Source organism: Falco rusticolus, chromosome 12, assembly GCF_015220075.1.
Source record: "Falco rusticolus isolate bFalRus1 chromosome 12, bFalRus1.pri, whole genome shotgun sequence".
In the NCBI taxonomy this organism is placed as follows: Eukaryota; Metazoa; Chordata; class Aves; order Falconiformes; family Falconidae; genus Falco; species Falco rusticolus.
The window spans coordinates 26,846,595-26,966,356 of NC_051198.1; the positions used below are offsets into that span (position 1 = coordinate 26,846,595).

Genomic DNA, 119,762 nt, shown 5'->3' on the forward strand with positions numbered 1-119,762 from the left:
ATTCTGGTAACTGCACAGAGCAGCTTGCACACACTTGATCTTCTGGATCTTTGTCCAAGCAGAGGCTGTGGGCACGCCACCAGCAGATCCCAGTGTGGTCTGAGAATATCCTCTATGGGATGTGGGGGAGATGGCTAAGAAAATCAAAGTGATTATATGACAAACTTCTGCATCTAGTGGAAAGTGGCTAGAGGAGTTCACAAACCAAAACCAGTTTTGTGGGCCAGCGAAAACCACTCCTTTAAACTGACGCTGGTTTCCTTTTGCTGTGACTTGAAAAATCAGGTCTGATCCGTGCCAGCAGTACGGGTTGGAACCACCGCGTGGAGCCAAACAAACGCCTTTTGAGCAGCTCTGCAGCTCCTGATCTGTCCTGTTGGGATGCAACTCTGCTCGTTATGAGTTAAACTCCCAGGTGCTGAGGTGCTGTTGTCTCTTAGTCTCCTGGCTCAGTAGATGGCCTTCTTGTCTGCGACATAATTCGACAGTGCTTAATGAATCAAAACAGTCAAGCGAAACCATCCTCCGGCGTCATACCGTGTTCTGCTGGAGCTTCAGCACAGCCATGCTGGAGACTTTGACTGATGGCGTAGCAGTAATTGAGTGCACGCAGCATGTACTGGCTCTGTTCAGAGAGCACTTAATGGCACGTAACATTACTTGATCTGCTTCCAGTTCTCCATGTGCCATTGATTTCCCGTGTGCCTCCATATTCTGCTAAAAAGACCGTTATACGCTTTATTGAGAGAGCCCCTGTGACCCGTAAGGAAGAGGGGATACCTTCAACAGCAGAGCGCAGCTGGCCTGTGCCTGGCCGGGTCTGGACAGCCTCCCAGGTGACAGCAGGACTGCTCCCTTGCACAGCCGTCATCTGCACAGACGTTGCTGGCTGGCCTGGCTCGCACCACCCTCATATCTAACTTCAGAAAGATTTTGGGGGTCTCCTCTGCTATGTTGTGAATTGAATGGCCGATGCTTATCTTGTTTCCTTTTTAATAGCAGTGTGTAAGTAGGAGCTGTGCTGGTACAGGCAGGGGAACCGTAAGTGGCTGAAATCCAAAACCTTGAAGCAAATGGACAGTGTTTCTCGGTGCATCGAGGCACCACGTATCAGCAATGAAGAAAACCTTCTGATTTGTAATAGTCAAGAAAACCTTCCAACCACATCTCAGCAAATGGTACAGCTGGGTATTTTCTGGTTCTTTAGCCATTTTTCAAACAATAATATTCACTTTAGTCAGAGAGGTTGGCTTCAGAGGAGTGTTTAGTGCATCCAGGGCTTGGGATACAACACCCAAAAGGAGGTGCCTGTCCTTCCGAGGCAGCTGGGCAGGCAGCGCGGGCAGTGGGTGCAGCGCTAAGGGCTCTCAGCCTCTGTGCTGCTGCTCGGGGATCGCTGCCTGGCACCCAGCACGTCCTGAGTCAGACTTGAAATATGAAGCAAATAGTTTGAGTTCTCCCTTGGAGGGTTTCCATCCTACGCGGGTGCCAGCGGCAGTGCTCCAGCTCACCGCCCAGCCGGACACTCCTTTCCTCACACTGTGCTGGGGGGACTCGTGTGCACTTTGGCCTGCACAGGGGGTGCAGATGGATCCAGGCTGGGGGTGACAGCAGTACGTGCTTTGGTTACCACCTGCAAATCAATCTGTAAATTATTTCTGTTGTGTACAGCATCCAAAATTGTAACAGGATGACAACACGGGGGGTGACGGATGTACCGTAGGTGGTTTAGCGGTGGGCTTGGCAGTCCTGGATTAACGGTTGGATTTGATGATTTTACGGGTCTTTTCCAACCGAAGTGATGCTATGGTTCTGGATTAGGGTTGGAACTGTATTAGGTTTTTTTTCCCTCCCTTTGACTTTTTTCTAAGCCTACAGATTTGGACGTGGATAGGTCTGGGTTTGATGCAGGAGACACCCTTTTTGTGATCGCCGAACAGCCCGGGGGCCGGGGCGGTGCCTGGCCGTGGGGGAACCGCGCTTCCCCCCGGGTCCGCGGGGAGCGGGGGCGGGCACCGGGCGGGGACGCGCCCTCCGCGGCTCGGCGGGGGCGGGTGGCTCCCGGCGCGGGGGACCCGAGCAGAGCGGGCCGCGGGCGGGGCGCGGCCATGGCGGGGATGGCGGCGGCGCTGGCGAAGGAGCGGGCGGCGGCGGCGGGTGCGGGGCGGCACGGCCAGGCCGTGCCCTACCTGGGCCAGGACTTCGGGGCGCTGCGGCAGGAGTGCCTGCGGGCGGGGCGGCTCTTCCAGGACCCCTCCTTCCCCGCCGGCCCCACCGCCCTCGGCTACCGGGAGCTGGGGCCCAGCTCCTACAAGACGCAGGGTGTCGTCTGGCGCAGACCCACGGTAGGGCGGCGGCGGCCGCATCCTTCCGCCTTTTCACCCGGCTTTTCTCCCCACTTAAATGGGGTTTGATGTCGTTCTGCCGGGGGCTGTGCGTGTGCCGATTGCGCTCCCCCTGCTCCCTCCTGGCTCGCCCGGAGCCGCGTTCCTCCGGCCGACACGGGTACCGGCGGCGGGTCGGGGCGCGGCTGCTGAGTGCGGGCGGCCTCGGGCTGGGACCCGCCGTCGGAGCCCCCCCGGTGGCTGCGAGTCCCCGGTGCACCCGCGCTGTGGGGCTGGGGCTGTCCCTTGGGCTGGTGGGGTGACATGCTCCATCTGGAAGACAATCTGCAAAAAACCCATTTGTCTTTCCATCCTGAACTCTCCATACAGACAAAGCACTTGCTTTGGGTAGCACTCGGGGCTGTCACTTGGGATAACTCTTTGCCTCAGCAGAGATGAGCTGGCTGCCATGTGGAGGTTTCCTTTCCGAGCCCTGGCTCAGCCCCTGGCTACCGAAGCAGCCCTGTCTGGCCAAAGCAGCTCTGGGGTTCAGGTGGACTCTGCGGTACCTAGGCGCTTCCGAAAGACGTAGTCAGTGGCAGGGAGGTAATAGCAGCGTGGTGTGTGCACGTGTGTGAAAACACAGTGGTCCTCCTGGCACGTACTGTGAAGTGAGGTGGCTGCCCACAAGCTTTGGTCACTAGCTCACGTTCTCACCGCTCCTGGTGTGCCTGGTGCCCACACTCGTTCCTGACCTGCTCCATCTCTGTGGTGTTCATCACCGTGCTCAGTCGCTTGTTTAAATTTGCTGCCGGTGGGGCCCTGTCCCCTCTCTTACCTGTGGATATATGTAATATGAGGCTTGTTTTGTTCCCAGGAGCTGTGTTCCAGCCCCCAGTTCATAGCTGGTGGAGCCACTCGCACGGACATCTGCCAAGGGGCATTAGGTAAGGTGGAAGCAGAAAGCTGGGTTTTCCCACCACAGTTTGTACCAGGCTGTAACTCACTCAGTAAATACATCTTTTTGCATCCTACTACCTCTCTTCATATGGAATCGGACATTTCTTGCCTTTCCTTGGTGTTTGCAGTTTGGGACCCTGTGCGTTTGGCCACTGAGCGCGGCCTGGCTGTGTACACCAAGCAGGCATGACACAGGCTGGTTTCCTGATGGCTTTTCTGATCACTGCCACTTCCTTTCATGTTCACATCCTTGTGCCTGAGAGCAGTCTGACTAATTTCTGCCTTTAACAGTCTGCTTAGAAGAGCAGTTACATGTGAGGCAGGGCATTCCTTTCCCCAGTGGGAGAGTGTGCTGCCAAGCGGGAGGGAACCCCTGAAACCTGGAAAGATGCAGTGCAGAGAAAACAAATTACATGGGGGGATTCTCTGCTGCTCACCAACTCTCGAGGAAAACAAAACTGGGGTATGGCAGGAGGGATGGGCCGGTCTGTGAGCCCTCTGCTTTTGCCATGGCTGCCACTCGCTTTGTGCAATGACAGCCCCTTGGTCAGCCGCTCCAGAGGAGCCTTGGGAGCTCCGAGGAAGCCCCCAGGGGCCAGCGGGAAGCAAGTGGCTTAACTTGGCTGTGCATCCCGCTCTCGCAGGCTCTCTCCTGCCTTGCCTGCCAGAAGGGGTTTTAGGTGAGTGCCTCTGTGCCTGTCCTCCCAGAAGGCAGCATGGAGGCTGGTGAGGAGGACAGCTGCGGGGATGTGAGAGGAAATAAGCTGAAGTGGAAGCAGCGAGTTTCCTATTTATTCCATGACTGTGGGAAGAGGGATTTAGGCTAGACTGACAGCAGGGTTGAGGGAAAGCTCTCAGTGTAGGGAAACGTGACTAATATGTGCCGTGTGTTGTGCTTTTGCAGCAGGGTTGGCAAAGGAATGAGGTTCTGTTTGCTTTGTATCAGCATAATATTAGTCTTGTTGGGGCTTCTTGGCTTCTAGTCCTGCTGCTTTCATTTGTGTTTTCATATCTAAAAATACGGTGGATAGGGAAGCTTATTTCATGTATTTTGTGCTCATGTTTTCTTTCTGAAGTTATTTAGTGCTTTAACAACTAGATACAATTTGTATAAAAAGTCCTGACAATAAAAAATACTTAGATTGTCAGTTTAGTTCTCCTTGTGCCCCAGTATTATTTGTGGCATGGATTAGGCTCGGTTGTGTCATGGGTGGAGTTCTCGGCATGTCACCAGCTTCCATTGTGTGTTCTCTCTGCCCGATATCATGTCTCCCACGATGACTATTTTGGCATAAAGCATGTCATGGTGTTTAACACGCATGACAGACATTTTTCCTTTTTATTTATTGTGAAGCTTTACAGCTAAGAAGTTGTTCAACTTGAAATTAGAGGCATTTTGTAGAGATGCTGGCTTCTAAAGGCACTTCATTGCTTTCTGCCTTCTGCAGGCTTCCAGCTTTTCTATCAAGACCTTGTGGCAGCAAGACCACTGGAATGAAAAATTTTTAATTTCATTTTCAAGTTGTGGATTTGCTGTTCCTAATGCCAAACCTTGTTTTAAATTGTTGAAAGCATTTGTTGCCTTAATAGTCTGCAGCAGTCTGATGTTCTCATGAGGTTGAATGATATCACCAAAGGATATGAACTGATTCACAGCTGGTGGTATTTTACCTCCTGAAACAATTATTTGAATAGGAGGTTGTTAGTGTTCTTGGTTGTATTACTGTTTTTGCCATGACTGAGTACTGTGATAACTTGCCTCACTATCTTCTTGTGAATCTGGGCAGGCTTTTGGTATTGTGTGATAGTTCAGTGGTTGATTAAAAATTAGATGCTATTGATCTTTGGTCTGTATAGCTGTTGAGTTATTAAGAGCCTGTACTGAATCTCTGCTTTTTCACACAATGAGGCTAGCAGATGTGCTATACAAATGCACCTTTTTTTTTTTTTTTGCCACTGCCTCATCTGACACCAGCATTTGTATCAATACATTAGCTTAGGCTTTCATTTATTTGAACTTTGTGTGCCAACACTGATGTCCCATCACATTTTAAGATGTTACAGAGAAGATTGCACTGGAAGATGTCAGCTGCTTTCAAAACCCTGTACTTTTTATCATGTTGCTTTTTCTCACAGGAAGCTTTTGTAGTCTTATTTATCCCCGAAAAGGCTTGATCACAAAACAACAGACCTGTATCCAAGTGGAGTTTCATGGCTGTTGGTAAGCTATTCAGAACATCTTGGAGTACTGCAGGAACAGATGAGGCACCCAAAGCACGCGCACCCATCACTGCTGCAACAGGCTTCTTGGCAGGTGATGTGTAATCGAACAGCTCGGCTCATGAGCAGTCGTACAGATGTGCCTTTCAGCCCAAGAGCCTTTGGTCTGTAGGCCAGGTGCAGCCTGTAAATTTTTTTCATTGGTTTTGACCTGGGTTATAAGATACTGCCATGAATAAGAGGCATAGCTGATCATTAGTGCAGAAAATATTGTCCCCTCACCAAGGTGGCAGTTCATTAGGTTCTCCAGACATGAAAATTCTGCCCTTTGGGCTTTGGATTATCCTTTATTCTGGTTTTGTGGCTTTTTAGGAGAAACTTTTAAAGGCAAATATTTGAACTTCGTTTTGCAGTATCAGATCTGAAGTCAGCGATGGTATTTGGCTCAGAAGGGTAACACATGGGATGTGGTGACTCATTACAGCTGAGGGGAGGAACCAAAGCTGCTGCTGAGAGGAAGCATATTCACCCTTAACCACCTTCTTTGGAGGGGATATCACCATGGTATCACAACACTGGGGTGTACACAGCGCAGTATCTGTCATCTGCTGTTAGGTGCAGGGGTCTCCTCCTTGCACAAAAATGTGTGGAAAAATAATGAATTGAATAGGATGAATTTAGAAAATGAGGTGCATGGCTGGCTTACCCTGGAAACCACTCTACTGTAAGTGGGTTGCCACAGCCTCATGTTTCTAACCAGAAAACTTCCTGAAGTCCCACAGTATTAATATAAATACATTCAGTAGCTGTTAATTTATAGCTATGGGTGTTTTAAAATAATGTGTCTGCAATTGGCTGAATGTACATTTTTGTTTTGACCCCATACTCTTATAGGCTGTGCAGTGATCAGAGGAGCTCGCTCACAGCCCTCCAGGCACTTCACGGGGATGCTTTGCTTGTCTTTGCTCTCCAGGTTAAGGGAGGTGATCCTCCCCCTCTACTGAGGCTGCATCTGGAGTGCTGTGCCCAGTGCTGGGCTCCCCAGGTCAAGGGAGACGGGGAGCTACTGGAGAGGGTCCAGCGGGGGGCTGTGAAGATGATGAGGGGGCTGGAGCATCTCCCTGCTGAGGAAAGGCTGAGAGCGCTGGGGCTGTTCAGCCTGGAGAAGGCCGAGGGGGATCTTATCACTGCATACAAATGTCTTCAGGGCGAGTGTCAAGGGGACGGGGCCAGGCTCTGTTCAGTGGTGCCCAGCGACAGGACAAGGGGTAACGGGCACAGACTGCAGCACAGGAGGTTCCTTCTGAATATTAGGAAGAACGTCTTTACCTTGAGGGTGGCAGAGCCCTGGGACAGGCTGCCCAGAGAGGCTGTGGGGTCTCCTGCTCTGGAGACATTCAAACCTGCCTGGATGCGACTGTGCAACTTGCTCTAGGAGAACCTGCTTCAGCAGGGGTTGGACTAGATGATCTCCAGAGGTACCTTCCAACCCTGATCATTCTGGGATTCTGTGAATGGCCAACTTTAAGCCCTTCTGGCTATTTATGCTTGATTTGCAATTACATTTTTTTATAACGTTCTTGTTTGTAGATTGAGATTGGGTAAACGCAGAGATGGATATATAGAAAGAAGTAAAACACTGATAGTAGCAAAAAGGAAGTATGGCAGGAAAAATAGTACTTGTTAATATAAATGAGCTCACAACCTGCTATATCCTCTTTTCTGGTAATGTTGTTCTGCCTATTTTTTTGTGCATTTACAAAAATTCTCCATGATTAACCTAGCCCTGCTAACACTTCTTTCAAATTCTTCATAGAAGTAACCTGTCTGTTACCTTCCCCTTGGACTTCACTATCAAAGGAAAGTCGCTGACAAGAGCCATACAAAAATACCAGTTCTTATAGTTAAGTCTATTTGGTAAAGACCCTGCTCAGGCTTATTTAGTGCAGCCTAAAACTCCAGGTATTGTCACAAGATCTGTTCTCATCCAGACTTTGAATTATCAGGTCTGCTTTTAGTAATGGCTGTTCAGAAAGGGAGAGATGATATCCTGACTGCTGAGCACTTTTAAATGTGGAAACCAAAGGGTGATGTGTCTCCTGTATATGCTGCACCTGCCTTTTAACCTCAAGAAGACCCTGCCCAGAGTTGTCCAAGTTAACATCTATGTTTGTCTGACACCAAATTCTCCTTAGAAACCAGTATAAAGTTCAGCAGAGAGATTTTGCAACAAAGTTTGCCGTTTCTTTCTCTTTATGTCTGCCTTGATGGAACAGCTAGATAGTAAAGGAAATTCTTTATATTCTGCTTATGGCCTTAGAGGTCCTCTGGGAGGAGTTTCTCCTCGTTGAACTTCAGTGCTTCTTATCTACAGAGGAAATCTGATTCAAAGGTGTATTATAGCATCGAAAGGGGTGTGCTCTTAATCTAGATGCCTAAGCAGCCTTTTGACCAAAGCTTCCTGAGCTACTGTGGTCACATTGAGTTGTTCATTTATTGTTTCTGTGCTGCTGTCTGCCTGCCCACCCAGCCCCTGCCTTGTTTCTGAAATAGAAATGCTAATATTTGTTTGGAAGAATGGTGGGACAGCTGCCATCTGAGCCAGCCAGCACTGGTTGTTCTGACACCAAATCCAAACCACAGCACTGCACCAGTTACTGAGAGGAAAGTTAACTCTATCCCAACTGAAACCAGGACATCTAGGCAAGCATGCATGTACTGGCTTTAGTCTAGCTAGGGTAGATCTGGGATGCCAGAGACTCACTTCGCCTCTGATCGGCACCTGTCTGTCTGTAGAAGCCTTACAGAGCATGGGGTGTGTGCTGGGGCTGTTCCGCTGTGGGTTATCAGTTATTTGGCCTTTGTGCTGACATGAGACCGGTTAGCCTATCAGTTTGTATATTTGTGGTGTCTCATGCCTCTTCCTAGTGTGCAGGGTGCTTTGAGATTGCTGTTTGTTAGAAGTTAAGAGTCTCAGTAAGGCTTGGTAACTTTTCCCAGGTGGGAATTATTGTTCCTACCGGAACAGGAACACAGTGGTGCAGCAAGGAGAATGAAGATCCCTGCTCTTTTCCTTTTTCTTTTAGGATTTTGTTGGTCTTAAACACCCAGTGGCTCCTGGGTGCTAGAAGACAAACGTTTGCGGGGTTGGCAAGGGTTATCTGCGTATGTGCAGTGCTGGGGCATTGGTGGAGAGTGCTCAGCTCCCCTGTGGTGTGTGCTGGTCCAGTGCACATGTATGTTTACATCCATCCCCTTTTCCCGCAATGTCTCTGACACAGGATATTTCTGCTGCCAAATAATAACCCACCGGTCTCTTGACCCAGAAGAGTGCTGTCACAAGCTGTGACCTCCTTTAACTCAGTAAGGCAGCAGAAGGACTTTTTTTTTTTTTTTTTTTGGCTGGGTTAATTAGTTGACTTGCAGTGTGATGACTGCCAGTGGGAGAAAAACAGGGAAGGAGTGGAGCCAATATGATACTAATTCAGACGTAGTATGATATTAATTCAGCCTGACCCCACAAAAGCCCCAGTCAAAGTGCCAGGGCTGTTCTCTAGCACGGAGTTTTGCCTTGGACTTCAAGAACCCCAACTCTTGTTCAGAAGCTACCTGTTTTGGAGACTTAATAAAAACAAGGATCCTCAGCACAGAAGGAATCTCTGGGCAGTCACTCCCAAGTGATTATCTGATGTCAGGTTTGCCTGAAGTAAAAAAAAAAAAAAAAAAAAACCAAAAAAAAAAAAAAACCCACCAAAGAACCACCCACAAAAATAACTTTGCATGGTCAGGCTGTGTGTGGGAGAGCACAGATCTAAGCTGATCTGAAGCTGAAGTCCTGTTGTTGCCTTTTGACCAAAGGGTTTGTTTGCAGAGCCCTTCAGCGTCCTCCTCTGTAAGGAGAATTGCTGTGAAGGGTAACTGCTAAAGCCCTCACGTGGCTGAAGGGCAGGGGATCATACTGTTAATTGTAGAGTGGCCCATCTAAAAATGTCTCTTAGTATTCCCTGACCCCAGTCTCTTTCCCAGCAAGCACGTTTTTTGGGCTTGGTGGTGCCTTGGAAGGCACCAGAGGGTACGTGGCTCCTGGGGAAGAGGCTCCCAACGAGATGAAGGGGGCTGTAAGAAGAGTTGGTGTTTTGCAGGGTGAGATGGATGTGCTATCGCAGAGGAGGGAGGGGAACATCCTCGTTATTTCATAATCTGTCACAGAGAATGGCAGGATGACTTTCCTGTCTGAAAATCTTCTCTGACACGATAATTTCTCCATTGCAGTACAAGCAGCCAGAGGCAGAGCTGAAGGGAAAGTTCTACATTCAGTTCTTCCCCTCCAGGTTCCAAAATAGTAAAAGCATCTCAAGTTTTGAAATTATCCTGTGCTTTCACATCTTCCACCTTTCATGAAACGTGAAAAGGGCCATAGGATAAATGTCATTCACAGAGCTGCTGCTGGGGACCAGCTGCAAAGAGAAGAGTGGGGCAGCCTGCAGGTTGCCTGTGCACTGTGCATCCTGGCACTGAGCAGGATGGGTTGGTGCCAGAGAGTGGCCCTCAAGAGCTGCTGCTTTAGAGTTAACCTTCCCTGAGACTCTCCCATTTGGATCCCAGCTTCTCACCTGTGAGCTTTTGACCCTTTTCCTGTAGGACAGAGCTGGATGTATGGAGATGGCTGCTTTGCTGGCCTCTGACTTGCTAGCAGCTGCAGCTGGTTTATGTTTCTTGAACCTGCAATCCTACAGGTACTGCAGAACCATTTTGGGGATCTGCTGTGTAATCCCAACTTCTCTGTGATCACAAAGCCAGGCAACAGCAGATCTGGTTGTGGTAATGAGGAGTTTTGTGTTGGGCTGTGGGAGTCAGATCTGGCTGGCTCTTTAAATCTCTAACCACCTTGCTAATGGGCTGCAGGAGGCCCGTGGCTAAGCAGAAAGGTAACCACTCTGTTAAAGTAACACTGGTTGCTGAAAATAATTACAAAAATAGAGGTAATGTTTATGCAGTTGTGGTCTCCTCCTCCCCCTGCTTGGTAGGAGATGGTGTGGAAAAATACTATCCAGACTGCGTGGGCCCCGAGGCTGCGGCGTGCAAGCTTGGTGTATGTTGGCTCCATCCCAGCAAGGGGAAAGAGGTGTTTGGGACTGGGGAACAGTGCCTGCCTTCAGAGCTTGCCTGACTCTCCGGCAGCTAGCACCAGAGAGGAGATGTGGGACTAAACAGAGGCCTCTGGTAAGAGTCTCCAGAGATGCACAAGGTGAAAGGAGCTCCTGTTTGGTAGGAGGCTGGCTAGGGACCTTAAAGGGAGCTTGTCCATAGGATAGGTCTCTGGATGGCAAGTCAACAGGCATTTATTAAACATGGAGGGGGGAAAGGAAAACCACCTATGCTTCAGAAAACACTGGCCTTTTGAGGAGTAACTGCACCGAGTACCTGCATGTGCCCACCGGCCCTGCTCTTTGCCTTTTCCCCTTGCTGCTTCCTAACCTGTAGACACTCAATTGAATTGAGGTTTTTTTTCCAAATAGTCCCAGCATGGGTAATAACTGTCATAAAAAAGCCTGCTTTTGCTTTTTTTTTTATCGCTTTGGTCTTGAGAAAACACTTCCCCGGAGATGGTGGGCTTTTGTGTACACACATTTGATCTGCATTAGAGGTAAAGTGATGGGAGGGATCATCCCATCACAGCTGAAGGGGTTGGTGGTCATAATGCACAATCTCTATGCCGTACAAAATCTAAGGAATAAAGTTTGAATAATGAATGGTGTCTCCTTGTTTCTTTCTTTTTTTTTATAGGAGACTGTTGGCTCTTGGCTGCTATTGCCTCTCTTACCCTGAATGAAGAAATTCTGGCCCGTGTTGTTCCTAAAGACCAGAGCTTCCAGAATAAATATGCAGGAATTTTCCACTTCCAGGTAGGTGGAAAACAGCCTTCCCCCCGCCCCAGTGCTTGACCAGGGACTGGTGTGGCTGGCTATGTCTTCATATGTGATGTTTCCTGGAACGCTTTGAGGGACCTCAAAGAGCCAGGCAGAAAAACAGACACCCAAGAAGGGTAGTGGTGGTAGAAGAAAGAGGAGCGCTAACCAAAGAGCTGGGAGCAGAGGCTGTCTTTGTGGTCCTTCCTCCATCAGCAGATCCCACTGAGGACCTGCATCCCTGAACAGGGTGGGCGAAGCTTACTGTTGAGGGGCATTGGTTTTGTTCTAGGAAATCGGTGTTAGCAGATGAAAGTCCTGGTGACCTGAGTGCACAGCACAGGGCGGTGATGAGATGTTTGTGCTCTTTCCAGTTCTGGCAGTACGGGGAGTGGGTGGATGTTGTAGTGGACGACAGGCTGCCCACCAAGAACGGGGAGCTGCTCTTCGTGCACTCGGCGGAGGGCAGCGAGTTCTGGAGCGCGCTGCTGGAGAAGGCCTACGCCAAGTGAGTCCAGGCTGGGCTTTCACACCACTCGAATCTCCCAATGCTTCTGCATCCCCATAGAATCCTCAGCTGCATGGATACCATGTGTTTCAAATGTCAGCCTAATTATTAGCCTTTACAAATTCTGGGGTATCCCACAACGGCTGCTTTAGTAAAGCTTTGCTGACAGGTGCTTAAGACAAGTAGCCAAACACATTGGCTTTGTTGCTAGCCAAGAAAAATAGGTCTTGAGTCTCATGGCAAGGCTGTTCCTAGAGTGCTGTCACCTGTCACTGGGGCCTGGGAAGCTCCATTTCATGTGCTCTGTGCACCTGTGAGGGCTTGCAACTGCAGTGCTTCAGTGTACAAAGCATGCTAGTCCACATGTCTCTGTTTAAAGTGAAGATGCTCAGATCTGAATTTCCAGTTTTGGGATGGCCATGGAGAAATTCTGCCTAACATTACTATTTTCGATTGACTTAAGAAATTGAGCTAATTTGGATCAACTGAAAATAGGACCCATAATTGTTAAAGGAATTAAAAGACTGTGGAACTAGAGAGGCAAATTGCTCGGTCTTGATATTTTTAATACTAATTTTTCTTCAGATAGTCTTCATGATTTTTGTCGTTGATAAGACTGGACCTGCAACCTGTATGCGTGATCATATAAGATTTTATGCTGGGCTTTCCAAATACAGAGGTCTAAGAAGCAGAACTGAATGGAAGGCATGTTTGTAGCTGCTGTGGTGCTGTTGAAAGCAGAAGTGCTGTGATAGCTGGCACAACTGAGTGCCTTTCTCCAAGAGGAGAATAGGGAGCCTGATGATTGTGTATGCGTGTATCCCTTTTCATGCAGGCTGAATGGATCATACGAGTCTCTTTCTGGTGGCACCACCACTGAAGGCTTTGAGGACTTCACCGGTGGAATTGCAGAATGGTATGAGCTGCAGAAGGCACCACCCAACCTCTTCAGAATCATTCAGAAGGCACTTCAGAAGGGCTCTCTCCTTGGCTGCTCCATTGACGTGAGTTAGCGGGCTTATTGCTGGACTCTTGGCTCTTGCTGTGCACGTGGGCAGTTGCGGGGTGGACCCCTGCTCCATCCTCAGGACGTGCACGCAAAGGGTGCTGATCCCCTCTGCCTATGGTTCTCTGCTCTACCTTGTGTCTGGAGAATGTGACCCAAGAGTGTGGCCCAGGCACGTGCTCTTCTGAGGGGTTAGGTTGAAATGTAGACTTCCTCAGTTTGTGTGTAAAAGCTTGTTGCCCCACTTGTGTTTCTTCCTTGAGACCTCAAGCTCGTACTGTTTCATAGGTTCATGGTAATGAATCGTACAGGGAACTCAGTATGGGTCCTGATGTACTTCTTTGTTCTCAAGAAAGCCTGTAGCTTGGCCACAGGTTGGTACGGGCTGAGTGGGTTTGGACAGAAAGCTGCTGCTGGTGGCTCCTGCAGTCAGGTGCTCGGAGGTGGCAACCGCCGTCCTTGCTGGAGCCTGTTTGTCGCACAAATTGTACCAAAACGTTCCCAAAATATCTGGGCTCTGTTCTTGAAGCAGGGAGGCTCAGACTGTTGCCAGGCCTTTAAAAGGCTTTATGAGAAACCACGTCGTCAAAAGCTGAACCTGCATAAGAAGGAAAATAGGATCTTTGGCCCTGCCTGCAAGGATTCAGCATCGCTTGTAGCTTTACTGATAGGAGTCTAAGTATCGTTATTGTGGTAATCACCCTACTCCCAAATGAGATTACATCTTAGTTATGTCTAAAGGGAAGGTAAGCTGTTTACAGGAACTCCATTCATAGTATAAATTTAAATGTTTCCTCCCATTTTTCGAGTTAAATCAGTCACAGGAGAGGGAAGCTTCACAGCAGGAAAAGTACTTGGTTAATGTCAGTGTTCGACTTCGCAGCACTTTTTTGAGGCCTGTTTTACTCGTTTGCATTTAGATAAGGATCTGACATCTGGATTTTTGCCCCAGAGTGATACAAATCTCTTGTCAGGGGTGGGGAGAAGTAAATATAGTCCCTTGTTGGTAAGCACTGATACTTTCTGTATTGTAAAGAAATCATCAGTGAGTTTAGCCTTTGAAAAAATCCTGTAAAAATCTTTCCTTCTCTTCTATGAGAGAAATGGGGACACAGAGTTTGTTTCATGGACAGTGCGCTGTGGGACAGTAATAGGGCAGGAATCCAGCCTGCTTGATCCCACCCTCTTTTTTTTTTTTTTTTTTTTTTTTTTTTTTAAGCTTCAAATAGGCTTGTTTAAAGATTACATGCTTTCTGAAAAGGTGGGAAGGCAATGACAACCATATATTTCATGGAGAGTTAAGCATTATTACAGCAAGATGTCAAGCAGTCGCTTCCTAGCAAGAAGTGACTTTTCTCTGCAGTGTTTATGGGCCACACTGCCAGAGTATTGTAATGGCAGTGAAAAAGTGAGAGGGTGATATGCGTTCGGGTACAAATGGCATCCAAAGCGCAGCCTTTTCCCTTGCTCCCCTGCATGGCAGATCGTGGGGTGGAGGTGCTGGGGAAAGGAAAGGAAACTCCCACCCCACCGTGGAACTCAAGGGGGTGTTTTGACCTCAAAGCAAAGCACCGGGGCTTGCTGGACCTGGGTGTGATCCCTGGTGACACCTGAGCAGCCTCAGGCTGATCGCCCTCTGTGTTCCTTCCTGGTCCCTTGAGAGCATGGAGTTCATTGTGTGTATCCCCTTTGTGCAGCGTTTGGAGATGCACAAGAGGGGATGCCCCACGCCAAGTGTTTTGGAGCCAGGAGGGAGCTTTGCTCTGGTGCAGGGATTCTGGTGTGTACCCCATGCCACAAATGTGGGCCCTGGGGCTCCAGCACCACTGTGCATGCTGCCTGCCCCTCCCCTTGCTCTGTCACACAGATCCCTCTTTTTGCCTCTGTGCAACAGCTAAAGCCCCACTGCAGCCTCCCAGTGAGATTAAAGCTCCTTTGGAAGGAGAAGCTTTGCCCTGTTGAATCCCCTGCACGTGGAAAGCCATGCTCACCTGCTTTCTTTGCTCCTCCAGATCACCAGTGCGGCGGAGACGGAAGCAGTCACTTCCCAGAAGCTGGTGAAGGGACACGCATACTCAGTCACCGGGGCAGAGGAGGTAGGTGTGCCACCCCAAAGGGATGAAATGCAGCAAGCTTTGTGCGTCGTCCTTCCCGGGCTGCAGCAGCCACAAATTCATCTTCAGTGTTGCAAATTCTTGAGTATCACCCATCTTCCTGAATCAGGTTTTGAGTCTCTCCTTTCTGAAGGAATACTGACTTAGTGTGTTTTTGATAAACACAAACTTGACTTCCTGGGGGGCTGACAAAAAACAAAAGCACTTTTTTTTTTTTTTTTTTTTTTTTTTTTTTTTTTAAATCATTGCTATTTCCCAGCAAGTGGGTTGTGGGAAGGTCTGTGCAGAGGGCACACTACCCTCTGCTGGTGAGCGGGCCCTTCAACACGTTTCTGCGTAGCAGGCACCACTATACTTTAAACACATAGTAAGACGTGTGCCAAGCAAAAACAAAAATATTATTGTCCCTTAAATGCCTGCTGAGCCGTGCTTTTCAGCTTGTTCAGATGCAAAGTGCCTCTCCAAGAGTAGGTGACTGGCAAAGGTAAGACAAGTGAAAATGAAGGAAGCAGATTGTGGCATCCTTCCACGTCTGTAATGGACTTTTGGTTACTTCACCAATAATTGTGTTCACTGACGTGCTGCACTGAGGCGGACGCTACTAACAGGCAGGTTTACGTGTGTGCATTTGGTCCTCCTCTCACAGCAAAAGCAGCAAAGAGGGAGTTTGTTGACCTTAATTCACAGACAGGCATGACTTAGCCAGGATTTTCCTTTGGAGATCTGCGCAGGCTTTGTAAGGAGAGTTCATCTTGGGCACCGGGGTATCATCTCTGGACTCTGCTGCTGCTGCTCTGTGCAGTTTTCTTTGCTTCAGGCTCTGGAGGGTGTGCCAGCACCTTCCTCAAATTAGTGCTGTGTGTTCCCCATGAACACTGGGTGTTCCTGCTGAAACTCATACAGCTTTGCCTGGCCTGGCCTCAGTGTGGGCAGAGATCAGCAGATAACAGGCCAGGAGGAGAGGCTGGCACTGCTGCGCTGCAGAGCCTTCGTGTGATCAAAAGGATTGTGGCCAGAGTATCCCATCTCCTGTGACGGATATAAGGGGGGGGGGGGGGGGGAAGTTGTTTGAATGTGAAAAGGCAGTTTATACAGAGATGATGACTTGAGAGAAACATCCCCTTGTACCCGCTCTTTGGCAGTCCTGTAGCAGCTTTACATTCCCTTTGCCTAAAATCCTGTCAGAGGTAGGTTTTTTTTCCTAGGGGTGCAAACCAGACATTTTTGTTATCGTAAGCTTTGATTTGTGCGTGCCGTAAATCACTGGCCAAGCTTGGGTGCGTGAAGCTAATTTAAAATCAGTTTGACTTCGTGTATTTTGGACCAGGTGAGTGCATGTTTGTGTATTTATGTTGTCACACACAGCACTGAGACAGTTGCTCTGTCGTGTTCATTAATTCCTATAGAAAAGGTGGAGGGGAGCAGAGCGCAGTGCTGAGTCCCTGGGTAATTCTCCATACACTTCTGATCCCATCAGGTCAACTTCCGAGGAACAGTGCAAAAGCTGATCAGAATCCGAAATCCCTGGGGGGAAGTGGAGTGGACTGGGAAATGGAATGACAAGTGAGTCAATGGTTTTGTGCATTGCCCGTAGGCTTTTACTGCAGGGCTTCGGTCATGTTTCTGCTGCCATCCATCTTCTCCCTACCCCAAATTCCTCTGTAAGTCACATCTGGATGTGATGTTTGCTCTCAGCTGTTTCAAAGAAGCCATCCCATCACTGTCATCTCCCACATGGATGTCGCAGTATGTGGCGCCCTTCGTGCAAGCACCTGCCTTCATGTGAGATGCAGTGATTTGGCTGGTGATTCCTAGAAAGCTCTCTGTAGTTTCTGCTTATTTAACAGCCTGGATTCAGTGGTGAGCTTCTGAAAACATACTTTCTAAAAGGGCTTTAAAAATCCATTTCTGTTGTTAGCAGTGAAAGTTGGAGTTTACTCACTCTGTGGCTGGGCAGTATTTATTCCAAGTCTTGCTTTTTCTAAAATAAAACTCTCAGTCAAGGCATTAGCACTTTCTGAAAATAAAACTCTGCTTCTCATCCTTACCTGGAATATCTAAGAAGTAAGGTGTCTAATATCCCAGGTCTCTCTATTTTGATTTTGCTGTGGTTTGAGAGCTCTGGAGCTGCTATAAGCTAGATGTTGTGGAGTACTGCAATTGCATGGAGCTGTAAGAAAGTGAAATCTTGTGCTGGAACAGCTACATTGGGGTTTGACTTTTACCGTACCCTGTAGTTCATGTGGGGTTGTCTTTCAGCTGCCCAAACTGGAGTGGTGTTGACCCTGAGGTGCGGGAGCAGCTGACCAGGAGGCATGAAGATGGGGAATTTTGGTAGGTATCGCTGGGTTTCCATTCAGGCAGAAGGGAATGTCTTCTCTGCTTTTTTCACACAGAGTAACCTCTCCCAGTACACTCTCCATGATGAGTGGGCAAACTCACCCTAAATCCCAGTGCTAAATTGCAGCTGGAGAGAGGGAGGGTAGACAAGGCGGTTGTGTAGGAAACCTGTCCATCCTAAAGAGACCTTGTCAGTGGCATTGTCTCCCACAGGATGGCCTTCAACGACTTCTTGAGGCATTACTCCCGTCTGGAGATCTGCAATCTGACTCCAGACACCCTGGCAAGCGACAGGTATAAGAAGTGGAGGCTGCTGAAGCTGGATGGGAACTGGAGGCGAGGAGCCACTGCAGGGGGCTGCAGGAATTACCCAAGTAAGAGAAACTTGAGAAACCCTTTACGAGTTCACTTGTACTTTCTCCAGGAGCTTCTTCTGGGAGCTGGTTTGGGGTGGCCTATGGAGGAGGAGTGTGTACCTGGGATATCCAGGACTGATATCCAAAAAGTGCAAGCGTTTGGGAAGTGTGGCTCCCTGGTTGGGGTCTGGTTGTGGTTGTAAGGGCTGGGGTGAGGGAGTGTTATTCCTTCTCACAGCTGATTTTGGAAGTCAGAGCCACCCCTGCCCTAGCTGACAAGTATATATCTGCACAATTGCTTTCAAAGAAACTTTTGAGCAGTTTGCATAAATCCACTTCCCAGACACTTTCTGGACAAATCCACAATATTTAATCAAGCTGGAGGAAGAAGATGAGGATCCTGATGATCCTGAGGGGGGCTGCACTTTCCTCGTTGGCCTGATTCAGAAGCACCGGCGGAGGCAGAGGAAGATGGGAGAGGACATGCACACCATCGGCTTTGCGATTTATGAGGCAAGTACCCCTGTAAATGGGGTAGGGCAGTTCTCAGACTTTCTGTCAAAGGGATTTCTATCAAAACTCAGTGGGTTTGAGTTGGACACCAGCTGCAGCAAGGAAATTTAGATGTTTAGAAAATTATCCTCCATAAAAACAGCAGTCAAGCGTAGGGGCAGGTACCCAGACAGGTGATGGAATCTGCATTCCTGCAGATATTCAGACCTAGGCTGGACAAGGTCCTGAGCAATGTCATTAACTTGGATAATGGCCTTGCTTTGAATAAGGGGTTGGACCAGATGACCTACAGAGGCCCCTTCCACATCTATAATATTCTGTGCTTCTAAATGGAGGAGCAGAAAAACTATTTAAAAAATAAACATTACAAGTGCAGAAATCCAGTCTCCCCTTCACTTGCCAGGCTGTGGTGAAAAGCAGCAGAATGAGAGCAGTGTGGTAGGGACGTGACCCTCGCTGGGACACCTGAGCTAGCTTGGGAAGTGTGAAACCAGCAGCAGAACCAGCCAAAACACCTGTAAAACTCTTTCTGTTGAACTGAAGGGTCAGAGATGTGTCTGTGGTAACTCCTGAAGCAGGATATTCTATACAGAGCTGCAAAGCAGCAGTGCTCAACTGCCAGTGAAAATAGCAGAAACCGTCTTGCCTGTGGGTTGCTCTGTAACTGTAGGCAATATATGCAAGATGTGCTTTCCCAATATCCCAGCTTTGGAAAAGCCTGACAAAGAATCTGGTCTCTGTAGGCAGGTGAGGTTTAAAGCAAAGCTAGGTCCCCTGAACCCCTAAGGAAATGGAAAACTGCATTGCTGTCTTGCTCGGCCCCTGCCTCCTCTCCTGATGGCGGAGAGGTCAGAAGGGTGGGAGGGGGAAAGAGAAGGTGGGAAGAAATAGCAAAGGAAAAGAGTCTTCACAAATGTAAACTGGGCTGCAGGGTGGAGGGGAAACCACGACCAGCCGGGCTGTGCCCTGGCTGAGCCTCGCCAGCTCCAGGATGGAGCTGAGTGCTGAGCCAGTCCCCCTCCAGTGGAGCCGCCTTTTTTCAAAAGTGTGGATATACCCGCTAATCAACAGTGAAAAGAAGTAGCCCTGGAGCTGCCATTCAACAAACATCTAACTCTCCTTTTCTCTTTGCAGGTGCCCCCAGAGGTACGTGCCATACGTGGGTGGTCAAGGTGCAGAGCTGGGGCTGAATGGCTTGTGGGAAGAAATGGTTCAGAGGATCCTCCTTCACTGCAGGACAATATTGAGTCTAAAGTTAGAGGCCAGTTATTCTGGAAGGGGCCTTGAGCCCACGTGGCATTTTCAGAGCATCTTGGGTTGGGATAAGAGCTCTCTGTGCTGCACAAACCCACCAAAGCTGCTCTTCCACGGGTCTTCTCCCAGCCCAGACCCACACCTGCTCCCCGACCCGGAGCACAGCTGCTTTTCTCAGGATTGTGCAGAGTTCCTGTTCAACACACAACTAATAGTCCAAGGAGGTGTTTCTTTTCATTTCCCTAAGCTCTGTCTTTACTGGTTTCTCTGTCTCTACCTGCAGGTGTAGGTAATGCACACCCTGGGGAGCAGAGGGGGGGTGCCGAGCAGTGATGCCTGTGCAGCGAGAGGCAGGGCTGCAGGCACCTGCCAGCTGTTGCTCCTCAGAGGAACAGTGAGGTTGAGGTTGCTGTACCTGTGAGGGTGCATGCAAAGCAGCCGGGGCACCTCACAGCTCCCGAGGCTATGCTCAAACCAGCTGCTCTTATGTAAAATGTGGTTTTATCAGGAAAAGAAATGGTGCTACTGGTAAATTAAATTTTTAAATGTACCTTTTGAATGCTGTAGTAGTACTCTGGCAGCCACTCAGCTCTCACCTTAGTGGTCCAAAAACCTGATTTCCCCAAAAGGTGCAATTTTATCTTCCACCATGGCAGCGGGTCTGACAGGTTTTGCATTCTTAAAAAATCTGGGAGGACAGGAAAGGGGAGGTTTCTGAACCATGTAAATTCCTGATGGTTGCTTCTAGAGCTGAGATAGCCTACCTATAAGACCCTGCGCAGAGGAGTTTGTTTTGGAAGATGTTGCACTCCAAATATGCTTTTATAATGCATAATGTTTATTTTATTCTTGGAGCCCTCCATAAGCGGGCTCTCTGCTTTAAGGCAGCCTGACCTTGGAGGCAGAGCTGAGCTGCATTCTCCTGGTGGCAACAGCTCTGGGGACCAGAGGGACATGGATCATCTTGCTTTAAAGAAAAATAGTTGGTGGAAGAATTTGCCAAATGTCTGCACACGCCTATCATCATCTGCAAAACATAAGCATGACCCAAGTGATTTATTGAGGTGATCTGCAAAACACATTTGCAGCTGCAGCTCAGGAGTACTGTCGTGGGATGCACCCACCCTTCTCTCTCCTCCCTTTCACTTCTGTTGAAAGGACATCTTTGCCCCTGCCCACCCCCCCCCCCCCCCCCCCGTACATAACTAATTATCATATTTATTATATTTTTAATTTCTAAGGGAAAAATGTATGCAAACTGGTGGCTTTTTTTTCCCTTTTGCTTTTCTTAAGTTTTCTGGACAGACAAATATTCATCTCAGCAAAAACTTTTTCCTGACCAACAAAGCAAGAGAAAAATCAAACACCTTTATCAACCTCCGAGAAGTGCTGAACCGGTTCAAGCTCCCTGCAGGAGAATATATCATCGTGCCCTCCACCTTTGAACCCAACAAGAATGGGGATTTCTGTCTGAGAGTCTTCTCGGAAAAAAATGCAAACTCCACGTATGTAGCTGTTTTGTAACCATGTAAGAGCGGTACGGGCACATGGGCTCTGATCCCTCTCTTGGGCGCGGAAGGATGGAGCAGCCCAGGCCTGGGGTACATCAGCTCCCCACAGGGAGGGGGGTGCACGGTTGTCCTGCATGGATGCGGTGGCAGCAGTTCTTGTTTGTCCCTAGTTGCTCCATGTGCAACTGAGGAAAGTTTGAATAAACTTAGCAGGAAGGAATAGTGGAATAATAATAAGAATTCATAGAATACAACAAAATATTGATACTGATGATGATGATTATTATCACCAGCCCTACCTGGGCAGATGTTTGTAGTTACTGGGTGGTGGACAGCGGGGTGCCCCAGCACAGGTTGGTCTGTGGAAAGAGGAAAGCCCCAGAGGGCAGCAGGCTGGGCTCTCTCTCCGCTTGGGAGACAAACACGTGTGTGCTTGTGGTTGTCTGGAAACACACTGATCGCAGCAATTGATCTCACACCTTTGAGATCAGGCTGGAAAAAAATTCAAGATATTTGCTCAACCAAATGATACCTTTGATAAAATTAAAGTGAGTTTTATTGGAAGTGGCTGAAACCACACCATTAGCTGTGAAGCCATGAAAAAATTTAGACATGTCGCATCTTAAAGAGCAGCTGGGCTAAAGCCTTGAGAAGGGGTGTGGGATCTTTCCTATTGAGTTCCCTAATTCAGAGCAAGCAAAAACCTTTCTACTATCCTCTAATCTTTTGTTGTGTGTTTCTGTAGTGGTGAGAAAACTGGGATGTCAGTTGTGTGAAGGCACATCCAGCTTTTGATGGGCCCTTAGCAGTGCTTACACAATCTGTAGGTGTGATGCTCCCAGAGCAGCTGGGGGGACAGCGTGAAACACTTCTCCCACTCTGGCATGTCTGAATGACTTCAAGGCTCTCCTTTTTTACTGTTTTAAAGGAAAAAAAAGACACAAAAGAAAAAAGTGACTAGATAAAGTTTGACGTGCACCCAAGAGCCTGGTCCTGGGGTAAAGTCTGTAGGCCAGTGGCACTAAGTGACCCAAAGGGTTATGTCTGATCCAAAATCCTGTCTGTGGCTCTGCAGGACATTGCATGGTTTGTAACGTGTTTTAAAACCCTCGTTGTCATCACTAGCAAAATACTGCCTTCACTGGTGGTATGCAAGTGTCTGTGGCTGGTGAATCTGGTGACTTTTGAACACCCATTGTTATTCTCGCAATCTAAAAAAATCCCTCTTTAACTGAAACTTGAAAGAAGAGCACCAGATAAGTGACTTGTTTTGGTTTTAATATTGATTTCTTTCTCTTTCTAGGGTTATAGATGATGAAATCGAGGCCAATTTTGAAGAGGTATATCTTAACTTGAATGTTTTAAATGGAGATCATTTTGCTGTAAATCAGTGGGGTTGGGGTGCCAGTTCCCTGTGCAGGCGGTGTGTGTCCATAGGCATTGTCAAGAACTGTTGCCCCACTTTGGAAACAGATTTTTCAATATCCATAGTTGAATGTCCAGCAAATGGAAACATCATAAAGCAATAACGGAAACCTGTTGTCCTTCATCCCAAGCGGTGGTGAGCTTGGGCTTCCCGTCTAGAGAGATCAGGTGGTCTCTGCAGAGGTAACTGGAGCCGTGGGAAATTCCCTTCACTCTCCAGGAATCCAGGAGATTCTAGCCTTTAGCTTTTGGCCATGGGGTGTTTTTGGATGTGATGTTGTTTCTATAAGTAGTGGCTCACCATATGTTTAGTCTTGCTGGAGCTGGGGATGTTTTGCCTACTAATGCATCTACCCCTCTGTGTGACTTTTTTCTTTCTTTCTTTCTTTTCTTTTTTTTTTTTTTTTTCAAGATAAGAACTTACAGTTTGCTTTCTTTTCTTTAAATGAAGACAGCTTGTCCAACAGTAGTAGTAGCAGCAACAGTGAAGTTCTGAATTTGATAGTAATTTCTTCAATAAAATAAAGATTTTTTAATTTTTATTTTTTTTTTTAGTGAAAGCCATTGCAAAAGTTTTTAATTCTTTAGTGTTTGCAACACCAGCATTTTGAGGCACCCCTGAAAATAAAATTGATTCATATCAAAGCAAAAGTAAAACCTTCAACTTTGCCATTTAAATTGTGTTTTACTAGGGGCAAGGAAATGCATTATGTCCTTCTCGGGCGGAAAATTTCCTCCTTTCCATATTCTTTGTTTCTCTCTTCTAGACCGAGATCAGTGAAGATGACATCGAACCCAACTTTAAAAAGCTTTTTGGACAGCTAGCAGGAAGTGTGAGTATTTTTCTGTTAGCATCTTGCTGGTAACATGGGTAAGTAGGTAAGAGAGACACCTCCCCCAGGATGGAGGTTAATTCTTGTGCTGTGAGTCAGATCTCAAGCATGTGCATAATTGTGCGTGCAGAAATCTGTGTAACCATCTGCTTCCAGAACGGATTTGTGAGCGCTTCTGGCTAACAGTCTTCACTGTCTTTGAACTGCAGGCATGGCTTTTATCTCTGTGTGTAATTCTGTGTGTTGGGCAAAGCATCTGGTGCAGATGCATGGGTCCCTCTGGGAGGCAATGAGGGCTGGGCTGGGCCTTCTCCCCAGGCTGCTCTCACCTGCCCAAGGGCTCGAGCAGACCCTGGTGTGCCAGTGCCTGGGAATTGGTGGTGCTCCTGGGAATGGGAGGAGGAGAGAGTTTACCACTTGCATTTCCATCCAAGCAAAAGGAATTCCAAGGGATGTTTGAACTTGGCCAACTCGTCCAAAGGAGTCAGAGGCTGCTTATGAGACGGTGTCTGCAGCTGACAGTGAAAAACTTGTTGTCATCTTTTCCGCAGGATGCAGAGATCTCCGCCTTCGAACTGCGCAACATCCTGAACAAAATCATGGCTAAACGTAAGTACCTTCCTCCAACTGGGGCTTCAGCTGGCCACCAGCAGGTTTCCAGTGTGGCTGTGAGACCACAGAGCGCACCACTGACCAGGGCAGAGTCAAAGCCCAGGGCTCTGCCCAGACCTGCAGCTTGGCTCTCCATATGGCCGCAGCCAGGTGCTATTCCTGCTTCTTCAGGGGGCTGCAGAAACACTGGGGCTGCACCCACGCTGAAGGTGTGTGCTTCACGGGACATGTGCTTTGGCAGAGTGCATATGCGTGGCTTTTATCCCAGCATCAACTACTGGGAATTGGCTGCCAGGAAGGATGGATGGATTTGATTAATGCTTGATAATAATCAAGAGGAGTTGTTGTTACTGCTTTAGTATTGAACCACTCAGGATTCAAACAGTAGCCCAGCCAATGGTCTGGGGTGTCCCTGAGGAGGAGGAGAAACTTTGAAGCTCTGGGCTTCTTTTCTGTGAAGTGATTCAGAGCTTGGCTCTGCGTTATTTTCCCTTCCATTAAACAGTCCTGGAGAAATAAGTGCTTGGAGAAAGAAGTGTCTGATTTCCAAACTGAAATCTTAACCAGGTAGCCAGGGTTGTGTCGTATGCCTGTGCGCACCAGCCAGTTAGCAATGATGTATTGCTGGTTACCAAGCTGGATTTGATCTTCCCTTGCATGAAGCTGCCTACCGCTGATCTCTGTAGGTCAGGAGTCCTCATCATCCACAAAAGTCCACCCTTGTCTTTGCAGGCGGACAGTAGGGGCAGGAAAGCCTTCTCTCTGCCCCTTGCTTCTGCAGCACACTCACAAACCAGTAACAGGGCTGTTTGCTGGGGGAAGCATCACAGCCAGCTTTCACCCTAAGCCTTTTCACCGGTTGCACAGGAAGCCACCGGCGACACGGACCCACGTAGGGCTGATGTGTGCGCGCTGCTTGTGGAGCTCAGGAGCCATATTTAGGAAGGTGCTGTGGTACGGCAGGCAATGATAAACCTGTCTTTTGCTCTTTCTTTACAGGCCAAGATATTAAATCTGATGGCTTTAGTATTGAGACATGCAAAGTAATGGTTGACCTGTTAGATGTATCCTTTAAGGCTGTTCCTAGACGTTATTCTTCTGCCTGTGCTGAAGTAGGTGAGCTGCTTCTGCAGTGGTGGGTCCATACTGATGTGCTAATGGTTCCTGAGGTGGAAAAGCTGGTTTTACCCTGGTTCTCCTGACTAAAAGTGGTAGCCCTTGCTCTCACTGCTCACTGTGGCACATGCATTCTCCCAGGCAGTGGGGAAAATCCATTATGAGACAGGACGATCTGCTTTGAAGTCTTCCCAGCTGTTGCGTGTCCCGGTTTAGCTGGGGACAAAGTGGTGTTTGTGCTGGGGAAGGCACGGGGCTCTCAGCACGGTGTGAATGGCTTGGCTGCAGAGTCTGAACGGGCACATCTGGGTGCACCTCACTGCTCTGTTACCTGGCTGGAGTTGGAAAGGGCCTTGTAAGCCTTGAGGACTTAGCAAACAGAAAATGAGGGAAACAAACACAAGAAGCAGAGGCTACACTGAATTTTAGGAGCTTTTACTTTTAAGAATAAGGGCAAAAGTACAGGATGAAGGATCAGGTCTAAGAATAGTTCAGCTTCTCCGTGCAGCGGGAGTTGAATTGCATAGTTATAAGGGAAAATTAACCAAAACAAAATGATGTTCTGCTATAATTTGATGTAAAATATGGCAGTCCGTAGGGACTCCTTAGCAGTTTTTGGGAGTGATGCCATGACCAGGTTCTTTTGTTAGCTGTTTGTGCAAGAACTTAATTTCTCCAAATAACAGGCTTGGCTGCAGCTTTTCCTGTTTATAATCCAGACTTAGGACTCATGCTTCTGCAGCTGCAGGTGTTGAACCAACTATGCAGAACAAAATGGCATCATCTCAGCTGTTTTAAGCATGCATTGAAAATACAGAGCTACCAAAGGAGGAGCAGAAAGAGCTTGTGAACTGATCACAGTTTAAATGAAACAATCCTCTTACCTATTTAGAAAGGCGTCTTGGACAACAGGATAAGTCCTTCAGAGAGGACTTGCATCCTTTTCATAATTGCACTATTTTTTTTAAGTATTAAGTCACAACTGCCCATGTAAGTAAACCCAGCACAGGGAGGGCAAATGCCTTTTCCTTCCCTTCAAAGAGATTCCCTTAACTCAAAGAAGAATGATGGGAGCGGTAAACTGGGGCTGAAGGAGTTCCACACCCTGTGGACAAAGATTCAGAAATACCAGGTAAGACACGACCCTTCTGGGAGAATATGCAATTAAAGGTAGAGGTGGCTGCAGGCTGATTTGCCTTGTGCAGTGTGTACAGTCACACTTCCCAAAGCAGAGACTGCAGCTCAAAGTGCATTTGTGTCCTCAGTCCCCCAGGATTTGTCCCTTGGAGGCCGGGGGTGTGACTGCTGGTCCTTCAGGTGCTGGGGCGAAGGGCTGAAGGAGGGGCTGCCTCTCCTCCTGCCTTACTCCCGGAGGGGTTTCTGTGCTGTTTTAACTCGTGTCCAAATATGTTTAGCCATTCCACTTAACAGCATGGGTCTGGTGTCAGTCTTGCCGCTCTGGTAGTGACAATGCCGTTTTGCATGGGCATTCAAGGAATCCTCTGGCGTCTTTATCTGCTCTGGCTGCTGCACTAAAACCACTTACTTTCTAAAGCCACTTTTAGATGAACTTGGAGATTAAGTACCTGGTCCTTCAGACCAACGTTGCAAATGCTCCTAAGTAAACGGCAGGCTGCATTTCAAAATGTTCTTCCTCTGACGAAAGCCAAAACGCGCTCTGAATTATTGATAGATTTTGGCTTTGGGTTTTGTGTTCTGCAGAAAATTTACAGGGAAATTGATGTGGATCGATCTGGTACCATGAATTCGTATGAGATGAGGAGAGCACTGGAAACAGCAGGTATTTATATTGGTCTGTCTCTTTTTGGGTTTATATCGGTTTCAAGCTGGGTTGATAGATGCTCACTAGCCTCCGGTATATCACTTTTAAGCTGAAAAATCCTTGTTCCGAGACCTGAAAGGCCTCTCTTTAATCTGGATGCTCAGCCTGGGCTCTTGCCTCTGTGAAGCAGTGTCTTGCCACGCAGACACACTAAAAGCATCTCAAAGGAGTGACAGATTTCCAGTTATTTTCTGTAGTGACCAACTTTTGGAGAAGCACAGGGTAACTGCAACAACCTGGTCCTCTAACAGCAGGCTGTTGTCTTTCACTCTCCCTGGGTATGTATGGGTTTGCCATAAGCCGGTAAAACCGGGATACTGTGACCTAGGGAATGGGAGTGGCTTGATTAAGGAGTGATGCTCACAAGAATGTTAAAAGAATTTTGAGTCAGTTTGCTTCTGCCACCACTGAAAAGCAAACCTGAGTTATAAGGGTGAGTGAGGCAGGTATCATAGAGCCATATGATCCCAAATTAACTTGCTGATCTTCTAGAGCCATCTTAATGAACGTCCGCGCTTGGGGTGTATGGAGCTGTCCCCTCCTGTCACGCTGCAAGACTGAGGCAGCGTTTCTTGTCCCAAAAGCTTAGATACTCTTTGGAAATAGGGACCCATTTGAAACAGAAAGCCACTGCTTCATCTCGGGTCTCAGCGGGCCGAGGCTGGCAGCTGTGTCGTCACCAGGGAAGGACCATGAGCTGGAGGAATTGGCTCCGTCCCCTGGGGAGAGGAGCGCAGGTGTGGGAGCACACGCAGCGGGAAGACCACACGTGACCTAGTCACAGCTCTAAATTGCTCCAAGTACAGAAGGTGGTGTGGGGAGTTTCCAAAATGGAGCAAAAACTCTTTTTTGAGCATTTAAGCAAAAGCAGCTAATTGAATTTCTGGCAGTGTGTAAGGTTGGAGGATTTTTTTTTGTTGGTTGGAGGTTTTTTGCATTTTTGTTCCTCTTCTTTTTTAAATCCTTGACATATTTGTAGGTTTCAAACTGAACTGCCAGTTACATCAAATCATTGTGGCTCGTTTTGCTGATGAAGACCTCATCATTGACTTCGATAACTTTATCCGGTGTTTGATTCGGCTGGAAACCTTGTTCAGTGAGTACACGCTTAATAACTGGACAGACTTTTGTGTTTTCAAGTCCAGGATAAGTTACTCAGATAAGTTTGTAGTGGAGCCAAGGCAACTTCAAGGCTGAGCTGTAAGTCTGGAACCCAGTCCACAGCTTCCTCCTGCACCCAGGAATTGGCCTTTTAAGCTGCTGAACCAGAGCTAATCTTCCATGCAAACACCAAAATGTTAACTTAAAAGAAAAAGGAAAAACAGAACTCTAACCACTTACAAATTGACAAATAGTGTTAATGGTACAGACTGAACTATTGAAGCATGTTCAGTCTTGTTCTTACACACAAGTGTGCAGTGACTTCAGAGTGGCCCCTTTGGTTTGGGGTGTTGGGGTGTAGATCACTGTAGAATTTTAGATTCTGGGACTACATTCCTTTTTGATCCTGAAGCACAAGGCGGGGGAAGGCTTTGCAATTAGTTCCTATATTCATCCTTGTCCGTCATCTCTCTCCTACCACAGAAATGTTTAGAAAACTGGATACTGAGAAAACTGGAACAATAGAATTGAACCTTGTTAATGTAAGTTCACTCGGCTCTAAAGCATTTGTTTTCAACTTTTTTGGGGGGCGGGGGAAGGGGTTAACAGTAGAGACTGTCCTGCTCTGTTCTGACTGATTATGGCTGGTTATATGTATTCACGTATATGCTGGATTTATATAGCTTGTATATTTATAAGCAGACTTAACAAAAGTTATCCTTCTTTTAAAAAATGTACTTATACCACATTGCATTCTCTAACAAACAAAGCTACTTGAACCAGAAGCCACTTATCCCTTTCTGGCAGTAATTTTGGCTGATACCGTATGCAGGCTTCCTCCTAGCATTTTCTGTCAACGGGGTAGATGTAAGTGCAGGAGTGACTCTTGGCATTGACCATGCCTGCTTCTTCTGCACCATGTGTGCTCTGCAGAAAGGACTAAGTTTGGAGAAAACTGCCCTCCTAGCTGTGTTTGACTTGCTTATTGCCTGAACATAACATTTCTGGACCTAAATGAGGCATGCACAGATCATCCCAAAAGTCTTGAGACTTAGATGAGATACAAATTTAAATCACTCAGGAAAGATCCTAAAATGACTTCTGTAATTCAGCCTTTCTTCCTCATGCCAGAAATGGGAACACACATACTTGCTACAGGTATTTTTACTAAACTTAACCATAGGCCATTTTCCTCTCTCTTGTTATAGTGGCTGTGCTTTACGGTCATTTGAGCCACTGACATCAGCTCAAGAGACCACAAAAAGAGCAAGAGGAGGTGAAGATAATCAAGCCAACATACAAGTAACATCCTAACGTGAATGTGCCTTAACTTACACATGGCAAACTTTGCACACAGTTATAAGAAGGAAAGCGTTCTATTTCAACAACAGAAAAAGCTGCAGCCTCATTTTTATGGCTCTGACTGTCTTTATCTACTACTATATATCCACTGTACAAAAGCTTTAATTTAGTATAAACCCTCGTTGCAACTTTTGAAAATACTGCTTTGCTAATATCTTTGTGTTTAAGGTGTTTTACCTGACTTCTGGAAGAAAGCTCATTAAAGCTTCAGCTATTCAGGTTTTTGAATAACAGCTCCATTCCATCCTGGGTATCTGAAAAGGCAAAGTATTGCGTATCTCTGCACACGGGTGTTTAGGTAAGATGCTTTCTGTCAAGCCCCACCCTTGTTCTGGTTAAATATTTTTTTGAAGAATTTGAGTAGCAAACATTAAGTCTTTTCCTCCTGACCACTGATGTGCCTGCAGCAGGAGGCTGTTGCCAACTAGACTCTTCCAAGAGAAAGCCCATGCTGTCAGGTGGAATCCTGAGTTCGTGTATCTTACTTATCTTCCTTTGAAATATAAGGAAGTATTTAAATAAGAACAGCAGAAGTAAAGTTTGCAAGACTGTTATTCCTTCTGCAAATAATCCCCTTAAGGAAAGACTTGATCCTCTCTACTAAATAGTGTTCATTATCAAATTATTGTTCCCAAATAGACATAAAGGATAGTTCCATGGGAAAGGCTTGAATTGGAAAATACTTGTACTAAGTTTTTTTTCCTTAAGCATATCCCTTAACCTTAAAAAGTTAAAAAAGGTTATATGCAACTTACAGATTCAGGTTAAATTTTAAATGCAGAAAGACTGTCTTGAACGAAGGGGGGAGGAGGAGTTCAATTTATACAGAAAGCAGTTCAGTGTTAGCGAAGGTAGAACCGCAGTGTGTCTTACCAGCATTTTCAGATGGCCTAATGTGAACTTGACACTAAAACAGCCAGAGTTAAAGCTTAAGAGGAGACAAAAGTTTAATGGTATCACAGTCAAGTAAAAACAAGTAAGTTGTCAAGGACTACAGAAGTTTCTACACTTAGTTTTCAAAGTACAAAATACAATAAATACATGAGGCTGTTTGTAAAAAGAGGAATCTAAAACTACACTGTCTGTTACAGCACATAATATTTTGAATACATAGAATTCCTAAGATGCTACAGCATTTTTAAAAGTTATTGCTTAATGGATTGGTCACGTGGTTGTCACTGTTTAAATGTTTAACAAATGTTCTGCTTCCAGCAATAAGCATTTGGGTGCTGTGCACATACCATATTTTAATTTCTCCCATCTGGAAAAAGCCTGGAGATAAATTTGGACAAAGCCAAGTTCTCCATTTCATGACGATTCCTTCAATGGTAAATCAAAAAGGTCCTTGTATTTAATGCAGAAAAATGTGAAACTTTTCTGCCATGTTTGAAGAAGTCAGAGTGGGTACTCGAACATAATGGCTCGCTTAGACCAAAGGCAGCAGAATTTCATTTGCTTGTAAGCATTATTTCATCTTGTAGAATGCCCTCATCCATTTGCTAATGCATCAATCCTTCATTTGTTTTCCAAGCACATTCTTCATAGCTTTCAAATTACATTGTCATTGAAATAAGTCTCATGATACTGGAACCAACACAAAATGATTTTTTTTTTTTTGTAAGTCATCCATGATTAGTACTTCAAGAATCTGGCTTCTGTACTATTTCACGCCAAGCTTCTTTGTCTAGGTTTAATCCTTGGATACAGCTGAGGGTAAAACAGAAACAAGATTTAAAATGTTAGTGCTTTAAAAGGTGACTTTTTTTTTTCTAAAGAAATAAGGAAAGAAAAATGTCTCTTTGGTGCTACAAATCTAATGTCATCTTTAGTAACAAAAGCATGGGTATAAAAAAACACCCAAAGCACTAACAAATATACATTTAGCATTCTTAGATGAGTTTCAAAAAATACTAACCATGTCAGTACAAAAGGAAGGTTATGGAACAGCACATCACGCAGTCCCTTCAGCTCTACCTAGGTGGGTGGGCTAGGAAAAGCATGTGGCTTTGCAAGTCAAGGGACTTTTGTGTTCAGTGAACCATAGGATTTTCTGGTTTTATAAATGAAAATAGAGTGGTATTAAAGTCTGTTTTGCTTTCTCTCTCTCTCAGTGCCTATCAGCCTTTACAGATCTATAGCTCTGGGCAAGCTGGAAACATCAGGCTGCATGAGGACCATGGAACTGCAGGAGCTCAGCTTTAATTAGCGGGTAGTGGGTGGCCAGTTAAATTCATTTAAATGCCCAGCAGTAAATCAGTCGCTGCCACACTGTGGCCCTTGAGCTACGCCCTTGCTCTTCACACAGTCGGGCTACACACAGAGGTACAGAGACCGCCTTGGCCTCAGGGTGGTTATTGATGGGCCACAGCGTGCAGCGGTGGCAAGATGCTTGGGAAGCTCTTGGTTCCCACTAGCAAAGGGCTTGGGAAACAGCGACTGTTCTGAAAAGCATGGCTAATGGCATATAAAAACAGAAGGATACACTTCGTATGATTACGAAAGATGAATCCTCCATGCTCTAAACAGCAATGCATGTCTACATTACATCCTGGGCTTTGCAGCTAAAGTTCTCCTTAAAGCTGCCCTCTTCTCTCTCCAGCCAGACTCTGCCTTTCTTCCCTTTCACAGTCAGCTAATGATCAAGGGAAGGCCAACAACTTCACCCACGAGGTTTGTCTCGGCCTGCTACAATTTCACCACTGGCAGAGGTGCAGTCAGTCAGTCACAGCAGTGTAACACCTGACAGTGTTCAACAGATTTCATTTGGTATTAAGAAGTCAGTGTTTTGACAGTATTAGCTTTTCTGCATTCAGGTTTAGAGCTGTCGCACAGCTTTGGGAGAGAGTTAGTCACTAAGAAAGATAGAGTACTGACGCAGATGATTTAATCCTTGTATTTACTGCACCTAACTGCAAAAGGATAAAGCAGCTATGATAAAAATACAGCTTAATATAAGACTATATTGAACTACTCTTTTCCTCTGTGCTGAACACCTTGGTCTAGATTTCAGCTGCTCTAAGAGCGCAGTAATTGCTACTGAGAATCCCAGAGAATACTTCAGCAGCAGTACTAGAACAAATGAGCAGACGCAAGAGCAGAACAGTTAATACTGGGCTTGGGCTGTTTTCCCAAAAGGTTCTGTTCAGACTGCATTGCGCTTAAAAGGAAGAGCCATGATCCCCAGTCTGAGCGGTGTTGCCTTGTGCTTCTTGCTACAGAAGCACGGATGCTCCTCGCGTTCTTACTCACCTGTGCCTAGGCTGCCCGTGCAAGCATGTGAAGGAGCAGCACATGCACAATCCACCCTGGGGCAGGGAAAAAAACCCACCAGCTGCCATTTCTGACCTTTTTGTGCAGGTGTAGTGGGTTTGCATGGTAGCAGGGGGGCTACAGGGGTGGCCTCTGTAAGAAGATGCCAGAAGCTTCTCCCCCATGTCAGATAGAGCCAGTGCCAGCTGGCTCCAAATACAGACCTGCCGCTGGCCAAGGCCAAGCTAATCAGCGATGGCGGCAGCACCTCTGGGATAGCACATTAAGAAGAAGAAAAAAAAAAAAATAAACCTGCACCAGCAGCGGAGAGGAGTGATAATGTGAGAGCAACAACTCTGCAGACACCAAGGTCAGTGCAGGAGGAGGAGTAGGTGCTCCAGGTGCCGGAGCAGATTCCCCAGCAGCGCATGATGGACCCACGCTGGAGCACTGTGTGGAAAAACTGCAGCCCGTGGGAAGGACTCACATTGGAGAAGTTAATGGAGAGCTGTCTCCCTCCCAAGGGAGGGACCCCACACTGGCACAGGGGAAGAGCGTGAGGAAGAAGGAGCAGCAGAAACCATGTGTGATGAACTGACCGTAACCCCCCTTCCCCATCCTGCTGCGCTGCTCAGGGAGAGGACATAGAGAAACTGGAAACCAAGTCAATCCCGGGAAGAAGGGAGAGGTAGGGAAAGGTGGGGGGATTTCTGATTTGAATGTCGTAAGTTAAACTGTTTTCCCCAAGTGCAGGCTGTTTAGCCTGTGACTGTAATTGCCGAGTGACCTCTCTGTCCTTACCTCAACCCGTGAACCTTTCGTCACATTTTCTCTCCCCTGCCCAGTTGAGGAGGGGAGTGACAGAGCAGCTTTGGGGGGCACCTGGCACCCAGCCAGGGTCAACCCACCACAGCAGGGCTGACGACTGCTTTCAATTTAGGTATGTTTACATTTGGAGAGGAAAAACTGAACAGCAGTACTACTTCAGGGAGAATTTTATTTTGGGTAGACCTGACCTGAAAGTGATACAAAAATGAAAAATGATTTTGCATTAGATATAGTTGCTCTGCAAAATCTGACCAGTTTAAGGATTATCTGCGTGAGACGGGAGGTTCAGCCTCTTTCAAGCATCACACATCAATCAGCTAAAATTCACAGTGGTTAATCTTTAGCATTGGCAGAACCTCTTATCTCCAGCAGCAGGGCAACTGGATATGTAGAAAAAAAGGGAGTTTATACGTGTGCCCATCTGCTATAGTTTTCTAGCAATTCAGCCATGAGGAGAGAGTACTAAAACCTGTGTACAGATAATACAAGAGGTAGTATGGAAGGTGATGAGGAAAGGAGAGGCCATTCATTTAAGGCCTTTGACATAGGGTTAAATATTACTTAAAGAGCATAGGAGAAAAAGATCTACCTTTATTTGGCAATATGATCTCTTTTTCAACACTAGGGAAAGAGATAACCGTAAAATTTTGCAGTGTTTGTCTTAAAGCTCCCTGTGAAACCACCTCAGATCACAAGGTGCACGGCCTGCACCCGGACAGGGAAGGATTCTAACTCATTCTTCATATAAGTTTCAGTTCTTCAGACCCTTTCTGTGCCAGTACATCACTTTCTAGAAGAGGAGAAACCCTGTTCTGTTCACATGCTCAGCAAAACCTTACGCACGCAGCATGGTCAGGTATTTTTTTTTTCCTCCTCTAATATGGTGAGAGACAAGGTTAGTCTCAATCTCCTAGATATAGCGGGGTGGTGATACATGTTGTTCTTTATGCACCATTAATAAAGTCTGTGTTAGGTATCTAAACAGAGGGTGTTAACCCACTCTGCCAAGGTGTTCAAGTCTCCAAATGAATAAATTGAGAACGTCAGCTCCCACCTCTTGACCTCTGAAATTGCACCTAACCGACATGCGTGAGAATAATGCTGTGTGTACTTTACATAGTGGGGTGGTTGGGGTTTTTTTGACTTTAAAAATATCAAGGACTCACCCCTAGCAGGTTACGGGGAACATAACCTTCCTTGTCATTCAGCCGTGCCCACCACCATTCAATTTCATCTTCATCCTCCCGGCGCAGGATTGTCATGCAGTCTCCCTCTTTCATCGAGAGCTCATCGTCGTTCTGAGCCTCATAATCCCAGAGTCCATAAATCACTCCTTTGTTCATTATCCCCATTTTCTCCTGGACTCCTGCAACGTTAAGAACACAGAGCAGCTCAATAAAAAAGTTGGGTGGGGGAAGAAGACAAAAAGATCAGAGTTGTAAAGACTGCTGTACACTTACACTGGAGAGCAGTCCACCGGGGTGGGGATGGGGGTGCAGCATGACAACAAAACACCATCAAACAAACAAGAACGAACCACAAAAATCCCAACCAGCCTCAATTCCCACCACACGTAGCGCCTTGTTGTCATCAACCTACTGAAAGTCAGCCCTGGCACAGGCAGCACTGTGAAGCCCTTGCACCCGGCAGACAGATTCCTTCCTTACACATGTTCAAATGGAACGCAAGTTAAATGGGGAGAGGAGCACTGACTGGTAAAAGGTTGTATCAGGCCAGTGCTCACACTTCCCACACCTAAGCAATGAGCAAGCGACACTTGTTAGTACTCTTAGTTCACCAGTAATCACTTTCTGTCAATGGGAGGTGGCAACACCTGCTTATGAGGATCACCATTGTCATTTTGATGCTTGAGGTGTCATTTGCCACCCCTGTCGCTTTATTTCAGAATTTTAGAATAAGCTGCATCCCTGACCTGTACCCAAAAGATTTGACTGCTACCTGCCAGCTGCTTTTGGTTAACCAAACACTTACTCAGCAGTCCTGAATTTCAAACATTAATTGTTTTTGGTTTTGTTTTTTTTTTAAAACACCAACTTCAGAAACACAATTCTGTTAAAATTCTAGACCAAGGTGTTTTGGAGTACATGCATACACCTTGCCGATATTATTTAGAACTTGCTTATTTTACAGCTATAGCCAAAGATGGACCACTATTATTTCTGTGCACATTCCTCAGCTTCTAAACAGCAAACAGGAGAAGATACCCTAATGAATCATTATGCAAACTTTCTCTTAGGTAATTATTCCATTTTAAACCCCTGAATCCTACTGGGGTTTTTGTTTGGGTTTGGTATCGCCAGGAGCAAAGAGCACATTGCACATAATTTCACAAAACTTGTCATCTCCCCTTCCAGCTCTTACCTAGTACAACCTATCTTACAGGACTCTTACCTATGTCTGCTCAAGGAAGCATCTGCTCAAATCCAGTTCTTTATTTCTGCATACCAGCTCATCATGTAAAATTAAATTACTTGCACTACTCTGTTCAGAGCGTCTTCCCTTGCTTTGTATTTGGTATAATTAAAGGGTTGGCAAGAGCCGCACTCTGCACCTGGGGGGAAGGTAAGCCTGAGCACTGGCAGCAAAGCAGGCAAAGAGGAGATTCACACAATGGATCTGGTCTTCTAAAAAAAGTGTTGTCACACCAGGGTAGCAGTGAAAACGTGCTTTTAGGGACAGCACAGGCATTATTATCTTAGAAAGTGAAAGATTACATACTTAAGCAGCATCAGACTTTTCATTTAATCAATGTTAAAGGACTAGTGGTTTTATTTAAACCTCCCCGTACTTGAGGATATTCAGTATTGTGCATCATTTACAACAAAAACAAATAAGGTGAATCAATTAATTACATGTGTTTCTCACCTTACAGACAAGTTTAGAGGGCCAGGCTATGTAAAGATATGAAAAGATAGTTTCTCTGTAGTCTCACTATGTGAATAAAATCTCATTTTAATATAGGATTTCTTTTTAAGTGCCAGAGAAGAGAAAGGCCAGAAAGATAGTCAAATTCAGTGGTTGCTAACCTCCGTTAAGGCAGAAACTTGGCAGTACCTTCCTTTGCTCTGAAGTGCACATTAGGAAATATTTCTCATTTAAAGACACTAGGCGACAGATATATTACTGAGATATCCATACCACTTTTATTTTTACATTAAAAAGTACCTCTGTGGTACGATTTGCCTAATCATCACCTCATGCTAACGTGCTTGTCAATGCACGTGCAGAACTCAAGGTTTTTAATGTAGGGAAACCTTTTGTTACTCAGATCTTCTCTACAGGTTGAATGTTATGAAGTTAGTCTTGACAGACCTCTTCTGTGTCAAGAAGTTGGCTAAAACCTCTCCAAGAGGAACCAGAGGCATGGGCATGCAACTCAAGTGTGCAACATACAACTCTGTGTTTCTTTGGATGAGGAGAAGCGCCGGGTGAGTCCCTAGCATGCTCTGGAACTCAGTTGCCATCACTTACCATACAAGAACTGGGAGCACTGTGTGTAGCCTTCCTCCATCTCCTCACACTTGTCCGCAGCTGTCTGCATGTCGCTGTAGGTCATCGCAAACACCGCTGCGCCTGACTCCACCAGGAACTTGCACACCTGCACGTTATTGCAAGATGCTGCACAGTGTAACGGGGTCCTGCAAGCCAAGAAGAAGGTAACACAGTGCTTACACTGCTCACAGCAGCGCTGACAGACTCCTGGGAGCAAACCACTTCTGGGGGTGACCTCCAGCAGTCAGTACTGCGTCACTGACGGCTTCCCACCAGAAGCACTCAACCCAGGATGTCAAGAGCAATTTTCACAGGTAATAGGAGTTACCAGGAGCTGCTTGAGCCCTAAAGCCAGGTTTCCATATGGATCTCTCGTTATGCTACCTTTTTATAATCCATTAACATTTTAGGAACATTCATTAGGGCAATAAAAATTAAAAAAAAAAAAAAAATAATAAAACCCTGATAAATCCTACTGATGCCATACCTCTTACAATCTAGACAATTATTTCCAAGACTTGACCTGGTGAACAAGTGCAGGACATTGGGATAACTACTGAGGCTGAGGGACCATGAGCATCTTTATTCAGTCTCAGGCCTTAGACACCTTTGTTATAGGCAGAAATAATAGTAAAAGCACTGCCCGCTGCACCAGCCTCTGGTAAATAAGATCCCTAGCTACCTCTAAGAAAGTTCTGTGACCCATCATCAGTTGCAGGTCTGGTTTGTAGGTTGTGATTTTCTGCTTGGCTTTGTTTGTAAGTTGTCCGAGTACTGGACAAAGAATTGAGGAGAGTTTGCAGGGCTAGATAATGCCCACACGTGTAAGCTGGAGGCCACCTCATGGAGAGGACATCGGGAATTTCAGCAAATGGCTCGTTATGCATAAGCTGTCTTCAGTGTCTCAAAGAAACAGAGCTGTTTCCCGACAACTGTATCCACCCTGCTGGGCCTCACGCACACAGTTTTATCATACAGGGACTATTAGTATAATAATGTGTCTATTTTCTCCTCTGCGCATTCTCATATGATGCCCCACAGAGAACTGCTGTTGCTCTACTGCGGAAAAGTCGTTGTCAATTCTACAGGAGCAAAGAGAGGGACCTCTGAGCAACCTGCAGCAGCCCCCAGGCCACAGCTCTCTTGTGGAGAGCACCCGTAAGGTACCACTCCACGAAAGCCTTACCACCCGTCGCTGTCTGCAGCATTCACGTTCACCCCAAACTGCACCAGGAACTTCACGATTTCCGTGTGCCCAGCGCACACGGCGTTGTGCAGTGCCGTAATCCCTTCATCGTTGGGCATGCTGGGATCTTCAACCTACACAGCCAGAAAAGGAGCCATTCACGTTCTGGTGAAATTCCCTACAATAAACTTCTCTGCACATACAAAAATGAGTTGTCTTTTTCTGAAATATGAGCTTGAGCCGTATTTCTATGAAGGACGTGAGCAACAGGCAGGAAACTACTGCAGTAGCCAATCTCACAAGACGACTCATAAGCTTGCAGCCTCCTTTTAACGGGAAGAACCTGAAGTGGTTTAGAGAAATAGTATCTTGATAACTTAGTAAAAGCATTTATAACAAATTTCCGATATTTGCTTTTTTAATTGTAAGCAAAATTCACATGGATTTTGCTTATGAAATTATCTGATAACATGCCAGACAGGGTACGAAACACTACATAAGAAATAAGGAAAAAGCTGTCCTGCAAATTTATAGTTTTGGTGCTTGATACCCAGTGTGGCTTTAACTAACACACTTTTAAAAATCAGCCTCCGAGCGGCCATGTCCTGCCAGGACTCATCTCCTCAAGGGCAGATCGAGGTTGTGTACTATTATTTTAGCTTCCCCAGTCCAGAACAGCTGCAGGTTCCCAGTCTGAACCAGGATTGTTATTCCTTGTCTTACAACTTAGCATTTGTACCTCATAAATGATTCTCTGCACCAGGTCAAACTCCCCCTCCAAGGATGAATCCAGAAGCAACGCAAGGGGATTGAATTTCACTCTCATTCCGTGCCCAATTCTCTCAGAGCCAGTTTTACGCAAATTCGTCCTCTTCCCCTGTGAAAAGGTAACACAAGTTACAGCGTTTTCTTTCCTGGAAAGAACACTACAGAATTGCTTATTTGGGAATGACCAATTAAGGCAATATTTAATATGAAATTTAGACAATTTTCTACCAACTCCCCAACACATTACAAAGATAGGTTATGCACATTATGAAGTATCTCTGCCTTCATCTCTGGACAGGGTCACTATCCAACCCAAATACAGAAGTCACCCTGATCAAACACATCCGCAAAATAATAAAACTCCCAAATCCCTCAAGATCAGGGGAAAATGCCTTTTTTTTTTTTTTTTTTTTTTTTTTTTTTTAATTCAGATAATTTTAGCAGTAGCTCTCCAGGCTGTTCCACAAACCAAGGAGTACACTCCATGAAGTCCACTACTTTTAAAGCATCGATGTTTAAGTTCCTAACGGTTTCCTAAGTTTAGCAGAGGTTAGCAGGAACAAACATGGAAACCATGGGAAATGGTTGAGGAAAGAATATAGAGCCAAGTGTAGAAACGCTTTAGATGCGCTCAGTGATGCTGGAAACCAATTATTTCTATAGCTGAGTTTGTACTCCTTCCTTCAGAGAACACGCACGCATTAGCTCAGCCCTCTCCCCAGCTGGCTGTGCAGCAGCAATAAACACTATTCATCAGGGTATGTAAATTTCTGACAGATGTCCAGGCAAAGATGAATTAAAATGACTCATGTTTTGCAAGAGCAAACATGTGAAGATAAGATATATAAGACGACATTCCCAGAAAATGCTCTTTTGCCTGTTGGTTTATACACAATATCAAAAGTACAGGCTTTTTAAAGAAAGAGCCTGTCAGCACAACGCAAATATTTAAATATGCAATCAAGAAGATGGGCCGGTTTCTTCTCATCATTGCAGAATTATTACAAAACCAGCCAGAAACCAGTTCTTATAATTTAGGATATCCTACCACTCAAGTTTCCTTGTAAAAGGGAGCAAGGACAAAGTCTTTAATGCATGAAAACACGCAACGACTATTCTGTGCAGAAATTACAAGGTTAAAGCTTTTAACTCTGCTGCACTGAAGTGATGGAGGAAAAAACACTTTCATGTATCAAGTTATTAAAATTCTATTCATGATGGGTTTTAAAAGAAACTCTTTGAGGAACTGAAAGCAGTAAGCATATTTCTGTTCTTCAACAGTGAGGTCCCACTGTACCACACGCACAGATATAAACCGGCAAAACAAACAAGACGGTAAAACGCTGCCTACCCTTAACCCAAAGGGACCACATCTTGATGCAACTTGAGAACAGACTGATGTTAAATCAGGTTCCAAAGAAAAACTGAGAGCACATGTCAGTAGGAGAAATGCAAGCAGCTGAGGTCTGCAAATGAGTTTTTAAAGCAGAAACTAAAGTCTGTTTCGCCATATTTTCCAAGCAAGGCACTTTCAGGTAAACAAATCCAATCCAGGATTAAGATAATTAGCATCCATCTCATATTAGCAATAGTGGGAAATGCTTGTAAAATCTGTATCTGTGCTTCCACAAAAGAAAAACAAAGAACAAAACCCAAACCCTTAACCAAAAAAGAAAAACAAAAAACAAACCCCAAACCATTCTCTTAAGAATGAGGTACAGTTTGGATGTAGTAGGCAGACTTCTGTAGGCAATGTTCCTTACAGCCCAGAAGAGTTTTACTATTTGTGTACCAAGATTCCATTTGAAACTTTTCATCATGTCTCTTAATTCCAGAGACAACAGACTTTTCCTTACTGTCATTCGCACTGGCGGTCAGGGCACCACACACAGAACAGATCTCCGCAGAGAAACCGCGTCTGGCTGCGTGACCGTTCTCCCACACCTGCTCAAGCTCTACAACACCACGCACAGGATTTACGGCAGAGCTCGAGATGACCCACGGACAGGGCGCCCGAGTTGGAGGTTAACTAATACTTACAGGAGGCAAGGAAAACTGCCCCGTAACTTCAGGAGGCCTCATGCTGAATGAGTCCTCCCCCAGACTCTCGGGTTCCCCTGATGGGTAGGGAGGCGGTGGGTACGGGGGATACTCTTCCATGTAAACCTCCAGCGGCAGTGAAGCTTCTAGGCTGGGCTCTTCCATTTTTGGCTGCGCGAGTTCATCACCGTCCGCTGCTCCCTCAGGCACAGTGTCCAAAGCCACGGAGGGAAGGACAGCTTCGCTCTGATCTGCTGGTGTGTTTTCCGTTTCCTCAGCAATGGCTGGTTCTGGCATAGAAGAAGCAGCTGTTTCTTTTTCCGATTCCACACTTAGATAAGGATTTGGGATTTCGGTTGGGCTTTCAGGACTGGCAGCTGATGCCGTCTGTTTGGAGGGATGCGATGGAGCCGAGATAGTCTCCATTGCAGCCAGAGTGGTCCTCTGGTACAACAGCTTCTGAATATTGGGGCCATTAGGTCCTTCTGGCTCGGTGATGGAGCTACGTTTCTTCAGCGGTCTGGGGGCATTGGACAGCTTCTTCCGTAGCGCTTCCAGGTCAGCATCGCTCTGGTTGCGGTACGGGTTGGATAAGAAAGGCAGCAACTTGGTTGGGCTAAGGGGACGGGGTATTCGCTCCGTTTCGTGGTTCTCGTGAGCGGAGGCTGTTGTTTCCGTCTCGGGCTCCGGACTGCCCGGCTTGCCTTGGAGGCTTGAGTAGACGTTCTCCGTCTGCGGCAACTGATTCTGTACCCCAGCTCCTGCCATCACAGGCTTGCCATACACTGCGGAGAAGTTCAGAGAGGGGCGGAGAAAACATAATTGCGTTTGATCAAACAAGCCAAAAAAACCCAGGCAACCCGATTTACCTACACAGGGTAAAACAGTAGAATAATACAATCAACCAAACAGAAGTAACCAGGTAATCAGGATTACCATTGGTGATCTTGCAAACTCAAGATGGATGTTCTGCATGTTTTGTTTATGCTGACAAACAGCAAGTAAGATCCACCTAAGATTCTTACAGCTGCACTAACCCCTTCAATTCCCCCAAGGAACAGCTTTATACACACAGACCAGCTGGAGCATACATCTATCCGAGGCTTGAGGTGGAGAAACACGTGCTTACCACTTGGGAAGTGTGGTCCTCTGGTCTGTGCCCTCGTCAAAGCACTCTGCACTGCCTGCTGGAAGTTCTTCCCAGGAGTCTGCTGTTGCGTGTACATGCTATAAATTGAACTTGCAGCCACAGTTTGAGGCTTTCGAAATGGTGGGAGCGAGGTCTCTTTGGATGGCTGAGGGGTGAACGGTCTCACAGCTGCTGCTGGGGGACTCTCCTGTTTGGAGGAGGGAAGAATTTGGTCCTGGCTAGAGGAAGAAGCTGCAGGAGGTACGGAAATTCTTTGCTGTATCTGCTGAGAAGGATGGGAAGGCTGCTGTGCCACTGGTTTTTGTTTGTTCGCCATAGTTACAACAGCCAAAGGCAGCTTCTGCAGGTTTCCATCCAGCTTAGTGTCAGAAGGTTGCAGATGACTAGCTTGTCCAAAGTAAGGCAAGTTTATCTGTTTTGGTTTAGTGGGGACAGGTGGTGGTACCTTTGTTACATTTTTATTGGCCGTCTGAGAGACAAAAAAAATTAATTAAGATTAAAACAGGAAAATATGTTTCAGGAGTTTTGCTGTGAAGGTTCAAAAGATCCTCAAAGAACACCACAGCATCTACTGTTGCTGCAACACTGCTTACAACAACATCAGAAACATGAAGACACTTCTTGAAACATTTTAACATCGTAGTTGTTTCATCTTTGAACTCATTCTCTTTAATTCTTTCTGTAGTAGCTATGTTTCAAACATCAAGCAATGGCAGGGCACAGTAATTTCTCTACCCATAGCAGAGGCGCCCAGCAGCATCCGTAGGCGCCAGGCTTGCTTCCCGAGGGAGCCCCTGCCACCCCCACTTCTCCTATGTTACTTCACCCCGACCCGATCAAATTGTGCCCTTGTGCCTAGATTTAGGTGGGAAGTCTCACTGCAGTCAAACATCTGAAGGATGGTGCTGCGTTATAAACAACGAAACAAGTGTGGAAATGATTTTTTAAAACCCGTGCAAATGTGTCTGTGCATATAATCTTTGGGGGAACAAAACCCCAAAACTATATGCAGACACACTAGTACAAGTAATACCACCATTTTTACCTGTTCAGTCAAAATTTAGATTTTCACCACAGTGACTGTAGGGAATGATTTTGAGCTACCAACGGCTATTAAAAGCCTAGAAGACCTTTTTTCCTTCAAAGTAGTGTTTTAAAAGACGACCTAGGTACTTTTCAAAGAACCTCCTGACAGCAGTATTTGGAAAGCTGTATGGTAATCCCTGTCAGATGGAATGCAGTAGCTCCAGTTTCCTGCATACCTGCGCTTCTCGCAGGAGATCTTCGCTGCTCTGGTTCTTTCTCAGTGTGCCGAGCCCAGCAGACTGGTCCACAGAATCAAACATTGAGAACGGACGCACTTTCTTCTCTTTGTCTCGTAAAAAAGTTTCTCCTTCAGCTGTTGTCAGAGAAAGAGGAAGACTTTTAAAAGGGACTACACAACTGTAGGAACAGGAGTCTTGTTCTGTGCAATATTCAAGACAGCATACGCAGAGATGCTTTTTGTATCCATCCTACCCCTGCACTAAGGACACAAGCACCTGCCAAACGCTGTATCTTGCAAATCAAACAGGAGCGTGTACGAAGGCATTAGTATCTACTTTACCACCTGAAATGAGTTCTTTCTTAAAAAAGAAAAATCCCTGTGACATCATACTAAAGCTTATATGGCAATAGTCTATTATTTTTGTGTGTGTGCTTTCAAATGAATTCTACATATTTACTGAAGCATTTAGAAGGGGCTGATATCATTAGCTAGAGTCTCCAGATTTTAAGATTAGCCAAGTACGTAAAAACATACCTTGTCCTTCACTAGCCACAATTCCTTTTCCTGAAGTCAAGGCTGATCCTTGACTAATATGACTGTCTACATTTGAACTACTCCAGTCAGTGGCAGATGGGGAAGGTTTTGTACTGGGGACCACAGAACCTAGGAAAAAACACGGGGAATAGATTAAGCTAAAATAATATTTTTATTGACTTATTTATTACAGGTAGGTTTTTTGGTAAGAGTCAAGTCGTCTAGACAGTGTACAAGTATCATAGGTTAACTGCTATAAATCCTATCACTTTAGATTTTTGCTTAATGTTTCAAAAATAGAACGCAAAACCAAGCTCAGAAACAACCACCAAAGCAGCAGCAAATCTGTTTGTCCTAGGATGTCTGCACCTACAGCATTCAGTCAATAAACTTATCTAGACTACCCTCTTTTCCAGTCAGTAAGAAACTTTTCTTGGGTACTTACAGTAAGTTAAGTGACAGGATGGCAAAAAAGGATGAGAAAGATACATTGTGCCAAGAAAAACATAATGCTTTAAAGCATATGCCAGTGATATCCAAAACAGTAGAAAAATCATCTGTATGTTCAGTGTGCATTAGACACTGCATTAATGCCGATCTTTCCATTGACTGGAGTAGACATCCAGTCTGCTTCAATTATGAAAACACTTGCAATTTGCTATTAGTTTAAATATTTCACCAAGTTCTCTGTACTAAATTCTAAATTATCTACTACAACAAGTGATATTAAATTCAAACAGAAAAGACAAGCAGCAGAGGAAAAGTTTCCATTCTGACAAAGTATCCGACACCCTCTCTCTAGGAAAGCAGTCATTTTACCCTAATGCTAAAAAATGAGGACTAATGTTTTAGTTCAAATAGCACATTCCCATGCCAAAAATTTAAGTTTGGTACAGACTAGAGCTAAAATTCAACTCCAGCAGTTTTAGAATCTGCAAACCAGATAAAGTGAAAGAGTTCCCCATTCTCCAGTACAGCAAGAGGCACTTGGACTGGTTTTGTGCCGTGGCCACTTTAGTAGTATCTGCCAGAACTGGATACAGAGGGAGGGAGTTAAGAACAAATAGATAGAACTATTCTACAAGCTCAGACTCCACTTTTTCCTTTTAGGAAGATCAGTTTCTCTTCTCTCCTAGCTGAAAAGTGAGTCTTTTCCTCCCAAGGTAGTACAGAAGAGATAACTGAAACTCTCCAGTGCCTCCAGACCCCTCACAGAGCTGCGCTGTATCTCAGAGGAGAAAGCCACAGAGAGAAGCCAGGAAAATATCCACAAACACGCGAGCAGGAGAGGCCAAGCCTCGTGTCAGGTGTTGGACTTCAGTCTCTCCACGTTCCTACATCATCTACACAGCAATAAACCTGCTGGCATTTCTGTGCTACAATCCACTGCCTCCTTTATCGTATTTCTAGTGATGCTGGTTAACCCTTTACATACGTCATTTCCAAAACGCATGATCAGAAGACTTGGCTTTGCTAGTTTTTAAGTCCAGTTACCAGGTTGTTACTGTGTACATCCTGAAACTGCCTCTGGAAACTCAACCAAACACTGTTGTATAGTTTTTAGGAGTATTTTAAAAATAAAAAAATATTTTACAGAAAAATCCTCCTGCATCCTATGCTGTATAACAACCCAAATTGCTCACTAATAGGATTACTTAATTTATAATACTTTGAATCGTATAACCTCAGTGCTTATAAAATATATTCATTGGTGCAGGAAAATCGCAAGTAATAAAACTGACATCTCAAATAACACGTTGCTTTAAAAAAAAAAAATAAAAAAGAGCTGGTAGATAAGATAACAAAACCTTTCTGGAAAAGAAATACTAATCATAAACTATTACCTGCAGGAGCTTTAGCTTGTGAACTGCTCCCAGCTCTCATGTTGGGCAGAGTTTGTGTTTTCAGCGGGCCATCAGGTACCTGCAAAGCTTGTGTCCCATCTGAAAATGCTGGTTTCACCAAAAGTTCAGGTCTGGAAGCAATACGTGGCATAGTAGAGGACTGGATATAAGGACCTACTGCTGCCACTCGACTTGGAGCAGAAGCCACTGGCTGTGGTAAATTCCCATCTGAAGAAACCTTTGGGAAAAGAAGAAAACTTAAAAAATGTTATGCTGCAGTATCAATCCATCAGTCTGAAACAGAAGTCAAAAAGGATAAGGCAACTAGAAAATTATACTCCAGTATTAGAAATGGTTTTTTTAAGGCTTTAAGAGATATAAAACTGAGGTAGTAATAGAGCACACAAAAAAAAAAAAAAAAAAATCTAAAGAAGTCCACAACAGCATACGAAGAGTTCTTGTCCATAAACAGTAAGTAGGTTATTACCAATGTACCATGAAAAGTACTTTAATAATACAAGACTCCCACCACGTATGGATAAAAACAAGTCTAGCACCTGAACAGCCTTCCCCACAAGCAGGTTTCTACTTCAGACTGTAGGGGCCACAAACTAATTTAATTTTTGTTGTTATTAAACACCCTGTACTCACTGGTACATTCTCTTTCTGTTGCAGAGCTGCCTTTTTCTTCCACAGGCGCTCTCGCAGCTCATTAACACGCTTATCCATGACTGCCACCTCCAAGTTGCGCTTGTTCAAACACTCCCTCTGTTGCTGCAGCTTGGCATTCTGCTCCTGGTTCAGTTTGTTCCTCAGCTGAATAAATTCACAAAGCAGGGGGGTGGGAGGGGAGGAGGGGAAAACAACAAAAATAAAAACAAATTAACTTTCAAGATGCGGGACAGGAAGCAGTTACAAAAAGAAAAGCCTTCTATAAAAAGTCATGCTAGCAAACTCGGATTATTTGCTCTGGAAAAAATGTGGGTAAGGCTCCAAATTTTGCAGAAAGGGAAGAGAAAGATATATACACTGCGTGCTCCTGCCCCTGCTTACCTTGAAAGCAGCACAACTAACCCTCCATCCTCCGCAGGCAGGCAGCCACGCGGCTCTGTCAGGAACAGGAGCGATGGGATTTCTTTCCAACAAGGCAAGAAACGACCCAACCAACTTCCAGCCCTTGGAGCTGTGGGTCACAAACTAGCCTTCCATTACCTGCAGCTCCTTGTACAGGCGGTCGAGCTCAGCTACAGCTGACTGGTTGTCGTGGTAACCATCAATTCGGCCATTCTTCAGCATCTCCAGTTGCCTGGTGAGTTCCTCTACTTTTGACACGGCCAGCACCAGCTCGCGCTGCTTTTGCTGGAACAGGCTGTTCATCTGTTCAATCTCCTCCACTGGAGAGGATGAGAGAGCACAATAGCTGCCCTGAGAAACAGCTGAGCGTGGGCTGCTTCCCAGGCAGCGGTTAAGGGGACAGAGCGCGCCCCGCCAGCCTCCGGAGCAGAGCTGCACAGAGGCGGCCGCACACCCGCGATCCCAGTCAAACCAGCTCTTCCTCCAAGTAGTTGCAAAAGCCAACTCGCTAGCCAGATTATGTAAATTCAGTCTACTTAGAGCACTGACGGGGAAGGAAAAAGAACATTTTTTTTTTACTTTCTGAAGTACGGAAACAAACAAAACCGCGTTACCAGGCTGAATCTCATCTGTAGAAGCCTAAATTAACTTAATGCTGAATTCAGCAAGACGACACTCACTCAGCCACAAGGCATACTTACGGTATTTAGAACTCTAAATTTAGGCTGTAGGAACTCAATGACAAAACACACGAACTGTCCTACTAAACAAAGACTCAAGAGGGCTTTTTAGGGTCTACCACAAACAGCCGTCATCAGCTGCTCCCACTGCCAAAACTGTTGCATTACAGAACAAAGTTTGAGCAACCAGTAAGAGTTCAAGCAAGTCTAGGACCAGACCTGCCAGGCAAGGTGCACGGAAGCAGATACACATGCTCCAAGATGTTCTATTGCTCTACCAATGTTTATTTTGTGCAACAGAACCCGAACAGGAAATGCATTCTCCCCACAGAAAAACACATTTGCTTTATCCATTAAAGCACAATGCTTCCTAATTAAACAATATATTTATATTTTACCTTAACAAACCAATATATTTTCATTTGAGTCCAGCTGGAAATGACAAGTTCTGTACAATACGTACAGACAAAGGATGAAAAAGTAGGCAGAAGAATGTGTGTTGATACAAAGTCTGAAGTTAAGTATTTAATGTTGCATCAACATGCTGAACTGCAAGCACCCAACTAGTACTGTAGCAACCCAGAGACTAGTTGGATTTCAGTAATTAAAAAGAAAATACTCAGCCACCGTGGTCATTAAATTACCTCTCACATAAGAGACAACATGGGTATCGGGCCAAGCTTTGTTATTGGCCAAGAAAATAACACCCTAAATGTGGGGGGGGTTGACATCAGGGATGGAAAAAGTTACTGTGGTACACAAAGGTATTCAAGTAAGCAAAAAAACTGCACAGTAATTAAAGAGCAGATATGCTAGGCTCAAAACACAGGGTGCTCTTGTGGGATATTTTAATATAGGGTAAGAAAATATATTCTGTTCTAGGTCATTCAGTTTTCTTGGTACATACAACATGTGAAATCATTAAGATTAACATTTCCTGGAACACTGTACATACCTCTTCTGAATCGCTGAAATCACCAGAAATTTTAGAGTTCCAAGAATCACACTTCATGAAAAAAATCACAGGCTACTTTCCCCAGGCAGTGACTCACCTAATTTCCCATTGCTGAGTCTTTTTTGTTCCACGTGGCCTTTCAGCGCTCTCACTTTCTTAAGTTTGGCTTCCTGATTCTCAGCAATTTCCTTTAATTGCTTCAGTTTTTCCTGCTCAGCAGCTTGCTGTTGCTGTCGCTGATCTTGCTGTTTCAAGAACTTCAGACGTTGTTCCTGCAGTCAAGGAATTTTATTTATTTATTTAAACAAACTTACGGTAAGGTACTGACAGAAACAGTGTCTAAACTTCGAAACAATCACTGCAGCAGCTCAGGTCAGCTGTAACCCAGTACCCTGAGTTCCCAGAGTGTCAAGGGAAGTCTGAGAGAAGCGAGCAAACACGTACTGATTCTGTCCCAATACAATCCTGGGACAACCATTCCCTAGTCCAAGAACCTATTGAAACAGAGACTGCATCCATGTCTAATGCCTCTTGGAAAATTTTTCTGCCATGAAACTGCTCAAAATCCTTTGAAGCCTAAGAAAAATTCCAGCATTCATGTTCTATGACATTTGCCAATTTAATTTAATCACTACTTGTCTCCTGAGCTAATGATTATTTCCACTCTACCTTCTCCATGCTTTTAATCTTGTACTTTACACACCCCTATCATACATCACATTTTAAACAACTATAAGGCGTGCTGGAGAATATTAGATGTTCTTTATACAGGAGGTATTCCATAAATTATTCATAATTTTCATCACTCCCTGCACTTTTACTAGTTCTGCTAGAACCCCCTTGAGATGGAGGATCGCTGTACACCAAAGCTCTGAAGATTTGCCATGTCCTGGTAACAACCACCACTATCACAACACAGGATGGTTCAAGACATGGGAAAACCTCCACAGTGACCAGGGCCCTCATTGCACACAGCCTCCAGTTCTGGAGACGAGCGGTTGTTCCAGTGATAGGAGAACTACCAAGACTTTCCTGAGCCCCTACTAACAGCCAAGACTACCACTGCTTACTAACATTAAAACTCAACACTTAAACAAACAAACAAAAAAACCCACCCAACAAACCCCACGCCAAAAAACAACCAAACAAGCAAAAACCCCAACAACCACCAAAAATCACCAGTCACATTTAGAAACAGGGACTCACGCACTTAGAATAAAAAAGGAAGAGCAAAAAGTGATCTTGCCTTCCGGAGAAAACCAGGCAGCACCTACAGTATATGTGCTAGTTTAGTATCAATCCCACACAGGAAAATGTCAAAAAATAGATTTTACAGCTTGTGTCTAAAAAGAAAGTGCATTTTTCTCCCCTCAGAATCTATTTTTAATATCGCATCTGAATTCAGAAGGCAGGAAAGAGGCAATGGAAAGCCTTTCTTTGAAAGGGTGTCTAGGAAAGCAGGTTTGCTCCAGAGAGGAAAATTAAATGAAAAAATTCTCCCAGTGGGATACCCACAAGGCTACTCTTCTTCAAACCACAGGCAGCAGACACCTACCTGATGGGTAGCTATCCCAACTCAAACTTTTTTTTTTTTTTACTATCTTATGCAACTCCCTTTACAGTAAATATACATAATGTTCCTATTTCTGTTTCCATATATATAGTGACTACAGTGTTATTTGTAAGTCCAGGATCTATTACCACGACCTGTAAGTGAAACAGAAGTACAAATGTTTTGTCTTCTCTCTTATTTTTAAGACATCTCAGCTGTGAGAGAGAAGAGGGCAACATTCTGCCTTGACAAATTAATCAGGGCAGAACTGGTATTAACCATGCTGCTAAGCTCCAGGTGAAAATTCCAATTACTTGGCTGATTTCTTACATTCACAGCTGCACCTTCTTCATACCTGTCCTTACTGTAAACCAGAAACCAGGTTTTACTGGCCGTTTTGACAGGCCGTGGTACCACTTTGCAGGTGCTGCAGAACCATCAGAAGCCATGGTTTGAAGCATCTCCCCGAGATAGGATTATTGAAAGCCAAGGGAATTGAACAAGATGTTAAAATATATGGAGGGACTGGGTGGGACCCAGCTGATCTCAAAGGGACAGGGAGACAGGGCTGCTGACAGAGGAGGAGGAGTGAGACGAGAGCCCCGGCGCAGCCTTCTTCCCCAGTAAAGCACGTTCTGATATGCTGGGAACCCAGACAGTTCGCTTCAGGATGGGCTCACATTTAACGATGCTCTGGCCAAAAGCAGCTTTTTCCATTACAGTTTCAAGTGTTGTTGGTACACACCACTCTTAAGTCAAATATGAAATCTATTTCACTCTTCTGCAGATGCATTCAGGGTATTTTTTGTCCCAAAACAATTCAGGAGCACCCTGCGTGCTTTCATTAGCTTTTCTGTTGTTGTTCAACAAGCATTTTATAAATCACTCTTCTAGTTACTTTTATCACATACATGCAATCTCCTCCAGGCAGCTGCCCCAGGAAACCAGGCACACTGAACTCTATCAGAAAACAGCAAGGTACCATCACAGGGCAGCATTATATCCAGAGACAAAAGTGTCATTCAGTGATCAAGCCGGTGAATGCTGGTCACCGCACGGAGACAAACAGAGCTGGCAGAGCCACCAGGATGGATGATAACGTATTAATGTTATGTGCTTTATCCTTTTAGTAAGCTATACGGTCACTTACATCGCTGGCATTATTTTGATGTTTTACTACTGGATATTTGCATAGATTGACTTTCAAATTTAAAAAGAGGCAGCCAAAGAAAGGGAGACCTCTTACAGAGGTGAAAAAACCCCAAATCCCCAACCCTCCCTCCACCTCATGTGACTCTTTCTACCTTTGTTCCTGGCTACAAACAATCTCGTTCCAAACTCACCTTGTTAGCCAGCATTTGCTGCTGAGCCTCAATTTGTTGCTGCTGGCGTGATGCCATTTCCTGAAGTTCAGCCAGTGTCATATCCATCCTTGGAGCACTGACCTGTCAATGAAAATCCAAAGCATGCCAAGTCTAGAATTTTTAGTTTCACTAGGATCTAACTCAACAGAGCTACTCCAGAAAAGTACAATAAAGGTCTTAAAAAAAAAAATAACAACTGAGTAGCCAATAAAATAATTAGAAAGAAATGGTAAAATAAATAAATAAATAAATACATGCACAGCCCAACCCAGCAATACACAAGCTGACATTCTCTTGAAACATTAATATTTCTAGCAAAATGTTTCTAGCAGCATTTTAAATAGGCATTTTGGAGCCCTTTATAATTAAGCTCAGCATGAATCAGCTTTGACTGACTGAGCCCAGAATGCTCAGCACATGGCAGGATGGATCTGTGGTCGTAGGTGTACCATTGCAATTCAAAGCACTTCAACGTAAGTTGAAGAAAATGGAAAGTTTAAATATAGTAGGGGAAAAAATAACACACCGCTCTCAAAGATAGCACTATTATTACATTAGTTACCTGTTCACACATTTCCTGAATCTAGATTCAATCTTACATCCGTAAGTACATCTTCTGGAGCAAGAATAAATGACAGACAATGGATTCAATGCTGAAACACTAGCTGGTCTCAACTTGAAATCCAGAACTAGGGATCTCTGACACGAAACTGACCACGAAAATAATCAATGAACTGAAGGAAAAGGAGAGAAAAATTCTGATTGGAGTAGAGAATGGAAAGTATGCTGAGTTTGCTGCTCTGAGATCACCTGTACAAACACAGATATGGCAGCCAATGGATCTCAGGCACCTCTCAAAAACTGAAAGCAAGGGTGATAATTGCTAGAGGCTTTGTGTCTATTTTAGAGCAGTCATTAGCAATATCTCCAAAATCTCTCTCAAGTTTCCAGGGTAGGATTTGCACCAGTATCTCAAAAGAAGGGAAGCCTCCATTTTCACTATACTGGCCACTGCATCGAGCACTTACTCCATTCTCTATTCTTCGATCGCCAGGCACTTTCACGCCATTTCTTTTTAAGGTTGGATCTTGAGACCTTTGTCCAGTCCCTAGACAGAAGTACAGGAATAGTCAAAGATAGTAAGCTACTTTAGGATTTTTCTTACCCCTTTAGACACAGCATTCAGTACAAAAAGAGAAACAGTACAATCATTTTGGTTTAGAATCTAAACACCTGTTCTTCCCATGTGCTTACCACTAAGATAAACTTAACTGATGACACAAGACGTTTTATGAAGAGGTTTCTTTCAATGTCAACATTTGTTTTAAAACATTGGACTGTTTAAAAATAGCCAAACAAAAAAGCTTAACCAACAGTACACTATTTCAATCTCTCTCCTGCAGTCAACAGGCAGTTGGTCCCTAGTAAGTCTGCATTACAAATAGTCACAAAAACGTGCTCCCTTCTGCAAATGACAGAAAAATAACTGGTTAATTCACAGAGAGGCAGTGTCTTAAAACCAGTGTCCAGATGTTCTGGTATGCCTTCCTCAACTGTCTCACAGAGGACATGAATAACAAAGGTTAGTCACCTGTCATGAAAGATGCATCATTTAACCTACAGCTGATTATTCACACATAAGGAAGTTTAAAAGCACAATTTTTTTTTCTTCCTGGCAGTTGTTGTGGCAGTAAAGGTGCTACTGAACTAGAATCCTACTTCAAGGTTTCCATCAAGTTACGTACAGTGTTCAGATGCCAAACACCAAGCTTGCATATTTCCCTGCAGGACACACATGTACTACAGGACGAAGCCACGTCTGTCAGCTTCTTGCCCATTCGATACCTATTTCAAGGCCATACTCCTGCAAGATGAACTGCAGAGCTCCTGACTATTCATTTGCTCTTCCTCAAATATATTGCTTAGCAATGCCATGGCCAGTAAAATGCCAATAATCCTAACACTACAAGCCCCCTGGACTTGAAAAATTACATCCTGACAACTAAACTTCATTATAAGACCCTTAATGCATAGCAATGGCACAGCTTTAACTTTCCATGTACTCATTCTATCATCATCACACATTTCAAACATCAAGATACATTTAGCAATTTTAAAATATGCTGGGTACAATGGCACTTAAATGCAGTATGTCCAGCACCGAGTAAGGTTACCAAGGATGAAAACAGAAAAACGGGAGGAAGAAGAATCCAATAGACTGATTTGAAGATAAAAGTCCCATGGATGCTACCAAAGAGATAAATGTGGGATGCACAGAAGAACCTTGAAAAGCAAAGAGTGATTTTCTTTATAGGTTTCATACTTAGATTTACAATACATAAATAATTACGTTCTCAGAGGACTTGACTAGGCAGTTCATTTAAAACTACTCCTGAAACTAATACGAATGCATAGATTGTGGGGAAAACATCAAAGAACTCTATCTTTTTCCAAGTATTCTAAATTTATCACCCTTGTAAAGTATGATCCAGATTAAACATCCCAAGCCCAAATAACAGATTATATTACTGGACAACAGTGTGGTCACTAGATTTAAAAGAAGAGACTGTCACAGATCTCTAGATAGTTAACAGTGGCTAATATATTTAACAAAGCCCCTGGATGCTTTGGTGATTACCAGCTTTGGAAAACCTGCAAAGGTATCAATTTGGATTTAATGTTCCCAAATCTGGCAAGGGAGGACGAAGTCTTTACTAAAATTTAGAAGTTTTCTGTTACTAACATTCTCTGCTACTAACATTCTCTGTTCATAAGAAAATAACAGTCAGACCAAAAAGGCCTGCAACACCATACTGTCTATCAACATTAATAAATAACATATGCAAGCTGTTGCCTCGATCTTGAGGAATGAAGTGAAACTTAGACAAAGGAGCTAGCTGAGATCAACACCTACCTGCTTCCCGGCAGGGAGAGCGTTCGTGCCGAAGAAAGAAGCGAACCTCACTTCTCTGCATTCCAAAGCGCTGCAAAATATCCAGCATCCGTTCATTATCGGCTATGGGACGTTCTGAAAAGGTTAAAAGCCAGTTGACTATTACATCCCTATGTAGCTTGGGCACATACCACAACAAAGCAAAAATGTCTGTCCATCACCTTGCACTTGAACGCCTGGTATTGTCCAGGTGCAGTGTGTGCACCTACCCCTTGCCCTCACCCAAGGCATTGCTACCTTCTCCTTAGGAAGACACAGTACCTCTCCTTGCTTCTGAAATTAAACCAACGCCTCCGAGAAGCAGCTACAGCCCTCTGAAAGTCCACCCCCTTGCAGGGAGAAGCTGAGGCACCACTGCAGCCCAAGGGGAAGCAAACAGGCAATTTAGAGCTTTTGGCTCTAGTGCCTTAGTTTTGTATTTGCAAATCATCCTGCCTGCTGACCGCTGCAGGGAACGTGCTGCCATGCCTTCTGCTCCACGTCTGTGGCACCTCCAACGTATTTCCCAGTCATTCCCACCCCCTCCTCAAGGGCTCCTCTGCCCTGATTCCTACCAGGACTCATTTACTTCCTATTCCACCAAGAATTAAGAGAGATGGCAAAGGAAAACTCTCAGAGAAGAGGAATTCTCTTCTTAACGCTTCCTGAGGATTGCGATCAAATGCTGGATTGCAGCTCTTGTGCTGAAGCTCAGGCAGAAGCACTCCATGCCCTGAAGAGGCTCAGTACCCAGCGGGCCTGATCCTCGGCGATCCATCACAGCTCCCGTCACTTCAAGTATTCTCCTATAGCTCCCTGTCAGCCATAGATCTGGCTTATTCTCTCAGACAGCAAATTTCATGAAGTTCAGATTACACGTGTAAAAGCTGAACAACTTAGGATTCACAGGTCAAAGAAAAAAAAAAATACTAGACAGTGAAAAGTGACTCCACTAAGAACTTGCCATTTTCTTTCAGACAGTTAAGACAACGTTTCTTTAAAAGGTACATGCACAAGTTTCACTGAATTTCCTTTCCTGCTCTTGCTCCCAAGTTCAGGATTCTGTCACATCTCTAATTTTTAAGGTTTACTTGTTGTCTTTTGATATTACAAGAATCCAGTGGGAGCCTACATTCACCACCTTCACTTACCAGTCCTCCTCCCTTTCTGTATTACTCTTCTTCCAGAAGTTACCCACTTCACAGCTGGGCATCCACAGACAGCATATAATTAGAAGTACTTATTGGCCTCTCAATCTTTACACAAAAGCAATTTCTTTTGTTACTTTAAACATTTCACCATAATTTTTTAGGTCTATTTTAAAAGTGATGGCAACTATGTGGTCAATGTATCACAGCAGTCAATTTTACAGAGTCAGGATACTGTCATAGTATCTTATGACAACATCTGAGACTCATGATCAGGTTGGATCCATTTGCACTGGGTGCCAGACAAACAGAAGATACTGTTCCTGGCCTGAGAAACAAGCCCAGAGGACAAAAACTGAAACTAAACACCTCCAGTTTTGCATCAGTTTTGGTTTTCCCGATATTGTTTTTGTTGGATGTTTCCTTTCATTATTTAAGCAAGGGGAGGAAAAGAAAAAAGGAAGAAAAAAAGAGAAAGAAATCAGAGAGTAGTTCATTCATATTCAATGGAGTCTTTCAAAGTCAGTCTTAATATGGAATAATCATTTCAGGGGAAAGTATAAATGTTTTCAATTTCATAAGAAGAAGAGTTACTAACACGTTTTCAGCACGTGAAAAGCTCTTTTCAACATAAAAGTGTTTCCTTAAATGAAAATGCTGCAGCTGTGCTCAAGCAATCTAGGAAGGAAAATTTCTGGAGTCACTGTCAAAAGAGATTAGCTTTACAGAATAAGCAAGTAGGTCACTGTTACAGAAAAAGCAGTCTCTTGGCGGATACTTGTCTAGACAGCTAAAAAAGCTCTTCATCTGCTGAACCCTAATTCAAGGGAAAAAAAAAGGGGGGGGGGGCAAACCCAAAACCAACAGTACTGTTGTCAGATTTCCATCTTAAAGAATATACAGCAGTCTTATGAAACAGATTTCTAGCAGCTCAGCAATACTTCAGCTGAAACTCTATTATCAAGGGAGATGCCCTTTACACAAGGATTCTGTCAATACCATTCAGTGACTTCAAAGGAAGGTCAAAGAGATTTTAAAATACCAAACAAAACTACATTTGGAACGCTCAGGAAGAAAGGACAAACAATCAGACTTTTTTTATTTATTGCCTGTATGTCTCATAAAAAATAATAATAAAAAACCCCCACAACAGAACACCACCACAAATCTTTGTACACGCACACAGCTTTTGACTGCCTTCCACAGCGGCTGAGGTAGTCACTTAACAGAATCCTGGCGATAATAGGAAGATCAAGAGAGTTTGCCCCAATACTCATCAAATTTCAAGCAAAATTAGGAGGACAAGAGGAGGAGGAGGGCTGGAAGAGTATTAAACTTGCTCCCTTCAGGGAGCAGAGTGCCTCAAGCGCACTCGCAGCGATCTTTCAACGTATGCTTAATAAGGTCTGACAACAGAAGCTAAAATTCCTGAGCAAGCATCAGAAAAAGAGACACAAGCGATGTAAAAAGGATCTCAGTAATTGAAGTCTGAGAAATAATTTTCCAATGCAAGTCTTTTGTTCCTACCCCAGAAGGTTAGCTGTCGTGCATCATGTTTGTTATAAAATAGTTTAATTTGTTCAGTGTAAAACGCAAATAAAATAGAAGTCACGGTATACCTTGGCAAAACAAGATAGTGAACTTTGCCAACATCTAAAATGAGATCAGATAAAAGCTAAAAGTATTTCTCTCCCTCACGGCCCTCCCCCCCGCCCCCCCCCCCCCCCCAAAAAAAAAAATATTCAGAGCATACATGAAAACACATCTTGCAAGTGGTTGCTACTGGATGTTTTAAAGATGGTTAAGAAAAGATACATTTTATCTGAAACAACATGCATGTACTTCATCCAGTACTCAAGTCTTCTATTGTTACATGATTCGATACTCTGATTTTTGTTACTAAGTACAATTGGAAACTGTATACAGTTTTACACACACATATCAGTGTTTGTATAAAGCAGTAAATAATTAGCAAATATGACAGGATCAGTGAAGGGAATAAGAATAATTTGGTTTCTAAAACAATTGTCAAGGCTTTCACTGCACAAATAGATAATACCTTTTTTTTTTGCTCTTGGGACAATAGCCATGCAAATAACACTTAGATATCTGTTCTTCCAGTATCTCACGGCATCTTTGCGAAGACTAATCTCAGAAAAAATTCTCTGCTTCACTTCACGTTTCTGTATCCAGACTATTTTCTTACATCTCCTTGAGTAGCACAGAGGCTGACAACTTGATTTTACAAATAAACTTCCACGTATTATATGGTCCCACTCAGCCACAAGTTCACTTTTCAACTCAACAAGACCATTTTGACACTAAGCACTGGCAGACTTCACTTGCCTCTCAGTATAGGTTCTCTCCCTTGGTTTCAGGACAATCTCTCTGCCTTTTCTAGCATATTCTACATGAACATCTCAAAAGTCAATCAAGAATCCATGTTCAGGAAACACAAGGAAGGGAGCTGCCCACTTTAGCAGAGCTCCAGCTTTGGTAAGGACAGGAGAACCCTGTCCCTCACCATCACAACCTCTTTAACAGGGCGTGGGGCCAAGGCCAACTATAAATTCAGTGGTTTACCTAAACCTTTATTTAATTGTCTTTCACTGTAGACTTTGGTATTGGTATTAGACAGAGTTGGACAAAGGTGTACAATAAAAACACTTCCCTAAAAGATCTCTTCCCATGCTGGATTTGTGATTTTATTTCACTATCATTTAAAAATGAAAGATGCCCTCTTTTCTAAGGAGAAGAAAAAAAACGTGTTGCATTTTTTACAACTTGGAAATATCAGAAACATTACACCTGTTAGAAGCAGCTAAAAAAAAAAAAAAAAAAAAAAGAAACAACTCACACCTCATCCTATTAAACAAACACTGAGCTCACCAAAGACTTCTTTGAACAGCTGTGAGCCTGAGCCAGCAGCAGAGGAGGAGAGGAACATAAGCCCTTATCATCTGATTCTTTTATAATTTTGTTGAAGTATCTCAAAAAAGTTGGATCAAATACTATTTTTCATGACTTAAAATCCTTCTGTGATTCACCTCTGGATGGCTACCAGTATCAAATTAGTACCATGGAGACAGGAGATAAGTCAAGGAGTCCTGCCCCATTTAAGCCATGAAAAGTTAGCCATGCTTTAGCTTTCCACTTGTTTGCTGACATGGTCTCCAGTTCCAGTGGAGCACTGCAAGCCAGGGAGATTTCAACTTCAAAGACAAAAAAAAAAATAAATCGGGAAGAACACAGAAGGAAAAACAAAAAAGCCCCAACTGACCACGTACATAAAACTCTTTTCCACAGGCTTAAAAGGACAGGGGAAAGTCAAAAGCAGTTTCTATGTCCTCCCTCCTACCCACCACCCACCTTCCTTAGGGCACTTCACATCAAGCAACTCCTACTAGTTCTGGTAACACTCCTTCCCTTCCAAACTCAGTTAACACAATCAAGAACAATGAAGGTGACATAGAAAAAAGAAGTTTTCCCTTGCCACTGCAAGTGAAAATGGCTACGGTTGAAGAAATGATTCTGACTTGAGCCACAGAACTACTGATACTACTTCAAAACCACACACAGGCCGCTGGGATCCCACTGTGGGGAGATGAAGGAAGAGAACCGCCCCGCCCCCCCCCCCCCCCCCCCCCCGTATCCTTCAGAGATTCATTTGAGTCAGAGAAGGGCTGCACAGACACAAGAACATCCGCGTGCTTGAGACCCCTTCTTTTGCTTTTAACTCTTTTTTGCATGCGAGAGCCTTTCCATAGACGCATTACTGTACAGCAGGTCTGATGAAGAGATTAACAAAACTGTAAGGCAGAAATCCTCTGGGACAAGACCACATCTGTCAGGTCTCCCTGTGCTACGTTCCTCGAAGCAGTGAATGCCCAGGAACCCACAAAGTGGAAGCCTCACCTACCTGAGCCACACCACACCTCAGCCAGGTGGCACTCGCTCTCACCAGGCTCCTTGCACAGCTCCACCACGTCTCTGCAGGTGGTTTCAGGGGTGACTGGCACCTCAGTGAAGTGCTGTTCATTGTTACTGAGGTACACCGTCAGAAACATCTGGAAGAGACAAAGGCAACAGCACATGGTTACTTCCCAACACAAAGCCAGACTGCACATCAGACACATTAAACTTACTTATTTTCAACGGCATTGTATCATTTGTTATCAACTACTGTGCATGTGGAATTCCAAAACAAAACCAAATTTATTTTTAAGGTACAAGCAAGCAAGACTACAGAAGTAATTCTCTGCTCAAATAAGTCACATCTGTGGAGGATTGTTTGGTTTTAAATCTGGACCTACTGCTCCTTCCTTCTCTTAAGGCGACGAACCCCTCCCACCTTGCAATATGTATATACTGCACCCATTTAACACTGTAGAAGAAACGGTCATCTAGAGTTCAGAAATATTCTTCATACTGAAAAGCAATGGCAATTACATCTGTTAAAAAAAAAAGAAGACTGAAGCTTACTACATAGGCAGTGAGGTGGAAACATAATTGGCATTTCCGTAACACTTTCATCATAAGGTTTCTTAGACACACAAGTCAACTTGCTGTGCCCTTCGTCTCAGGCTGAATACAAGGTCACCTCCAAGTGTCATTCACAGGAAAGCAAGGATATTTTACTTGGCTTCCTCTTCATAGTACAAAGATCCTTCATCTGTGCTCATTATTCTCTATAAACACACTACACAGCTAGATGTTATTCTTGCTCATGTCTTTCCTGCCAGAACTAGAAAACAAGCATTTTGAAAAGCAGTTGCCTTTATTTTATAGAAAATATTGATAATTACTGCCTCTGAACACCACCTTGCTGTATGCTACTAATATTAAGCTGCTAGCTATAAATTAACGTCAGTTCTCTTCTGAGACCTGTTCTCAACCTCAGTATCAACTGGCTGCTAAGGTGCAGGACTTCCAACGACACCAAAAAAAAACCCAAACCAGTCAAATATCTTCCAGAAAGCAATTACTCCACTAAGCATTTCAAGGAATGGAAACTTTATCAACAGGCTAATTTTTTCAGTATTTTTCATACAGTTGGAAAAGCTGTTTTTGCAGGAAAAGACACAAATCTTTGCCTGTCCTCCTTTTTTGAGGGTAAAAGGGGTATACATCCTCACAAACAACAGTTCATAGGTAAAAAAAGCCACCCACAACAACAACAAAAATACCAACAAAAACCAGTCCAAATCAAACAAGACAAGAGAGAGATATAAATGTCCTTAGAAATTAAAACAAAACCAAACCACATTACCACAAGCATTATTTCTGTGATTCTGTGTGAATACACTGGAATGAATATTTTTGATGCCACTGCAAAGCAAAATTGAGTCCCACCTTCCTCACAGTTTTAGAAATCCCCTCTTGGGGGTTCTCCTGGAACACAACCCTGCACACTCACACCTCTGATGTCTCCAAAACCTTTCCAGGGCTCACTTGAGTGCCGCGATCCCCTCCGCCACTCTGAGAGAAGCTATCTTTTTTTCTTTTTAAAACTTCTATGCAAAGACTCCACACACAGCATGTCTTGTTACACAGAGTGTAAGTTCTTGTCCCACTTGTGGCAGTATAAACACTTGCCAATAGTACTTCAGGCCTGGGCACCACACCAGATTTAGCACCAGGAGCATGCAGTTCCTCATCTCTAGCTTTACCTAGCTCCCCAGGACAGCTGTTTCTGATAAATTCCTAAAGACCTTCTACAAATATTCAGAGAGTGGAAAAAGCCTGCTGAAAGAGAGCTCAAAACTACCTGTAATCCTTAGGAAAATGTTTAGACGCCCCTCAACCATCTCTTTGTCACGTTATAAAGGGGGGGACGGGGACAAGCAAACCAAAAAACCAAAACCCACATGCACTTTAGAGCTTGTAAGGAGAGGAATTAAGAGACAGAACGTGGAAAACACAGGCAGCAACAAAAGCCCAGTTCCTGACCGATGGAAGCCAGTGAATCCTGCGGAGGGCAGGGAGGCAGATGGAGCAGGACACCCAGCACTTGAGGATTTTATCTGGAATCAAGGCTGCTGCTCACTCCGCAGCCCCGGCTCTTGGAGGGGAGCATCCCACCCAGCCAGGGTCACAGCTGTTCACCCACAGGCCGCAGGGAATTTGTTTTAACTCTCTGGTATGCTTTGTGTGGGCCAGAACTGGGTGACAGGCAGGCAGATAGGGTCAGCTTACCACATACATTTATCATATAGCGAAGACGGGTGCAACTGTTGTGCTGTTTACAGCACCACACGCTGAAGTTCTGACCTAAATTAAGAGACAAAGCTTTCCAAGCAGGAGCTCCAATACTTGGCTTTAATCTTTTGTCACTGAACACGCTATCTTTTAGATGTTTGTGTTCTAGAGGAGGTCAACAGTGATGCGCAATCAGGTTAGATATCTCTTAATCGCAAAAATGGGGCAGTATAAAATAAAATTTAAAAAAAAAAAAAAAAAAGGTCCTCCCAAATAGCTTTAGACCAGGGTTACGTAGGTATGTAAAACACATCAACGTGTCACATTTCATGCTGTACAACCTCAATCCGGAAAAGCACTAAATCGCACAGGCTATGTATCTGCAGTAATATTTGTTAGTTTTAAAAGATGAGCTCACAGATGGAATTAGGAGGAAAATTATAAAAAAACATGTCATTATACACAAAGCAGACCTAATCTGACCTAGCAGGGCTGTTCACTCCTCAGTGTGCCTGGTTTATATCCAGTTGTTAATCCTAGGATTTACCAATACAGACAACTACAGAGGAAGGTCACGAGTTGCCATTTCTATCCACATGCTCAGGATAATTACGTAATACATAAGCCAAGCACTCAGACTGGTGCATGGGGCTGTTTCTGAGACTTGGTAACGTCTGCATTACTGCTATCTCACGTATTCTAGGAACTGGGGGGGTAAAAAGGAAAGAGAAAAAAAGGCAACCAAACTCTGCAAGTTCCCTAAAAACATACCTCGAAGTCTTAAGAGGTCTAAAGGCAACTAAAAGGCTACAGAACTGACACGACTTTCACAGCTACCTCCCACTTCCCCTTAGCTCCAGGGACAATGCTGAGATGGTTCAGAAGTCCTCCAAGTAGTTGTGTCCCTCCTCTCCCACCCAAACGGTGGTCACATTTATCACCTTGCAGGGGAGAGGCAAGGAGTTAGCCCTGCCTGCTCCACTGCCTGCACATCTGCAAGGTCTCCTGGGGAAGCCTGCTGCCCACCTGGCCCCGTCAGAGCCTAGGGCAAGCACTGACCAGTATCCACCAGAGAGAAGCCTCTCTCCCCAGAGAAGGCTGGAAAAGGTGAAGAAGCTGGTGTGAACCAAAAGCCTGCTATGGTTTCTTAGTGCTGCTCATAACCCTTGGTGGCTACTGTGGCTTGCACCACCTCACACTGGGATCCCAAGAAAACATCCTTCCCCTGGGAACAGCTCAAAAGCAACACTTCTTACCCACCCTACCAGCTGTTTGATCGCTGTGAAAAAACAAAGGAAACATGAATATTCTCAAGACACCTTGTTCAGAAGTTTGAATCCTGCAGATCGTATCAAGCTAAAGCGTAAAGTGGTCTTTTGCTCCTCCCTGAAACCGAAGATGTTAAGACAGTTTATATATAGGCATCCAGGAATTAAGATTGAAGGAAAAAAGGAAAAAGAACACGCAAAAAAAATTCAGGTTTAGCCAGGCATAAAGAAAGCTTGGTAAAGGAGGAGGTATCTCAGTCAGACCATGCACTTCTTTTAAAGACAGCATCCAGGCAAATACCAAAATATCTGGCAATCCCATATAGTCTTAGATCAGGGTTTTTTCCCCCCTCCTAGACTTCAAAAGGTTGCGTTTTAGTATACAGGTACACTCAGCCCAGTATACAGGCTGAGCACTTTTAAACAGGAGTCAGGTCCCTAACTAAGGTCTAAACTAAAGATTTCCCCCTCGTTCCCCACCCCCAAGGTGTACTCACTGTTTATAGGGACAAAAAAGCTTTAAAATGTAGAAGTATTCCAGTACTGTGGCATACTTGCAAGAAACCAGCAATGTGCTGTGCACCTACTGAAGCAGTTCCTTTTAAAAACCACATCACAGATTTCAGCTGACTCTGCTACAGCTTTAGAAAATAAAAGTTTGCAGTTATGGAGCCACCAAATGAGACCGTTCGATCGGATGCACCAAGGGCATCAAAGGGATGACCAAGGACACAAGCTAAAGCAAGAGATAGTTTTTGCAAGGAATGACTGCAATGCATGCCTTAGAAACAACTGAGAGTACCAAACATAAAGGACTTCATGCCTCAAAAAAGCCTGCCACTTAAGACACAAATTAAGAAAATCCAAATTGGTATGAATAGCAACTTTGAGTCCTCTCAGTTTGAAATATATAATTTTGTCCCAACCCATATTACTTACGCATCACCTCCAACTACAGCCACTAAGTCTGGACTGTAACACACCCAGGAGCAGGAAAAGAGAGTAGCAAGAACAGCATCAAACCAGGAGGACAGAAGAGGACATCAATTAAAGCAAGTCACACCCCACTTTATTGTCCTCCATCTCTCTTCTGCACATCAGTCCCAAAGAGCCTCACATTTGCCTGCAAGTCTGACCCATTTGTTGCTAAGCTCGTCGACAGGATCATTTCATACAATTGCAGTGGTATTAAACACAACATAACACGTCTCAACATCCACAAATAAGTTTTCAACTAACAGTGAAATACTTAAGAACAGCTAGCTCTACAAAAGTCCTAGGCTATGATCCCACTCCATTTTGGCTCCTGCTTTCTTGTATTAAAAAAAACATTATACAGCTTCCAAGCATGTCTGGAATACAAACCTGAGCAAACACATGCCTTACAATTCACGTCCATCCAACGGGATATCATTTCATATCAAAGACTTCATATCAATCTTCTGCTTAGATCAAAAGACCTCAGTTATTGATTAAAAATGGGGGGAATAGAAATGCAATTTACTTTTCAGCTTTGATGGTGTTTCTGTAAGGATTAGACTTATCTTACTCCTTACTTACTATAAAGTTGGTATAAAACATCTTAGGTATGAAAAGTCTGTTAAATTGGACATTTTCTAATATACTAATATTATTCAATTATCCAGGATGTAAGTATTCAAGTGAAAACGCTATTATTGTGCATGATGCAAATTAAAATGCAAGGTCTTTGCTAATTGCTGAAACTACCAGAGTTTAAAGGATGAACGTATTTTTCTTCCCCAATAGTTCCTAGGGAAAGATCATGAAATTTCAACAACCTGTCAGGGCAAAACTCAGTCCTTTATAAAATATTACAATCAAATAGAGAATTTATTACAACCAAAAAAAAACCTCCTAACTTAACCTTGGTTTTCACTATTTGCTGAATTCCTAACTTTATACAGTCTTCCTGCACAGCATGTAATATGCAGTATAAACTGTGGCATCTATTCACATCGCATTTTTCATCTTCAAAGCATCTTCTGACCAGGAAGTCGTGACACAAGCAAGCAGTTTCCTACTTTACAGGCAAGGAAACTGAGGCATACAAGAAGGCAATGACAGAGACGAGAACATTATTTGGTAGCCAAACAAGCATACTGCCTCTGGAAATCGTGACTCATCTCATTACCTTGCATTAGAGCTAATAATATAATTCTGTACCACGTCCCATATTCTCTGCATTTTAGACTGAAACCTAATACCCGTGAACCACACAATACTCATGTTGAGGGTTTTTGTATTGCCATAACACAGCTAAGTAATGGCCTTAGCTTGCGTAACAGATTTTCTTAGCTCTCATTTTTAAGGAGGCATTAGAATTCACTTGTTGGGTCTTTTCCAACCCAAACAATTCCATGATTCTATGAATTCACATCCTGAACTAAAATATATTTTTAAAAGTTAATTTTACTTAGCTGAAAAACTAGTGACATAGAATTTTTAGATTAACAGATTAACTCAGATTGCAAGTACAGGTGACAGAAATGAGAAATAACTGCTTCCACCCACAGACCTGATACCCACAGTTTTAACCACAAATGAGTCTTCCCTGATAAATATCAAACCCCTTCAAACAAAGAGTTTTAAATGGAAGTCTTGCATCTTACCTAGTGGGAACACTGATGCTGCACCTTCCCAGATGGCCACAAAGAAATCAGCTGCTAAAATAGGTATTTTTGCTGATGATGCAACTTTCTAAATAACAGAAGACAGCCTGCACAACAGCACATTTTCCTGTTCTGATAAACAGAATTCTGAGCTGGTGCATAGTTAGGGCTTGCCATTTAACACCAAGTATACCACAGCAGTAAAGTAACTCCGTGATTCTTTCACGTCAAGTTCCTCAGCACCTGAAAACAGTCCTTCAGTAGGCAACATCCTCACTTAATGTACCTGAAGATTAAGGTAAGTAAAAGATTAAGGTAAGCAAAGATTATAATAGACTTACTAGAAGACAGGCACACGGGATGATTGCTCTCCGCAATCCTTTTCATATCAGCTGTTCAATAAAGCTAGGTTCAACAGAAATGTGGAGTAAAGTTTAATATCTGCCTACGGCCACACCCAAGTGCACGGCGTTAGGTTCTGGCCATCTCACCCACCGCACACACAAATCCGTTTATATTGTCCTGGCTTTTGGCCATAAATATGAGAAGGGAAGTTATGATGCAAGGTAGGTGGAGTACAGTAGGAAGCACCATGGGATTGTTCAGATTATTCCCGGTCTATAGAAAGCACAGCCCTTTTCTCCTTCAATTGTATCACAGGAGAAAACAAGACCGAGCCTTTATTCTCAAAGGCATGGTAGTTTCTGCTTGTATAGATTATTATGTATTTGTATTTTATCTTTGGTAAAAATGCCATGTTCCAGGACTTAAAATACAATGAACATGTACGTATGCTCTCCAAGGGGGAAGAGAGCTGGAAATAGCAAGGAGGAAGCTTTTCCCCCCCTCCCTCTTATCCTTAAAGTAGAGAGAACAGAATGAAAACCATCTGCTTTTGATATACACTAGTTAAACTGGGCAAATGCTATAGCAGAAACGCCACATTATGTCTCTCTACCAGGCAGGTATCTGAATCATCATTAGGGGAATCTGAAAAGCTACAAGAAAACCAGTCCGAGTTCTGGCCAAGCGTTGTTACTGTCTGGATTCAATGGATGCAGGTTTGCAGCCCTCCTAGTTCATGGACAGCAACCTCAAAGACAGAACTCAGTGCTTCAGTTCAGACTCACAAATGAGGAAGATGAGATTACAACCTTCCTGCCAAACCTTACAGAAAACCATCATTATCCTAGTTTAGCCATTCTGATTTTGTGAAATCTGTCAGGTGTAACTCAGGACTGGCAAATACGGGATTCCTAACCTACATTCCTCCTCCTTCAACAGCCCATTATGCACAAGGCCATCGAAAAGAGAGCTTTCCAAACAAAAGACCTTTGCTTGGAACCCAAGTTACATTTTCTGACTTTGTTTTCCTTCAGTCATTCTATTACACAAGACGAGGACAAAAGTCCTCCCATAAGTCAGACACCAGAAAGGTCTGTGCAAATGAAGCTCATTATTTTGGATGAACGCTAAGCACAGGAGCAACACACCCTACGCTCTTTGCTTGAGCTGCCACACATCACTGAAAGCAAGGATGTCTCAAATCGAGAGTGGATTTTAAAGCCACTTATACTTTGGCACTGCGTTATCTATTGTAACATTAGCATTAAGAAAATATTCTAAAAGACACAGGCCGGTTTGTTTGTGTTTTAAGATACATAAACTAAATTGGTTTCAGTAACATATGTAGGAAACCACAGCCTTTTGCTGAGCACCCACATTTGCCAACACATCATGTACAGCTCATTTTGCTCAGACCCAAATCCACACTTGGATTTGTACCAATTTAGTTAAACAACTGCAGGAATTCAGGGTAAACAAACCCTCAATACATTCTTCATATTGTACCACACAGCAACATGTTCACAGATATTTTCCCACCACCATCTGTGAAGTTCCTCTCCTCCACACGATCCCTTCCACCCCAAGTACTCTCCCCCTTTCTCCCCAAATCCTTCCTCGTGGCTCCTTAGAGCCACTACTTTTGCACTGTTGGACACTTCACAAAACCCGCTGCAAGTTGACTAGCAGAAAAGCAAGCCTACACACGGTGCTTGGACTTGTACTGTTGGCGTCCTACTTGAAGCTTTCTCCTCCTCCTGGAGTCAGCAAATAAGAACTGGGGCTTTGGAAGCTTGCCCCTTCAGGCAGACTCTGCCTCATTTTCTGTGTTCGGCACGGAGTTATAAACACTCGGTTACACAAGGACAAAGCAATTATTTTCAGGCAGATAAAAAAAATGATACCACATAATTGGTTACAATTGGTAGTACGCTCTGGAAAAGGATAACAGTCTGACTCTCACACATAACCAAAGGGGTTTACAGTTGTTCCTCGTCCCGTTCTTCACTATCACAACACACGTGGCACCTAAAAGGAGCCTGAAGTCAAGGCAACATCCAAGCATAATGAGCGGGGTTATGAACTCAAGCTTAAGCTTGAATCATCTCAATTTTCTCTACTTGCGTCAGACCCAGAGGCAGCCTTTGTACTAAGAAAAATAATAATAATAAAGGAAAATTACAAAAAATACCCAAAAACCACTAAGCTGCCCTTGCTGCTTTAGAGCTTTGCATCCCCCTCACTGGGGATAAGCGTTACTGTTCTCTTAGCCTCCTAGACAGCTAGAGGCCAATAAAAAGCCATATCAAGTGCTCCCTGTCAGGACACTTGAGAATTACACTTCTCAAAATAGTCCCTTATGATGCATGTATATTCTTAAAATGAAAAAAAGCGTCTAGTGTTTTTCCTGATAATAAAAAAAAAAAGATTTCATACAAGCCAGGACCCTTCACAGAGAAAACCAAAGTTACACCCACGTCAGGGATGAAAGCGCATTTAGCACAACCTACACCTAAGCAAGACAGGCTATCACCATAAACCGGCACCTCTACCACCCCCACCGCACCGCCCACTGCCTAAGACACCAACTTTATACTGGGTTTAAAAATACTAGTTTTCCACTTTTCCAGCCAAGATATAATAATCTCTCCAATAAAAAGACGATCAACATTCACACCAGGAAGCACTCCCTGCCTCAGCCCACCAGAACATGCAAATCAAATCCACATTTATTGCGCAAAAAGTGCCTGACCCACACATCAAGCAAATTTATTACTTTCTAGTTACTGGCAACAGGGGGCTGTGCTCCTGACAGCACCCATGAGGGAGGCAGAGTACTGGAGTACAAAAGAAGGATTTGGGGGGGGGGGCAAGTCAATATCTACCTCAAACTGTTCAAAAAACCCAACAAAAATCCAAAGCCAAACACCCAACAAGAGAACCAAAGCTTTGTGATTTAATAGCAACACAAATCATGTAGCAAGTTAGAAAAAAAAAAAAAAGACGTGTATAACACTGATTTACTCCAGTCCCAGCAACATCCTAGAGCTCAGTGCCAAATGTTTTTTTAAAGTACTACTCCTTACATCGTGTTAGTCACTCAGTCACTCCTCCAGGAAAATAGCTGCCAAAGTCCGTGTCCTACCTCCATGACACAGATCTACGACAAACCAAAACACTCATGACATGCACAGCTAGGTCAGAGGACACACCATTTCTGGCACCCAAAACAATGACATATGTCTAACCACGCAGGTAATTCCAGCGTGGGGACAGTCACAGCACACACTGCCTGAGCTGTTTGGTGACACAAGCTGACCAGCTGGGTACCCTGAAGGACGTTACCACAACGTGACATTCAGGAGCACTGTAGCACAGCGCAGGCTGGTACCTCCTTTATGCTGCAGCCCCGGAACATGCTGTTGAGCCATCTACATTCAGGACAAATGAAAAAAACAACCCCCAAACAGGAATTTCAGACCACATCACAACAGGCTGCGTACTTTACTGCTTTCAAGGTCAGCCCTGGCTTCCTATATAGTTGCCTTCAGGAAGCACAGCCTTCCTGCTATATGAGCTTCTCAGTCTCACCAGGATAAATACATGTTTGTGTTAGTCCAACTTAATCCTCACAGAGAGTGAGAATACTCAAAAGGTGGTGGAGAAATTCCCCTCTATTACCATCTCTCAAGACAACACGGAGGTTAAGGAAAGCATAAGGTATCATCTCACTGCTACAGCTTAGCTGAGCTGAACGGTGAGCTGACGAAGGCAAGCCATGCTCTTCACACACACTCGCCCTGCTACGCCCGATTATGCAGCCACGTGGCAACTCAATTCCACCATATAAGCCTTTTTGTTGCTTTTTGCCTTTAGTGTAGGGAGTATTTCCTCACGTCACCCAACTCCTTACTAAATTCAAGGGGAAGCTACACGTGGCTTCGGGTGGGGATGGAAACCAAAGGAACGAAACCATCTATTTGTGTAGCAGCCTACTATTAAATTAATTAAGTGTAATGTCACACTGTACCTTTGCAGAAGGGTAGGTCTTCCCAATTCACCGCCAGTTCTGGGTGGGAACACACTCTGGTTGCAATGGAAGCGTACCTTGAAGAACAACCTGCGCTCGTCAGACCCAGACCCAGTACACTGAGTGCAAGCAGGCAACCAACATACCCACCAGCAATGCTGAAGACAACCAGCACGAAATGCCTATGCTTGGTGATCATATGTTTGACAACAGCTGAAGTTATTATTCAAGCCATAAAGAAGAGGTTTTGTCCTACCACTTCTGGGCTGCAAACACAGAGGAAGTCATTAGTAACTGTGCAGATACTGAAGAATATTATGCTATAGCGGCACGCGTTCAACTGGCACAGAAGACACATTGAGCTTTTAGCACCAAAACAGATGGTTCTTTTTTGTTATTTTGCAAGTTAAAAGGGACCGGTGGGGCTATTCCAACACTGGGTACTATGGATGGTCAGATGGTCTTAGCCAACCACATTATAACAGGATATGTACAGCAACTACAGCAGAACTGGGAAAGAGCAATCTTGTTCCATCAGTCAGCCCGTTAGCCCACCAAGCACCCTGCTTGATCCAGTCTTTGCTCCTGTAATGTGGAGTTCTACATGCTTTAGCTTTCATCAGGAAACATTCAGCTACTATAACAGAAGCTGCAGAAGAGTGACAGATTGTACAGTTGATCACTGTCTGACAGGTTTTATTTAAGTGCCGCTCACTCCCCAGAGCTCTTTCTAGGCAATACCAGGCTCTACGCAGACACGCCGGCTGAGAAGCAAAAGAAGGGAAAGCAGTTCATCAAAGCGAGGCAGCAGGCGTGCTGGGCGGCTCTGCGTGTTGTCACCAGTAATCTTCACAGACAACCTTGTATGAAATGGTGGTCACTGAGGGGATGTCACGGCTATTTTAAATGAATTAAATGGCATACAGTTTAATCAAATCAACGTTTATATTACGCCAGGCTCCTCAACAGGCTTCTTTTGCCCCAAGAACTCCAGAAACTGTCCCTCTCAGCCTATTACTATTTGGCCACTCATTCAACTTCCCTGGAGGCAGCAGAAAACCTTTTCTCTAACCCAACCTCACTAAATGCTATTTGCAAGAAAAGCAATCTAAACAATGTTTTTGTGCAACACTGGGAAACCACACTGCAGAAAGGCCTCACATGGGCCAGACCTCTATGTACAATAGCACGGGAATAACGATGCAGAGGCAAGAAGCACACAGTGCCCTTTCCACAGCTTCCCCACACAAACCTTTACTTGCAGTAATGTGTTCTCAAAAGGCTGGAAGACACAGCATGGCTATCACTGATAAAGTGGCTACAGGGCTGCATGACAAGCAGGCAATGCTCTTCAGAAACACAGCTCGTACATGACTCATGGCAGAGTCACTTCATCGTTTGTGGTATTTCACAAGATAGCTTTGTGGCATTCTCCAAGGAAGTCTGGAGTATTTCACCTGGTCCCTACACACCCTGCCTTTCACGCCTCAGCGATACCCTCCCTCCTTCTCTCCCTTTTTTGCAGCCAGAAATCAGTCACATTCCCTGCTATGTCAGCTTTTCCTGAACACTTCATTATGCTGAGAGACACGCATAGTCTTACTGCAGCTGAGATCAGAGAACCTCTAACAAATACTGGGAATCCCATCCTCTAGAGGGTCTTCCCCGCCCCGGGATGCCCAATGATGGCAAGAATGGGTTTCGCTTTCCTGGAGAAGTCAAGGCAGAAGCCATCAATCACTGCTCTGCATGGCCCAGATACTGATCTGGGTGAGATTCTGCATTCAGGGCAGCATATGCTTCCGTAGGATCGAGAGCTGGGTGGAAAAAAAAGTGTTCGCGTACACTTTAAAAGAAGAAAAAAGTGCAACAGACAAGCCACCACTCTCAGGCAGCAAGGAAATTGCCACCAAGTTATAACTGTGCACAGGTATGACAGAAACAGCTGAATAAGAGCCCTGACTACAAGGAGTAAGGGCCTTACAGCACATTTCTGTGTAATTTGCTAGTCCAGCCAATTTGCACAACTTCAACACTGTCCAGCAAAACTAAGGAACAGGGGGGCGAAAACCCTGTGAGCCTTGTGGCTACTGAAACCCAAGAAGGGGACAGTCACCTTGCAGAAGGCCAAGCCTCCACACCTTAAGAATGCAAAAGGGATACTCTATACCAGTGCTTACGTGAAGTCTTCCAGCTCCTTATTCCCACACTGCAAGGTTATGACATGTACACGGACCCAGGGCTGCTGCTCCACTGGAGTACCAGAGCACATGGACAGTTTGGTGCAGCAGCATAGAGCTCAAATGGGATAACAATGACAGCATTAAAAAAGAACCCGCTGAAGAAGATTAAGAAAATATGGATTTCTCTCTTTTAAGTGACCAAAGGCAACTGAAGGCAACCAAAATACATGATTCCAGAGACTCTTCCTTAGTTTTCAATATAAAGAAACAATGGGATTTAACATTCTATTGCAATACAGGAAAACCAGTAATCTAGGCTTAGAACTAAATTGCTCCTTAAGCAGTTAAGCCTCCCAAAATAAAAGCATCAAAAGACAAGGAAAATTTCCCAATTTATTCAACAAAACCCAAACCCCACATGCTGCTTCTTATATCCAAGATATGCCTTAAACAGTGAAATGGGAGCACTGACTTTACACACATGTAAAGCATTTATGAACCAGCACCTCTTTCTGCTGAGCCTCCTTCTGGCTCGAGGGGACTGTTCCCAAGCCAGGAATAGACTGAGCTACCATCAAGAGTCTCTCCCCATTCACCATTAACCCTACAGAAGCAGAGGTGCAGGCGATGTAATTACTTCAAGCAAGATCATTTAATACTTACATTGGATACAACAGACTTGTATTCCAGTTGCACCACAATGTACCAGTTGGTTTGACTCTACAGGTCTCCTAAATCCCAGGCTGAACTCACTGCATGACCTTTACCAAGTGGCTTAACCTCCCTGCAGCTTCCTTCCGCTCACTTTATTAAATGCTCTGATCCATAGCTGGTAGTATTTTACCGACCAGATGTTTCATATTGAATAACTCAACATCATCAGAAGCTTACAAGTTGGCCACGTGGATGTGTCCATGTTTTTACTTGAGTTTGGGTACTACAACAATAACCCAGATACACTGCAGATAAGTTTTCCCAAATCAATTCCATAGTCAAAGAGAGCCATGGAGAGTAAGGGATAGCTGCAGCACATGTTTGATTTTTAAAATGTATATGCATTACTTTGCAAAAGGATGATATAAAGATGCAAGAGTAGGATTTAAAAAAAAAAGCAACAGGAAAAAGGCAAGAAGTGTTCTCTTAATCCTCCTTTTTAAAAAAGATGCCAATAAAAGCTAGGGCACCGGCACACAACCATCTATCGCCAGAGCCTAGCACATTAAGACCTGGAAGCATCACTGTAGCATAGAAGAATGTGGTACAGAAACAACGTTACTATGTCAGTAATAAAATTATTGGTATTCGTGCCACAGCTGAATATCAAAAGGCTCATCCTTTAGACACAACCGGGTTCAACACCCACGTAATGCCATTGCTCTGGTAAAACAACTGGTGAGGACACATGCATGACTAACTCTAAACACCGATTCAGAACATTAATGATTAACAGAAAGCAAATAGCAAAAGCAAGTGGCAGGCTGGTTTCTGCCTTCTAACATGTGCAGCATCATGATAGAATCAAGAATGCTGTCCTGGCCCTGATTCGCTCACCATTCACTCTCGATGAACTTTTATCCCAAACTACAGCAATAGTTACCCAACACTGTTTTAAACAAGGCTTCAGGTCTTTCACGTTCCACAGAAAGGCCTGAAACCTCTAAAAGAGTTAAGCAACAGTGACTAAGATAATTAAGTATACTTCACATGATGTCCAGGATTTCTAGTGACCTTTATACACAGTATCATCCAACTGTTTGAGTACTGAAGATCAAAAAGACTTTGCCTGACTCACAAGTGACTAAGCTGAGAAAAACCAGGCCTGAAGATAATAAAACTAAGAGCACAGGGAAGAGTTTTTATCTGCTCATTACCTCGGGAATAGGAGCACCTTCCAGTTTCCAGAGCATTAAGTAAGTTTTTACACTTCACAGGAAGTCGAAAGCCCACAGAATGAAAGGATCTGAGGATTCCTTTGTTATCAGTGGGCACACGAAAAGGGAAGCACAAGTCCTCCTCCCGCTGTGCCACCAAGCCATGGGAGGTGGCTTCAGTTGGCCTCCTCGGGGTTATCCAGCTCCTTCTTCAGAGGGGCTGTACAGCAGCCAGGCACAACTCTGCCCGTAATTAAACAAGCTCAATAACACGCACAGTGGGAGAGAAAGGAGAGTCCCCGAGGCAGACTGCTAACAAGGACAGAGGCTAGACAAATGGAGCGCTTTCAAGACAGTTTCTTAATCAATAATTTGAAAGGAATACTAGGCACATTGCTGTTCTGCTAGTTTATTCCGCTGAAATAACCTTTATACCTTCCTCTTTTAAAAGTCCAACTGACTTGCATGTAAATGAATCCCACAAAGCAGACCTGCTCACTAACAAAGTGGAAATCCCATCTGGCAACAGTAGGAATAAAAAAAAAAAAAAAAAAAAAAGAAAGAAAGAAAAAAAAATCCTGTGACTTATCCACCCCTCCCAAACTTCATCACTGCACACTAGCTCTTGAAACAGTAAACCCAAGAGCCCCACGAGGCACTCACACCCTGAACTGTTGAATAGATCAGAAGCAGCATAATTAGCTATTACCAGGGCCTCTGCAGCTTGATCTGGTATGAATTTGTAATATTGCCCTTCCCCCCACGTCTGATAAAAGCCACACAAAGAAATAAATGTATTTAACATACTGCAGCGTAATATAACACCGATTGCAGATGTAGGGTTTAAGGTATTAAAAAAGTAATCTGAGAAATTAAATGCATTTAAAACTATTTCTGGAACAATTCATTTTTCACAGGACGGGGGAAGAAAAAAAAAAGAGATCTTGTAAGAACATGAAAGAGAAAAAGAAAAAAAAAAAGGAGTATTCTGGGAACCTCAAGGCAATATTTCCAGTTGTGCACAGGGACGGGTCACAGCCTATAAGAGAAGTATAAGAGGCTGGAGAAGTTTAGAGGTAAGAAAGCTCAGCAAAGCAATAACCTAAGCTTGATTCAGAATTCTAGACAATATACTTTAAACACTGAATACCACATTAAAATGTCAATACAATCACAATATTAAAACTTTCAAATGATTAACATTAAATGGAAATTTTTAAAAACCCACACAATAGATATAAATACTTTGGTCAGGTGAAGATCTGAGGCATGTGCTCTGATGAGCTCACAGTCTAAAGTCCCATTCATGCACTGAAACCCACGCAGGCAGACAAGAAAAACAGTGTTAATGACTGATAAACCTGACGGGAGCTTAAATAATTAAGAGACAACAGGAAATGGGGCTGAGGTCCTACAGATCATTTATTGGTATCGTAACGAATTGTTAAACTCTACTGGGGGTCGGTTTGTTTATAAACTTATAGCTGCTCATCTTACAAAGCGCAAGAGATTAATTTCTGTTAAAAATTTCTTCAGTTAAGCTGCAAGAAGAAAATTGTCCAAGGTGGGCTACTACTATGCTCTTTCAGCAACTTAGAATCCATATGGCAATTCCAATTAACTCTCTAATGGAAAAAGCAAAACAACTTTAATTGTAGGGGCTTTCAAAGGTTAAAAATACATTAATACATCCACAAAGTAGCAAGCATTCTACAATGAAAACACGTACTCCAAGTCCAGCGCTCACTGGACATCACAGCTTTGAGAGCAAGGCACTCAACAGACTTTAGAAGAAAAGCCCAACTCCTCATGGTATCAAAGCTGCGGCGTTACACTAGAAGTGTAGTTTAACTTGAGTAGAAAGGAACACGTGGTTATCAGGAAATTTCAGTTTCAGAAATTTAAGTAATTTCTGATGACAGAAGGCACAACGGACTTCAGAATTTAAGCACTCTCCGGTTTGCCAAGCTAGTCCCTAACAATATCCCCATCCGTCTGGATCCATCCTGATTTCAAGGAGGCTCCCAATAACCAATGCACTTAAGACAAATCGCAAAATTGAGCCTTATCTAGATCAAGGGGTTGTGATCCAAAAACTTCTCCGGGCGTTAAAGGGTAGCTCAATCTGTGTTACCTCCTACTATCGGCGAAAAAACATCTATCCAGTATGTATAATGACGCAAATTATTTCCTGATACATGCTCATCTTTAGGGTAATAATGTAAAATAAGGGAGAGAGACCAATTATGCTGCAGAAAAACATGCTATTTTAGAAAGTGTTTCCAGCTCCTTTTCACTACTTAACAGTACCAGTCACACTCCCACAAACCTTCACAGATGAAAGGTGAGACGACTTCACAGGGCTTGCCAGCATTAACCCTGTTATTACCTTCATCAGTACAGCTACACACAAATTACTCCACACTACACTCTTATGCAGCCTTCTAATCACATGGTCTTGACATATGGTTACAGCAGCAGTTTAACTCCTATCTGTCATCACCGCAAGGAAAACATTCCCATTTCAGGGTAGTCTCCCAAGAGTAGTAGTGCTGCTGCAGCATTTTCCAAGCTTTTCACTGGCAGCTACTCAGAGGTGAATTCCTGGCTGGGCTCATGCTTGCTGTGTTCCCCACCTAGGGTCACAAGCACTCCTGTGTTGTTCAATCCCTTGGACCATGCTACCTTCTGGAGCACAGGAGAGATGGGCCTGAAGCAGAATTAAAATCTTACACAGACCATTTTATTTGGAGGATGGGGAAAGAGACATCCTAAGAAACCTTAAGCAAGAAACATTTTGCAGATGGTTTAGGGCCAGCCTACTACTTGTCATTCAAACAATGCAGATGCTCAAGTCCATGAACGCCTCATTACTGCATAAATAAGAGCCCTCAGATGTCCTGCTCCCTCCTGTCTTCACACCTTCCTTCTCTTCCCATCCCAAACTCTTTCAATCTTTTTATAAAAAATTAGATTTTTTTTTTATAACTAGAAGACAATGAGGATACCTATAGCAATACTTACAAACAAAACAAAAAAAAAACAAAACAAAAAAAGGATTACTTTTGGCACTGTGTTTTCCGCACTTTTATATTCACATTCATGTAGGTATATTTACTATAAAATGTTTTCAAACTGGCAAGTGGCTGCTTATGTGTCCTACAGCCTATGGACCAGAGCACTTCTGTAACACCTTTTTGCACTGTTGGGAACCTCATCCCTCTAAGAATATACCAAAACTAGGGGGGTTGTTTCAGTTTGGTTTTCTTAAACCTGAATTAAAATTCTAATAGTCAATAGTATTTACATTTTTAATTCCTTTAACCACATTCAACCTTCACAGATCTTCTCTTATTCACAGTAAAAACAGTGTGAAAAGGCTGCACCACCCCTTTATTTAGGGGTTAAAAACCAGGCTCACTAATAAGTTATCAGACAAAGAAAAGTCTGAGCTACCAGGGCAATGCAGGCTCTGGAACTTGTCACCTGCAAACGCTGACAGGATAATGATGGGATAAGACTGCTCCTGCTTGTTTTCTCCTTTATTTGAACTCAGCAACAAGGCACTGGCCAGCAATAGCATCTCTTGGAGGTTTTGCTGTTACACGACGGTGCTTACCTAAGCTTGGTTTTGACATAGGTTGAATTAACACCTTCTTATATTTACTGCTTGTTTTTCTAAGTTTTCACAGGTAGACAACAGTTGCACAACATTTTGGCTCTTTAATCTGTAGTCAGGCTCGTAATCTGTTTGTTCCTCCCTCATTAGTTACAGCAACAGTCACTCAGCCTTCTCCAGGATCAAATTATTGCTTGTTATTTCCTCCTAATTGGAGAGGAAGAACCTCACACCGACAACAAAACCAGCATCCCTGAAGCACCCACGTCCTCCCAGAACCACCTTCCAGTGCAGTTCCTTCCTCGCGTCCTTCAGACGGCTCCTGGAAGAGGGAAACTGGAAATCACCTGCAGCTGAGAGGGCTGCCTGTGCCTGCCAAGCTCCTGGGGCCGGAGCGCTCGGGGGGGGGGGGGGGGGGGGGGGTGGGGGGGCGCAGATAACGTTTTTAAAGCACCCTCAGCTGGGACTAAACAGGTATTAAACTTGCTGGGATTTTCCGTACATACTCCAGCCTCTCGGAACAAGAGCTTATGGATTTCACGGAGCATGCCAGCTGGTAAAATCTGGTATTCAAAGGCAGGGGTACTTTTTTTTTTTTTTTAAGGGAAGCTAAATACTTTATATGTCACCCCCTTGGTGTATTTGGGGCTGAAAACTGAGCAAAGCTGCCGTGCTATGTTTTCGCCCAACTTCAGCTGACAAAAACACCGTACTTTTAAAATTCCTGTTAAAACTCTGGTAGGAGGTGGCCTTCCCCGTCCCTCCCGCGAGCGTTAGGGCAGAGGGACCCCGCAGAGCGGGCACGCCGACCCCCAGCCGTAAACAACATGGACACCATCTTCCTCCTGCAACCCGGGCGCTGGGAAACAAACACACACACACACACCCGCAGCAGCACGGCTCCAGCCAACTTCAAGAACTTCATATTATTAAAAAAAAATAATAATTTTTTTTTTTTAAATAAAAGCAGGGGTCGGAGGAGTGCCTGTTTGCCCCGCGGGGAGCGGGGCAGCCTCAGACCCCCCCCGGAGCGGGGCGGAGGGGAACGTCGTCGTCCCCCCCCAGCTGGCCCACCCCAGCCCCGCCGTGCTGCCGCAGCGCCCCCCCGCCCCGGCTCTGCTCCAGCGGGCCCGTCTAACAAGTTGATCCTGGTGTGAAAGAGGAAGAAAAGGAAAAGCTAGAGGAGAAGGAGGGAAGGAAAAAAAAAAAAAAAAAAAAAGGCCGGGAGGGGGAGGGTCGCCCCTGCGCGGCCGCGGAGCCCGCAGGGGGAGGGTCGCCCCCCCGCCCCCCTCCACGTCCGCAGAATCCATTTTCCCTCCCGCTGCCCCGCTCCAACTTTCCGCGCCCCGGGGGCGGCCCCCGGGTGCCGCCCGCCGCCGAACCGAGCCCCCGCGGCCCTGCCCGCCCAGGACTCACCGGCATCATCTTGGAGCCGAACCGCATGGGGGCGGCCGGTGCCAGCCCCGCCGCCCGGAGCGGGAGACCGGCGGCCCGGGAGGCGGAGGGCCTGCGCTGCCGCCGGGACGCGCGGGGAGACCTGTTGCAGGAGGCGCCCGGCCCCGCCGCCCGTCCTCCGCTTTGTTCCCGCCGGGCGCTGCTCTCCCGCCGCTGCCGTCACCCCCCGCTCCGCTCCGAAACTAACCCCGGCCCGGCGAGGAGGAGCCGCCGCGCCCCGCCCGCCGCCCACCCCCGGGAGGGGCCGGCCCGCCTCCTGCCCCGCGGGGGCTGCCCCGGCCCTCCGGGGGCCCCGCTCCCGCGGCCGGGGCCACCCCTCCCGGGGGGGCGATGCGAGATACACGTGTGCCCCCACGGGTCAGCCCCGCGCTCCTCCGAAACAGCCCGGCCCCCACGCAGTCCCGGTCCCCCCCGGGGGACTTCCCTGGGCCGGCGGCGGCTGGCCAAGGACGCGCTGCCACGCCGCTGCCTCCCCCGCCGGCTCGGCCAGTCCTGCCTGCCCCCGGCGGGTGGTCCCACCGATAACCCCTATGTGCTCTGCGAGGCCTCCAGGTGCCGTTTACTTTGCTTTTTTTTGCTGGGTTTAGTTGCCCCTGGCAGCTGAACTGCAGCGGGCAGCTCACACCTCGCACCAGTGAGATGCCAAAACAAAGTCGCAGGCACCCATATTAAGGTTGGACCGTCCGAAAAACAACCCGATCTTTTACATCCGCCTAAGAGAGGGGGAAAAAAAAAAAAGTTTTCCATTGCCTGGACGGGTGTGCAGGACACCCATTTCAAGCCCAGGTACTTTGCTAGCAGCACTGCAAAAAAAGCATGCTACATCAGCACCGTTACAGGGCGCTGCAGGAAAACCAGCTCCATCTGTTTTTTTACTCGTATTAAAATCTTTGCAGTAATTAAAAAGGATAAAAGGGAAGGGGATTATAAATTCCCAGATGAAGGGATAACAAAACTCGGGCTTAGTTTGTATATAAACAGCGCGTTTTCTAAAGCAGTAACTTCGAACAGCGTTGATAAAACCCCGGGAACTCCTGTGCAATAACCGAGCGTTAACACAACACCGTGCAGCTGGGGGGGGCGCGCTAAAAAAAGATCGAAAAGCTATTTTTGTACTTGTTCGAGCACAGCAAAGAAAATATAGACACGCTTTTTTTTTTTTTATCGCTACAGAGCTTTGAAATACAGCAATGTTTTAAAAACGTCCCAGAAGTGTCTCGCATCTGCTTTAAACCTGCTGTACGAAGCCTGCCCGCCCCCGGCTCACACTACGAAGCGCTCCCGGAGGAGCCACCCGCCGAGGAGGCGGGGGCCGGGCGCGAGGGTCCAGGCCGGCCATTTCCCCGCGGCTGTGAGCAGCTTTAACACACACACACCCCACCACCCCGTACGTTTTCCTCCCAGGCGAGGCGGCGGCGCTAAGCCCCGGGGCGCCTGCAGCTGCCCTCCCGCCGTGCGGGGCCCTGCGCCGCCAGGAGCCGCCCCCTTGCCCCGGCCGGGCCCCGCCCCGCCGCCAGAGCCAACCAATGAGAAGGCGCCGCCGGAGCCATGACATCACCTCCCCCGGCGCCTATTGGCTACATCGCAGAAACAGCCCGCCGTCTCCCGGCAACGCCTGGCGTCACGGCCCCGCCCCACCGCCCTCGGCGCCCCCCGGTCCCGGTCCCGGCCCCAGCCCGCCCCTCCGGGCCGCCGGCGGTTTGTCCTCTCCCCTGGTGTTTGATTTAAGGAACTGGAAACCCCGGCCCTAAGCGGCGGGCAGAGCCCGGCATCGCCGCTCCCGCACTCCCTACACGTTACCGGTAGCGCACCCGCTGTAGATATCGGCATTCCCACGGCCCCCACCCACGTGCGGCCCCGGTTCTCCCTCCCCACACCGGCCAAGCCACCCACAGAAGGTTCACGATCCCAGTTTTTATTTGGTAGGGTTGGTGGTGGTTTGCTTTTTTTAACTCAAAACTTTGAATTCATTTTACAAGATCAAAATGTTACAAGCCAAAGCTCCATAGCAATGGAGAACTCAACATTCTTCTGCAAATCTCTGCTTAATATTTAGGGGCACCTAGCTGGTAAGGGATAAAATGAGGGGTATGATCTTCTAATGCATTCCCCAAATACAGTCAGAAATTACTTCTAATATTTCTAAAAATATTAACAAATAAACAACAAAAAATTTAGAACCCACAAATTTTAAGTCTGAAAAAAATGGAAATGGTTAGAGAAAAATCAACTAGAAAAGAGGTTTCAGGTGTGTGTCTGTGTGTGGCAGCTCTGCTCTGCCAGCACGTGCCTCTCACAGGTCAACCCACAGAACCCTCTCTTGGCACAACTTCTAATTTTACCATCTTCCACACAAAACTACAACCCCATTCCTGCTAAGGAAATGAAGCTTCAAGGGGTGCACCTATTTTTTTCCAGTTTTTATCCAGGCTCTGTGACTCATACGCTGCGGTGGTAGCTCTCGGTGCCATCTGGCCACGCACGGTAGATCACAGCCCCCCTCCAAGAAGAGGGGACAACATTCGCCAGATTTGCAGGTGAAGCGGGGGTCAGAACCGCTCGTACCTGTGTGCACCCCAGCGCACTGCGTACCTTCCCTACAGCACGCCACATTTCTGCCTCTTCCAGCAATTCAGACAAGATTGCACCAAATAAGCATGACATGCATTTCCCACAATGGGTTATTAATTTTTTGGACTGATTTTTTTTGTTTCATGAGCAGGGAGTAGATGGTTCCCCCCATGGGGACTAAAGGTTCAATCTCCAGAACGCCAACAGTTGGAGGGTAACAGACTCATGCCAGGAGAACTGGCAAGGCACAACAGTTCTGGTCCTGCATATACAAAGCTCTACCAAAAAGGAAGAGAAGACAAGATCTGCGGGGTCTGGAGCCAACAGCACAGACCACTGAAGCTCCGCACCTCCTCCCTGGTTGCCATACTCTTGGCGGACTGTCTGGAACATGCTGCAGTTGACTAAGACTACACGCAGTTCCCTAGAAGCAGTCACAGCAAGGGTCCAGGGGAAGTGAGTACTCACAGAATTGCTTGAAAAGTGTCCCAAGGAAAAGGAAAAAAACCACCACAAACTACCAACAAAAATGTAGCAGGGTTATTCTTCTCCTTTCCACGTGAGATCTACTTGATCTGAACCACAGAAAACTTGCAGCAGCAGAAAGGCATTACAGACAGCAGTGGTAACAATAATCAGTAGAAACCAACAGCATCGTTTCTTGCCATTAGTCTCACCATACAATGAGGTGGATTGGGGGATCGACTGGGGGAGCAGCGCTGGGAAGACACTGCTGTGCTTGCTGCCTGCAGCACACTACTTAAAACTCCAAAACTTCAATTAATTCCTTCAGTGCTATATCTAAGCAATATTAACAGTCACTTCTCATCCTTTTCTCTACCAGCCTGCCTAAAACTGCCTCCAGACCAGTCAAGCCCTCTTTTATTGTCCTGACACACTTAGGAAGATTATCAGGCAACAAACATCAGGCACATCTCTTTTGCAATACCTTGTGAGAATAAAAAATAATAATTAAAAAAAAAAGGCAAAAAAAAAAGCTGTACCTGCCAGTTGTTTATATTTGATAACCCATTTAATTCTTCAACAAAAAGACGATGAACCTGATTCTTAGGCAGTTTCTAAGACAGTAATTTCAGAGAGAGTTTGTCAGAAACCCACACAACAGCATCAATGTAAGAGGAGCAGGAGGCCAGCAGGTTTAGATTTGCTGTCCACTGCCACCTACTGTTAAAACTCCCCCAAGTCAAACTTCTGAGGTCCAGTTTCTGAGGGGTACAGTTTGAGAGCATAGAAAGGAAGGGAAAGCTTTGGAATTGGGATTGCTGGGGAGCAAAAAAAACAACGGAGGGAACATGCCAAAAGAATTGCTCACCTAAACTCAGCGGGCTGGAGCACAGCACAGCAGCTTCACAAGTTTGGATTCTTTCCAGCAATGTTGAACTTCTGGCACCTAATTTATACAGCTAGTCTCCAGCTCAAGATAAGGCTTTTCCAGACAGTCTTGCTTAAAAACAAAGGCCTCAACTAGTCAGTGTTGTCAAGTTTCCTCACAAAGAAGAAAACAGCTATAGAAAACTGATAGTTTTATACATTCCCACAGTTCTGCTGATCCACCAGCTGTCCTCCGGTGGTTGTTAAGATTCATTTTCACTATTTAATGTTATTGCTTTTAAACCATCAGTTAACAGACCTTGCAGTAGAAACAGTTTTGGGGGAAACATGCAGCAACAACCGAGTCTACCTCCCCAGTAGGTAAAAAATAGGAAAAAAGATGGAAAAAAGAAGCCCACTAATTCCAAAGTCTGAGATTCAAGAAATCTTTAAAGGAATCTGCTAACCACACCAGCTAGGACATCCCATATTATCCCAGGAGCTGCTTCTGAAGCAAAAGCATTTGCTCTATGCCACATTCAAAACGCTACATCAAGAAGCATTTAGCAGATATAAATTTTAAATTAAGATACCGTAGCTTGCCACAACTTCTGTAAATTCCAATTCTTTAAGCATAAAGATTTTCTTTGGCATTGAGCAGTGATATAACAAATACACCTTCCTCCTGGTGATAAGCTGCTTCTCTCTGAAACATCTGCATCTGGCAACTGAAATTACTCCCTTCAGCTGTAATCCCCTTCAGGGAGTTTATCACATCAGTGCATGCTTAATGAAGAACATCATCAGGCCCCTACTTGAATGGTTTGTGTCTTGCTGAAAGCTAGGATTTGTTGTCAGGTGAAGTCCATTTCGCTTGTATACTTCCTTATTCACACACAGATGATACTGATTTAAAATCTAAACAAAAAACTGTGCCACAGCTCAAAAATCCCTAAATTTTCCCTACATGAGGAACAGCTGAGTTAAATTTACCTCACTCAGAGACACGAGAGCCAGCCTCTCGCTTGTGAAATCACTTACTTCTGTACAAAGTGAATATAAACTTTGTTGGTCCCCGCATATATGAATTGGTAACGCATGGAAGCAACTACGCGAAACAACAGAGGTTCAGGTTCAGACTCTGTAACCTTAAAGTTAATTTTAAAATACCTCTTGCTTAACTTGCATCCTGTCTGTAAACTAATCCCATTATCTAAGTTGTGGGAGTCACACATGCACCCACTGCGCCAAGTACATACTCAATCACATTACTCAGTGAGCTAATAATTACACAGAGCCAGCAGCACCCAGAAACTAGCGCCACTCAGAAACTACTTTAGAGATTTGCATCAATTCTGCTGCAATGTATTCAGCTCCTAAAGCTGATAATTTAACAACAGTTTCAAAGGATGATTCTATAAAGGTAGGAAGTGACATTAATACCGCTGTATACAGGCATCACTCCCAGTAAACAAATGTTCTCCATTTATTCCAGATCAAGCAGGAGTTATTTAACATCAGTAAACTAAAGCTTCTCCAACTTCTCAAGTTACTTGTTGGAAGAAAATTCTAATTTCCTCACTCCAAATTCTCTTCCACGTAATTTAAATTCAGATAATTTTTTCCCCACAGGTAATTTAATAACCAGCTGGCTAAAGCAAGTCTGCACCGTGTCTTAAAAAGCAGAGAAATAAACTTCCTCTTCCATTAGTCCCCAGCATGTTTGAAGAAAATGTAGGCTAGCGCAAATTAGCTTTTTGTATGCACCATACACAGCTGCCATTCTTCTCAATAACTAAATTATATTCACTAGACTCACTCTGGATCCCTGGCAATTTATCTCAGCACCGATCCTGACAGAATACCCTCTGTAACAAAACATCTGTTTAAGGCAATTACAGCAATGCAAAAAAGCTGTATCTGCCTGCAGCTACTCATCCAGCCCCATAAGGGAGTTGGTCAGTGAGGAAGAACAGGGAAGGAACCAAAAATTACGCTCATTAAGCACATATATACATTCAGCTGTTGCAAACAGAAATTATGTGATCAAAATGCCATTCCTTACCAGAAACCTTAAGTCACTGTTTAGCCACACCGTGATGCTGAGCCTTCATCCTAGCTGGATGTTTAGATAATGTGGAGAGTTAAATTAACACTGCCGTTTTACTGTTGCCTCGTCCCTATTTCTCAGCTGCCAAGAAGTCAGCCTTAGCTCATGCTAGCAGGCCCTGTGGAGTCAAGAGAGAATGAAAGCAGGATTTCAGAAAATACAAAATTATTTCAAGATCAGCACACACACATCCTCCCCGTAATTTCTTTTTTGTAAAGCAACTGCAGGACTGAGCAGACCATGTCTTTGTTAACATATTCTCCTAGTTAATTTATGTATTTTTGTTGTACATTCTCACAGAGCGCTATAGCCTCGTGCCTCAGCAAATCAAACTCTGCTTTAGGGAACCTGGCAGACACAGGTACGTGGTCCATAAGCAACAACAGACACTTTGGGAGCTGTCTCTTTCTTATACATCAACAGCATTGCTGCAGTTTGCCGTGTCAGTGATGTTTCACTGAGCTGAACTGATGAGACACAGAGGCATTACTGACGTCTTTCATGAATTATCTTTAGGACAGCGTAAAGATGTGGCAACATACTAAAACCAAAGGAATTGCTTGGAACTTACATCAAAACTGAGCCCCTCCTAACAGTGGTAACTTGATTCTCCATCCTAGGGCTTCTGTACAACCTACATGAAAATAATCCAGAGAATTAGCATGAAGTCTAATCAAAACCTCCTTTTTTATTTATATAAGCTTATTCACTGAGCTTACTTCTGAATACAGCTGTGTGAGGATATGTAACCTCACCAAGATAACGTGCTATCCAGCACCTGACTCCACAGCCCTCTTTCAGGGAAGGTATTTTGACTCCAAGAAAATAGAAAGGTTGTTTGTCTGAACCCTTGTCCTTTTTATCCCCCAAGTACATCAGTTTACCTAATTAATACATTACATGTCTACAAACCCCAGCTTTCTCGTGGATTTGAAAATACTTCTAGTTAAATCCTTTTTTGAAATTTCAAACAGAAAACATATTTAATGAAAGCTAGCAACATGCCTAGCCTACAAAAACTACTCAAGATTAATCTAGTCCCCATACTTGTAGCTGAGAAAAATCTACAGAGGTTGTATTTTCTTTCATCCTATCTTCTACTTGTTTTCCTTTTGCTTCTACCTCTCATTTCCCAAGAAGCATCATGTGCTTCTGCCTGTCAGCTTCAGCTTATGATTACTATCGCATAACTAAGGTACAGTATTACAAATACATTACAAGGTAGATGTAGATTTTAGAGGTGGTTTCTCAACCAGCTTTTTATGTAACATGTAGCACTACTGCGCCCAAACCTGGTTAGTCTACAAAGGATCCATTTAAATATGTATATTGATTTAATTAAACTGGGATTACATTCATATCTGAAGCTGACTCCACAGGACAAGAATGTTTAAGTTATCTATTAACGGATCAGAAGTCTCAGCTGCAAAACATGAATCTGTGCAAATTTACACTCTGTCTACATTTGTTAAGAACATTCTAAAAGGAAATTTTAATGGGTTTTCTTCCATTTCTTTTTTAATGCCTCTCAAAAAAAGACCTTTAAACAAGCAATACTCTGCCTCGGTGTCCAGCATCCTGAATGAAAATACAGCTGTGTGAATATACCAGACTTTCTTCAAATTCACCACCTCTTAAAAAAACCCTTAATATCCATAAAGTGAGCAAACTGTGACTGCCCCAGAGAAGAAAATGTGCCATGTGGGAAGGCATTTTCTATCTTTTTATTGATTACACTAACTAAATAAAACAAATCTGTTCTCCTCCCACCCAGCTTCTGCTCTTATACTCAGTTTTTGAGCACATTACTCCTCTTTGCTCCTATATTCCTCATTAACACAGCAGTTCTTGACCTAGTTATGCACCTTCCTTCACCTCTAATCCCTGCTGCTAGATTTCTTCCCCCATCCCTATCTTCCCAGACATCTGCTTATTAGCTCCTGCTTCTCAGTCTCTCTTCTCCCCCTTCCCTGAATGTCTTGTCCTTTCTCACATTTGATAACTACAAATTTCCTTGTATTTGAACCAGGCTCCTTCCTCTTTACCGTGGCTCTAGGCATTGCTTGGTTCCACACAAAGCCCAAACAAAATATTCCATGTACTTTCAGTAAAATTTCACAGATCACACTTGAATCAGCTGGGAGCACAATACACATACCATCTTCTAAGCTTGTAGTAAGCTGAGAGGTTGAATCTGTTTGGTATAGATACATCTAAAGAACTTCTCTGAAAAATTTTAGTTTTTTAAGTAATGGGACTTCACAAAGACTTATGGCATAACATTTTTTTGCAGATTACTACAAAGAAAGCAAACCAGATATCCTCAGCCCAAGTGGTCTTCCTTTTAAACCTCATATGCCTAATCCAAAGTACAGAGACATCAAAATTTCACACACACACCCCAAAATAGGCAAAAAGATTATGAAGATTTTTTTGCTTAAAAGGGCAAAACAAGACATCTCCTCTAACATCCTTCTTGTAAGTCACTGAGATGTTTTAAAAAAATATTCAGTCCAACCATACTTGTCATTCTAACATGGTATAAATGAAACTAAGGCTATTTCAGGGGCTTTTAAATCTTACAAGCACTGCCGAGATCTAAATAAGTGGTAACCCAAATAAGGCAAATGAGGTACGTACCTTGCATGAGTTGTAAAATATTGACAAAATGCTTGCATGTTACTTGACATGCAATAGACTCTCCATAACTTCATCTCATCCCTTTCAGGAAGTATTATCAAGTTGTCTGGCTTCACACCATCCCATAGCAACTGACAAGTTAAGCCGCTAGAGAGTCTGTGATAGGGATTTTGTGGAAGTGCAGGCATACGGTCTGTGTTTTTGCAAATTAGCGCAAAGAGATGCATGCTCAGAAAAATGACACAAGATGCATTGGGGAAGGATGTGAATAAGAACCTGGAAGGCGGCAGAATTAGCCTACTTACTGAAGCTGACCTACTAACTATAAAGCTATTTATATGGTTTTAGTTAGTAATATAAAATATATATTGTGCATATTATTAATATATCCTAATTACTAATATAATAAACATACAGAATATACAGCTTATATTTATTAAAGCTGTATCTTAAAAGCTCATATTGTTTAAATTACATGACAGAACAAAAAAAGCATTCTTGAAACTATCTTAAATTATGTATGCTTAGGTAGGATGAAAAACACCACTTGCTTTCAAAGCATTTATGGACTGCCAGCCCAAACTTCATGTGCCAAGTCACAAGTTTATAAAGAATTCTCCTGAGCCTGTTTTAAACTGCTGAGTGTGCATGTGAAAGGAGATCAGGTCCTAAAATCATGTACAAGAATAAAACCCTTGTTCCAAGATAGCCAGATCATTTTGCAGCAGCATTGATGAGTCGAAGGGCGGGGGGAGCAAAACACTTCCAAATCCGTACAAGGCACACAGTGTTCTGCTCCCAAAAAGGAAATATTAATTTCAGTGCACATTTTTGGAGTGCCATTAGGATGACACACATAAAGGCTTACCCTTGCATTTGCCCTGCTCCCAAGTTAATTCTTTTCCAGTTGCAATTTTTTTCATTTAAGAAAGAGGCTAAAGGTGGGTTTGAGAGGAAAGGGGGAGGTTGCACATGAAAGGAACAGGTTAAGAGAAACCTTCAAAGAGAAGAAGCATGGCTGAAAAAAATGTACAAGGATGCTGCAGGCAGCTAATGCTTTAGTCCTGTAATATTTTAAGCTGTACTACCTTGGTGCAGGTACTGCAGCAAATGGCCCTATTCTCCCAAAACATTTGATGGCTTTTTCCCATACACTTTGCTACCGTTACTTCTGGCATTTGCTTAGTTATTTTCTTCAGCCAGTCAGTCTTCAACATCACCAGTTCCCCAAGCCAGCACATGTGCTCACCAGTACTGATGTGAAAAAAGCAGCAGCTGAATGCAGAAAAGAGACAGCCACCATGCTTTTTAATGGGCGTGCCAAGTTCTGTTGGGCTAAAATGGTTGTGAACATACAGTGTGTCTGTGACCATGCTCAGAAACACCAGGGAATGTTCTAGAAACAGCCCCTCATCCCACCTCTTTGTTGCCTCAGCTATTGCATCCAAGAAACCTCGCTGATATACAGGATTAAAGGCAAATAAAGGAGAAGAGTTTGTTTTATTCTCGGTGTTTTGCCTCCTCATTAATGTCTGGTTTCTAGCAGCGGTCTGCAGGCTGCTGGCTTTTGCCAGCTGCTCTGACCCCTGCCCGCTGGCAGCAGACCCACACGCCCCCCACTCACTCCGGCTGCTGGGGCTCACCCTGTGTGCCCCAGCCAAGGCGGGATAGGCCCAGCATGAACACAAAAGGGGGTGCTCACCCCCTCTATACGTAGACTAGAAAGGCCTGGATTAAATTTGTAAGAGGTACGTAGCTGTGCCTCACGAGCAACAGAGGTGTCCTTCTGTCTTGTAGCTGCCTCACTGTGATCCGGCCATGTTTTCCTGGGGGGCCGCTGTGCCCGTAGCAGGGAGGGAGCACTGCCGTGTGCCAGGCACAGAGCTGCTGATCCCTCCATTCCCGTGTCCAGCCACAGGCCACGAGGGGATGGCATGAAGCTGCCTCCAGGGAAGTTCTGGTTCAGTGTTAGGAAAAAAGCTCCACACGGAGCAGATGGTGCAGCATGGGAGCGGGCTCCCCAAGGAGGGGGTCACAGCCCCAGACCAGTAAGCATTCAAGAATCATTGGGAGACATATGTATATATAGAGATATATATGGTTTAATTTTAGGTTGGGCTGTGTGGAGTGAGGAGCAGGCCTAGATGATCCTCACAGGTCCCTTCCAACCCCGGCTAGCCTGTCTCTGTGAGCTTCCACAGCCTCCTCGATCGCCTTACCCTCCCGTCTCTTCTTCCACAGAGCGGGAAGAAAAAAGCCCTGTAGCTTCGCTACGACCCGCACCAGGCCGGAGTGTGAAGGCCCAGTGGTGCGGGCTGTGGCAGGGGGAGCTGAGCTGCCCTCGGCACTGTCGCTGTGCCCCTGGGAGGGCGCCCACCAGGCACACGGAGCTCCTTGCCCAGCGCCCTGACACCCTTACCAGCGCTGCCTGCGCTTCTCATCCTGCACCACCTCCACCCACACCGCCTCCCGGCCCTCACGACAACACACCACCACGGTTTCTTTCCGGCCATTTAGTTCTAATGTGCCCCAGGTGTGGTACCCAGCACCGGGGGAGGGCATTGCCAGCCGCCTCCGCCCCGCCCCGGGGCCTCCCCTCAGGCGGCTGAAGGGCCTGAAGGCCGCAGCCCCGCCCCGCCCCGCCCAGTCCCGCCCCGCCCCGCCCGGCCCCGCCCCTGCAGGCGCCTCGGCGGCTGTTGCCCGGGGCCGCGGCCGTTGCCGTTGCCAGGGGCACCCGCGTTTGTGGCGTTCGGCGGTTTCTGCCGCCCCCAGGCGGGCAGTGGGAGCGGGGGCGGAAGTGTCGTCAGAGGAAGGCTCGCTGCCCTCCCTCGGTGGAGGAAGGACGGGCTCCGAGATGGCGGCGCCGGAGGAGCGGCTCGTGTCGGACGGGGAAGGCGGCGCCCTGGGCTCGGCGCGGCTCTCCCCGCCCCCGGTCCCGGAGTCTCCCGAGGCTCTGGCGCCTTTGGAGCCGCCGCCCCAGAGCAACACGCTCATGGGGCTGCCCATCGTGGCGATCGAGAACATCCTCAGCTTCCTGTCCTACGATGAGACGAGCCAGCTGCGCCTGGTAGGGGCCGGGGCGGGCAGGCGGCGGGCCGGCCGGCCGGGGAGCCGCGGGGCGGCCGCGGGGAGCCCGCCGCGCCGGCCGGGAAGCGGCCGCGGAGGGGGCGCGGGGGGCCGGGGGGGGGCCGGGGCGGGTCGGGGCGGTCTCCCCGCAGCCCTCGGCCGGGCCGGTGCCGCCGCCGGGGAGGGGGCGCGCGGGGGGGTCGGGGCGGTCTCTCCGCAGCCCCCGGCCGGGCCGCCGTGAGCCCCGCACGGGCGGGCCCGGGGGCCGCGGCCCTCGCTCGGTGCCTTCCCTCCGGCCGCCGTGCGAGGCTGCTGGAGGCGTGTTTCCCCTGGTGACTGCCCGTGGAGGGGAGCGGGGCTATTGTGTCTCGTGCCTGCATTTATTTTTACCTATAGAGCTTAAGCCTGCGAGCGCAGGAGCCGGTGAGCCTGCTGCTCCCGGGACCCTGCCCTATCTAGAAATCAAAGGGGGGGGGGGGGGGGGGAAAGACGCAAAGAGGCCGTTGTCTGCCTGAAAGGCCGCCTGCTTCTTCCTGTCGTAGTAGTAGATCTAATAAAAGATATTACCTCTACCTCTGAACTTTCATAACGCAGATGAAAAAGCACAGCTGTCAGCAAAGAGATCAATATATCTCAGTCCTTAACTGCCTGCATAAGAAGTCTGATGTAAACTATGACATAATATGATAAGCTGCCGTCTTGCTTTTTTTTTAATGAGGTTGTAAATGGAATAATAGTGAGGGAATTAAGCATCGCTTATGTAACCCTCAGTAAACTTGCACTGGCTGCACTGTTGCTATTTTAAGAACTCTTATTAGTCTAAACTGGATGATATTACAAGCATAGTTCTACAGAAAATTAGAACTCTGTATGTCCTGGATCAGCAGCCTGAAGTGTTGCATCCTGACTGTAACTTTAAACTGAAAGCTCTTCAGACAGAAAATCTGGTTTTATTCATACTGCACCACATACACCAACACCTAAATCTTTCTACCGTGCTGTCAGTCCACTGAAGACTTCTGCTGCTTCTGTGAGAGTAGGTAGTGGATCTGTGAAGAAGATACCGTACTGCCTTTTGGGATTGCAGCCTCTGCTTTGGGGTACTTACGGTTTGAATGAAGGGAAGTACATACTTTGGGTGTGCTTTGTGTTGCATGGTCTGTATTGCAGCACTGGACACAGGCCTTTGCTGCAACTTTCTCTTGAATTTTATGAACGGTAGTGCCCGTGGGAGCTATCACTAGTCCGTAGAAGTTTTTTTCTTTCTGTAGGGCTAAGTTAATGTTGTAAGCAATGCTTTGTCAGCAGTGGAGAACAGGAAAGATGGTGGTGTAAGGACTAAACCAGCCGCTGAAGTCTCAGTGCTACTGAAGAGGTAAAATGGAACTTTATGCTGTCATCGGGCACTTGCAAGTTCATTTTTCCAGAAGACCACTGTCCCTTTCAGAAGTTTCAGAAATACGCAAAACCAGACTGGATAAATCCCAACTTTGACACACAAATGGAACAATACTAGATGTAAAACAAACCAAACTATTCCACTGGTCTGTCCCTATTTTTAATTTTTGAGTCAGTGACAGCCAGGAAACTTTATTTCCATCAAATTCCTTACTGTTTTCTTAAGCATATCAGAAGGCAGTGACCGTTCTAAGAATGCCTGTCTTTGTTAACCAGCGGTAATGTAAAGAATCAAAGCCATTCTGGTTAGACCTAGTCAAAAGAGTAGCTCATAACCACATAAGCTTGATCAGCGAGGTCTTTTGGATGGCCATACAGAACTAAAGGTGTTCTTTTGGCAATTCCCTGAAAGGAAAAGACTGGATATTTTAATAACTCCAGATGCTGTTGACAGAGAATTAAATATAGCTTTTAAAAATAGCAATGCCTAGGCATAAATTCATAATAAATTTTCGTCACTTTCAGATTTTGAAAGGCTACAAGTAGCCTTGGGAGACATTTGTGTATTCCTGCTCTAAGATCTGTCTTGCACAAACAGTAAATTTTTCTTCTCTATGAGAACTGACTTGAGCTGCTTATCAAAGATGAATGGGTGTATCTTATAACAAATAGTGTTATGCTAAAGGTAACGCTGCAGGACCATGTTAATTGAATGACAGGATTAAATTGCTTAGGTCTCATAAACATTATAAATGTGCCCAAAAGCAGCCTCATTAGCCCTTTAGAATGCGGCATTCCATGGGATAAGGCATCTTGAGGAAGGTAGGAAGATCTGATGCTGGACATCAGTCAACCGAGTTTGATCATGCATGTGTAGTTATAAAATGTGGATTCCTAAACTTACTGATGCATTCTCTGGATCCCAGCGCTGAAGGAAATGGATGTCCTGATTGCTTTCTTTTTCTGCATCACCTTAGCTCACTGATTTTTTTGGGAAAAAAAGTAATCTTTTGAGTTGAACTGCTGTTGGATCTAGAGTGTGTACAAGAAGACAGACTAAGGAGTTGTCTGGGTGGGAGGACATAGGACATCTGCAAGTTTTCAGATTAAAATAAGAGATAGGAACCTGTATTGTTTCTATAGACCATTATGAGGAGCATAATCTAAGTCTTAAGATCCCTAAGTTACCTTCTGTCACCAAAGGATGAGGTAAAGAATGTTTCCTGCTTATGCAGATTGCCATCAGGGAGGCCAAGACCATGGGCCCTCATTGTGCCAAGAAGCACTTGCTTTCTTGAGCATAATGCTTTCTGCTATTCCTGGTGTTACTGCATGGAAAAGCATAAATGCACCTACTGGTTAAGCAGTGAAGTCAATCTAAAGTAATGGAGACTAAACAACAGGCACTAAGAATGCAGTCTTGTCTGAAATGATGCAAATCTTGAGTTCTCAAACTTGTGTTCAGAAAAAGTGAATGAGAGGAAAAGCAGCAGCATTTTGCTTTCAGTCCTCTTGAGTATTTATTTCATCTGCTTCCTCTGATAGGTCATTGTAAGAGAAACAAAACCCAGAAGATCCTTGTGTCTAAAGCTGTAATCTTCCGGACAAGCTGCAGCCTAGCATGCATGCTGATAGGGAAGCTAGCTATCTTCCAGCTTTTGAAGGCTTCTTTTTACTGTGATTTTTTTAAATGACTTACAGAAGCTCTGGAATTTTTACCTGAGTGGGATAATAATGAGATTCTTATATTCCAGTTTCTTTTCACTTGTATATAAGAGCTTGGAAATGCACTTCTATTCAGGCTATTCCTACAGCAAATGTGATTAAAACCAAACAATCCACAACCTCCTCCCATGAACATTCTGAGGAAAAGGTTATCTTGGATTCTGACGCACGTAAAGAATTGTCTTAGATCCTGCAGCAAACTCGCGCTTATTTTCTGCACAGCACAAATAAGGACTGATAGCATTTGGACAGCACGGCTTTAATCTTCCCCCGGTTTCAGTACATCTGTATCTACAGACATTTCTATTTTAAAGCGTCTTGCTGAAGTCATCAACATTTTGTCACGCACTTATACTTTACCCTAGAAGGGCATTATGGAATATGGTGTCTGTGTAGCCCCTAAGAAAAATATATTGACTCTAAATACTTCAGGCTATTTTAAACTCTGTTATAAATACTGGTTATCTGTTAGTGGAAGAAATAAGATGTGCTTGAGGAAAGGGAAGGTGGTAGTAGTTGTCTAGTAGATTGTGTCAGCTTAGTTTGTTTACAAATTAGGTGGAAAATCAGTTATTTTATGGAAGCTGTTACAGCATGTAAGTCTGCACGCTCAGAAGCAACCACCTCATTCTGCTTTCACATGGTCTTGGAGTAACTTTCTAATACTGAAATTTGAACACAGTGTCTGGTTGGACTTGACATTTGAGAAAACTTGGGCTCTTTCAGCTTTATGGCTAGAATAAGAAAATACTCACAAAAATTTGCAAAGACAAATATGAGCCAATGAAACTTTTTGCTTTCTTATGGTCCACTGAATAGCTAGTACCAAACTGTCTTGGACTATTACAAACACTTAAAAATGTAGTAATGCTACTTCGCATATGAGTGCTGACTATAGTGTCTAAGAAAGGTATATTGTTCCCATAAATACAGGTGCCATATGGTTTAAACGGTGCCATCGGGAACCAGCTGAGAATTAAGAGATTATTGGTAAAATAAGATGCAGACCACCACTTTAGGTTTCTGGTGGTGCCTGTTGTCTGGTGTTTGGGTTCTAGACTGTTTATTGGCACAAATATAGGTAACGTCCAGAAACTGGAGCAAATAATACTTGATGCTGCATAGCGTATGAGCAAAATGAGTACGATTTAAAAAAATCCCGTGTTTAAAAACCTAGCGCAGCTGGTGTTACCCATCGCAGTTTAGTGTCTGGGATGTGGGAGGGCTTCAGCACACCCCGGGTCCTTCCTGCCACCAGGTGTCAGTGCACACGTGGTTAAAGTCACTCCGGGCTTCTCTGAACTCGGAGCTAGCGATGTGCCTGGGATTGTTTTGTCTCTTGTGCGGAGTAACTGCATAGCTAACGTAGCCGTGGTGTAGTGGTGCAGGTACGAACTCCTGGCTACAAGTAAGTATCGTACTCAGAAATGGTATCGGATCTAGGCATCCCTAATGCAGCTAGTATCTTGGAAGAAATATGATGATTTCTTCCAGTAGCTGAAGGGCCAGCATTATTTTTTATACTCTGGAGAGGATTTAGCTGATTCTGTGAAAGTGGCGGAGGGTGTGCTGAGACTGTACCTCGGTAGTTGGCCTGTCTGATCCTTCTCCTTTGACTATTTAGCAAGGAAGATCTAATCCAAAGGAGCATTGACAGATTGACAGGAATTGCTTCATGGTCTGTTTATACGGATCTGTTGGAAAATGATCAGTTCTTACAGAACTTAAACTAGCTGGGACAGAGGAAGGCTCACAGAAAGTAGAATGTATTTAAGTAGTGGCTTCCATATGAACAGAAAATAATTGTAGGCTTTTCTGGGAGAAGTGAGAGTCTTCTTCCTCAAGGTATAAACTTCCATAGACTTTAAAATTATGAAATGAGTAATGTATAGAGGGAAGGAGTGTTTATTTAAAAAAAAAACAACCAAACAAACAAAGGCAAAACTAATCCACTGGAAAGTGGGGTCACAGTGGGAGTTGTGCATTTCAGTAAAAAAAATAATCAATTTCAAAGGACAGTTGGTTCACTAAGCTCTTGCATCATAACTGAATTGCAATTGCTTTAAACTTTTGTACAAGTTGGCTTTGCCTTATAACTGGTTACTTTGTGAAGGCTTAAATTTAGTTGTTTATTGTATCTTCTGCAGCTATTGATGTCCTTTCTCCCTGAATCTGTGGAAAAAAAATGGAGGCTATTGGTATCCAGCATACCAGATAAAGGATTCTGTTAATCAGAGAAGGAAATATTTTTCTTTATCCAAAAAGGAATCTTGTTTCACGTGTACTGCATTGCATAAGTTTTTAAATTTAATTGTGGCTATCTTCAAAAACATAAGCCTTGAATGCTGGAAGAAAGCTAGTATGATTTCTTGTTTTTAAAAGCTTCTTTTTTAAACTACAAAAAAACATGTAACTTGATCTACCAGAATCACTCTGGACACCAAGTTAAAAGTCAGGCACAGGCATTTGCAACTTCCATTAAAATCAGAGGAAATTTCATCTGTTTATATATGGGTGGCATTCATCCTACTGTCTCTCGTTACGCAGTATCAGGAGATTAATTTGTGAACGTGGGGAACATAGCTGCTCCTTTTTGGAGTGTCATGATTGTTGTTAGAGGTGGTGATGCCTTAAGGTCAACTGCAGTTTCTGCTTCTTGAAATGGAGGAAAAACTGATAAGAGAATCTTTTAATACCCAGCAAGTGTGGATAATGGTAAAAGTGACTTGTGGCCTTAATTGAGCCTTAAGTTTTTCTTTTTGCTTAAATACAGGTTTGTAAGCGAATGGACTTGGTTTGCCAGCGAATGTTGAATCAGGGATTTCTGAAGGTGGAAAGATACCACAACTTGTGTCAAAAGCAAGTTAAAGCTCAGCTTCCAAGGTATGTACCAGTTAGAACTGTAGTTACATGTAAATGTACTGGAATCTTTTCAGCAGAATATTGAAAAGGAATTTCTTGCTGGCTAATTCTGCTTAAATATCTTGAAAATTTGAGTCACATTTGGTTTTATTTAATTTTTTTCCAAAAGCAACTTGAACCTAAGATCTAATTACAGAATAATAGTGTGGATGAATGTAAGTTGTCATATACTATAAACTGGAATATTGGAAATTGTGTCTGGTATTTTAAACAGAGAAAAGAAGAGTGGGTTCTGTATTGCTCAACTCTTCTGGCAAATCAAGTAAGGACTCCTAGGAATGAATAAATGCCATTCCTTTTCAAGACTAACTGCCTTCACTGGTGATTGATCTACTACTCTGCTTAAAAAAAAAAGGTTTCTCAGTGCCAAGGATTACATGGGAATGGGGGAGGGGGGTTTGATGTGTGAGCCTTACTGGGAGATAGTTTCTTACTAAAGCAATGCCTTTTCTCCTTTCAGTAAGCACAGCTGTTTCTGTGTGCTATCAGATTTTCCAGTAAGAACGAAGAAAGTAAATGCCACTTGAAGTAGAGATCCTTTGTCAAAAGAGTTTATCTCAACCGAAATTTGTAGCAAGCATTAATAATATATTAAATTTATGTCAACTGCATTGAAGTACTAACTGTAGGAATATGGAGGGATAAAAATATGATGCAGTGTCTACTGCTAGTTATAGTACTGAAAGCTTGTTTTTAAATAGTCCTAAATTATATATTGAGTTTATGGATCCCGTAAGATGTAGCAATTATTCAGAGAACAATTTTTGTCTAAGAAAGCGTAGCGTGCTATTACTAGCTGATTCTTAATCTGTATTGGATTTTTTTTCTGTAGAGACAGAACTAATGTTAGTGGTTACATTTTCAAACCTCAGAGGGTTTAAGGGTGAAATTAACTCTAGCAATTTTACAGTTTCATTTTGTTGATTCATTGTTAAATCAGTGTCACTTAATGGTATGTCTTCTAGACGGGAGTCAGAAAGAAGAAACCATTCATTAGCTCGTCATGCCGACATCCTTGCTGCTGTAGAAACCAGACTCTCTCTGTTAAATATGACTTTCATGAAATATGTGGATTCCAATCTCTGTTGCTTCATACCTGGAAAGGTAAAACGTAGACTGCATTCTGTGAATGTGTATATGTGTTTAAAAAAAGATTGTGCAACTTAACCTGGGACAGCTGGGACAAATTTGTATGTGTGTATATATATATACACTGAAACTGTTCCATATACTTGAAAACACACACACAAGCCAGTGCTCGGCTGTAACAGGCAACATGAAATGAATGAACCAGATTATATCTAAATATTAATTATTTTAAACTTGATTTCCATTTTCCCTTAGAGTCTCACTTAATTCTGATGTTTGACTTGTGGCATATACATCCTATACAACCTTTTACAGGAAACACATGATGTGTAGGGTTTAATTCTGAATTTTAATTGTAGAAAAAAGCTGGAGGCCAAGTCATCAGAAGATGCAGTAATTTAGACTACATATAACACTAAGCACTCAGTCCATCAGGAAGATTTAGGCATCTTTCTTGAGGGTTTGAGTACTTCAGATTAATTGAATTAAGATACTTAGTATGTGGAAACACTGCTCATTATGACAGTGGATGCGGTATTTTTGTACAGTAGGTGGAATTAGTTTTAAATGTAGATAAAGTGTGTTAAATATTAATACTGCTGAACAATTCTGTTGTTTCAGAATACTACCCCAACATAAAATATAAATTATGCAAGCGAGATGTGCCTTAGAGATACCACTGTTTTATAGGATCTGAAAACAGAAGTCCACAAGGGAACTGACAAAACCATGATCTGAGGAAAACCGGTGCAGCTCATGGTTGAAACAAGATCAGTGAATATTAGCCTAATGCTGTACTCATTGATCATTCTGTGTAAGATTTGGATATGTCAGTATTAATTTTTCATGGGCAGATAACTGAATTGCACTGGGATGAATGGAAAGGTTAGCTGTTGGATTCGTGCAAAGCATGGTGCAGGCAGTTCTACATTCGGTACTGTAGGATAGGCTGTTGGCAAGAAATGGTTTTTTGTCTTGAAGAGGTAACCATTTCTGTACACTTGCTGACTTAATATTGAATTAATTTTATATTAAAACATTATAGTTTAATATATTTATGCTATTGAATTAATTTTATATTAAAACATTATAGTTTAATATATTTATGCTTATTTGACTTTATATTTTTATATACCTAACATGTATTTAAAAAAATGTAATATAACATAAAGTCAAATAAACTTAAGTCCTTGATACCACATAGTAAATGAAAAACTTAAAAGAAGTGTCACCTTACTTTTTTGAAGAGTAGATGGACAGGCAGAACTCTCTTTCTTTTAATAAAAGTACACTAATCTAGACCTGGGGCGTGCAGGAGTTGGTCAAGTGAGCTGTGGGCACTGAGTTATAAGGACCTTGTTTGTGTTCGGATAGAACAGCTAATTATTTACTTAGTGTATGAGCTTGCTAGCACCACTACACTGTCAGCACAGTTACCAGTTCACCTGAAGATCCTCTTTTGGTCAAGCAGATTCAAGGCTTAGTGTTCGTTTACAGTCTGTGGTTTCCCCCAACCTGCACTGTTCTCATCAGGAAATTTTGTTTGAATGAAGCTGCCACAGAACTGTCAGACAGTGAATTTGTGTTAGAATATGTGAATCCTGATTTGAGGCTTGGTGTACTGTGTGAGGGTTCCTGGTGATAGCAGTGCTGCTGTAAGATTTTATATTGAGGACAGCAGAAAAATGCTTTGAGGATGATGTTGCTAACAGCATATACCGTGGGTAAAATTAGAGAAGTCTTTTGTAAGCTTGTTGTCTGGTGAGATGCTTTAGTTCTTTCTGGCTTTTGCAACTTTTTAGCTAATCTTCCTTTATTAAAACACAAGATGCAACTGTATTGGCTTACCTATTATTCTAAGTCCTTAAGATCTGTGTTTTTCAGGAGATTCTTAAACTATTCTTAGTCCTGTGCGAAATACCCGTGTCAGTAGTTTCAGTACTAAGAGACCAGGACTCCTATCTTGACCTGCCTCAGACTGTAATTAATTGATGAGTGAGACACCCTGCATCTCGCTGTATCTCTCCTAACCAAAGGGCTTCCTTGTCAAACCTGTTAAGAGGGTGCTTGTGTTCTCTGTCAGCAGTGGATTGATGCTTTATAAATTAATACATTTCAGACTTAATCTGAATTTGAAATATTTTGGGTGTGTACAAGTGGACTCAAGTACATATTTACAGCTCTTTAGACCAACATAATGGTAATTCTTGCTAGTCCATGTGTTTCATAACTGGCTGGGGGAGTAACTGCTCTGCATTGTGGCTAAGTATCTTGCTTCAGATTTTCCAAAAAGAAATGATAATGCTCTGCTGAATATAGATTATATAACTTTGAAGTCAAGTGTGGATATAGTAAAATAAAATTTCACACAGTGAGCATTATTTCATGAGTTTGAAGAGAGTTGTTGTGGTAGATCAAGTGAATAGCTTCTCTGATATATCACGAACAGCGCTTCATTTCAAAAAGCTGATTTAGAACTAAAGCACGCAGTGGTTATGCAATAGGTATGTAGTAAAAGCCCCTGCATATGCCAGCACTTCTAGAATGATCTGAAATAATGGTGCCTTTATCAGAAAATCCTAATTCTTCTTAAATGTTTTAGGTAATAGATGAAATTTATCGTGTGCTAAGGTATGTAAACTCTACAAGAGCTCCTCAGAGAGCTCATGAAGTTCTTCAAGAACTAAGGGACATTTCCTCCATGGCTATGGAATATTTTGATGAGAAGATTGTTCCAATACTGAAAAGAAAGATGCCTGGGTCAGATGTATCGGGACGTCTGATAGGAACTGCCCCAGGTATTAATTCCCACGTATAGTTAAGTTTTATTTAGTTTTTCTGTAAAAATTCACAGCACTGTATCTTTTTAAAGCTCCCTCCCTTAAATGTGAGCTTTATTACATAAATATTGATGATACTTGTTTCTTAAGAACGCTAACTGAAATTCATTTGCTTTGAAATTTAAGGAGTCTTTGTACTACCAAAAGAACAGTCACTTGAATGTATGTTAGAATTATGCATAGTGTGTATTCATTAAACAAACGCTTTTGTGCCACCAATGAATGAGACTTTATCATTGCAATTGGTTGAAATTTGGCACACGAGATGACAGCTCGATGCCTTTTATTTTTAGGATGATCAGCAAATGAATTAGCCTAAGCTGTTGTAGTGCATAGAACATAACTTGTATGTGATATTTTGCTTTCCTGGGGCACTAATAGGCAAAATACTTAAAGGTAATAGTGAAAAGGCAATTAAAACAACAGTCTGTAAATAAACAATTAAACGGATCCTTTGTATACTCTGCCAGACTTTCCAGAATTTTGTGAACCAAAGTCTAAGTTAGTTACCTGTAGTGTTTTCCCTGTGCTGAAAATCTTCACACTTGGGAACTGAGAAATCAACTCTCTGAAGGGATAACTTAATAATTTAAAAAAAATAAATAATTAAATTTAAGCAAAAATTACAGACCTAACTGTAGGAGCTGCTTGTTATTTCTGGTATGTCCTATCCATCCTGTTAGCTATAAGTGTGTATCCAGCCTCTTGATTATATCTTGTTAATTATACCTCAGTTCCATTGAGTCTCTCAGTTGAGGAAGTACTGCCCAAAACTATAGCTGATGCCAGTCGGCTTTTCAAGGCCAAGGCTTTATGTGGCATAAACCCACCTATTTTGTGTAGAGGGAGAAGCGTAACCTAGCTAATGACAACCCTTTGGTGTCACATAACTGTACTTATGCTGGCATGTTAAAGGAGAATAAAAAGAGGAGGATGACTGTACTAGGCTGTTCCAGACTATTCTGTCTGTGTAGCACTGAAAGTTGCATCCTACTTGCACAGCATTGCTAGAAGAGTAAAATTATAGAAAAAAGTGATGGATATCTTTTATGATAGAAAAAGTGAAAGAAATTATACAGAAGCTGTTAGTCTTTGTGATTTGCAGGAACTAAATTAAAATCAAAAGTCCCAAGCTCAAATCCCAGGATCGTTTTAGCATTAGGAAGAATGATTCAAAAGAAGCAAGGAAAACAAATTCCTGACTTCCAGAAAAGTAAGTTAAACCGAAATACCTTGTCAAGCCCCAAACCACAAAGTTTTAGAACTTTAGCTGTCTACAACTAAGACAGCAGAATTTTACTGCTCTGTTGAAATATTTAATATAACAATTCTGTAATAAGCAATTTATAGATGTGGGGTTTTGACATAACATCTGTGACACTAAGTGTCGATGACAACGTAATATCCCTACGTAATTTTTGGTACAGCAAAAGGAGCGGGGCTTATATACAGAAAAGGAATGATGAGCTGTTTTCCAGACGACTGAAAATCTTAAGTATTTTAAATTGAGTTGTGCTCCGAGATTACATGACTGTAAATTGGCTTTCATGTTCACGTAACTTGCAACCAGTATTCAGGTTCATGTTTGGGGGAGTAGGGATAAGCAAAATAGGAAAACTGGGACAAAATTCCTACTTTTGCCTTAAAGTTGCAGAGGATTAATCACAATTTTCTCTGAAGTTCCAGGACCTTCTGCAGCACTGACATCAATGCAGCTGTTCTCCAAGCAGAACCCTTCAAAACAGGAAGTCACCAAACTCCATCAGCAAGTAAAAGCAAATGGCACAGGCGTGACAGCGCTAAAGCGGGAGATGTCAGAGGTTCGCACCAAAGTGCAAGAGCTACAGAAACAATTCCAAGATCAAGAGCAGAAACTGCTTGAGCAAACCCAAATCATAGGTGAACAGAATGCCCGATTGGCTGAGATTGAACGCAAGCTGCGAGAGGTGATGGAGAGTACAGTAGGAAATTCTTCAGGTTCTGGCTCAAATGAACAGTCTCATAGAAAACGGAGGAAGGCGGTTGAATCCACAGACTGTCCTAGGAAATCTAAACGCCTTCGAAACAGAAAATAACTTGGGAGTTCATGACATCTTCAGGAGGATACACTGCTTTAGTAGCCCAAGCAGGTCTGCTTGTTTGGATACTGTGACTAGCTTCATGGTATCACTTAGGCTGCTGGCTCTTCAAAACACCACTTAGACTTGAACAGTAATTTTCCTTCATTGAGACTTTTTCCCTGCTTTCTGTATGGGTGGGCCTAATGCACAGAATCCTTATGATTTGCAATAGTTACATACTAACCAGACCTGCTCTGTTATGTTTTGAAGGGTTAATCTTTTTTTTCTGTGCAGATGTGTTTAAACTTATTTGTGTTTATGCATATGTTCACATAAAATCTTAAATAAATTCAGTCTTAACTAAGAAGTTAAGTGTAAAAACAGATGTCCTGTTCACTTGAAGGAAAGATCCACTTTTAAAATCTTGTTTTAGAGAACTTGACCTTTTTTGTTACAAGTGACCTTGTCTGGAATGTCTGAAAAGTAGTTAATACTTTTTGGAGATCTCTGTAATGAGTAAAACTGACTTCTTAAGCTACAGTATTGGCTATATATTTTTGTAAACTTAGAAGGAAGGGCCTTCTATCCAGTCTTTTCATGCACACACCCTGGTTCTAGGTCTTGGGAGCCATATTCTGCATTTGCATGGATAGATGCATGTACAGCTTAGTCAGCCCACTAAAAGCACTTGCCTGAAATTGTTCTTATCTTTGGGAGTGAGCACAAAGACCTACAAAGCAATTTCTTTGTTCCTCAGCCATAACTTAGGACCTGCTTTCAGCACAACCACTTTCTTACAGTGAGGTGGTCTCACATCGCTAGCTGCAGGAGAGTTGGAACCCAGGCTGTCTGCCACTTTCGCTGCCTGTAAATTGCAGGTACTGTTAGCCAAAGCTGGAGAATTGAGAAGCGACCTATGCATCACTTGATTCATAGGCCAACATCTAATAAGTATCAGACAAACTGTCCCTACAGTAAGCAAGCTCAGGGGGACATCATTTGAATGAAATACTGTATTATGGACAAACTTAAACTATTTTGTGTGTATGTGTCGGGGGTGGGGTGGAAATTTCTCTTTGACGCTGATGACGATACTCTAAGCTTTCCTTATCCTAAAAGGTAAATCATTTCAGACAAAGCTTTAATTTCTTTTGCACTTCTGTTTTGAGCTTGTAACTGGAAAAGCATGTCTTGCACTGTTCAGTCTCTCTGGTCACTTTAACAACCTCAGAGTTGTGTACAGTGATTTTCCCCACCCCCCATCTGTATATTTTTGGAACCTTATACAAATACCATTGTCCTTAGTTTTGTTTTAATGTACTAAAGTATGTAGCTTTATCTTTGACTTATGTTTCTTTTTTTTATCATCTGCTGCTCTGGGCTTAGGCAGTACTGACTTTAACTTGGTATGGCACTGAAAATGCAAATGCTGCATTTGTAGCTGTTCAAAGTCTTTGATACTACTACCATGGGTTAAAGTGCAGGTTTCTCGTATGTTTTGTATGGTTGTCAGCACAACATAGTGGTTGTATTTAAGTCACCAAAAAAATCAGAAATTGTCTGGTCAAATATTACATAATCGTGGGAAAACTGACATTTTTCCTGGACCTTTAGCTACAGCTTTTTACTTCTAAAACATACTAGCTCGTATGAGAAGTAACATTGCAAATGCCTAATTTTTGGCAGACATTTGATTTTCAAATAAACTTGTTGGGTAGTTTGAGTCTTTTAAAAAAAAAAAAAAAGGTATGTTTCTTAAGAAAAGCATCAAGGAAATGATAAAAGGTTATCTGAGGGAAAGGTTAAACTGTTAAAAGGAGCATTTGCTATTACTGGTGTTCCATGGCTCAGATTTTTTTTTATTGTTAAAAGAGGTCTTTAAGACAGATACCTGCTGTTCAGTTTAAAAAATACTGGCATACACTTTATCTTTTAAAAAATAATTTTGAATCTAAGGGTCAGCATGATAGCTATAACTACTGTGTATCATTTGATATAAATTAATTTAATGGTCATTCATGGTGACAGATTCATGTAAAGGTCTAATTACCGGGTATTTGTGGCTAAATACTTCTAAACAAGTACAAACCTGCGACTTGGGTTTGCTGAAAAGGTTTATTCATACATCTCTTCATGTGTTTCACTTTAGTTTCTTTATTCACTTCTAGAAGATGCAAACAGTTCTCCCCCTTCACAAATACGTAAATCGTTTCAGGTTATTCAAGAGTACGGTTTATTTATATGTTAGTGAATCTCTAGCTGTGCGTAAACTGAGCTGGAAAGAACAACAGCAGCCTATTGTCACATGAAACATTCTCGGTGAACGGTGCCAACTTGGAACCTTCAACTCAAGGAAGTCATGCGCTGCAAGTTTGCAGGTGCATCCTGATCTTCTGTGTGCTACTAAGTATGGTAAAACTGAATGAGGGCCATGAAACTGAAGGGGGTAAGTGGGGACGGTTACAAGCAAACTCTGAGAAATGCCGCAACAAAGGTACGCCGCTGTTTCATTTTTCACTTCCGGGGGAGTGAGGGAGACATCAGTATCAGATGGCTCTCAGACTGGAATACACACCAGTAGTATAGATAGAATGTAGAAAACCAAATGGGAAAATAGCTGGAACATTAATTTCTGACACCATGTTGTTCGTTGTTAAAAAAGTATGCGTTTTGCAATATATTAAGAAGCTGATAAGTAGCCTGAAGTAAAACTAAATCACTTTTGACGATACGTTTCTGTGCATGTTTATGTGAATTGGTCTATCGGCCTCAAAATTAGAGGGTTAGTAGCGATTAGTGTCTGCACGATCTGTTCAAGGAAGAATGCCAAACTAGTGAGACAAAGATGTAACTTGATGAACTTACATGAAGAATCATTTTATTTGCAGCCAGTGTTCAGTTTTAGTACATGTAGCAAGGGCTGAAATTGAACAGCTCAAGGTTGACAGAGAAGCTGATAGTGTGTTTTACAGTTACTTTCTTAAAATAGCTTAAAGCTACTGAGGCTAGCTTTCCTTCTTTTCAAGCTTTCCTTTTTTTCCCCTAAAACCGGCAGCTTGCTTTGTACACTGCTTTTTGTTTCATAGTAGGGTTGGGGATTTTTTACAAATTTGCATATCTAGTGAACATACTGAAAATGGTATTGGCAGATACCACAACAGTACTTTTTGATGGAAAAGCTGTTTGCAGCTGGGTCTTGCGCCCCAAATTGAACAAGCTGTATGTAAATGCAGTATGTAAGCACCTTCTAAACAAGGGCTAATGGATGTAACAGGTGGAAGCCCTGAATGAAGAAAGATACATGCTTAACACTAAATTTCTCAGATTAAAGAGCAGACGGAAACAAACAGTAACTTCTTCAATTGCTGATACTTGCTCAGGACAGCACATTAATTTAAGCAGAAGTTCATTAATGTTATGAGGATGCCTTCACATAACTTCTGAACATAAAAGGTAAGACCATACTGAAGAGAAACTTGGTTGTTCTTACTGAGATCTTCTAACAGTTAATTGTGGGATGCACTGAGATTGCCTAAGGAATTTTCAGTATCAAGAGCCTCTTGAAATTAGGATGACACAGGATGCAGTTAAATGTGCCTTCAGACAGGTGAAGACTACCTGATTTCTTCGCATTCCTGATGATTTTAAGAAGGTAACTGGCAGATTATAGTGAGAGATGGTTATTTCATTCCTAAGAAAATTCGGTTTGGACTACTTCACAGCAACGTGTCTACTAGTTGTGAACTATTCTGATACTCTCCAGCTGCATTCCTGTGCTACTTTGACACTGTACCTGGACCAGCTCACTTGCCCGTGTGCTCTCCACTCCTGCAGTTGTCCTTACTGGATCTCATCTTCCTGGTTGGATGAGCATGTGCTGCCAGCTTTGGTTTACATTTGTCACGAACAAGTGGTTTAGGTTAAGTTGCTGAAGAGCCAGCCACTCTAGGATTTTTTTCTAGCTTTGTGTCAGCTGAAGATGTGCTAGGTTGTGGATCTCTTTTCCCTTCAGAAGGGAAAAGGTCAGATAGAAAAACTGTTAGCTTGCTGAAGACCTGATAAATCTGGATTTGTTGTATGGACTGCTTAAACTAGAAAGACTCGGTGATTAAATAGGAAAACCGCTTTGTATTCCAGGACACTCAGGCAATTAAATTTTCCAAAGCTTTCTATTTAATATTTTTCTTAGTTGTGTAAGCCTTGTTTGGCTGCTATGGAATGTTTAGTTTATAAATCTGGGATCTTCTATTTAATTACCAAACTGAAACTTGTGACCATTTACAAACCTATATGCATTTTGCAGTACTGTAGACCTGCCTCTGTGTACCGAACTCCTGGTACTCTGTCTCTCCCCCTGTGCTCCTGTTGGCAGTTGCGACCTTTCTTATCAGCAGGCCCATTCGTTCTTTTGGCAAGATCCTTCTGGATGAGAAGGTTTTTAGCAAAATGATGGATAGCAGTGCTAATATTTGAACTACGACAAGAAGGGAACATTTTCAGAAACATTACATAAAGCGTTCAGAGTGCAGTTGAGTGAAATGCTTGTGACCCTGGCAATTTTGCAGTCAGCTTCTGCACTGGTAACTCAAATGCACTTCCTGGTTTATTGTGAAGCAGTCACTGAGTAAAAAGTAAAACTGAACATCCCCTGCAAGGACAAAATGCCTTGCTGAAATCTAAACGTGTTTTACTTCCTACGCTGCACCAGTCCTCACAAAGTCTACAAAATTCATGTCATGTGACTAAGGAAGCAAAAGCTGTGAATAAACTTTCATCTCTCCTCTACTTGCTCCCTTTTTCACTTCTAATTCACATCCTAATACACACAGACTAAAAATGCATGTAAACACAAATACTCGCACAGCTGTTATGCTTTTTAGAGCCTATGCTCTATTACTTTAGATTGTAAACATGTTCTAGTAGGAACTCGATTTCCCTTACATTTGCACCTTCGCACATGGGGCTGTTAGCTGCCAGTATGTATTAGCCTTTTTTATTCGTTATTACTAATAAATTTTAAGCGATGCATCACAAACCTCAAGTTACTCTTATTACATTAATAGATAAGGTATAATTAACTTTGTGATAACTTCCTCTTGTTGTTTTTATCACTGATTTAGATTGTTTTAATTTGAGTGGATTTATGGACAACTACAATTCCAAGCAAGCAGCCATTCAACTTCTACATAAAGTAATCTTTGTAACTGAACTGCCCACAGTCAATATTATATGAGAAACATGCAAGGACAGATTAAATGGAGATTAGTTCTCACGGAGGAGTTTGTCAGAGAAGTTTGTAAACTATCTTACCACAGAAAGTGAAGAAAACTGAGACCTTGGCACAGGTGTTTTGAGTTGTAGTTGAGTATCTTTAGCCAGCTTATAGAAATCTAGATTTTGGACAAACGATAGCTAGTCCCTACAGGCACACACCTCTTACCTTTGGAACAAAGTGCTTTTTAAGGAGCTGCTGTAAGATGCGGTTCCTGTTCCCGATCTCAAGCAAGCGAGCTGCACGACACCGTCTGCGGTGGCTTCTGAGCAGGTTGTCCCCACAACTGGAGAGGGGCAGAGATGTCACGGGCAGCTAAACCTGTGCGAACACCACTGCAGGCCGGAGGCAGGCGGGGCGGGCCGCGGGCCGCGGAGGCTTCTCCCGCCCGGCTGCCTGGCCTGGCGGCGGCCCTGCCCGCAGCGCGGTGCCTGGCGGGGAACGCTCGGCGCGGGAGGGCTCCCGCCGGCACGGCCAGCCTTACAAGCCGAGAATCTTCTCTTTCTCCTTAAGTAATAGTTATGCAGGGGCGTTGTTAAAGGCACCCACAGCGCAGGCAGCGACAGTGCCGGGCTGAGAGGCTCGCTGCCTCCCCGCGCGGCTCCCCTGAGGCGGCAGCGCCTCACGGCCCCTCGCCGAGCCCGCCGCGGCATCTCTCCCCTGAGAGGGGATACATACACACACAACACGACTTCCCTGAGGCGGAAGCGGGGCCCGAGGGGCAGCCCCCGCCTCGCCGGCCGCCGCCACCACCGCGGCTCTGCCCGGCGGCGGCGCCAGAGCGCGGGGGCAGCCGCCACCGGCCCCTCAGGCAGCGGCACCGCCGGACGCCGCGCCCCGCCCGGCCAGGCCAGGCGAGCGGGGGGCGAGACGCACAGGCGGGGCGGGGCCTGTCAGCCCTGACAGCCGGCAGCAGCCAATGGGGGGGAGAAGACGGGCGGTGGGCGGGACGCCCGCCGAGCCGCCTCCGCAGCGCTATAAAGCGCGGTGCCGGGGGGCGACGCGGCGCTGAGCGGGCGGGCGGTCCGGGCTGTGTCGGTGTCGCGCTGCCGGGATGGGCAACACCGTCGCTAGGGAGGACTTCGAGTGGGTCTACACGGACCAGCCTCATGCCGATCGCCGCAAGGAGATTCTGGGTGAGGAGGGGGGCCGGCGCTGGTGCCGCCGCTCCTTGCCACCGGCTGCGTGGCGGGGGGGGACACCCCACAAAATGGCTGCCAGCCGCCCGCGCCGGGGGGAGGCCCCGCCACCAGCTGTTCGGGGCCCGCGGGGGGCGGCCTGGGCCCGCGTGAGGGGAGCGGCGCCGGGCGCGGACGAGGGGGCGGGAGCCGCCGCCTTGGCGGCGCTGGCGGGGGAGGGGACGGGACGGGAAGGAGCGGGGCGGGGGGGCGGCTCGCCCGGCCTCGCCGCCTGCGGGGACGGAGCCCCAGCCCCGAGGCGCGGGACGGGCGGCCCGGGCTTCCATTTCGAGCAGCGAAGCGAGCGCCCGGCTCCGGTCAGCGCGGCGGCCCGGGCTGCGGGGTAGCCGAGCCGGCGCCTGCCTGTCGTGATAAACAGCTCGTGTGTCGCGATAAACAGATCACGTGTCGCGTAGCGGTCAGCGCGGCGCCCGGTACGGGGTTAAGCAGCCGCGTCGTCTAGCGAGACGGCCAAGATGGGAGCGCGCCTGCTGCCGCCCGTGCGAGTCACGCTGGGCTGCCCGTGCGGAGCCGCGTCCTTCCCGAGGAGGCTGGAGGGGGCCCCGGTGCTTTCCATGGACGTGGCTAGTTGCTGAGCAACAGAAAAATACTAAAATAATTTAATTTTTGAAAGGCTTCACTGTAGCAATGAATGTCACAAGTGGAAAAGCGGGGCGTTTTCATTACCTCGGCAGACAAACCCTCATTGGGAGGAAGGGAAGAAATCACAGTCCCTGCTTTTGTAATCCAATTGGGATAGCCGGCTGTAGGGAGAGCCTCTAAGTGATTCCTTTTTCGTTTAATTCTTTCCCATTTAGCTAAACATCCAGAGATAAAAGCGTTAATGAAGCCAGACTACAACTTAATCTGGGTGGTTATACTGATGGTTCTTGCGCAGTTGACTGCCTTTTATCTAGTTAAAGACTTGGACTGGAAATGGGTGATCTTCTGGGCATATGTTTTTGGAAGCTGTATTAGCCACTCCATGACTCTGGCTATTCATGAGATCTCTCACAACAGTGCCTTTGGCAACAGCAAAGCGATGTGGAATCGATGGTTTGGAATATTTGCCAACCTCCCTCTTGGTCTCCCGTACTCCATATCCTTCAAGAGATACCACATGGATCATCATCGTTACTTGGGAGGCGACGGAATTGATGTGGACATTCCTACTAACTTTGAAGGCTGGTTTTTCTGCACCCGTTTTAGGAAGTTCATATGGATTGTTCTTCAGCCTTTTTTCTATGCCATTAGACCTCTCTGCATCAATCCGAAACCCATTACACGACTTGAAATAATCAATTTATTGGCTCAGCTTTCCTTTGATATTGTGATATATTACTTATGGGGAATCAAATCCACTTTTTACATGCTTGCTGGTTCAGTACTTGGACTTGGGTTGCACCCAATTTCAGGACACTTCATAGCTGAACATTATATGTTTTTAAAAGGACATGAGACTTATTCCTACTACGGGCCACTTAATTTGCTCACTTTTAATGTTGGCTACCACAATGAACATCATGACTTCCCCAATATTCCTGGCAAGAGCCTTCCACTGGTAAGTTTACTTCCAAGGTTATCACTTTTTCTTAAAATAAGTCCTACTTGAACTTTAAAAGCAGGTTCAACACTGATAGAAGAATGAAAGTTTGGAATTTAAAAAAAAAAAAAACCAGACAAAAAACCCCAAACCAAAAAACATCAAAACCCATCCAACTCAACAGTTTCTAAGTTGAGTGATGAAGGGGGTAACCACTTACCATTTTAGTGGTATCCTGAACCAGCTTCCAGTGTCAAGCCCCTTCCATGAATGGAGAGGGAAGGAAACGCATGTCTTACGCTTTGCACTAACTTTAGTTTTCTGTAATTACAACCAGCCTTCTGATTTCTTCAGTTTGTAAGTATGCCAAAAAAAAAAAGTAGGTAAGAAGAAGTTGCAGATAGCTTCAGAGATTTGTTGGCTTTGTCCTTGAAATTTTAAGGACAGTATTGTAATGCATGCTTATCTGTCAGTCTCTTCTATCACTGATGTTCCCTGGTGGGGAAGAGAGTTTGAGGTACCTGCTCATGTTTATTGCACTGTTGACAAATGTTTAATAGCTTTCTAGTTTGGAGTAGCTCAGTTTTCTCTAGAGAGAACCTTTGAACCCCAAGTATCAGCTGTACGCTGACAGAATTAAGGCTTCAAAGCTAAGAGTTAGACCTGTCACATCTGCATGAGTAGCAGATGTGAATTTCCAAACTAGTTTCTCCCCACTTCAATCTTTGTTGGTTTCTTTTAAGCAGGAGCTTAATTCTCATTGTATGCGTTTCTGAATTGGAGCATGGGAACACAGGCTTCCCAGGGGTTACACCTAAAACTCATCTCCAGGGAAAAGTGTTTCCCATCAGAGACTACATTTGCAGTTTGACAGCAGCTGTGGTGTTGGTCTGGTACTTTGTTACTGCACTTGGTAACAGTTAAGACCTTGTAAACTTGTGCCTTTGGAGTCTAAACTTGATTGTTACTTCTGTTGTGAGTCGTGGAATTGTACATGAAGTCTACTCCAGCACTACTTTAGCAGGGCAGGTAAATTCTGTAATTGGTTTGTTGAGACTTCGGGGTTTTTACCTTTTAAAAATAAGATGATTTCTCTTATTCATAGATTTAATCTTTCAGATAAAGCTGAAGTTGCTTGAACTCACCTTTTGATACCTAGATGAGTGCTGGTGAACCAGCATTTCATTTGCACCAGTACTTAAGTTGTAGACAGGGAATTTCCCCCCCCCCCCCAAGTATTTAACTGCAGAGGCAAATACCCAGCTTTGCTACAGGACTCTTAACCCACAGCTCTGATAAGAAAACAAAGCCTTCTTTCAGAACAGTGCAGTTAATTTGATTGAACTGGACTCTGCTATGCTATGTGCCAAAGATCCTGAAGTACCGAATACTTGATTTTAGCTGGGGTACTGGTGAGCTGAGAATAATTACTGTTGAATAAAAGTATACTGGCTAGATGCACTGATTGACAGGTGTGGTGATGGATCAAAACTATCTTTAGCTCCAGACCAGGAATGCTAATATCTTGGGTTTGTTGCTTCTATAGATTACTGTTTTTCTTCTGTCTAAAGCTATGGAATTTAGTGAAAAATCAGGTTTGGGCTGTTCAGGTTTTTAAGGCTTTAGGTGGTTGGCCTTAAGTGTATCAGTAAGGATATCTAACTGAAACTCTAGGTCTTAGTTTAAAACAGTGGTCTAGCTAGCAGGTACATCCTGAGAATAAAGTCTCTGGAAGCAGCTTGTGTTCATTCTTTTAACATCTGTCTTTAGAAACAAGATGTTCCTCAGAAATAAGATACTTTTTTTTTTCTTCCGAGCGCTGAGGTTTGAAACTACATGTAAAAATAGCCATGTTAAACATCTCATCCTAGAACTTAACATCCTTTTTAGTGATACTTGTATGCTGATGAGTCATCACTGAATGGAGCCACCCACTTCCACTAGCAACCATACTGCTTGCTTTTGTGAGCAGTGGGTAGCACAGAGAATGGAGTTCTGAGTGCTAGCACAGTTTGTTCTGGGTAGCTTCAACAGAAGAGTTTCACGTGAAGTCTACTTAACAATTGGAGTTGCTTTTTCCTTCAGAAAACTTAAATGTTGTAGTGCTCGTAGCCTTTCCTATAGAATCTAACATCTAAAATGAAACTTTACTGCTCTACATTAAGTTACAGGTTGAGGATTGTAAAGTTGTCATGATTGGTGCTAATATAAATAGTAAATAAACCTCCTATCTCCTCTTTAGGTGAAGAAAATAGCAGCTGAATACTATGACAACCTGCCACAATATAACTCTTGGATAAAAGTACTGTATGACTTCGTGATGGATGACACAATCAGCCCATATTCACGCATGAAAAGGCAATTAAAGGGGGAAGTGAAGCAAGATTAAGCTTCTGCCAACCAAAAAACCTTGAAATGTCTGCTTGCTTTAAAGTGGCTGGTATAAGGTCTCTTGCTAAAGCTGTTCACCAGTGTCCTGAATTCAGATCTACAGCAACACAGCAATGCATCCTTAAGGATTTTGTAGCAGACTCCTACCAGCTATAACATTCCTTGCAGTTCTCAGATTCATTTGTTTAATGTGTCTGTTTGCCGAAGGATCAGCGTTATATGTGTAATGCTGAATCACTCTGTTACAGAATTTACTTTGGCAGGTGTTATATATAAAATCTGTCTGCCTCTTAGTATTTTAAAAGTTCTCAATGTAGTACCCTGGCCACAACATGCTATTTAGATGACTGTAGTGTTAAAATGCTTGCCTGTTAATTCTAAACTAACACAGTTTAACTTAAATCTTTTGTTGAACCTGTTTCCTAACTTATGGGTGGAAGAACTAAATTTGCACAGAAATGTTAAGTTGGCTTTTGTTTAAATGTGTAATATGTCATTTGAAGCATTGCTTTAAAGATCTACCTTTTCTACTGGAAGTACCTTAAAGGAGCACTCTATCAGAACGAAACGGCGTCTTTCAGATGGCTTGTGTGACTTGCTTGTAAAAAGGTGGGGAATTCAAGGGTATTGCCAACTTTGTGGGTCCCCTGCCTACTGCCTAAGCTGCTTGTGTCAGCATATAGCTTGAGCAGCCAGTGTTTTAGATTGTACTGTGTAAGCCACTAGTTAACCTAATATAACTGATCAGGTTTTTCATATTGGAAAAATCTTGTTGCAGTTTGGGGTATTTCTGGTCTGCAAAGAAAAATCATTAGGCTTGTCCTAATTGGTTCTGCTGTTACCATGGTTTAAAATGTTCAATCTATAAATATTTGCACTCGGTTGGAAGCTTGGCTTGTAGGGAAAACTGAATCAATTGAAGCACATACTGTTCTGGCAAGCAAGGCTAGCTGCAACCACTGACAGCTCTACCTATTAAGCACATCAGTCATTGTGTACTCAGAAAGGTGTTGCTAAATGATCCTGACTTTATTTTCCCTAAACCTACAGTACCCTACATAAACATTTGTCTGTCTTGCATATTAAAATGTGAGAGCACAGGTAGTGGTATCAAAATTTCCTGCTTGAGAAGTTTTTAAACTGGGAACAGAGAATGGATAGAATTGCTAAACACTGAAGGATCTCTGTATACCTCAGCACAGTGTATTTGCTTTCTGTCTTCTAATGCATTGATGACAGCTTTAAGCTGTCAAAAGATGGCTACAAATCACCTTTACACCTCAAATGGTGATCCTATGGATTGTTCTTCACTTACCTGAAAGATGGAATCTGATGAAGTTGGAAGTCTTAGCTGTTGTCTGTACCTGTCTGCTGTAAGTTGCTTAACTTTTAGATGCTTTCATCTCCTGCATTTTAATTTTTTTTGGAAGAAGCTGAGTGCCTGACAAGAATGTGTTGGTGCATCTTAAACCTTGCTTGATTGCGGTCCTGTTCTTAATGTGTGTTTTGTTTAAGTGTGGGCCTCTATTTGCGGTTAAGCAATAGAAATATTATGAAAATGTGCCAACCACTTAAAAAGCGACTTCAATGATGCCAATAACCTGCTAGCCAGCCAACATATTGCTCAGGGTTGGGTGTAATGGCAAAATATATCCAGTATTTCTATATGTAATTTAAAAGTAAATATTAAAGTAATATTGGTCCCCTGATGCTGAAGGAATTAAGCTTTAGAGAAATTTGGTATTTTTAAGGCAGATGGAAGACCTGTTCTGTTGAGTGGTGGTACAGATGAACTGCAAAGAATCCTTGCCTTCCCTTTCTACTCGGAAGAAAACTGGCTTTGGTTGAAAGACTTGAATAGGCTTAAGTTGCAAAAACAGTTTCTTTTTAGGCCACTTAGGACTGCTCAATTTAAGAAGTGAAAGGTGGAATTAAATCCCTTTTGTTGATGGTTTAACACAGCGGGATGAAGGAAGGAAAGCATCTTGAAAAAGTTTTATAGCTAAAGCTAAAGAAATTCAGTTATCCTAGATGAATACTTAAGATAACCAGAGTTCAGAGTCAAGATTTTATATTTGGGTTTAGTTATTTGTGGAATCACTGATGGCCCTTACTGTCCTCCCAATGGGTACTGGAAGTGTGAATTCCTGCTTTTAAACAGGACTGAAGTTACCATCTCTTGTTTAAAATGGCAAATGTTGCTTTAAGGTGTTCTGACTGATTTTTCACTTCAAGAGCTGCAGAGTAGTGGGGAATTCTGAGGGAAATACCTGCTTGCCATAATCTTTCTGAAACACCTGCTGGACTAGGTTAATTTGAGCCAATGAGACTTAAGTTTGGATCTAAGCAATGGTCTGATTCTCACAAGTATTGGTAATTATCATTTAGTTACATAATTCCTGTGTAATGCACAAAATGCCTTAGCAGCTAACTTTGGTAGCAGGGATTCTGCCAGAGGCAGATCTCTGAAAGTTACCCTATATTGCAGTTCCATCCTTAAAAAAAAAAACACCAGACTTAAAAGCAGGAATGAGGACCACCTGGACTTACTTCACTTGTGTTTGATATATTCTAAATGAGTAACTAGTTTTCTCTGGTCATACTTATAATGTGGTGTTCAGTCCAAAGGCATGGCACAGAAACAAGAGATACCACATTTTGGTAAAAATACACATAAATAATATTGTTACTGTTTTTTTAAGGAATTAAGTGATTTTTATTAGTGCTATTAAAATATACCTGGCAGAAACAGGCTAGTATAATTTTTGAATTTATCTGAAAGTTGCAGGGAGCTTTGAATAACCAGCGAAGAATAAATTAAACCTAAGGAGCATTCAGAACCCCTACAGTTAACCCAATTATAAACTTTTAAAAAATCTGTTCAGATGGAATGAGGTAACTTTGGCATTTCTATATGCTTGTTGGGGTTTGCTCCTCTCTGTGTAACTAAAGCATTTTACTAATTTGTCCATTTGGCAAACCTCTCCTTTATGTGAAACCAACCAGGAGTTTAACTGTCAAAACACAGCTGACTTTGGGTCAGTGGTGTTAAACACATCATCCAAGTGCTACAGGAGCTCTGAATCCCCGTCAGAACTTTGTTCTGAAATGTGTAAGCTGCTCAAACTGCCTTGCTGCATGGCTTTAACGCCCCCATCACCCCCACCCCCCAATTACTTTAAGCTGATTAAGTGGAATAAGTAATGCATCCTGGAATCTGATCATACTAGGCATGAGAGTTCCCACAGGACAAGCGTGGGCATATTCCTCTTTCAAAACAACTCTTGCCTCTGGTGTTCTTGCTTTGCTGTTGAACCTGTCTGTTCCACAACAGTGGCTAATTAACATGTTAAATGGATGCATCTTTCTGGCTATAGAGCTCCATGCTTTCAGATCCTGGGCAAGACATCCTACCTAGAACCAGAAGTCAGTGGAAAAAAAAAAAAGACTTCTGGTTCTGTGTCTCGGAATTCCTCTGGCTAACTCTTTAAATGTCACCAGCAAGCAGGTAACAAATACTTAAAGTCTACAGATGTTGAGAAATGGATCAATTCTAGGTGAATGGACACTTAAATAATGAGCTTGGTGATTCACCTCTGCCTCCTTGGCACTTACTCTTGTATCAGATGAAGTGGCATGCCATAGCAGAACTTAAAGCTGTTCATTCCTTTTTTTTTTTTAATGAGGTTCAACAACCAATAATGTCAATGCTATCTATAGATTGCAGGCTGCCTTACCAATCCTGTCAGACAAACAGGATTGCTTTTGGGTAGCAACCTTGTGTAAGTGGTCTGAGACACAGCTTCTGGAGACTGTGCACCTCTGTAACTTGAAAGTTTTTCAAGATGTAAGGCAAAGCAAGTTCTGCTGTTTTAGCTTGCCCATTGCAAAGCACAGGAGGTGCTTCTGGGTCTGCTGAGATGGTTTTCCTAGGACTTGCTGAAGCAATCTGATGAATAGGTGTGTCTAAATCATACAGGTATGCCTTTAGTACAGCAACTTGCAACTCTGTACACAATTATCTCTTCTCTATCAAATCCTCTCTTTCACAATCAAGGCTGCAGTGGTACACAAGACTTCAGTGAGTGCAAAGATGTTGAAAAGTCTTCCTGTTGAGCCAAGAATGAAGACAGCATTTTTTTTTTTTTCTGCTGAGTTCCCCGCACACTCTACTCCCTATCCAAGCTGAAGTTAGCATCTAATGTGCTCTGGGACAGAATAGTTATTGTGATTTAGATATGTGGCTAGCTTCAGGAAACGGAAGAATGGCATGATAAACAATTTCTTGATCTTCTCACAACAAATGAGATGACTGGAGGGTAAAACCACCTCTAGGCATGTCTGCTAGGAGAGGTGGTAGCTGTATATGCAGAACAAAGTAGTATTCTCTGTATTACATGAAAAGGCTTGTTCCTTAAAGGAATTCCCATTTTCTGTGTACAAGGGATCTTGCATTTCTTAACAAGTTGGTTTTTTAGTGGTAAGTACTATAGCCTAACAAGAATTTCCCACAAGAAAAAGTAGCAGTGTGGGTACGGTGCTTTCTTGCATGAGCTGTCAAATTTAAGAGTTCAGTTGCCTACCGCTGTCTGCAACTTGATGCACATGTATCCCCGACAAGGTGAGCAGACAGGATACGATGTGTGACTGATCTGGCTTTTTCCATGTTTCAGCTTAACTTCAGATTCTCTTGTAAATGCAAACCCTCCTGCACCCCACTTCCTCTTCCATGGTTGCATATTAAGAACAATCATCAGACACCTTGTAAATTAAATCTGCTTTGTGTTGGAACTCTTGACAAGACTATATTGTTATTACTACTTAAACAGTAATGCTGTTATTACTACTGCTCAGATACTGTTTCCTCCTTAGTCTATCTTGCTTTCTTGCTCTGTATATACACAGGAATAGTACCATCATAAGAGGAAAGGAGGAGAGAATTCTTTGGTGAATATGCCAGGGTTTGAGGACTTTAGTACTTGATAAACTCATCAACTGCAGCTATCCTTAAGTATGGTAGCAGGATTCTCCTCATATATCCATAAAGGAGAAATCATTCACATGGTGACTTTCAACTGCAGAGTGGCTTGCTTGCCCCTAGCTTTTTTTTTTCCCCCATGAAAAGATGACAAATTCCTAAATTGTATCACTGAAGTTGTATCACAGTTAGACCTTTTTTGATTTCTGACTTGAAGTTTTATATAGTTTGTTTTGAAACCAATGCATGCCACAGGCAAGTAAGAACAGTGATGGCCTTTAGAATTAGAGTATCTGTGGTTAGGTGACAGATTTAAAATTTATATTTGAGGTATTATATACTGTTTTCATGGGGCTGCTGCTTGAATCCTCTTTCATGGGTCAACTCACAAACACTCAAGTGAATTGACTTTATTGCACTAAGTTCACAGCTTGCTTTCACATAGTTGCAGCTTCCTATAAAGAAAAAAGCTTTTTACTTAAGGTGGTAAAAAAACCCTGTGAAGGTGTAGACTTGGAGCTAAAACAGGATGAAGTTTGTGTAATGTAGGTAGTTCTTGTACAACTCCATACATAACATCTAGGCATGATTTTATGTTAAAATTAGTCACTTCACTGATATGTACTAACTGTACTGCCTTACAGTAACGAACATTCACAAGTGAAACTAAGATAAAATCATGATCCTTCATCTTGGATTTCTGGGAATCACGGTAATTGCTGAAGCTCCCAAGCATGATTTATAATTACAAGCAGACACATCATCTTCTGCTTCATGTGCAGGGACTTTGTTAGTCATATGGGCCACAACTTGAGTCACTCCAGTCTCGGACTTCCCTAGAAGAGGGAGGGAATATCATACCATGTTGTGCAAAAATCACAGTGGTAAGTAACGTGCTGCTACAAGTGTCAGTATTTTTAAAACAAGTCTGTGGTGATTAGTTATTTGTCTTAGCCTTCCCCATCCAGCTTTGGGAAAAATATGGATGATCTTTTGTCTGATTCTTCTCTGAATTGCCATCTAAGATGCAAGGCACTAATCCCTCTCAAGGTGAGGTCAGCCTTAAAGTTGGATCTGGCTGCTTGTGGTTACATCTAGCAAAGCATGGCCATTTGTTTAAATTAATTGGGATTTGAGCTGGAGACTAAATGATCTCTTCCCTCTTAAACAGTTATGTAGGGGGATGCCTACACAGTAAGTGTTGCTTACAAAAACTATTTTACTGTTTTGACATGGAAATTTCATTAATTTTTAAAGTTTAGTGTTATTAAACTTAAGACTTCAAAAGTTGCTAGCAGAATTAATCCATTTCCTTTTCTGATCTCCTTGAATGATGGTTGTAGTGCTTTTAGGAAGAACAAAACATGATCAAAGAGAAAAACTGACACTTATAATTTAGAAGTTTTGCAGAATGGTGGTGGTAAAATTAAAAAGCTATGAGGACTTGTAGGCTTCAGAAATTAGTTGCTTAGTATCTGTCACACTTCAGTGTTCTGTCTTACTTCCCAGTCTGCTGATACTGGAAGTTATCTGAGTTATGACCCTCTTTCTAAGATAAAATTTCTTGTAGTTAAGAAAACTACCAACCCTCTTGGCCTTAAAACAGTATTACTTTCCTTCCTCCAGAGGATGTCAAAACACTTGTTAAGAAATTCCA

At 43.9% G+C, this 119,762-nt stretch overlaps 4 protein-coding genes and 1 long non-coding RNA gene across 8 annotated transcripts; 3 read left to right on the plus strand and 2 right to left on the minus strand.

Moving 5' to 3' along the window:
• The first annotated feature begins 2,074 nt into the window (after positions 1–2,074).
• LOC119155993 (calpain-2 catalytic subunit) lies at positions 2,075–30,110 on the plus strand. The gene is made up of 21 exons (XM_037405200.1): positions 2,075–2,345; positions 3,202–3,271; positions 11,292–11,410; positions 11,788–11,921; positions 12,757–12,925; positions 14,940–15,023; positions 16,519–16,604; positions 17,301–17,375; positions 17,595–17,755; positions 18,081–18,250; positions 19,385–19,396; positions 20,798–21,009; positions 22,319–22,355; positions 23,208–23,273; positions 23,825–23,882; positions 24,885–24,949; positions 26,065–26,133; positions 26,724–26,802; positions 27,824–27,940; positions 28,429–28,487; positions 29,154–30,110. The coding sequence occupies exons 1-21, from the start codon at positions 2,109–2,111 to the stop codon at positions 29,175–29,177; spliced, it is 2,103 nt and encodes a 700-aa protein (XP_037261097.1). The 5' UTR covers positions 2,075–2,108; the 3' UTR covers positions 29,178–30,110.
• A 126-nt stretch (positions 30,111–30,236) lies between these two features.
• TP53BP2 (tumor protein p53 binding protein 2) lies at positions 30,237–85,637 on the minus strand. 3 transcript variants are annotated; one of them, XM_037405197.1, is made up of 19 exons: positions 85,575–85,637; positions 84,959–85,121; positions 59,311–59,458; positions 54,226–54,339; positions 52,340–52,419; positions 51,291–51,392; positions 48,493–48,667; positions 46,899–47,080; positions 46,338–46,502; positions 45,687–45,924; positions 43,843–43,971; positions 43,304–43,440; positions 42,021–42,510; positions 40,892–41,676; positions 38,823–38,960; positions 38,084–38,217; positions 36,877–37,043; positions 34,551–34,750; positions 30,869–31,014 (listed from the first exon to the last, which is right to left on the minus strand). In XM_037405197.1, the coding sequence occupies exons 3-19, from the start codon at positions 59,456–59,458 to the stop codon at positions 30,973–30,975; spliced, it is 3,426 nt and encodes a 1,141-aa protein (XP_037261094.1). In that variant the 5' UTR covers positions 84,959–85,121; positions 85,575–85,637; the 3' UTR covers positions 30,869–30,972. The 3 variants fall into 3 exon arrangements, with proteins under 3 accessions (XP_037261093.1, XP_037261094.1, XP_037261095.1); XM_037405196.1 differs by lacking the exons at positions 84,959–85,121; positions 85,575–85,637 and adding an exon at positions 78,952–79,163 and having other exon boundaries at positions 30,237–31,014; XM_037405198.1 differs by lacking the exons at positions 84,959–85,121; positions 85,575–85,637 and adding an exon at positions 65,829–65,945.
• A 4,773-nt stretch (positions 85,638–90,410) lies between these two features.
• On the plus strand, positions 90,411–104,082 carry FBXO28 (F-box protein 28). 2 transcript variants are annotated; one of them, XM_037405946.1, is made up of 5 exons: positions 90,411–90,710; positions 96,606–96,715; positions 97,720–97,858; positions 100,446–100,641; positions 101,789–102,312. In XM_037405946.1, the coding sequence occupies exons 1-5, from the start codon at positions 90,498–90,500 to the stop codon at positions 101,965–101,967; spliced, it is 837 nt and encodes a 278-aa protein (XP_037261843.1). In that variant the 5' UTR covers positions 90,411–90,497; the 3' UTR covers positions 101,968–102,312. The 2 variants fall into 2 exon arrangements, with proteins under 2 accessions (XP_037261843.1, XP_037261842.1); XM_037405945.1 differs by lacking the exon at positions 101,789–102,312 and adding an exon at positions 102,364–104,082 and having other exon boundaries at positions 90,447–90,710.
• LOC119156318 lies at positions 97,290–108,850 on the minus strand. The gene is made up of 3 exons (XR_005107069.1): positions 108,184–108,850; positions 102,319–102,417; positions 97,290–97,850 (listed from the first exon to the last, which is right to left on the minus strand). It is a non-coding gene; the product is annotated as an uncharacterized LOC119156318 (long non-coding RNA).
• A 124-nt stretch (positions 108,851–108,974) lies between these two features.
• On the plus strand, positions 108,975–114,836 carry DEGS1 (delta 4-desaturase, sphingolipid 1). The gene is made up of 3 exons (XM_037405953.1): positions 108,975–109,151; positions 110,012–110,754; positions 112,979–114,836. The coding sequence occupies exons 1-3, from the start codon at positions 109,070–109,072 to the stop codon at positions 113,123–113,125; spliced, it is 972 nt and encodes a 323-aa protein (XP_037261850.1). The 5' UTR covers positions 108,975–109,069; the 3' UTR covers positions 113,126–114,836.
• Positions 114,837–119,762: the final 4,926 nt, after the last annotated feature.

Coding starts and splice junctions, on each gene's coding strand:
- DEGS1 (XM_037405953.1), top strand. CDS start 109,070: ATGGGCAACACCGTCGCTAGGGAGGACTTCGAGTGGGTCTACACGGAC. Junction 109,152..110,011: donor TCGCCGCAAGGAGATTCTGG/GTGAGGAGGGGG, acceptor TTTCCCATTTAG/CTAAACATCCAGAGATAAAA. Junction 110,755..112,978: donor CTGGCAAGAGCCTTCCACTG/GTAAGTTTACTT, acceptor TCTCCTCTTTAG/GTGAAGAAAATAGCAGCTGA.
- LOC119155993 (XM_037405200.1), top strand. CDS start 2,109: ATGGCGGGGATGGCGGCGGCGCTGGCGAAGGAGCGGGCGGCGGCGGCG. Junction 11,411..11,787: donor CAGGAATTTTCCACTTCCAG/GTAGGTGGAAAA, acceptor TGCTCTTTCCAG/TTCTGGCAGTACGGGGAGTG. Junction 24,950..26,064: donor TAATGGTTGACCTGTTAGAT/GTATCCTTTAAG, acceptor AACTCAAAGAAG/AATGATGGGAGCGGTAAACT.
- TP53BP2 (XM_037405196.1), bottom strand. CDS start 78,978: ATGCGGTTCGGCTCCAAGATGATGCCG. Junction 59,459..78,951: donor TCGGCTCCAAGATGATGCCG/GTGAGTCCTGGG, acceptor TGTCTCTTCCAG/ATGTTTCTGACGGTGTACCT. Junction 45,925..46,337: donor AACAGAAAGAGAATGTACCA/GTGAGTACAGGG, acceptor CTTTTCCCAAAG/GTTTCTTCAGATGGGAATTT.
- FBXO28 (XM_037405945.1), top strand. CDS start 90,498: ATGGCGGCGCCGGAGGAGCGGCTCGTGTCGGACGGGGAAGGCGGCGCC. Junction 90,711..96,605: donor AGACGAGCCAGCTGCGCCTG/GTAGGGGCCGGG, acceptor GCTTAAATACAG/GTTTGTAAGCGAATGGACTT. Junction 100,642..102,363: donor TCTGATAGGAACTGCCCCAG/GTATTAATTCCC, acceptor TTTTCTCTGAAG/TTCCAGGACCTTCTGCAGCA.